Source organism: Lynx canadensis, chromosome B2 (genome assembly GCF_007474595.2).
Source record: "Lynx canadensis isolate LIC74 chromosome B2, mLynCan4.pri.v2, whole genome shotgun sequence".
NCBI classification, from domain to species: domain Eukaryota; kingdom Metazoa; phylum Chordata; class Mammalia; order Carnivora; family Felidae; genus Lynx; species Lynx canadensis.
Genome location: NC_044307.1, coordinates 105,446,620 through 105,579,769, shown reverse-complemented (window position 1 = coordinate 105,579,769; position 133,150 = coordinate 105,446,620). Strand labels below are relative to the sequence as shown.

Here is a 133,150-nt window from a genome sequence, read left to right as displayed (position 1 = left end):
AAGCCATGGCCCATCCTCTCCCATTCACACCCAGAAATAGAAAATAGCCCAGCCTTCGGGTTGAATGATCATACACATGCCAGGGGAGAAAATACAGATCTCCTTGACCTCTGTGCTCTAGTGAACAATTCTCTACCCTCCCACCAACACAAGGGGGATAACATCCTGAGTGGAGGCACTTACCTGAGACTCCACCTGGATCATAAACAGGATTTCCTATGTCTCGGGAGGAAAGAGAGACATTTGGTTCCAGGCCTTTTAGAGAGCTCTATCATGCAGCCAATAGATGTGTGTCCACAAAGTTGCCTCAGCTACTCCAGCATTTGGCAACACAGAAATGACCCTTTAGGAAAGCCACAGAAAGCCCCAAAACCAGACTACCAAGACTTGTAAGGTGATTTTCCCAAAGATGTAAAAGAAATGACATTGTTTCCCTTTGGAAAAGATTTTCCAAGGGTTCGTAGAGAATCTTGTGAAAAGCTAACATAAATGGCACTGTTGGGAGGAAAAACACCCCAGGGAAAGAAGCACAAAAACTGAACCTAATAAGTAAAAGTGTCCACTGACATAATTTTTATTGCTGCAGAGACACTTAAAACCGACAGGAAGAAGAAAATGCCCTCCCCCACCGTCAGCAGTTCCTGAAAACTGTAACCTGTGACTATTCTGTGGCTGCCTAAGGCATTTCAGATGGTCAGGAAAACCTCCAGGTCTAAACAATACACTTTTCAACCCCCTTTCTTTTAAGCTTTCTGAACACCTGCTGGGTTGAGTCCCTCATGAGGATGTCAAATCTAAATGAATGAATGGGGGGGGGTGGAAGGAACTGCAAAACTAGTTACTTGAGTTTAGACAGATCAAGAGGCAATTCTTTGCCAAGAATTCAACCACTCTAGGCCCAGTAGTTGATTAAGATGGTGTTTCTGTGCATGGATTGGGCCAGCTGTCTCTTGGCAAGGATTTGTACTCTAATCTAAAGTTAAATATAGTTGAACATAGTTGAACTACAATAATATGTCTGGTGGCTCCTTCTAGAGAAAGAAGTATTTGCAGTAGATTTGGCTTGGAAGCAGGGAGAAATCCATGCAACAACTCAGAAAGTTCTTTTCAGTTCTGGGATAGTGGACTTTATAGAAAAAGCTATAAAGATAAAAGTTTAGGACCAAACATGGTCTTGGAGATATCTAAAGTATCCTACTTTTTACATTCATAAGTTTACTGAGACCTGAAAGGTTGATAATGTCATGAAAAAGACCCCAGGGAAGAGCAAATTGAATACATAAATACTAGCATATGGAATTGCTTATTCTGATACAGACACAGGCATGTTCTAGTTCCCACTACCTCATCAGGGACCTTATTCTTATCACTTATCCACCTTCACCCTCCACTTGGCTCCTCCTCATAAGCCTAAAAATATATTCAAGACTCTCCCATCCTAGGAAAAACATTCTCTTAATACTGCTTCCCTTCTTCTACTGGCAAACTTTGAGAAAGCATGATGTAGCGGGAAAATGTTCTATGGCCTGAATGTTTGCCTCCCTCTAAATTTCATATGTTAAAGACCTAATCCCCAGTGTGATGGTATTTGGAGGTGGGACCTTTGGGATGTGACTGGGGTTAGATTAGGTCTTGAGAGTAGGGCCCTCGTGATGGGGTTAGTGCTCTTAGAAAAAGAGAAAGAGACCCAAGATCTCTTTCCTCCCCTTCCATGTGAGGATATAACAAGGCAGCCATCAACAAACCAAAGAGAGGGTCCTCGCCAGACACAGGATTTGCTGGTATCTTGATCTTGAATATCCCAGCCTCCAGAACTGTGAGAAATAAATGTTTGTTGTTATTTAAGCCACCAAGTCTGTGGAATTTTGTTCCAGCAGCCCTAATTGTCTAAGAAAGAGAGCCAGTTTTGAAAGCGTATAATTCTATGTTGAAATGCTTGCCAGTGCTTACCTTAAATCTCTCGATTCTGACTCTTCTATTGTGTTTCAGCTGACTATTGATCATAAGTCTCTTTCATTCCTCTCCAGCTCCTCTTCCTTCCCCAAATTCTGATATATGCAGGCTCTGTGGTTTGCACTTCTCTTGAGGCCGATGTTTCCCCTGTGTAGAACAATCTGACACAGAAAATGTCACCTCTTTACCTTTTCACCAATCTGCTCCTATTCCCTACTCTACTTATATGTCCCAGAAGCATATATTTGGTGTGTTCAAAAAGCCAGCTCATTATTTCCTCTCACTCCCTGTAAAACCTCTTTTTCCTCCAACATTCCTAAATCCTAGTTAATGGTCCCATTGTTAAAACTAAAAGCCTCCTGTTAATTTCTGACTCCTCCCTCCCTTTTACTTCTCACATTGAATCTGTCGCCAAATTCTTATAATCCTACATCCTAAACTCCTCTTGATCTTTCTTTTGCCCTCAGTCCAGAGCCTCATCTGTTCTCCTTAAGTTGCTTCCTGATGTGATTTGTAATTTCTATTTCACTCTCCACTCTGGAATCAAGTGATCTCTATAATATACAATACAGCCACACTGCAAACTTCTCAGTTTTCCTGTCGGCAAGATAGAGCTTCTAGTACATACTAGACTCCTTATCCATCCAGTGAAGTCCAACTCAATCTCTCCTACTTGGTGAAGACTATCCTAAGTGACCCATCTCCCCACCCCACCACTGGACCAAATGAGTTGCCCACTCATTTCTGGTCTCTTTAGTACCTTTTACATGTCTCTACACTATATGCTGAGTATTTGCCTACATGTCTTTCTTCCCAACTAGCCTGTGAGTTCTTCTTTGGCAAAGAGCACATCTTTTTTACGTTTGTATTCCCAGCACCTGGCACAGTTCCTGACAATCAATACTTCTTAATATTTTTTGAGTGGCAAATATACAGAGTGAATGAGTGAATGAATGAATGAATGAATGAATGAAATGGTATTGGCCCATTTTGGAAGATTGTTCTCCATTTTATCTTCATGTGACCTTCTATTGCTAACGTCAAGCTTTTAGGGGAAAGTTCTCTGAAATACTGTATAAAACACACGGAATGCATCTGTGATACAGACTCCTTTGACCCTGAGGATACCTAGGGTGCCTTGACTCATCAAGCTAGGAACTGTGGACTCTGCTTTGCTCAAGAAGGTGAGATTAGGCTGGAGACCATAACGTCACTGCACCTTTGCTCTGCCCCTTAATTTTCTGGTGTAACCAGAGTCTCCATGACAAAAGGGTAAATAAATGTTGGTTATTCTACTAGTCCTTTGGCTCCCTCCAGGGCTCATTGTCCTCAAGGCATATGCTCTAAAATTAGAAACCATATGGGCTATAATAGAATGAATGTGCACACATTATCCAAAGAGATTTTATTCACCCTCATAGGTAAATTGAAATAATCTTAAAAGAGCCACAGTAAAAGTGCTCGTTGTATTACCAAGTTGTGCTAAATAATACCTCCACCTGTTCTCTATATATCTCTTGAATCAAGTTCGCTTCCCTATACACTGCCACTGCCTTTGCTTTCATCCTGATCACCACAGCAGTGATTTTCTCATCCTGCAATCCCTGGAAACCAACCACTATTTTCTTCATTATGTTATGTGTGAGAGTAGTATTGTAGTTATTCAGGATATTATCATCTCTTGACAGATATATGTTAAAAATTTTTGGAAAAAGATGACATATTTGTGTTTTTCTTTAATTCACAAAAGCATTAATCAAATGGCAAAATATTAATTGTAGATGTCTGCACAGGCTATTCATTTGTAATAACTAAAAAATAAAAACAATCAAATGTCTACCTGTAGAGGGCTGATTGAATGAACTATTTCCACATAATGGAGTACTATACTGCCATAAAAAAGAAATGAGTAATATCTTATTTATTGTATGGCATGATGACTTCTAGAATATATTGTCAAGTAATAAAAAGGAAAGTAGAAAAAAGTGTACATATATATTTTTTTAATAGGTTAAATCAAAAACATTTTTTAAAAGGGTACCACTGAGAGAGAGAGAACAGTATGAAAACAATAAGGATAAAAGCTAGATTTCTCAAAATATACCTTTGGGGGTGATTTAGTTTTGTTACCATGTAATCACTTTACATAATAATTAAACATTTTAAATTAAAAGCAGTTCTTAACAAATGAAAGCATAATTAAATAAATGAATGTAACTACATATTGAATTAGTGGCATAGAGAGAACTAATTCAGGCGACTTTAAACACAGTAATTTGATTGTACAACCTTATAGGATATACCTTAAGGACAAAAAGGAGCAGAAAAACAATAAAAATAAAAATCCTAAACTTCTCTCAGAAATCAAATTGTCTATGGCAGTGTTGGTGTCGTTATTTTGAGTCTTTTGGGTATGTAATGTGGTATAAAGAAATGGAGAGGCACCTGGGTGGCTCAGTCGGTTAAGCATCCAACTCTTGATTTTGGCTCAGGTCATGACCTCACAGTTCATGAGTTCGAGCCACACATCAGGCTCTGAGCTAACAGCACAGACCTGCTTAGGATTCTCTCTCTCTCCCTCTCTCTGCCCCTTCCCCACTCTTGTGTGCTCTCTCTCTCTAAAAACAAAAACAAACAAACAAACAAAAAAAACTTAAAAGAAATGTAGTAATCATGTGGTTATTAGGACTTGGGGTTTTGGAAATGAGGAAAAAGAGACAAAAGGTCAGTTAGATAGAGTTAAATTTAATTTTTAAAAAGCACTGTAGTCCAGAATTTGAATAGAAAACTATCAGTATATTTTTATTAAAAAAAATCCAGATATGATACCAAAAACACAGGCAATAAAAAATAATAAATTGTAGTACATCAAAATTAAAAACTATGTGCATCAAAGGACACAACAGGGGTACCTGGGTGGCTCAGTTGGTTAAGCGTCTGACTCTTGATTTCAGCTCAGGTCATGATCTCACAGTTCGTGAGTTCAAGCCCCAGCTCAGGCTCTGTGCTAACAGTGTGGAGCCTGCCTGGGATTCTCTCTCTCCCTCTCTCTCTGCTCCCACCCCCCCCCCAAATGAATATATAAACTTTAAAAATATGTATTTAAAAAGGACACAATTAACAGAATGAAAAGGCACCCTATGGAATAGTACAAAATATTTGCAAATAATATATCTGATAAGGGGTTAACATCCAGAATATATGAAGAACTCCTACAGTTCAACACCAAAAAATAAACAACTCAATGAAAAAAGTAGGCAAATAACTTGAACATTTTTCCATAAAGGATATACAAATGGCCACATGAAAAGATGCTCAACATCAAACCTTAGGGGAATGCAAATTAAAACTGCAATGAGATAACCACCTCACACTCATTAGGATGGCTATTACAAAACAAAAACAAAAACAAAAAAGCAAAAAACAAAACAAAACAGAAAATAACAAGTATGCTGAAGAGTCAAGAAATAAGAATCCTTGTGCATGCACTGTTAGTGGGACCATGAAATGGTGCAGCCCCATGGAAAACAGTGTGGTGATTCTTCAAGAAGTTAAAAATTGAACTAAAAATATGATTCAGCAATTCCATTTCTGGGTTCACACCCAAAAGAATCAAAAGCAGGACTTCAAAAAGATATATCTGTACATCCATGTTCACAGCATCATTATTCACAATAACCAAAAAGTAGAAACAGCCCAAGTGTTCATCAAAGGATAAATGAATAAACAAAATGTGATATATACTTATAATGGAATATTATTCAGCCTTAAAAAGGAAGGAAATTCTGACAGAAGCTACAACATGGATGAACCTTCCATGAGGTACCTAGAGTAGTCAAATGCATAGAAACAGAAAATAGAATGGTGGTTGCCAGGGGCTGGGGAAAGGGGGTTTGGGGAGTCATTGTTTAATGAGTATGGAGTTTTGGTTCTGCAAGATGCTGAAAGTTCTGGAGATGGATGGTGGTGATGGTTACACAACATTGCGAAATACTTATTACTACTAAGTACACTTAGTAATGGTTAAGATGGTAAATTTTATGTTACGTATATTTTAACCACAATTAAATTTTTTCTAAGCAACGAATCAAATGACTAAAATAAAGAACTGATATTTTATTTTTTAATGTTTATTTATTTATGTTGAGAGAGAGAAAGAGAGAGAGAGAGAGGGAGAGAGTGAGCATGGGGGAGGGAAAGAGAGAGAGAGGGAGAGAATGCCAAGCAGGCTCTGCACCACCAGCACAGAGCCTGATGAGGGACTTGAACTCATGAACCATGAGATCATGACCTGAGCCAAAATCAAGAGCCAGACACTCAACTGACTGAGCCACCCAGGTGCCCTGAGAATTTATATTTTAAAAAGACATTTAAGGGGCACACCAATTTTACAGTATATGGACCTTATTTGAATCCCAATTCAAACCAGTAATACTTTTATGAGGCAAGTAGGAACTTAAATACTGACTGGATACTTGATGATATTAAGAAATTATTGTTGTTTTTTAAGTGTGATAATGATATTGAGGGCTTTGCTTTTTGGAGTAGTTTTTGTTTTAATTGAGACTTTGGTTTTATAGAGCAGTTTTAAGTTCACAGCAAAATTGGGGGAGAAGGTACAGAACTTTTCCCTTTATCCCTTGCCCCTACGCATGCACAGCTTTCCCCATTACCAACATTCTCCACCAGAGTGGTATATGTTACAACTCACAAAGCTATACTGACACATCATAATCACGCAGAGTCTGTAGCTCACATAATGGTTCACTCTTGGTGGTATACATTCTGTTGATGTTTTACGTATTCTTTTCTAAAATATATACTTTACAGAAGGAATTGTATGACATTTGGGATGTGTCTCAACATAATCTGGGAATGGAGGGAAGTGTGTTGGAGAGTAGATAAGATTGGTAATGAGTTGATAATTGTTGAAACTGACTTAGAGGTACAAGAGGCTTCCTTACGTTATTTTCTCTACTTATGTTTATTCTTGAAATTTCCCATAATAAACACTTTTTTAAAATGTTTACAATTCTGAAATCTATGTTTATAGTGGTTCATTACACAGAGAAACACGTTTCTCTGTGTTTATATAATTTATATAATTTTCATAATATCTACTTTAAAAATCCTTCACCAGAATGATCCATCTATATCCAGTGGTATCACCAATTTCCTTACTACCTCTCCATTGTCTACAGGGCTAAGTGTAAGTTCCGTATGATGACAAATGAAGCCCTCGGTGAGCAGCCCTCTGCTTTGCTGTCCAGCCTGCATTCAGGGCAATGCTAAAGTAATTCGGTTCCTAAATACACAATGCTGTTCGTGCCTCTGTGCCTTTTCACATGGTCTTCCTTGTTCCTGGAATGCTCTTCCCCTGCTTGTACACCTGACAAACAATTCATCTTCCAAAAACCTCTTCAGGGCTCATGTTCTCTAAAACCTTCCTTTATCATCTCTCACAACTCTTTAGTCAGCTTATATCTTGCTTCATTCCATAAATATCCGATGCAGCTCCCAGAAAAATTATCACTCTACTATTTCTCGGACATGTATAAATATTAATAATCTTCACACAAATTTCATTGCATTATAGTTATTTGATTATGGGGTTGCCCCCCTCACTAGACTATGATAGTATAATGGATGCTTGATAAATATTTATTAAATCAAACTGGCTCCTGCTTCAAAAACTTTTGGGTGATATTGCAAAGAGAAGGCAAGGCTAAAATGAACAAAATCTATTCAATAATTAGAATATTGCTTTCCATACTCTACATCAATAGAGAAAACAAAATAGTCACAAGAACTGATTAAATAGATAACAAAAGATCTTGTTTCATCTCAGAACACAAAAAAAATCTTCTCAAAGAGCAAATCACTAAGAGTCCAGTCATATTTTTCATGATTATTTAAGTGATTATTTTAATCACTTAAGAAAACACAGAAAAATCTTAAGCAGAAGTTAATAAGTAGATATTCCTCTCTGTAGATGTGAGAACCTTATTTGGAGGACACCTGAAAGAGAATTGGCACTCCAAAAGATGTAAAGCACCAATTAGTAACATTGGTAACATTTGCAGATTCTCACCATACATTTTAATGATTATTTTAGTAATTCTCCTGTTTCTCTTTTCTTGTTAAGTTTTACTTTTTAAAAATGTATTCACACAAACAATTTAAAGAGCCAGATAAGAATATAAATCATTTCCTACTACTCCTTGACCTTCACCAGTTCCGCTTTCCACCATTTCCTGCTTCATATCAGCACCTCCTTTCTACTCTTGTCAACCGGTTCTTCTGGAATCTACTTCATTTTTGTCCATAATATGCTTATATAAGCTCTTTCTTGATTTTTCAGTTTGAGGCACCATTTTTTTTAAATTTCCACATAGAAATACAAGGCTTTCTCACACCCAGCCTTCATCCTAACCACACACATATACAAACTTCCTGACCCTCTTCCCTCCTATTATGTGGAATTGGAGTTAGACCAGTATTCTGCAGTTCCACTCCCATGACTGTGTAAACACTATAGACCACTGGACCATGTAGCATACCAAGAGTAGATGTCCCTGGAGTTAACGATAGAATCATTTTCACATTTTCTGAGCTTTCTCTATTCTTATCACTAGTCTTCAAACTCTTCCCCCATTTGAATATATCTTCTCTCAATATTATTCAGTACATTAACTTTTCTGTCAATGTATCTTCTTAAAGAAGTCTCAAGCCTTCTGATGTTGTCTCCCTACTTAGCTGTTGCAGTGGGGGGAAAAACTGATTCAAAATTTAAACTGAGATTTTAATATTGCTGAGAAGTGCACACAGGAAGGAAGGAGAGGTTCTCCCCAGCCAGTGGCTGGGCATATTCAAATTCCATTTCCTTAACCCATCAAAATTATAGCTCTTTTTACTCATGAGTACATTCTAAAACGCTCTTGAAAAATTGCCTCATGGCCAGCAGCAGAAGAGGAGCCTATGATGCTCAGGTGGAGAAAATGAGATGTAATGTCACTTAGGAACGTTAGGGAGGGTGGACCTTATAGTAGTCGAGTTACCAAATTTCAGTAGGCTATGTATTAGTTACTTTTTGCTGTGTAACCAATATCCTCAAAACTCAGCGACTTGTGACAACAATTTATTATCTCACAGTCTCTGTGGGCCATGAATTCAGGAACAGCTCAGCTGGGTGGTTCTGGTTCAGGGTTTCCCTCAAGGCTGCAATCGGGACATCAGTGAAGCCTGCAGCCGTATGAAGACTTGAGGATTTTACTCTAAGACAGGCCACACCCGTGGCTGTGGGCAGGAGGTTTTAGTTTCTCACCACAGGGGCCTCTCCAGGGGCTGCTTCATCATCCTCACAGCCTGGCAGTGAATTCCATCAAAAGAGCAGTCCAGGAGAGAGTGAGAGAAAGGAGGCTGCAACACCTTTTACGGTCCATTCTCTGAAGGCACATATCATCCTTTCCACTTTTTCCTATTCTTCAGAAGTGAGTCAGTAAGTCCAGCATACAACCAAGGGAGAGAATTCATCTCTACCTCTTGATGGTAGGCATGTCACAGAATCTGGGGATCCATTGTAAAGCCACCACACATTATTTGAAAGAGGTTGCAATGATTTTTTTTTAGCGAAATATTAAAAACTCATAATTTTGTCAAAAATTTGAATTTCTTCCTGTCTAACCCTTGACTAACCCACCCAGGACTAATCTTGTTATGGAGGGCTGAATTGCCATCATATTTTTTTTTGTCTATTTATTTATTTTGAGGCAGGGGGAGGGACAGAGAGAGAGGGAGAGAAAGAATCCCACGCAGGCTCCGTGTGGTCAGCACGGAGCCCAATCTCACAAGGCACAGCGCAATCTCACAAGGACACCTAAACCCAGTGTTCCAAAATTGCACCATGATGCACTTCATTCTGGGTCTGTATCCTTCCACTGTACTGATCACTCGATGGAACTCTTCAATCTAGAAATCCGTGTCCTTTCATCTGGGGAAAACATATTGAATTATTTCTTTGGTGATATCTTATTCTATCCTACCTCTTTCTCCTGTTTCTCCTAGAATCTTATTAGTAGGGTGATAGATATCTTAGACTAGTTTTCTAATTTTTTTCTTACTTTTCTCTCTTGTCCATCTCTTTATCTCTATCCATACTTCCTGTGAGATTTCCTCCAAGTCTATCTTCCAATCCTTCTACTGAATTTTTAATTTCTGCTGTCATGTTAATCTCCAAGAATTCTTTTGTTCTCCAATTGTTTTCTTTTTTTTTATTATTATTTTTTTCAACGTTTATTTATTTTTGGGACAGAGAGAGACAGAGCATGAACGGGGGAGGGGCAGAGAGAGAGGGAGACACAGAATCGGAAACAGGCTCCAGGCTCTGAGCCATCAGCCCAGAGCCTGACGCGGGGCTCGAACTCATGGACCGCGAGATCGTGACCTGGCTGAAGTCGGACGCTTAACCGACTGCGCCACCCAGGCGCCCCTCCAATTGTTTTCTTAATACTATTCTATTCTCATTTCATACATGTAATGTCTCCTCTTATATCTCTAAAATCATTATGTAAGGTTTTTTAAGTTTTCTAAAAAATATAATTTCTGCTTCTTCTAAGTAGCCTTTTTCTTTGTTTTGACTTCTGTCTTTCATACTTTTTTCAAATCTCTGGAGATCCTTGGTTAGCCTCTCAAATTGGATAAAATATGAACTTTGGTAGAGTTTGGAGGTTATGGACTACAACATAGGATAATAACTGGGGGGGGGCACTTAAATGTGAATCTTAAAATGTGTTGTTTTATTGAAATATCTTTTCTTGGGCAGTAAGATTTGCTAGATATAGATCCTCTGACCTACTGCCTAGAGAATAAAGGCCTGAATGCCAGTATTCTGGAAACCAGGTTGGGTAAGAAGGCTAGGGGGGAAAAAAATTCGGTATGTACATTTTAGCTTAATTCCCATTTGCTCAATATACTGACTCTGCCTTCAACTAGCCTAGTGTTCCCCAGTTCAGAAATCTCTTCTAGGGGCATCTGGGTAGCTCAGTTGGTTGAGCATCTGAATCTTGATTTCACCTCTCCTGGTTTGTGGGTTTGAGCCCTGTATCAGGCTCTGGGCCGGCAACAGAGCCTACTTCAGATCCTCTGTCTCCCTCTTTCTCTGGCTCTCCCCAGCTCACACTTTCTCTCTCCCAAAAGTAAATAAACATTTTCTTAAATAAATAAACATAGAAATTAATAGAAAAAAATCTGCTCAAAAAACTGTATCTAGAGATTGAAATTGCCATCTTTTTCTAGGTTACAGAGAAGCAGTTGTCCAGCCACTTGGAATGGGGACAGAGATCTGAGGGACCAATTCTTTTTTTTAAAATTTTTTTTTCAACGTTTATTTATTTTTTTGGGGACAGAGAGAGACAGAGCATGAACGGGGGAGGGGCAGAGAGAGAGGGAGACACAGAATCGGAAACAGGCTCCAGGCTCTGAGCCATCAGCCCAGAGCCTGACGCGGGGCTCGAACTCACGGACCGAGAGATGGTGACCTGGCTGAAGTCGGACGCTTAACCGACTGCACCACTCAGGCACCCCTGAGGGGCCAATTCTTAAAGAAGCTTTCAACCAATGCTGTTTTTTGCCCCCACCACCAGAGGTGACTCGTGCTGCTAATTCCTGAGCTTTTTTTTTTGACAAATTCCATGGTAAAAATCATTTCATTTCTTTTTTAATTTTTTAAAAATGTTTATTTATTTTCGAGAGAGAGACAGAGTGCAATCATGGGAGGGGCAGAGAGAAAGGGAGACAGAATCTGAAGCAGGCTCCAGGCTCTGGGCTGTTAGCACAGAGCCCAATGCAGGGCTTGAACTCATGAACTGTGAGATCATGACCTGAGCCGAAGTCAGACACTTAACCAACTGAGCCACCCAGGCACCCCAAAATCATTTCATTTCTTATCTTTCTCAAGTTCTGGCTTGGGATTTAGATTTTTCAGGTCCATTAGGAAAATTGCCATTTACCATCTGCTTTCTAACTTCTAAAAATTGTGTTACTTTCTTCTCTCCTGTTCTCCATTTGCTTTCTGATGTAAAAAAAGATCTCTATACTTTTGTTTTATTGTGATGGAATACGTACTTTCAAACCAACAATTTTAACCAGAAGTACCTCTTTCAGTTGTCTTTCACTGCCAAGAATCATATTTACCAAGCATTGATTTTAATAAGTGTAAATTGTTCAACCTCAAGTTGGAGTGAGAACATAGAGGACCTGTAATAAAGGTTTAGATTTTAGGAAAATAAAAAACTTTGATAGAAGAGCTTCCTTGTGTATCTGCAGGGAGAGATAGGCAGTTTCTAGCTGGGATAGATGTGATTATGAGGCTGGAAAATTGTGGAATTCTGTGGTATTAACAGTGGCAAACAGATTTAAAGTCAAAGAATGTGAACTCATTTAATGTTAGTCTTCTTAGGGGCACCTGGGTGACTCAGTTGGTTAAGCATCCGACTTCAGCTCAGGTCATGATCTCAAGGTTTGTGAATTTGAGCCCCACATTGGACTTTGTGCTGACAGCTCAGAGCCTAAAACCTGCTTCTGATTCTGTTTCTCCCTCTCTCTCTCTCTGCCCCTCCCCCACTCACACTCTGTCTATCTCTCTCACTCTCTCTCAAAAGTAAACAAACATAAAAAAATAACAAATAAATAAAGTTAGTCTTCTTGGGTTGCATAGGAATTGAATAGGAACAATCATCTCATCAAGAAATCTTGAGCAGAGCTGGGAGCTGAGAAAGGATTTAAGATTATTTTGATTTTTGAGAGGAAAAACATCTGGTTTTGATTTTATGCACTGCCCTCTCTCCAAGCGTTTTTAAGTACCTTTAAAGATGCCTAGACAGATGACGATCTTGTCTCTGTGAAAGAAAGTGTCATTTAATGAATCCGGAATGTACCCATCTACTTGTTTGGCCACTGAAATAAGTTGCCCTACAGCTTGACCATGTCTCAGACTTGAGTTTATTCAAGCTGCTATTTTTGGACAGACCATGTGATTTAAGAATACTATGAAGTAAGCCAAACAACAGTTGATTTTCCATCTGCCTCTCATTATCTAAGGTAATGTTTCCCAAACTGTGTCCTGTAGAACATCAGAAACCCAAATTGTTGATGTGTACTCCTTGGAAAAAAACAAACAAACAAACAAACTTTTGTCTATTAAGTTTTGTTTCTTTACTATATGTAAGTAAAATATTAAATATATTTATACAATTATTTTTCTTACTCTATAATCAGCCTTTAAGAAATGCAGTGCCAGAGTGCTTGGGTGGCTCAGTCAGTTAAGGTTCCAACTCTTGATTTCAGCTCAGGTTATGATCTCATGGTTCCTGAGATCAACCCCACGTCAGGCTCTGCCCTGACAGAGTGGAGCTTGCTTGGGATTCTCTCTCTCTCTCAATGTCTCTTTGCCCCTCCCCTGCTCATTCTCTCTCTCTCTCTCTCTCTCTCTCTCTATATATATATATATATAAACATTAAAAAAATAAAATGTTTTATCTCAATAAATTTTAAAAATATTTTATCTTTCTCAGTTGTTTTTATCAGTTGTGTTGCTGTATTGTGACATTTGTAAGACAGTCGGTTTTTTTTTTTTTAAGTCTTCATAAGGCATAAAATCATGCTGAGGAGAGAGAACACAGTTCATATGACACAAAGAGGTATGTGACCAAGTGCTACAGTGAGTTTCAGAGATGAAGTCATTAAGGGCTCAGGGAAAGAAGTTATGTGGACGGATGTCATTGGGGAATGCTTTGAATAGAAAGCGTGATTTGAAAGAGGGCTTGAGGGCGCCTGGTGGCTCAGTTGGTTAAGCATCAGACTCTTGGTTTCATCTCAGGTCATGATCTCATGGTTTGTGAGTCTCAGCTCCATGTCAGGCTCTGGACTGCCAGTGCGGAGCCTGCTTGGGATTCTCTCTCTCTCCCTTTCTCTGCCCCTACTCTGAACTCTCTCTCTCTCTCTCAAAATAAATAACCCTAAAAAAAAAAAAAAAAAAAAAAAAAGAAAGGGGGCTTGAAAGACAGAAAATTATGTGCATGTTCCTACATGTCTCACTAGTATGCCAAGAATGCAAGGCTATGATTGCTTTTTACCCAGGCCATTTCTCAGAGTGTGTTTGCAGCAAGCAACATTGAGAGGTGAAATAGTTCCCCTCTTGGACAAAGAGCAGGCTTGATTACTATTTGTTATGCAATGGTGGTACCCCAAGCTCTGTGTTCTCTCAAGTAACATAATCCACTCAGTGTGATGGAATTTGGAGGTGATTAGGTCATAAGGGCAGAGAACTCATTAATGGGATTAGTGCCCTTATATAAGAGACTCTAGAGAGCTCCCTTGTGCCCTCTACCATGTGAGAAGACCCCTATCTATGAAACAGGAAATGGGCACCCACCCGACACGGAATTTGATGATATCTTAATCTTGGACTTCCCAGCCTCCAGAACTGTGAGAAATAAGTTTCTATTGCTCATAAGCCACCCAGTCTACAGTACTTTGTCTCCAGTGACTAAGCTGTTAATCATGGTATTACAAAGACTCCCACACACAGTAGGTATCCTCAATATATGTTTGGATGTTTCTTGAATGACTGAAAATGAATATATTAAGAAGATGATGGTGACCATGAGGGGATTGGTTAATGAGGCCCAAAACTTGACAAGGAGAATTACTTTAAAGTGATTTGCAGAGTTTTAAAAGCAATTTGTAATTATACAGTTTCTTTTGAGTATATAAGCTCATTTATCCCATTAATAATCTTATCAAACCAAGTTTTCTTAAATTAATATTCTCCTAGCAAAAAAAAACGAAAAAAAACTATCAAAAACATACTAAAGGCACCATAAAAGAACTCATGTACATACTCACACACACACACACACACACACACTCATGTACACACACACACATGCACACACATGCACACACACACACATACACATATACTTTTCACCTGACTTTGATTCCACAGTAACATATGCTATTAAGTCTTGGGCATCATTTTTCTAATTCCAGGGCATCTATAGTCTTTTTTTTAAATGTTTTTTAACGTTTTTATTTATTTTTGAGACAGAGACAGAGCATGAGCAGGGGAGGGGCAGAGAGAGAGAGAGACACAGAATCTGAAGCAGGCTCCAGGCTTTGAGCTGTCAGCACAGAGCTGGACGCGGGGCTCGACACGGGGCTCAAACTCATGGACTGTGAGATCCTGACCTGAGCCAAAGTCAGACGCTTAACCAACTGAGCCACCCAGGCGCCCCCAGGCCATCTATAGTCTAAAAGGGAGTATCACTTCCTCTTTTTGGAATCAGCATGTTCTTGCCTTCCATTGATTACCCCGGTGTATCCAATGGTCTTGCTCAGTAATCAATTGATTTAGGCTTTGTAGGGAATGTGTGAGGTGGTTATTCAGTTCATTTAGGGTAAAACCCAAAGCCCTTATTCTGGCCCAAATGCTTTTTATGATCTACTGGCTAACTTCTCACCCCTTCCAGTCTCTGCCCAAAGGTGACTGCTCAGTGAGGACAACAACTCTCTAAATTCCAGCATTTCTAATGCCTCTTAGAGTGTTCTCCTTTTTCTTTTTTTCCTCACGGTATTCTTCTCTTCCTTACCTTCAATTATTTGCTTATTTATTATTGTTACTGTTTGTTATCTCTCTCTCCCCTTAGAATGTAAGCCTCACAAAGTCAGGGTCTTTGCTGTTGGTTCATTGATGTATCCCAAGTACATGCTGGAAGCAAAGCAGGCACTAAATAAATATTTGTTAGTCTAAATGAGTGAATAATAATGAAATCATAGAAATCAATAGGAAATATTTGCTCAAATCAATCAATATTTGCCCAAATATTAAAAAATGGGCAAAAGGCTTAAATAGGCATTTCATAAAAGAGGATAACCAAATGACTAGTAAACCTAGGAAAAGATGCCAAAAACCTTTAATGGTTAGGGAGATGCCAATTAAACACACAATGAGAAATACCATTACATACTCACTAGAGTGACAAACAATAAATAATTGGAAATACCAAGTGTGGCAGAGGTGAGAAGCAGTGGGAACCCTCATAGCAGCGTACACTGGTATAACACTTATGGCAAACATTTGATATTATCTAGCAAACTGGAATATATACATGACCTCATGCTTTCATCTATTCCAGGAACACACGTTGAAGCAACACTTGCACATACCTACCAGAATTAAAATACAGGAACGGTCACTCCAGCATTGCTCACAAGCGCCAGAAACTGGGAGCAAACCAAATGTCCATCAGCAGTTAAATGGATAACCAGACTGTGGTATATTCAGGTAGTAGAATACTATCCAGCAATCAAGACAAATAAGTTGTTCTAGGCATACTATGGATGAATCTATCAAATAAAAGCAAAAAAGATGATAAAACAATTCGTAGAGAACCAATTAGAAAGTGATTTCACTCATACAAAGTTCCAAAACAGACAAAAATAAACATTAATAATTTAGGAATGCGCACATAGGTGGTAAAACTATAAATAAAAGTAAGGTAATGAGGGCACCAGGGTGGCTTAGTTAAGCATCTGACTTCAGTTCAGGTAATTATCTCACAGTTCATGAATTCAAGTCCCACATCGGGCTCTCTGCCATCAGCACAGAGCTTGCTTCAGATCCTCTGTTCCCCTCTCTCTCTGCCCCTCCTCTGCTTGTTCTCTTTTCTCTCTCAAAACTAAATAAACTTAAAAAAAAAAAAAAAGTAAGAGAATGATCTCTCCCCGCGCCCCTGACCGCCTGCCGCCCACATTTAGGCAGAGAGAGTTGACCCTGTGAAGTGACACTCGGGCAGGTGTTTTCTGGGTTGCTGGAGATGTCCTCTCTCTTTCCCCTCTGTGGCGGTTATGTAGATGTTTACTGTGTAATTATTTTTTTAAATGGACACAAATGTTTCATATACTCTTCTCTATGTTTGATAACCCACAATTTTTAAAATGACAATAAATTGCCCAATTTTATAGAGATTTCTTTCATTCAGAAATTTTTCATGTTTTATTCCTTGTGGCAAAGGATCTTGATAGACAATACCCCTTTTTTGATACAGGTCTCTTTCTTTAGATAAGAATATAATATCATCAGTTCCACAGCCCTTATATTGCAATTCACAGGAGATATTTCGTAAGGTGGCAATGAGGAGGAAGGGACAAAATAAGATCAACTACAGGCTTAGCTTTCAGGGCAGACCCAGTTTTGGACACATGGTAAGCACCCAATGGAAGCTTGCTGCTGACTAAATAGGCAGTGGCGGCTGGGGCTGACTCAGACAGGGAGTATTTCTCAATCTTTGTTTTAGGAAGAATTCTTTACAATAGGCCACCTGGTAGGTAAGATGTTGTGAAACTTAGGGTTCCCAGATGTTTTCCAGCCAGAGACATTTGTGGGGACATTGTGTAGACATCTGTCTACAAATGTAGACAGTTGTATATAATTCTGTTTGCAGATGCTCCCTCAGGACTTGCTTCTTTAGTTTGTAGAGCATTGATATTTTGATCTATGGCTTTGGATGGAGCAAAGAGATCATGCCTAATCTTATGAGGCTCTGTAAACTGTATCATCTTGCCTAACTCAATGCAGTGTGGAGTCATCTCTTAGAACAATATGGTTGTTTTGCAGCAAATATTATTAGCAGATGCTGTGTCTGAATCTCTTCTAAGCTGAAGCCTTTAGGGCAGCATAAAGCCAGGGTGATCATAAAGAATCAGCTGGTGAGCCAGCAAATAAATACAGTTGACCCGTGGACAACACAAATATGAACTGCACAGCTCCACTTGTACACAGATTTTTTCAATACAGTATAATACATTAAATGTATTTTCTCTTCCTTATGATTTTCTCACCTTATGATTTTCTTTAGATACAGTAAATAATGCATGTAACATATAAAATGTGTGTTAATCAACTGTTTATGTTATCACGAATGCTTCCAGTCAACAATAGGCTATTCGTACTTAAGTTTTAGGGGAGTTAAGGGTTATACATGGATTTTCAACTGTACGAGGGTCAGCGCTTTGAAGCCCCAATTGTTCAAGGATCAACTGTATACACCCAGTGGAGAAATGCTTTGTAAGCCCATGATGTGGCCTGTTTGTGGCTGGACTCCAAGGAGTAGTGTGTCCCACCAAATAGTGGTGACCATGTTCCCACCATGAAATAACTTCTGTGTCCTGATTCCCTATGTTTATTCAAAGTGGTCTCAGGTATCAAGAGTTGCCAAGTTCCTGGATGAGATGAAAAATAGTAGGGGTCACTAAGGACATATGCATCTTTTCTGCTCACAAGGGCACATGGGCTAAAAAGGGACAAAACTGGCCCAGTAATAAGGACAACAGGTGGCCACTCTGAACCACACTATCCAGACAGGCTCAGTCCACTAACTTTAGTTCTGCCTGCCATTGACTGTATGACCTTGGTCTAGTAATGTAACCACTCCAACCTTCAATTCCTCACTTGTACGTGCGAGTGATGTGTTTTGTGGGTACCCTACAACGTTGTAAAAATGAACTGAAGAGAAAGATATAAAACTTCCTGTTGACTGCAAAGCCCTACACCATTGTAAGGGTTCTTTTTAATCTTTTCTAACTACACAGTTAACATTTATTTTTCATTACAAAAAAACATCCAAAGATCAAAAACACATGAGGTTTTTGTTTGTTTGTTCTGGAGCGGGTTGTTTTTTTGTTTTTGTTTTTGTTTTTTGGTTTTATGTGGGTTTTTTGTTTTTTTGTTTTTGTTTTTGTTTTGAGAAAGAGAGAGAGAGTGGGGGAGAGGGGCATAGAAAGAGAGAGAAAGAGAGAGAGAGAGAGAGAGAGAGAGAGAGAGAGAGAGAGAATCCCAAGTAGGCTCCACACTCAGCATGGAGCTCAATGGGGGCTTGATCCATGACTTAAGCCAAAATCAAGAATCAGATGCTCAACCGACTGAGCCACCCAGGTGCCCCCAAAACACATAAGACTTAAAGAAAAACTCCTCTGCCTTATTACTAGTCTTTAGAATTGACCGAATTTGACAATTTGTTGCTTATCTTTATATACTTTATGAATGCATGTGTTTATATATATGTAGGTGTATTTTTTTTAACAAAGAAGGAAGCATAACTCTTTTCTAATTCTAAAAATTCTAATCAACGGAATTTTTTTATGAGAGAAACTGTTATATAGGGACATGGAACAATGATATTTAATGTGAAAAAGTTGCAGAACCACATTTATAATACGATAATATTTGTGTAGAGGGGCGCCTGGGTGGCGCAGTCGGTTAAGCGTCCGACTTCAGCCAGGTCACGATCTCGCGGTCCGGGAGTTCGAGCCCCGCGTCGGGCTCTGGGCTGATGGCTCAGAGCCTGGAGCCTGTTTCCGATTCTGTGTCTCCCTCTCTCTCTGCCCCTCCCCCGTTCATGCTCTGTCTCTCTCTGTCCCAAAAATAAATAAACGTTGAAAAAAAAAATTAAAAAAAAAAATATTTGTGTAGACACAGAGCCTATGGCTTCCTCTGGTAAAACTACATTGCAAAGGAATGAGGTAAGTGTACGTTTTACTTCACATAGTTCTCTATTGTTATCATTTTTTTCTTAAGCATATATACTTGAACAATAATTAATAAAGACTGTGCAAGAGAAAGTAAACAAAATGGAGACAATATACTATAAGTGCCCATGTTAGACCAGAGCGGGGGGCGGAAAGCATGGAAAGAGAAGAATATACAAAAGAAATGGGAAGATGAAACAAAGGAAGCAGAAATAAAAGTAAGGATGATACGATTTTCAAAATTATTCATTAGGGAATAGAAAATAAAACTGATCATGTCGTTTCTGCCACTAACCTTCTTATAATATAGACTCACTAACAGGATATTCAGTTCTGCTGACAAGTTCTTTTAAACGATCCTGTGCAACAAAGGGCAAATAGAGCCCAAGACAGAGATCTGTTCAGAGAGGAAGAAGGGCTAAATAGGCCCAGTGCTCAATTCCTTTACAGTTTAAAGTTTTCATATTTTATTTTTTTCAAATGCACAAAAAAGCCATAAATTTGGGAGATGTGCAGAAATGACAAGCTAATGTCCCCTGATATTGTCAAGCACCCGACTCTTGATTTCAGCTCAGGTCATGATCTCACAGCTCATGAGTTCGAGCCCCGTATTGTGCAGAGCCTGCTTGGGATCCCCTCTTTCTCCCTCTCTCTCTGCCCCTTCCCCCCACCTCTCTTTCTCTCTCTCTCTCTCTCAAAAAGAAATAAACTTAAAAAAAATAATTTTGTGGGGTGCCTGGGTGGCTCAGTCGATTAAGCATCCGACTTCGGCTCAGGTCATGATGTCACCGCTTGTGGGTTTGAGCCCCGCGTCGGGCTCTGTGCTGACGGCTCATAGCCTGGAGCCTGCTTCAGATTCTGTGTCTCCCCCTTTCTCTCTGCCCCTCCCCCGCTCACACTCTCTCTCTCAAAAATAAATAAACATTAAAAAATAAATAATTTTGTCTACAGATACTGTGGCTCTCAATAAATGTTTGCCTTCTCTCCATCAACAAATCCTGTCATGTCTATGTTCAAAATTTACCTTGACTCTATCCACTTTTTCTATCTTCATCACCATCGACCCACTTCAAATTCACTCCTACCTATTTTCACTGCAGTGGCCTCCTGACGAGTCTTTCTGTTTCCATGTTGGCTCTGTGTCTTCCCCCATGCCATTCCTTTTTCCACAAGAAAATCAGAACAGTCTTCCTAAAATGCTCATGGGGTGAAAACCAAAACCCTTCGCATGAATTCGAGGACCTGCACCACCTGTCCCTTGCTCCTTTTTTCCAGTCACCTCTAACTAAGGCTTCCAGCTGCGCTCAGATCTTTCTCACCTCAGTCTTTGCCATGCTGTTCTGCAAACTGAAATGCTCTTCCGTTCCTCAGGTTTCAGTTTCTCACAGAGTTCCCAGCCCCCTCCTGTACTCTAAATCAGGCCACAATTGGTATTTCTATATTTACTTGCATGCTATGGGTTTCATCTGACTTCCCTACACTGTCAAAACTGTATAATGACTATACAGGGGCTCAGAACAAGATCCTTTCTACTTTTGTGCATATTTGAAATTTACCAAAATAAAGTTTTAAAATCTGCCCTCTGACCCTACAAACTCAAACCAACAGTTAGGCTTGCAATTGTCGTTTTCCATATTTTGTATTTTTAAAAAATTGAGTTTCCTGTTCATGATAATTTTTTGTTTGTTTAGTACCCACATTAGAGCCGTCAGAGGCGGTATTTTAAAGTTTGAAACAATGTATTATCTTCAAGAAAGTGAATTTGAAACTAACATCAGATAACCTAACAGAAAGGTCAAAAGTTCAATCATCCTTCCGCTGTTTCTGCTACTGTCTCTGCTACTAAAGTCTTTTATTTGACAACATTCTTATTCAGTGAAAAGGACCCTAAACCAGGGGTGGAAAACTTTTGATCTACTTCCAGTTTGCCCCTTGGACAGAATCATTTGACTTTGCTTCCTTTTTAATAACTAATATAATAAATAGGTAGAGTGCTCAATTTTTTATTTGATTTAAAATTGTTTCCACAATTTGAAAAATCGAAAAAAAAAAGTCATAAAAATACCAAAGCTTATTTTTTAAAAATGAAGCGAGAACTCAAAAGAACTTTCCTCATATCCATTAATAAGGTCATAAGTCAGCAGTAGTGTGCATACCAGGTGTATCCACAAAGCCAAGAATGGGAATCACTGTATCTCCTTCTTTAGATTTGATGCTCTCACTCTTCTCTGCTCTATGAACATACTTGTGCAACATGCTATAGTACTGCTCCTTTGGATTGAAAGTATATAGTGATGAAATTTGCTGCCAGTCTCTAATGCTTGGGGTATTGTATTCCTTCGGATGTGAGCACTCAAAGAAACATTTAACATTCTCTTTGGCCAATTCTGTCGCATGCTCTGTGGCTTGACTCTTAAGGATCTGCTGCTCCTGTTCCAAATAGATTTTCCAAAATTTCAGCTGCAGAAAACTAACTGGAGATAGGCATCGGATGATAGATGTAAAAATCAAAAGGAAGGTGATAACAACTGCGATTAGGATCCAGCCCAGCACCTGAGGAAAACACAACAAAACAGCAACTTAGTGACATTTTTTCGTAAAAAAATTTTAAATCCTTACATAAAGGTTGAACTATTCACAGTTATGCTGATGAACAAGCAACCGTTTTAGGTCTTAGTCTCTTAAGAGAAAGAAGAGACAACCTCCCAAACGCCTCAACCACTTGACAGGTCATTTTCCAAGTCCCGTCGAGGGCCCAGGGAAAAGCCTACTTACTCGTCACTCGGCTAGAATTCAACACGTGGAATTTCGGCAAATCCAATGAAAGAAGCATTCATTTTCAAGAGTCTCTGGGCTTTATATGCCCAGAAGCAGTGTGGGGCGGGGGCTTTAGAGCCAGGGAGGCCCATTTTATTGTAACAATTCTGCCTTCTTCCGGCCGGACAAACAACTTGATCTGGACTTGGTGTACTGGCTAAAAGAGAGTAAGTAAGGCAGGACGGGAGCTGAACGGCCAGGCGCGGTATCCGGCACAGAGCAGGTGCCTTCCCTCCTCTTCGTTCGTTTTACTGAAATTGTCGCCGTTCCAGCTTGTCGCCCGGGGTCCCGTGTCTGGGGCGAGGGCACCGGCCCAGCCGGCCCCGCTCCCATCCTCCCAACCGCGTCCAGCGCCCGCGCCTGACCTGAGACTGGGCCTTGAGCTCCTTCAGGAGGTCCTGCGCGTCGGGCGCCCGGGCCTGGTGGCAGGGCGCCAGCGGCAGCTGGGCCTCGCAGGCGGCGTCGCGGCCCCGGCACAGCAGCCGCGCCAGTGGGGCGCTCCCGCTGGCCGCGCACTCGTAGAAGGCGCCCCCGAGCAGCGCCACGGCCACCCAGGTGAGCGGCGCGACGGCGGCGGTGGCGCTGAGCTGCACGCACACCAGGGCGGCCCGCAGCCGCGGCCCGCAGCCCCCGGGGCGGGCGCCGCGCGCGCAGCAGCCGGTCAGCAGGCGCCAGGTGCGCGCGCTCAGCACGTAGCCCAGCAGGAAGAGCGCCAGCGCGGGCACCAGCAGGAAGACCAGGCCGTACGGCAGGTTCCAGGCGGCGCTGCAGGGGCACTGGAACACCGCGACGGAGAACAGGCGCTCCCCGCCCGCCGTCAGGAGCGTCACCAGGCCGTAGCCCAGCACGCGGGGATGCTGCAGGTGCAGGTTTAGCACCGCCTGAAACTTATCCATGGGCCTCGTGCCGTGGACGGGGCGCCCTGGACGGGGCCGGATGCTTCTGCCTCTTCACCGCCCTGCACTTTTCACTGCCCCGCGCTTGCAGTGGTTTGGGTGGACTGAGGTCTAGGGCTTCCCACTCTGCGAAGCAGCAGCTTCCGGACAGGGGGAAAGGGCCTCTCCGGGCTCCGAGAGCTTTCGCTTTCTTATTTCAGGCAGAGCAGCTGTGGCCAACACACACCTTTGACGTCCGCAGGACCCCTGGTGACTTCTCTCTCGCAGTTCAGGAACCTGACTGAGGATAGACCCCATTCCATTGTTACCTTTGTTTTCCCCCAACTTATAAGAAACTAGGGGGCTTTCCTTGGCATCCTGATTCAATGCAGCTACCCAAATGAAAAGAATACATTGTATTTGGACAGAAAGGAAAACACTCCGTCTTCCCTTATTGCAGCCACCCTACTTAGTTCCTAAGCCAACTCCAAGTCAGATTAAATGATTACGAAAAAACCTGGTCATTTACGGGAAACATTACTCAAGGACAAATTTTCTAGTTTCTCTTTCATAAGCGAAATCACCACAAAGCCCAGCTCAAGTTCGGGTACCTCCGTGATCTTCTGTTCCCCTCCTGTTCTTCTGGACAGAATCACCAGCATAATTCACACGGACTTCTCTGATCTCCCACAGGTCGTTAGACTGGATATATTGTATTGACTTCTGCCTCCTTTATTCCCCCAGGTATGTGCTAGCATTGGCAGTACTTTGACAAATGTCCAATTTTTACTCAGTGACCACCAAGGTGATCAGAGGTGGGTGGTGAGGCAGCGGAGACATGGTTATTCGGAAAACACTGATTGAACCCCCAAAATTCCAACTGCTGCCACATCCAACTAACATGTTGTTTCCTCCACCTTTCTCAAAAAGCAGCATTGCTCTGACTCAAACTGTCACCATTTCGGTGAAATTGAGCCATTTTGGTTTGTGGCTGCAGAGTGAGGTGAGAGGTGCTTGAAAGAACATAGGCTTTGGAGTCGGGTGCATCGTGTCTGTGCGTGTATTTAATAAGTGCGCCCTGGGGCGCCTGGGTGGCGCAGTCGGTTAAGCGTCCGGCTTCAGCCAGGTCACGATCTCGCGGTCCGTGAGTTCGAGCCCCGCGTCGGGCTCTGGGCTGATGGCTCAGAGCCTGGAGCCTGCTTCCGATTCTGTGTCTCCCTCTCTCTCTGCCCCTCGCCCATTCATGCTCTCTCTCTGTCCCAAAAATAAATAAACGCTGAAAAAAAAATTAATAAGTGCGCCCCTCTGAGACTCTGCATCCCCATTTGTAAAAGCAGAATAGTCCTCACTTTTCAAGATTGTTGAGACAAGTAAATTGAGTAGCATATGTAAAACACCTTTATATATAAGGTGTGCCCATTAAATGAATGTTTTTTTTTTAATTTTTTTAATGTTTATTTATTTTTGAGAGAGAGAGAGAGACAGAGCATGAGTGGGGGGAGGGTCAGGGAGAGAGGGAGACACAGAATCTGAAGCAGGCTCCAGGCTCTGAGAGGTCAGCACAGAGCCCATCGCGGGGCTCGAACTGTGCGATCATGACCTGAGCTGAAGTTGGACGCTTAACCTACTGAGCCACCCAGGCGCCCTGAATGAATGTTTAATGTGAGGGATTGCCTCTTATATCGCAACGCTGGGAAGAGACAACAAATAACTGTGTTGTACATGATTTAAGAATGCGTATTAATGCTCAGTTTTAGACCAAGGATTGTATTCAGTGAGTCGATGATCCTCTCTTGCCTTAGGAGAATTGCTGTGCCCTTTGAGGTCCACCTCACTACAAGGAGGGTATTTGGTTATGGAGTCTGGGTGGACAGGTCATAGTGAACTGGTTACTGTCAGCACCCATCCACCAGGTTTGCCTTATTCACCTGGGAAGAGTAAGTAGGCTAAAGAACCATGTGGACTGTTAGAGCACGGAAAAGAAATGTATTATTCTTTTCTTAGTCCAGCTTGCCTTCTTAGCAACCTCCCAGCACTGGTGCCTGGCCCCAAATCACCATTCCCTAGCATTTTGATGAAAAGCTGTTCTCTCTGTGTGAGTCTTAAGAAGCTACCCCCAAATCAGAGTCTAAATTGTCATGCAGGACAGTTGGGGACCATTTCTCTGAGATTAAACCAGGTACTGCTGGGCTCCCTGTAAACTTGCAGCAAAAGTCCGTATTTGAGGCACATCGCTTCTTCTATGCCTATCATATCTTTATTCCTACATCTCAAAAAAATTTTCTTTTTCTCTCCCATTGTCCTTCAGGTGATTCTGCCCTTTTACTGCTAGACTCTTCTTCACTCCCACCACACGTCTCCTAAAGACGTTGCCTTCCCCCTCCTCGCTTTCCATATATCACCATGAACAAATTCTTTTATATACACCTTTATGCAGATGGCTTTATTCAAATCTCCCTTAACTGTAACCAAACTAAAATGTGCCCGCTCTGTCCTCTTGAGTGAGGTTTATTTTATTCTCCCACATTTCTCAAAACAAGGAGGAGGGTTGGCTGGCATTCTCCCATTACAATGTCCAAACCCAGGCTTTCCTGTCATCTTCTAATACTTTATTCTCCACTGAGAGTCAAGCTATTCAGCACAACTTCCTCCCCCACTTCACTCCTGCCACCCGTGCTCATTCCCTGCATTTATCAAGACTTTCACATCTGGTGACAGCCTTCCTCGTCTCCCTAGCTCCTGTTATTTAGTCAAGGATTTGGTTTCATATCTTTTTAGTTATGGAAACTTTCATTTTGCCAGTCCCCTATCCGTCTAATTTGTTTATTAACAGTTTATTTGTTCATTTGTTCATTCAGTCGCTCATCTAAAATGTGTAATAAGCCCCCATGATATGATAGGAACTTATAAAAGTGCCTGGTATTATTGGGTACCACAAGGAATAACACAAATAGATACCCTCCTTTCATTGAGCTTATATTAGTGAGGAGATAGATAGAGGAGGCAAATCTCAAGGGTATGCAAATAATTAAAATGGAATCATGTAGTAGAGAGTCTCCTGAAAAAGCCTTTGTAAGGGGAGGACATTTAAGGGTCCATCTGAATGACCAAGGCTCTGGGGTTCAAGGGATCTTGGCATTCTGTGGTTGGAAAGAAAGCCAGAGTGATGGGACATTAAAGGTGAAAAGGAAGTTGGCACATTTTGAGGGCAGAGGTGCAGGTGAATGGTTGGGTTTAGGGGCTTTATAGACCAGAGTATGTGGTTGAGAACCCTGCCCCTGAACCTCATTACAGACTGAGCTGCTTCCTGACCGATTATCCTATCAGCTTGTATCTCCAAACACTACTTCCTGGGGTTGCCACCACCGTACTCCCCAACTCTGCACTTATTACAGGTTACCGTAATTGTGAGTCTGGGTTCTGCCTGCCAGTCTGAATTTTCTCCCAGAACCAGCAGATGAGTCTAGTATCCTGATATCTATCCCTGCCATCTCTGGAGCAGCGGGTGGTTCTAGTTCTGAGTCTATTGAAGATGGTTCAGCCCTTTATACCCAGCTCCGTTTGGAGAAAATATTGCTGAGAAGTTCAGTGTTTAGTGGAAATAGAGTAACATCCTAATGGTGTGGAGAGGATTCAAGAATTTTCTCTGGAGAGTAGACTAAATAATATTTGAAAGACCTTTACACTTTGGGAAATCTGTAATTTAACACCAATTTACTTTAGCTTTTAAAAAATGCATGAGAGATTCTCATGGTAAGCATGTTGGAAAACCAATGGTTATGGGGTTTGTTTTGTCTTGTTTTAACTGTCATACTTTCTTTCTCAGCACTTTCATTACCACTGTCAGGAATGGGTTTCAGAAACCACAAAAAATTTCATGGAAGAGACAGGAAAAGAAACTCTTGAAAGAATTTCACACTGAATGAAAAAGTTCCTTCTAGTCGTCTTCGAGTGAGCTAGTTCTCAAACATTATTCTCTGTAGTCTTCCTGAGAACTCAGACTACTGGTATGACCCTCCTTGGAATATGACTGCTGGATTCTAGCAATGTGTTGATCCTGGCCCCAAGACCCGCCCACGAAAGTAAAGTCAAATCAAAATTTGTCTATATTTTAAGTATCCACCATGTACAAGACAAAACTTTAGATGCCAAAAATAACACGTAAATTTAGAAAAATCTGACAATCTTAGAGAATACCTTTCTGTGCGCTGTAATTTATGGATTTATTATTTATGTTATGTATTTGAAAATCTTAACCTGATATTATCTGAAGATTTTTGAATGTTTATAAAAGTTCTTCCAGTGGAAGTTTAAAGCCAAAGGAGGGAAAGATCATACCCTTCCCCAGACACAGGATGTCGTTTGTTAAATGGCAATCCCATGACGGTTCAAGTAACGTTTTTACAGATTATTTTCTCTTTTTCTTAGCATGAATTTTCTAAACCTGTCACAAAATTTTAAGTATTCACTGATTCACACACTAAGAATACTTTTTTTTTTTTTTTTTTTTTACAAAAGATGATTATTTTAACCCTGAGGACCTAGATGTGGCCAGTCTTTGCTGGGACCACTGTCGTCATCGTCATCGTCACCATCTGACACCGTAAGTCTATTAAAGGTTCTAGTTTTCCCGCCGTGGTTCTTAGAACCTATGTCTATTAAGGATTTTGGTAAATTAAATTATGTTTTTCCCTCGACTCAAATTATTTCACAGGTGATTTTACTGTGTGCTAGAGTTTCATGGTCAATGGCCACTTACTTACACTTCGCTTCATCCCGAGCCTCAGTTCCCCTGCCGTGCCGATTTGGTTTACCAGTTTGCGAACTATGATAAAAGGTTTGGATTTCCAAAGATAATAATGGTGAATCGCAAATAAGATTAAAGGACAAGAATAAAGAAGAAAAGTAATTTAATAGGAGGAAATTTGGGTTTCTTCAAATTATAAATAACATTATCGCAAAGTCTCAAAAAAATTTACGTTAATGGAGAACTTAAAAAGTGTTGTGGAAGGTCTTTCCTAAAAGAATATATCACATGAGGGGCACCTGGCTGGCTCAATTGGTAGAGCATGCTACTCTTGATCTGAGGGTCATGAGTTTAAGCCCCACATTGGGTATAGAGATTACTTAAAAATAATTGGGGCGCCTGGGTGGCTCAGTGGGTTAAGCGGCCGACGTCGGCTCAGGTCTTGATCTCACGGTCAGTGAGTTCAAGCCCCGTGTCAGGCTCTGTGCTGACAGCTCAGAGCCTGGAGCCTGTTTCACATTCTGTGTCTCCCTCTCTCTGACCCTCCCCCGTTCATGCTCTGTCTCTCTTTGTCTCAAAAATAAGTAAACATTGAAAAAAAAAATTTTTTTAAATTAAAAAAAAATAATAAGATAGATAAGATAAAAAATAAGTCACATGAAATACGCCACATATTGAAAACACTCACATCTATGCAAATGGAATACAAAGTAAGTGCACATGATTGAGGTAGATCTGTATGTGCTAGTATGGTGAAAAGGCAGAGTTGACATGTTAATTGGAAAAGGTAAACAAAAATTCTGCCTGTCATACATTTGTGTAAAAAAAGGAAAGAAAAAGAAAATGTATATATGTCCCTTGCAGATGTGTACACTATTCTGCAAGATTAAAAAATACTGTCAAGGGATGCCTTGATGCCTCAGTTGGTTAAGCATCTGACTGGGGCTCAGGTCATGATCTCACGGCTCGTGGTTTTGAGCCGCACATGGGGCTCTGGGCGATCAGCACAGAGCTCGCTTCAGACCCTCTGTCCCCTTCTCTCTCTGCCCCTCCCCACATCTCTCTCTCTCTCTCAAAAATAAATAAACATTAAAAAAATACTGTCAAATGTTTATCTCTGAGAAGTAATGGAGAGGGTTGGGAATGAATGCAGGGAGAGAGATTTGTTGTATATCTTTCTTCACTGTTTGCCTTCTAAAAACATGCATATGTTTCTTCTACAGTTAAAAAACACTAACATGAAATGTCTTGATCTAATGGAGAATCTCTGAGGAACAAGTCTGGAAAGAGGCTTTTTCACAGGCTCTTCTTTGTCCTTCCTTCTCTGTACACAGGGCTTTTATCAAGGGTTGCTCCCTGAGCCTGGATGCCAATCATTCACCTCTCCCTGGCAAAAGTAATAAATCATAGCGAGAAACTGACTGCTTTTGAAGAATATAGAAGATAAAGAAACTGAGTGTTTGAGAACTGGAAGGTGGCAAAAAGCAGCAGGAGGCGAAGAGGAAAAGATCAAGTGGAAAGGTTGGGATTGGGTGACATTTGTCCAAATTCTGAGGGAAACAAGATGGAAAGACCCATCTGTCTCCTTCAGAGAGGGCTTCAGCTCTACTCTGTAGAGTCTCCTATGTATCCATTACTGTCACAGAAACAAGGCAGAGAGGAAAGCTAGGTGGTAAAGAAAGGAGGTGGGTGAGAGTTTAGATTGTGGAGCTTTTGAAGGGCAATAGGGAGTTCAGCTTCCAGCAGTTTAGAAACCACTATTGCTTCTTTTAAATGTTGATCCAGACAAGTTTTTCCTGGGTTTCCAAGAGCTACCTGTTTTGCTCTAGCTTCCTTAAAAACCATGTATGTACGGGGGAGAATCCAGAAAACCAATAGTGTTTGGTGAGTTAAGATATTGTTTAATGGAGGCTGGGAACTGCTCCTAACTGAGCAACAGATTTAAGGAAAGAGAAGTGATTCCTAGTAAAAAGAATTCCAATTTATCCCAGGATCTCTTTCCTGGGGGGCTATTATCAAGTTGCAAGAACAGTAAGAAAAGAAATACCATTAAAGCACTACTCTCTTTCCATGGAAGGAGGAGGAAGTTGGGGCAGATATTAGAAAGCACTCTGGGAATTCATTACTGAATTGAAATGGCTTCTCATCTGTACACACTGACAGATAATCTTCAGGGATACTAGAAAACCAGGTTGGAGGGACACCACTGTCTTCTAGATGGAGTCTTGGCTTCTTCCCAGGAACCCCACACTCTCCTTGCTCCAGCTCTGGGAGCTGCATACTCTGCTCCTTTAGGAAGCAACTCTCTCCTCTTTAGGGATTGCTTTTCAATGATGAACATATAGATCATCTTCTCTGTGTCTACATTCTTCTACTAGGCAGCATTTGCATCTTGGGAAAGTTTGGGTAATACCATAATATCCTGTCTCCAAGACATTTTCTGTTCCTTCGTCCTGTTCATTATAGACAGTGATGTGATCAGAATATGTCTCCCAAAATTCATACATTGAAACCCTAACCCCCAAAAGTGATGGTATTAGTAAGTAGGGCCATTCTGAGGTGTTTAAGTCATGAGAGTTTTTAAGAGTAGGATTAGTGCTCTTATAAAAGAGGCTCCTGGGGCGCCTGGGTGGCGCAGTCGGTTAAGCGTCCGACTTCAGCCAGGTCACGATCTCGCGGTCCATGAGTTCGAGCCCCGCGTCGGGCTCTGGGCTGATGGCTCGGAGCCTGGAGCCTGGTTTCCGATTCTGTGTCTCCCTCTCTCTCTGCCCCTCCCCCATTCATGCTCTGTCTCTCTCTGTCCCAAAAATAAATAAACGTTGAAAAAAAAAATAAATAAATAAAAGAGGCTCCAGAAAGATCCCTAGCTCCTGGGGGGTGGGGATCTCCCAATAGCTATTAAATACTTCAGTGAATTCTTGTGGTCCACTTTACTGTACGGGGACAAGTACATGTAATCTTTCCATTTGCCAGAAGGAAAGGAATGATCATTAGTTCTACTATAGGCTACTCTTTTGTTTCACTCCTCTTCCCACTCCAGAACTCACAAACCTTCTTTCCACCCCTTCTAACTGCCCCCACCCCCCCGCCACAATAAAAACACAAAGAACAAAAAAGCAGAAGTCCAAACATGGAGCTCACAGTCCAGAGTTTGGGTAGTGCATGGTAGTCTCTACATTAGGTCTTCATGTGGCCCCTCTTGGGCTACAGACCCATGAACTCACAGTAATAGATTAATCTGTCCCTCCACAGACAATGTAGAGTGGAGGAATAGGGCCAGAACAACCACAAGAAATACTCCATTCTGAAAGGGAAAAATGGAAGCCAGAAGCAGGCACTGATTGACCTCTTATGTTTCTGGGCAGATACCAGAAAGGCCTCTACCCGAAACAAGGCTGTTGAAAAATGTTCCTTGAATCTCGACTCTACCCTCTGGAGAGTCTTCTTATGTTACTGTCCTTGGCCACATACTAATGAGTATATGCTCTTCTGGGAGCAGACTAGTGTTCTTAGTTCATGTGCTACTTGTACAATGTTGGAAGACCACAAGTCCAGTTGGGTTTTTGATTCCTTTGACTATAAATGTCTCCCCAAATTATTTAGTAAGCTTCTTGTCTCTGATTTCAGTAAAATATACTTGCCAATACTGTTACTCACAGTTCTTTTCAAAACATAGTTCTCAGATATACTATATGCTTTTGCTTTCTTGCCCCATTCTCTCTCTTCTTCCCTCTGCCCCCACTAATTTGTACATACCTGTCTTTTTCTTTTGCCAGTACAGGTACTCTGAGTAAACATGAGACTATAGTTTTCTGTGGGAAAGCTACACCTTTATTTTGATCTTTCTGTGGCTCTTTGCCAATTGAATACCTTAATTTTATCTTTGCGCCAAAGTTCTGAACTTATTGAGAGGTATTGCCAATAGGTGTACAAGCCACACTTAATTTGGCCTTCCCATGAGTTTATTTTAATGGACTTGGTCTTCCAAGGCTTCCCCAAATTCTCTCTTTGAGTTTGGCGTCTAAAACCTGTCAGGTTTTCCGGTTTTGCAAGTCCTCATTTTTCTGAAATATTTCTATTCCTTGTTATTTCTTCTTACAAATCCACCAGTTCTTTCTTAAGGTCATAAAGTCTTGCCAAAATGTAGCCAGCAGCAATCAACACACACTAGAAACATTGTTTTCTAATTTTTTCTCCTAGAGCCACATTTTCTTTATATATATATATATAATCTTTCCAAATTAATGCAGAAGTTCATTTTATCAGCAACCAAGTAAGAACTGTGGCCTCACTGGCCTCCATTATCAGCTTCTATGCTGTTCACCACTGGCTTGCTAAACTAACACCACAAATTTTAGGAAGGGAAGTGAAACTTTTTCAAGCAATCTAACAATAAGACATAGAAAAAGTTATTTCCTTTTGGTTGTTGTCTACAGCTGAAGTAAAAAAGAAAAATGCCTCCCTTATTTCATCCTCTTCTGTTTGGGTTTGGGAAGACAGGGGAACAATGGGGCAGATAGTGAGGACGATGACAAATGATTTTTATCATGGAAGTGCCCCACGTCAAATACCAATATTTGGTCCAAACTGGTCATAAGGCTCCACCAAACTGCAAGGGAAAGGGGGAGTATGGTCCTCTCCTGTGCCTTAAAGGTGAACAGAACTGCACAAACATGAATGTGTGAGGTCTACCGTGTGTTACACGATCAGTTTTTCTAAATTCCCCCATCCACCCCTGAATCTTTTTAAGCCTCCTATTTGTTTTCTTATTACATATGACAGTTTTATCATCTTTTATTTGCTGCTTACGATTTTTTCCATCTCCCCAACTAGATTATAGGTTTCGTGACGGCGAGATCTAACTCCTCTTTGGCTACACAAGTCTTAGCACAGTACCCAGGACATTATAGGTGTTCAGTAAATATCTGTGGGTATAAGGAGTGAATCAATGGATGAATGAATGAATGAATGAATGGGAAGCAGACTTGGATTTTTCTCTTCTCTTACTGCAGAGTCAGCACCATGTGTACTTTGCTCAGCTCGGAACTTGAACCCTTCTACAGAGATCACGTCTGTCTGAGCCTCTTGAATTGCCAACCTTGTGATAAACAATAGGTAAACGTATCCAGGGAGAAACAGGGCAACACCAAGGAGACAACAGGGCCATAGGACAGGTTCCAGGTACAGCTGAAGGGCCATCTGGACACCCACTCCCACCCACTTTCGTCAGAGTCACCAAGCACAGTGGGGGGTCGGGGTGGAGCCACAGGCGCTGACAGAGTAGTGACTCCCCCACAACTTCCTCCTTCCTGCCCAGCTCAGCCTGTTTACTCAGCAGACTTGTCTGGTGTAAAGCTCTCATCTTCCCCACAACCGGCCCCATTTCTCCACCACCTTCCCATACCACACATAGCTGTATTTCTTAAGGGAGGGATTTTTCTTTTTACGTTAGCTGTAGACAGCAACCAAAGGTAAATAACAATTTGTCTATATTTTATTATTCGATTCCTTAAAGAGGTTTCACTTCCTTTCTTGGGAGCAATGAGCCAAGCATGAATAGGTTTTGTGGACACTAAGTCTCAAGTTTGACTGTGACTCCACTTTGGCACTCTACCTGACCTTCTCCGGTAGTGCCGGGCACCTGCCTTACCTTATTAAGTTAATTAAAGTTTGGCTACTAATGACACTCTTCTGGTTCTCCTCCTAACTTGGTGGCTGTCCATCTAAGTGTCCTTCCCAGGCTCCTCCTCCAATCATTAATATTGGTAGTCACTAGAATTCAATCCTTTCCACATACACTTCCCGAATAATCTCCTTTTGGTGCACCACTAGCTAGATGTGTGACCTTGGGCAAGTTATTGGCCTCTGTGTGCCTCAGTTCTTTCATCTGTGAAATGAAAATAATAGTATTATGTGCCTCCTTGGGTTGTTGTGAAGATTACATGGGTTGATATAAGTAACATTCTTTTTTTGAATTTTACTAAGTTTTTAATTTTAATTCCAGTGTAGTTAACATACAGTGTTCTATTAGTTTCAGTTGTATGACACAGTAATTTAGTAATTCTATACACTACTCAATACTTATCATGATAAGGGTACTCTTAATCCTCATCACCTATTTCACTCATCTCCCCACCCACCTCCCATCTGGTAACCATCTGTTTGTTCCCTATAGTTAAGGGTCTGTTGCTTGGGGTACCTGGGTGGCTCAGTTGATTAAGTGTCTCACTCTTGGTTTTAGCTCAGGTCATGATCTCATGACTCGCGAATTCAAGTCCCACATCGGGCTCTGTGCTGACAGCACAGAGCCTGCTTGGGATTCTCTGTCTTCCTCTCTCTCTGCCCCTCCTACCCCCTCTCACACTCTCTCTCTGTCTCAAAAATAAATAAACATTTTTTAAAAACTGAGTCTGTTTCTCGGTTTGTCTCTCTCCCTTTTTCCTTTGTTCATTTGTTTTGTTTCTTAAATTTCATGAGTGAAATCATAGGGTATTTGTCTTTCTCTGACTGACTTATTTCCCTTAGTATAATACTCTTTAACTCCATCCATGTCATTGCAAATGGCAAGATTTCATTCTTTTTTTTTATGGCTGAATAATATATATTCTATTGTATATAAATATATCACCTCTTCTTTATCCATTCATCTATCAGTGGACACTCGGGCCACTTCCATAATTTGGTTATGGTAAATAATGCTGCAATAAACACAGGGGTGTATGTATCCTTTCAAATTAGGTTTTCATATTCTTTGGGTAAATACTTAGTAGCGTGATTACTGGATCACAGTGTAGTCCTATTTTTAAATTTTTGAGGAAACTCCATACTGTTTTCCACAGTGGCTGTACCAGTTTGCATTCCCACCAATGTGCACAAGAATTTCTTTTTCTCCACATCCTCACCAACACTTGTTGTTTCTTGAGATACATGTAACGTTCTCAGACTAGTGCCAGCCACATGGTAAATGCTCAGAACGTGCTGTCAATTACTTGTTACTCTCTTTTCCCATGGCTTTGACAACCAACTGTATGTCACCATTGCCAAATCCCCATCTCCACTCCTCCCCTTTCCTAAGTTCTCTATGGGTATTTCTGATTTCCTATAGCAGACATTTTTGCTTATGTCCAGCAATCATCTCAAACCCAATCATTTTCCCCCAAAACTTACTTTTCCTCCAGAATTCTGATGTCACTTAAGGATATCAGTCTTTCAAGCTGGAAAACCGAGGGTCACCTGTAAGTGCCACCCCATTTCCTGTGCAGCTCGGTGCTGCCCCAGGACCGTCCCTCATATTGGACCTCTTCTCCACCCTCACTGAAAGTGGACCAGGCCCTTATTCCCTCACTCCACTCTAGCTGATGCCACACGGTCCTATCAGACAGAGTTAACTTCCTGAAAGAAATCTGATTTAGGCTGGAGAAACTGTTGTGCACATGTGAAAAGTACAAAGTACAAAAGCTCATAGCAGTATTGTTTGTATTAGGAAAAAACTGGTTTAAAAAATGTCAATAAGTATCCAACAGCGTCACACAGGAGAAATTGCAAAATATTCGAACAGGAGAATGCTATACAGCAGCGTAAATAAACGCTGACACAGCGACAACCAACAAGGATGCATGTTAAAAACATTATGTTGTTGGGCTGTCTGGGTGGCTCAGTCAGTTAAACATCTAAGTTCAGTTCAGGTCATGATCTCACAGATCGTGAGTTCAAGCCCCATGTCCGCCTCTGTGCTGACAGCTCAGAGCCTGGAGACTGCTTCAGGTTCTGTGTCTCCCTCTCTCTCTCTGCCCCTCCTCCCCCCTCTTAAGAAGTAAATATTAACAAAAAATATTTTTAAAAAAACATTATGTTGAGCAAGAAAAATCAAACACAAACAAAAATTTAAGTATGACTCCATTTATAAAAAGTTCACAAACAGTTAAAATAAAATTTTATTTTCTAAGGATGTTTATAAAAGTCATGAAACAGTAAAGAAAAAGAAAGTGTTGAGGAAGAATCACAGACACAGTGATTACTGTCTTTGGGGCTTGAATGGGATTATGACTGGGATAGAAAGAAGGGGGAGTGTTCACAAAGTTATATTTCTATACCAGGGTGAGGAGCACAGAAGTATTTGCTTTATAACTATGCTTTATACAGTATATTTCTTTTACTAGTTTTCTGACTGTGGCTTATGTTTTCTTAACTTATCAGGCAGAAAAAGAAAGAAATACAGTCACATTATTTTCTGGTTGAATATCCTCAATATTCCCATTGTCAAGAGGACAAGTTCTGTATTCCCAACTATATGGGATCTCTTCCCAGTCCTGCTCCAGACACCTCTGTCCCCTCCATCCCGTGCACCCCAGTTTCCCACAGCGCTGCCCCCTACATTACCTGTACTGACTTATCACAGTGTTCCTCGGTTCTGTGTCTTTTCATTAGCTCTGCTTGCTGCTTGGAATGCCGTTTCTCTGTTCTTCACCTGGCAAACTACTCTCCTCCTTTAATACTTCGTCCAATGTCATATTTTCATTGAGGCTATCCTTAAAACCCCCAAGTGGAGTTAGTAGTTCTGTTTCCTTGCTCCACACTATTAAATAAATAAATAAATAAATAAATAAGTCTGCAACGGTCCTTACGGTGCCTACTGCAGCAATCCTTTCCAGAATTCTGTCTCCCCTACTAATCTGGGAGCTCCCAGAGGGCCAGGGCCTCTTCGTATTCATCACTGTGTCACTGAGCAAAGTCCGTCGTTGCCTGTCCAGCGCTCTTCTCACTCCTGAGGGAGCTCTCACCACACCACATATTAGCTGCCTCTCTTTACTTGGCTGTCTCCGTTGATCATACAATTTTTGTGAGAATTGAAGTGAGATGGTGGAAAGAACCCAGCACAGTACTTAGGTCATTTTGGTTTTACAGTTAGATTTTATAAAAGATTTTTTTTAGCAGTGGTGACTCAGAAATGTGCTAGAGGGCGCTAGTTCACTGCCATAATAGGCTCTTGGGCTCTATGGGGTGTTAACGTTTGACTTGATCATCTAACAGAGAATCAAAGACAGTTTAGTAAACAAATGATCAGCCATCTTTATTCAGGGAAATAAATGAATACAGCTCAAAAATTTAAGTCTGCAACTTGCTTGAAATTATTTGGGGGAAGAACAATCCAACAGCTGGATTGATGGCATCATAAACTTGTTTTCATCCCTGTTTTGTTTATTCTCCCCAACCAAGGGTTGGTCTAACTTACAGTTGGAAATGTCAAAGCAGGCAATGTTGGTTTTGGTGATGCCTTCACCTGCACCAAAGTGAAGAAATGCCAAGCAAGGTGACTCCTTAACTGTGAAATGAAAGGATTGGACTAGATCATCTGCAGAGTCCCTTTCAATTCTAACATTTTGTAATCCACAATTCTGGTTCTGGAAGGAAACAGGCATGATCTCCAGAAATTACAAACATTCAACCAAAAAGTGCCAAAACTCAATCAAAAGTGAAAAAACAAATAATTCTTTAAATCTTCCAAAACAGGAAGATAAAACAAAACAAAACAAAAAACAGTTTCATTCTTTCCTTCCATTGAATGCTGGGGTTTAAAAAGCAGTGTGAGCATCCCCAAAGGCAAGGGAATTAAAAGCAAAAATGAATTACTGGGACCTTATGAAGATAAAAAGCTTCTGCACAGCAAAGGAAACAACCAACAAAACTAAAAGGCAACCAATGGAATGGGAAAAGATATTTGCAAATGACATATCGGACAAAGGGCTAGTATCCAAAATCTATAAAGAGCTCACCAAACTCCACACCCAAAAAACAAATAACCCAGTGAAGAAATGGGCACAAAACATGAATAGACACTTCTCTAAAGAAGACATCCGGATGGCCAACAGGCACATGAAAAGATGCTCAACGTCGCTCCTCATCAGGGAAATACAAATCAAAACCACACTCAGATATCACCTCACGCCAGTCAGAGTGGCCAAAATGAACAAATCAGGAGACTATAGACGCTGGAGTGGATGTGGAGAAATGGGAACCCTCTTGCACTGTTGGTGGGAATGCAAACTGGTGCAGCCACTCTGGAAAACAGTGTGGAGGTTCCTCAGAAAATTAAAAATAGACCTACCCTCTGACCCAGCAATAGCACTGCTAGGAATTTACCCAAGGGATACAGGAGTACTGATGCATAGGGGCACTTGTACCCCAATGTTTATAGCAGCACTCTCAACAATAGCCAAATTATGGAAAGAGCCTAAATGTCCATCAACTGATGAATGGATAAAGAAATTGTGGTTTATATACACAATGGAGTACCACATGGCAATGAGAAAGAACGAAATATGGCCCTTTGTAGCAACGCGGATGGAACTGGAGAGTATGATGCTAAGTGAAATAAGCCATAGAGAGAAAGACAGATACCATATGTTTTCACTCTTATGTGGATCCTGAGAAACTTAACAGAAACCCATGGGGGAGGGGAAGGAAAAAAAAAAAAAAAGAGGTTAGAGCAGGAGAGAGCCAAAGCATAAGAGACTCTTAACAACTGAGAACAAACTGAGGGTTGATGGGGGGTGGGAGGGACGGGAGGGTGGGTGATGGGTATTGAGGAGGGCACCTTTTGGGATGAGCACTGGGTGTTGTATGGAAACCAATTTGACAATAAATTTCGTATATTGAAAAAAAATAAAAATAAATAAAAATAAAAATAAAAAAATAAAAAAGATAAAAAACAGTGTAACAAGTGATTGGCTGTCTCAAAGATGTATTGATTGTGAAGTATTTTCTAGCTTCTTTTATATCTCCACACCTGTTAATAATTATTTCAGACAAATATTTGCCTTTAAGAGAGGGAGATGAGGTAGACTTCTTTTATATAAAGTATTAACCAGCCAATATAAGCCAGCATTATAGTTTTACAATGACTTCATTCATTTCAAACAACCTGAAAAACCCGCAAACATTTATGAGTAAGAGCAAAATCCAGATAACAATATTAAGGGATGAATATGAAGAAATCAGCAAATAATTTGTTTTTATGTTTATGAAGCATTGCTACTTCATAAGAATCAAAGTGACTCGCAGTTTGGGTGTAAGATGAGACCAGAAACAAAAAGCAGAAGCCTGATTTTGCACTGATGATATATCTGATGCCCTGTGTAAGCCGTGCTGCAGAATCTTAAACTACGACAAATAGTTGTAATTTCTAGAATATGGGGTTGTCTTTTAGAGGACAAGCCAGGCTGGGACCCGAGAAGGTAACGGGGTAAAAATACTGCTCTGGTGGGCAGCGAGGTGCAGGTTCAGAAGGGCATTCATTACAGTGTTGCTGAAGCATGGGGAAAATCGAACTGTGGCAGAAGATGGGAAAGAGCCCAAGACTGAGCCAGAAGTCAAGAAGAGTAAGGCAGGAGCAAAGGAAAATGGAAAAAAGGCAGCAGGAGAGGGGGAGTCCTGTACGAGGACCCCCATCCCCACAGATGGGAAAACCTTGCCCAGTGGCAAATCGGACAGGTTCAAGATCTGCACCTGGAATGGGGGTGGGCTTCAAGTCTGGATTAAGAAGAAAGGTTGAGACTGGGTAAAGGAAGAAGCCCCAGATATCCTGTGCCTCCACCAGACCAAATGTTCAGAGAACAAACTACAGCTGAACTTCAAGAGCTGCCTGAGCTATCCCATCAGTACTGGTCAGCGGCGTGAGACAAGGAAGGTACGGTGGCATGGTCCTGCCCTCCCACCAGTGCCCACTCAAAGTCTCCAAGGGCATCGGTGAGGAGGAGCATGATCAGGAAGGCTGAGTGACTGGCTGAACTGGACACCTCTGTGCTGGTAACAGCCTAGGGACCTGACCCAGGCAAAGTCTAATGCATCTGGAGTACCAGCCACGCAGGGGGGAAGCCTTTCACAACTTCCTGAAGGGCTTGGCTGCCCGTGAGCCCCTTGGGCTATGTGCGGCCTCACTGTGGCTCAGGAAGAAATGGACCTTTAAAACCCCAAGAGAAACAAAAAGAATGCTGGCTTCTCTCCCCAAGAGCATCAAGACTTTGGGGGAATTGCTACAGGCCGTACCACTGACTGACAGTTTGGGGCACCTGTGGACCTACATGATGAATGCCTACCAAAGTGTTGGTTGGCAATCTTGATTACATTTTTTGTTGTGTCACTCTCTGTTACCTTGCACTGTGTGACAGCAAGTTCTGTTCCACAATCCTGGGCTGTGACCAGTGTCCCATCACCCTATACCTAGCACTTTGACACCTTCCCTAAATTAAGCCTGGGAAGTAAGTTCCCCAAGCTAGCCTTAAAACTTAACACCCATCCCCAACTTCTTTAAAAACTGCTCTCTGAAGAGGGGTGCCTGCGTGGCTCACTCGGTTAAGCACTGGGCCCTTGATTTCCACTCAGGTCATGATCTCCTAGTTTGTGAGTTTTAGCCCCGTGTGGGGCTCTGTGCTGACAGTGGGAAGCCTGCTTGGGATTCTCTCTTGTGCACATGCTCTCTCTCTCTCTCTCTCTCTCTCTAAATAAACTTAAAAAAAAAAACAACCCGCTCTCTGGAGAAATCTGCACTGTATTTCCCTTCTAAAAATGTGAATCCTTCAACCAGGCTCTTAGTGATACTCAGGTTTCCTTTAAACCCAAAATTTCTCTCTATTTTGGTGGGTTTTTTCTCCTTCTCCTTCTCCTTTTCTCCTCCCCCTCCTCCTCCTTCTTCTTCTCCTTCTCCTCCTCCTCCTTCTCCTTCCCTTCCTCTCCCTTCTCCTTCTCCTCCTCCTTCTTCTTCTTCTTTTTGCATTAAACAAAAGCTACTGATGACTTCCTCTGAACTGTCCACTTGAAAATAAAGAGCCATAGTTTAAAAAAATAAGCAAATAAAATACGGGGGTGTCTTTTAGTCTTTTTTTTAATGTTTATTTATTTTTGAGAGAGAGCAAGCAGTGGAGGGACAGAGAGAGGGGGAGACAGAGGATCCAAAGTGGGCTCTGCGTGGACAGCAGAGAACCCGGTGCGGGGGGCTCAAACTCTAGAACCCGTGAGATCATGACCTGAGCTGAAGTCACTTAACCTACTGAGCCATCCAGGTGCCCCAAGTCTATCTTATTTTTTAAAGTCTACTTTGACAAAACAAAAACAAAAACAAAAACAAAACCTTTTGTTGCTGTTTTCAGTTTCACAAGATTAAAGGTAGAAACTGCAGTAACACTTTAGTAGTTTTCACATAATTATGCTCATAAGTCAATTAATAGTTTAAATTGTTACAATGAGGCATTTTGAACATTTCAAGTATTAGAAGCAAATATTAAAATATTGTTTTACCTTTTTGATTTATTTTGAAAGAGAGAGAGACAGAGAGGGAGAGAGAGAGAGAGAGAGAGATAGAGAGAGAGAGAGAGAGAGAGAGAATCCCAAGCAGGCTCCTCACTGTCAGCACAGAGCCCCATGTGGGGCCTGAACTCACGAACCACACAAGATCATGACCTGAGCCAAAATCAAGAGTTGCCATTTAAATGATGAGCCACCCAGGTGCCCCAAAACATTGTTGTATTTTGAGGTTCATAAAATAGTCCATAATGATTTCTGTGCATCTCTAGTTCCATTTCTTAACTTTGCTGAGCCTAGCTTCCTAATTTATAAGATGGGGCTATAGCTTATATCTTCCTTACATCCTTACCGAAGTGGTGTGCAGATGTCTGCAAAATTCTTGCTCTACAGGTCTCAGTAAGATGGCTATTATTATCACTGCTCGCCCATATGCTTTAACATAGTAATGGTGTAAACATGGAGAGGACAGTGTTTTCATGAATTGTGGGCTCTTTATATCTATCCTATTTAAAATTTTTTTTTCAAATGTTTATTTATTTGAGAGAGAGAGAGAGAGAGAAAGAGCAGAGGAGGGGCAGAGAGGGAGACACAGAATCCGAAGCAGACTCCAGGCTCTGAGCTGTCAGCACAGAGCCCGACACGGGGCTCAAAACCACGAACCGTGAGATCATGACCTGAGCCGAAGGCAGACACTGAACCGACTGAGCCCCTCTGTCTGAGCCCCACTGAACCAACTGAGCCCAGGCGCCCCTCTTTATATCTTATTTTAAAAACAAGACTTATTTTACAGAATTATCAAATGCCCTTTCATTCCCTATTTCTTCCTCTGGCATCCAAATTATTTTTTTAAATAAAATATGACCTCTCCTAAGCAGTAAATTCACAAAGGTCCTCTCATCATCTATAAGACTTTCAAAACATCCACTAAGCAACACAGAAACTCTATTTAGAAGTAGAGAAAACATGCAGTAACTTATATGAGCTCCTCCGCTTGCCAGTTTTCTCCAGGAAGTCCGATGTTCTCCTAGGTGCCCTGGCGTGACTCTCCACGCGTGTAGGTGTGGCTGCAAAGCCAGCTGAATAATCAACCCTCCTGGCCACACTGCCTGCCCACATCCCCTGCACCCACACCACATTGTCCTGTGTTCTCTAGGAAGTCAGCTGTGCTGGCGTTGCCTTGCTTGCTGCATTGCACAATGTCGTGAACTCAAAAGGCATTCTCCTGGGCAATTCCTGAAGCTTAGCAACACTGTTGATTACTGGTGGTTTACAACATCCCACACAAATGGTGTGTTATTTTAAGTCGTGCTTTGGCATCTGGGCTTTCTATCCCACTTGGGACCACCACATGTATTACAGCCATAGCGCAGCAGTTCACATCTGTCTTTCTCATGTGGCTTGTCCTGGAGATTGAATTTTAGAACCACCGCATAGCCCAGAGATTTCAACGCTGAAACAGCTCTAGGGTCTAGTTGGAGCATCTCTCAGGGCCAAAGTTCACAGCGATGTGGGAGGTTAGTGATGTTAGCTCATTGCACCAGCTGGAGTTCTATATGTTAAGGTCTTCTGAGACTACGTTCCATTCACGTATTCCGTCAGTCAGTTTGTCAAATATTGTTTGAATACCATGGATGTGCCAGGCACTGTGTAAGAATCATGTATATACAATGAGCAGGACGGGCACCTGGGTGGCTCAGCTGGTTGAACATCTGCTTCTTGATTTCAGCTCAGGTCATGATCCCAGGGTCATGGGATTGAGCCCTGTGTTGGGCTCCCTGCTCAGCATGGGGCCCGCTTGAGATTCTTTCTCTCTCTCCTTCTCTCTCTCCCTCTGCCCCTCTCCCCTGCCCCTCCTCTCTCTCTCTCTTTCAAAATAACAAATAAATAAAAATTAAAAAATAAAAAACACAATGAACAGGAGACCTAATCGCTACCCTCAAGGTTTGTAGTGTAGTGGGGAAGTCAGAGTAGTGATTTTCATGTTCTCTTTATGTCTTCTAAGTGTGAGGTACCCAAAGGGCAATTTTCAGTAATAGTGATGTTTTCAGTTGTTATTTCAATTTATAGTTCAACTTTGATAAAAAGTTCTGTGAATTCATCTTTCAAAATAATCACATTTTCCTTCCTTCAGTCCTTTTTGTATAAGGAACAGAGCTTTAAATATATATAGTGCTCCAAGAATTCTCCTCAGAACTTGAATAAATGGCATGGATATGCTTTGTCACTAAAACAGATTCCTTAGAGAGTGGGGTGAGGGAACTAAGGAATCAAGATTATCTGCATAGGAAGGCAATAAATGAGAATTTCCTGTATTTTACCTGTGATCTCTTACCCTGGACAAAATTAAAAAGTGGTAAACAACAAATGCTAAAAAGTGAAAAGCAGAAAAGACTGCTAGTATGTCCCCTTCACAGAGAAGGGTAATTCCAATAATCCTGTTCTTACACTTTATTTGAAAGGAAAAGAAGGTGGCTAAACCATTGGAAACTTTTTTTATTCAGAAAATAATTCCTAAATATATACTAAAATCACTTCTCCTTGTTTAATTTGGAAAGTGTGAGCTGACTGAAATGTTTTTAGAAGCTCTTGCCTTAAGAAAATCCACCTTGGGGCGCCTGGGTGGCTCAGTCGGTTAAGCGGCCGACTTTGGCTCAGGTCATGATCTCGCAGTCCATGAGTTCGAGCCCCGCGTCGGGCTCTGTGCTGACAGCTCAGAGCCTGGAGCCTGTTTCAGATTCTGTGTCTCCCTCTCTCTGACCCTCCCCCGTTCATGCTCTGTCTCTCTCTGTCTCAAAAATAAATAAACGTTAAAAAAGAAAATCCACCTTAAACCAAAGCTTCAATAGCCCATCCCCAATCATTCGTGTTTCCTTTGGGGCTCACCATTAAAGTCACATGATCCTTCCATGACAAAGTTGCCCTATAACTTCCAGAGACAGCAGGAGGAGGAAGGAGCACCTCTAATTTTCCCATTTAGAAGGTATTTTGACTGCCTGCATTAATCAAAATGCCCATACAATTGGTACTATTTAAAAAATTAAGGGGAGAAATTAAAAAATTAAGGGGAGAGAAGGGGCATCTCCTCTACCCCACTGTCTAATGTTTTTAAATTTTTTAATGTTTATTTATTTTTGAGAGAGAGAGAGAGCAAGCAGGGGAGGGGCAGAGAGAGGGAGACACCGAATCCAAAGCAGGCTCCAGGCTCTGAGCTGTCAGCACAGAGCCCGACTTGGGGCTCGAACTCACAAGCTGTGAGATCATGACCTGAGCCAAAGTTGGAAACTTAACCGACTGAGCCACCCAAGCACCCATCACTGTCTAATTTTTTAGTCTTGTTTTCCACTACCCTCCATCGTACACCCTCTACCCCAACCACACCAATCTATGTGGAGTCACTGAAACAGGCAGGCTGAAAATAGAAGTGGCAGGAAGACTTGGACAATTTCCGAAGCTTATTAAGGGACAGTCAAGAGGATCGGAGCAGAGGTGTGCCAGGCACCTGTGCTCTTCTATAGTAAATGGGACGCAGAGACACATACATCCTGAGGGCCCCTGGATTTATCATCTTTTGACCTATCCTTCCACAAAATATATATCCCTTTGGTCACATGTTTTGCCTGTGAGCTGGATCTTAAATATTCCCTCTCTAGACTTAAAGAGCGAATTATCTCCTACCTATGGAAGGACTGTGCAAAAAACTTCCTATCTCTTCCCTATTGGGTCCATCCCGTGTTGAAGCTAAAGCTGTCTTTCTAAAATGCAAATCTGTGAGGTGTCTGGGTGGCTCAGTCGGTTGAGTGTCCAACTTCAGCTCAGGTCATGATCTCACAGTCCATGGGTTCAAGCCCTGCATTGGGCTCTGTGCTGACAGCTCAGAGCCTACAGCCTGCTTCTGATTCTGTCTCCTTCTTTTTCTGCCCCTCTCCTGCCCATGCTCTGTCTCTTTCTGTCTCTCAAAAAATAATAAATAAATGCTCAAAAAATTTAATGAAAATAAAATGCAAATCTGTCTATTTAAAAAGAAAATCTTTCAATGGTTCTCCATTGCTTGCAGTGATTTCCAACTAGAGGGAAAACTTCCACTAGAGTGAATGGGTGGGAAATGGGGCATATGAGCACCACTTCAAGGATTTTTCAAAACCTCACACACACACACACACACACACATACACACATGGATGTGTGCTATCATTACCTCCCTTCCTTCAAGTCCCCTTAGCCACCCTATCCACACGTCCCACCTGGTGAAAATTACTGCCATGTTGGTTCAGTAATAGGCATTGTTTGTATCCCTCAGTTATGCTGAAGCATAAGAAAGGTTGAGGAGCCCTCACTGCAGAATGAAGTCCAAACTCCTTAACATGCCATACAAAGTCCTCTTTACTTATTTATTTTTTCAAAGTCCACTTTAATATTCTCCCGGCTTTCCATTCCAGTCTCATCTTCAACCACTCCCCATTTCATGCCCTATGAACCAACCACATCAATCTGGGTCAATCCTTGAATAAGTCTTGGTTTTTCATACATCTGTTTATGCTATTCCACTTACCAAGAATGCATTTCTCCCCTTACACAGCTAGGGATTTTCCATTTAACCTTTAAAAAGATATCAACAACTGAGGCGCCTGGGCGGCTTAGTCAGTTAAGCGTCTGACTCTTGATTTTGGCTCAGGTCGTGATCTCATGGTTCGTGGGATCAAGCCCCACGTCTGGCTCTGTGCGGACAGCATGGAGCCGGCTTGGGATTCTCTCTCTCTCTCCCTCTCTCTCTGACCCTCCCCCACTCTCTCTCTCTCTCTCAAAATAAATAAACTTAAAAAAAAAAGGCACCAACAACTCTATCTACAGCCACAGCCTCTTCCTGGATTCTAGGACCATTTGGGTGTCTAGAAAATATACAAGCTCCTGGACTCACCTCTCCCTGGCTATTTCTCCTGCAGCTGGCCACATCTCCCACTGACTTCTCCCCCTCAAAATCCAAGGCTTTGCTACAATCCATGAAGGAATGTATAATCAGATCTTGCTTCCCAATATTCTCCCCTTTCCCATTCTGCTCCAGCCACACTGGCCTCCTGTTCTTGAAACACATCAAACACATAGTGACCTCAGGGCCTTTGTAACTTCTGTTCCATCTGGAACACACTTCTCCTAGAAATCTTCCTTTCTTTCAAGTGTCTGCTCATATGTATCACACATGAAACCACTTTTTATAGAACAGTACCAGCTCACCATCACTTTACATCCCTTCCCATTATTCTCCATAATGCTTACCCTACTGGACATATTATATTTTTATTGTGGTTGTTACTTGCCTCTCCCTCTCACCCACTCATATCAGAACATAAACTACCCAAGGACCAGGTTCTATTTTGTTGTTCTCTACCAAATTTCTAGCTCCTAAAACAGTACCTGGAACATAGTAGGTGCTCAGTAGAAGTGTGCTGTTGTCATTCTTATTTACCAACTCACTTAAAAAGTGATATGGTGCTTCCAGTTAAACATACTGGGTTCAATATCAATTTATATCTGTTTCTTCCTGAGACTCCACTAAATTGACAGTAAAAGGATTTTAAAAATGAAAAGGAGAACGGGAGTGGGGACATCAATGGAGCCTACCCTGACCACCCTATTTAAAATTACACCCTTCCCTTCTCAGTCTCAATTACATCCTCCAGCACCTATCATCCTTTAATAGGCTATGTAATTCACTTATAAATTATGCTAATTTGTCAGACCCATCCCTAGAACATAAGCAACAAGAAGGCAGAATCTTTGTTTCACTAATGTAATATTCTAAGTAATAGAACAGTGCCTGGCACTAAGTGGGTTCTCAAAAAAAAATAAATTAAAAATTTAAAAAAATAATTATATATATATATATATATATATATATATATATATATATATATTTGTAGAATGAATGAATGGAGAATGGAATAAGACTGTGGAAGCTGAGAGAAGATGGATGGATGGATGGTAACTAAAGAGGAGGCTGGAATCCAAGCAAGAAGAGAATGGGGTTGTCAACAGAAATAAGCCAGTTTGCTCTGCAGCACTGCAAGAAGGCTCAGGAATTGGCAGGAGGCACCCCTGATCGGGGGTGGGGGTGGGGGAAATGCAGTTGGAAGTGGAAAATCCAACCACAGAGCAGGCAGAGGCACACTTGGACTCCAGCAGAAGATGAGGCTTTGCCTCTCCAGAGAGACTGAGAAGAGGGATTCTGAATTAAAGACATGACACAGCTGAGAGTGGAGATGCTGAGCTTAATCAGAGAATAAGTGAGACTTCTAGCTCCCTTCCTCCATGACCTTGAGAACACAGGCAGTTAGGTTTATTAAGCGCCTCCTTCCCCCAGCATCCCTCCGCTGAAGTAACCAGGGAGGAGAGTGGAGACTTTGCTGAAAATTGCTCTGTCCAGGAGAAAACTCAGTAACATTTGGGAAGTCATGGAGCTACGCCATCACAATTTTCAGTAAAAGTTATTTCCAACCTACAGTAGTTGTTGGCTAAGTGATTGATCAAAAGGAGAGAATAAAAATTTTTTTCAGATATGCAAAGGGGCAAGATATTTACCACTCACGTGTTCTTCCTCAGAAATCTCAGGGAGGAGGGGCAACTGGGTGGCTCAGTCGGTTAAGCATCCAACTTCAGCTCAGGTCATGATCTTGTGGTCCTTGGGTTCGAGCCCCACACCGGGCTCTGTGCTGACAGTTCAGAGCCTGGACCCTGCTTCTGATTCTGTGTCTCCCTCTCTCTCTGTCCCATCCCCACTTATGCTCTGGCTTTTGCTCTATCTCTCAATTCTTAAAAATGAATGTTAAAAAAAAAGAGATCTTAATGAAGAAAAAGGAAGCACGAAGTTCAAGCAGCAGAAGATCTACACAGAAAAAGGCACACAGAATCCTCAGAATGATGGAGAAAAGAGATCTGAGCACAACTAACATGTAAGGAGGGCTGGTCCCAAGAACACAAAGGGCTATCCAATTACATAGAGGTGACTGAACATAGAGGGAGGAGAGTCCCACTCCTATTGGAAAAACGGGGAGATGAAATGAAATTGCTTGACAACTAAGCAAATGGAAAAAAGAAATAGTCATTAACCTTGGGGAAACCAAAGTTCTACATGGAAAGAAGCAAGATAGTGCTCTACATGGCTAACCCGCAGGTCCTACTTATCATGGTGGTCAGTATGGAAATGATGAATGGTGACTTAACCAAAAATTATGATAGCTCTGTTAGAAGGTTGGGGGTGAATGAAACAGGTGTGAAGAGAGAGGAGATGGGCAAGGGAGCTAAATCCTCTTCTTCACTGGTAAGAAGTTTTAGACCTTATCATAAACAAGGACATAACGGACAGAGCAGCTAAGACAATCAAAAATTAGTTACTTCTGGAAAGCATGAACCTAGAGTGAAAAACGAGTGGGCAGGATGTGTTTAAAATTACATGTCTTTTGAGGCACCTGGATGGCTCAGCTGATTAAGAGTCTGCCTTTTTTTTTTTAATTTTTAAAAAATGTTTATTTATTTAGGGAGAGAGAGAGAGAACACGTGTGGGGGAGGGGCAGAGACAGAAAGGAGAGATTCCCAAGCAGGCTCCTTACTGTCAGTGCAGAAGAGCCTGACACGGGGCTGGATCTCACGAACTGTAAGATCATGACTTGAGCTGAAATCAAGAGTCAGACGCTTAGCCGATTGAGCCACCCAGGCTCCCCTAAGTGTCCAAGTCTTGATTTCAGCTCAGATCATGGTCTATGATTCATGAGATCAAGCTCTGTGTTGGGCTCTACACTGACAGTTTGGAGCCTGCTTGGGATTCTTCTTCTCCATCTCTCCCTGCCCCTCCCCCTCTTGCGCTTTTCTGCACACTCTCTCAAAATAAACATTTAAAAATAAATAAAAATGCAAGGCTCTTAGTACTATTTTACCTTTTTAATCATGTATGTGTATAACTTGGGGAAAAAATCTAAAACTGAAAAAGAAACCCCCAAAAACCTCTTTCCCCAAAAGAGAGGGCAACTATACAGCCCAGAAGAACAAGAAAGTCACAGTGCAACTTCGACCTTTGTTCTTCAAGTGGTGATGTGTCTGAACCTGTTAAAATAGAGGACCGAAAATTAACTATTTAGACTATGGAGTGGATTGCATGATTCCTTGCAGTCATTTCCTGAGAAATATCAGCAGTTCATCTGTGTTACAGCATAAAGCAAATAGCTGAAACACTGCTGGGAAAGTATTTATCTTTGCCAGTAAGCTAAACAAGCTGCAGAAACTGACCTCTTCTCAACGTGATCCTAAAGACGGGAGAATCAAGCCAATGGACTTTGCCAACGGAAATGGAATGAGCGCAGGAATAAGCATGACAGGAAGTGAGAGAGAGGAAAGCCCCTTTGCTGAAGACTGTTTCCCCACCTGTAGAATTTGGAGGCACAATCAGATCATCTCAAGTTCCTTTTTTAGCACTAAAGTACAAGTGAGACCTTTGCACGCACCTACTTAACCTCTTTCATTTCCTGAATTAACTAATTGTCTATGGCATAGATGACCATATGTCCTAGTGTTCCCAGAACATTCTTGGTTTATATCTGTAGTTTGCTCTTCCTTTAACTCTCCAAAGTGCCTAGTTCAGATGATAAATTACATGGGCCTATTCCCCATCGTCATATCCATTTTAATCTTGTTTATATTTCTAAGGAAAAACATGAATGTAGTTTTTAACTTACAAATACAACATTTCACAACTTGGTTTCTCTGAAAAATTTGGAGAAATCTCAAATTCCTTTGTGGGCAGTTTTGTAAACTATCAAGATTTTTTTTTTAACAGATTAAATCATAATGTAAATTTTTCTTTCAAAAAAACATTCAGTGTGCATGATATTCTGTTAAAACTATCAAACTTAGGACATTTGCTACTTCTTTAAAATCATGACTAAATATTCGTGGAAGAATTAATTCAATATTCTAGGCAATACAATAAGTTTTAATCATTAAAACAGTTCCAGAACAAGGCCTGCCACCGACTTTATTAACAATTATAACAATGATCTCAAAAGAATGTTCTTAGTAGATACGTCTCATCCATCTTCATGGCTGTTTGTAAGCTAATCAGTTACCAACCAGGGAATACGCATGCCCCTTTCACTGCACAAAATGTGTATGCTATTAACTCCCAAACTTTTTTTAAGGTTAAGGCTAGAGTCCTGCCAATCCCCTGAAAAACAGCTTACATATTATTCAGTGAACTTGAAACACTCCTTTCAGTGAGCAGCCCTGAAACAGATTCCATAATTGATTACTCCATTACAAGGGAGATTTAACATTGCTTGGTTTTCTGGGACAAAGAGTTGCTTAGTTTTATTCAAATATGCACTATCCCTGATATAAAACATGTCTCACTATAAAGAGCTGTGATTTGTTTCAGCATTTTCTTTTTTACTTAACCACTTAAGACACTGCCTCTGGAAGTTTCTTTTAAGTGAAATATGAGGTCCAATTAGAAGGGGAAAAACACCCAGTTAATGAATTTTGCTTCAAGGATGCATGATTACCATATTTTTAAAAATTGCTTAAAAAATGAGCTAATGTGTTAGACTGGGCCATGCTATGATGACTAATTCACTGTCTGCCCTAACCTAACGAAAACAAAAGGAGAGCTGAATCTGGCACTCGCTTGCACTTTTAATCGGTATTAGAAAGTACGCCTTGAGTTTTTGGATCTGAGATCAGGTTTGCTTGGTAGCCTCAAAGAGCAATTTTCCCTTTTTTTTCCTCTTCCTAAATTTGCTTTTGATCATTTCAGACAATTCATCCTTTTGAATGAAAAACAGAAGAGAGGAATCTTGAATGAGGTTAAGTAAACGGAGAAACTGTCACATAAAGCAAGTTTAAATCCCAGTAACAGCGTCCATGCAGGACAAACGGAAGCATTATTCTTTTGAAAACATTATTCTTTTAAACAGTGTGTAATGACATCCTCCCTAGAGACTTCTTCCATGAAAGAAGGAAAAATACTTCCTCAGAAGTCATTTTCTAGATTCCAAGTGTAATGAGTGAAACACAGTTAAAAGTTAAAACCTGGGTTTACTTTACGTAAGAAGGTTCAAAATTGAACCGCAAAAAAGGTGATTCTAAGAGTTTCTCCATTTCCTTGTTTTCTGTTACTTACTGATATGTCCATGAACAAAAGGGACAAATAAAAAGACTGCCATTACTATTTTAAACCTACAAATCAGTGCATGCGTTCTTACTGTAAACTTTGAGCTAAGCATATTTTCTGTTTTCAAGGAGGAAATCTGCAAGACTCAACTATGTGGAACGTCAGATAATTTACTCTTAACTTCCCTGGAAGTAGATAATTTTCTTACGCTGAAATATAAACTGTGGAATATGTTTCAAGTACTCTGTGCTCCTGTTACCACCTGAGAACTTAACTAAAATAACTATAGCAAGTTTATGTTTTTAAGTTTGGTATTTAAGTATCAGAAGTTGGCTTTTGTTCCAAATGTTTAAAATAGGATTAGACAACAAAAAGGTACGTAGCAGAGAAAGTACTTCTTTCAATTCAAACACTACTTTATAAGTGATGCATGGTCCAAATAAACAGCTCTCTTCAAAGATTTCAAAACTGTTGCACACACATTTAATGTAATCCAACAATGAAGAAAGACACTACAGATAAATCATAATTATGATGTTTATTTAGCAAAATAAACTTAAAGTTTTCTATTAAAAAAAACATAAGAATCATATCCAAACTTTAGCTTCCCCCATCTTCTTTGGTATTGAAATCAATGTTCGGGGTATAAAATATTTTATTCTGAAGTTGAGTCACTGGGTCTATAACAGTTTTCCATATAAGGAAAATAGAAAATTAAATTGCCTGTAACTGTCTTATTTATTGAACAACAAATGGATGCATTATGTGTGCGCAGAGACCAACATCAAGGAAATATTCATTCACTGATGTGTTTTCTACAGAAAAATATATTTCAATTTTTTAATGATCATCTGTCATCATTTTATTATGTTGTCCGAATAGTAATCCAATATGCAGATCCTGCTGTCACTTCCCTGATGAACTACCCTCCAAGGAAGTGAACACTGCCATCCCAGGACTTAGCAATACTTATTTTTCAACATGATTCCACCATTAAAATTTTTCTGAATTTCTCATTATTGTGGGCTTCAGTCTTTGCCATAAAATAGTATCTGGAAACTGCTAAACATCATTAAATTAATATTAATAAAACCCAAATCTATCTAAATCTTTTTCTCTCAAGAAAAAATATCACTTAAAATCAGACTTGTTGTTTCTTCTAAGGGTAGTATTATATGCATTGCTAACTTAGCCAAGCCAGTTACTTCCAGAAACACCATGGGACAACCAAGCTACTCTTCTTCCTCTGATAAACCTTTGCCTTTCCAATTCCTATTTCTCCATATCCCTGCTTTCTTGTATGAAAAAATCTTCCCCTTAATTTGTTAAAATGAATCTGAGATAAAAATTCCAGTAACAAACTAGGGCAATTTTTTTTTTTTTTTTTTTTTTTGCATAGACTCTTGTGACCACACAACGATCCGGCAACGCATGGCTTTAGCGCTAACACTGTGACTGGGAACAGGACGAGTACAACCACAGTAAAATACAGCTGTCTATGAGAAGGACTGCGTAAAGGCATCTTTGGCCATGCAGGCTCTGGGCCCTCTGGAAATAAGTCAGCTGCATTGCCAACATGACAAAGAAAATAGCGATGTTCAGGATCAGGAATAGTTTGGTGTACGAAGCGGAAGGGGCTCTGCTGCGAGTTGTCATCATCCGCGTCTGTCCAAACCGGCCTTTCATCAAGCCCCCGTTTTTGTGTTTCTCATACGTTACATCTGCAAAATCTAAAAGGTCTTTCATCTCTTCATCTTCATCTATGGGCAGTTCTTTCTGTGCTAGAATCTGAGCTTTCTGTCGAATCTTTTTTTCATTGACCTCAATCTGTGCAAAAATATCAGGGACTGCGTCCACAAATTTATAGCGTTTGCCTGCCCTTCGGTTTTTCTTTGACTTGCTCTGCTGCTGCTGCTGCTGCGATATGGCAAAAATCCTATCAATGGCCTCCTCCGTCTGCCTCTTGTCTGAAAATCTCAGCAGGCGCTCAGCGGTCTTCCTAAAGCTAGCTGTGTTCCGGACTCGGGACAGGATCTGCTTCTCCAGCAGCTGGAACACTGGCTTAAAATGCTGCAGGTTCTGTTCCACAATAGCAGCGTAGTCCTTCACCTCGGGCACAGTGGTGCTCTTGATGGCTGAACTCCGGTCGAACAGAATTTTCTGACGATCTGCAATGACCTGTGCAAAGGCAGACTGTCCCGTGGTCTCTCCTGTCCAAAGGTAAGTGGCGTAGGCATGCTGGCTGGTGGCTACGAACACATCCAGTTGCTGGGAGTCCCCGTGGATGCTGAAACTCTGAACATCTACAGACGGCCCTATAAAGAGGTAAGCGGTCCTGGTGATGGGACTCCGGAGGTGCATGGTGACATTCACGTAGTTTGTCCCGTTGTAGGGATAGCCCCGAGGGTATGTCACTGAAGCAAAGGTTGCTTTCTCACTGTAGCCGGTATCATCCATCCAGTACATTTTGTACAGACCATCCCGTTGCCTGATAAAGGCCCCGTGGACCCCATCTACCACTGTTTCCTCAAAGGGAACATCCACATTGTGGAAGAAGCTTGCGGCGGTCTCCAAGGGGCTGTCCTCTCCCAGGTGTATTTGGTCCACGAGGAGAAGGAGCTGTGGATGAAGGAGGATCAGATTCCTCTGCACGCTCCTCAGATTAAGCTGGGGGTTATAAGCTCCCACACCTTCCCCTCGGATGAAAACCACTCCATTTTTCTCCACTGCTGCAACCACTCTCCCCTGGCAGCTGGCGGCCAGGTCATGCTTGTATTTAGACCATTTCGATGAGCAGTCTTCCGTGACCTGACCCTCCCAGGGAGAAAAGCAGCTCTTGGACACAGCTGGGGAAAACATCAAAACATTGTTGAAGAAGGTGTACTTTGGCCCATAGAGAGCCTCAGTGATGAAAGGCACACCATTGGGAGCAAAAGTAAACGAGTTTTGATCAGGATGCTCGTGCCCGGCATTAAAATTTCTCCATCCTTTGATCCAATCTTTGTATTTGTTTCTGTGGACAATGTCATATATTGCACGGCCCCCCAGTTTTCCTGACTTGAAGGAAAGAAACGATCTATTGATTTCTGCAGGCAGGGCACTTCCGTAAGTCACAACACCCCAGTCTTCAAAATAATGCAACGTAGGGGTGCCAAAATCCGGAGGAGGAACAGATTTCAAGCTGGCATCATACCTGAAAGGATTCATTTTTAAACAATGAAATGGGTTTCTGGTGGAAGTTAAATAACACATCAGGACTGTGATGCCACTTTGTGACGTGGCTGGAGGAAACAACACAATGCTCCCCAGAGGGCCGGCAGTGTATTCTGTATTCGGGACATTTCCGGAAACACCCGTGGATAAGCATGCACAGGGGAGCACCCTTGCTGAACGGGAGAGGAGTACTTCACACCGTGGGATCCTTGGGCTTGAGCCTGAAATGGCTGCTGCTGTTCATACTACAGGGACGTTCTTCACGTAACGATTTCAGAACTGCCATCCAAATGACCAGGGCTCACAGAATTAAGTTCCCATCTAAACTAGTCCAGGGGTGCCTATTCTAGAGAACCCCGTGTTAGGATCTAGACTCTAACAAGCCTCAAGTTGTTAGGAAGTACTGTTCTGTCATGGCTAATATTACTGAAAGTTTGGTAGAGTACTTTCACCTTCTAAAAAAATAGATTTAAATAGAATTGAATTTCACACACTAGATAAAATTTACTACCAATACCACACGTAAGAATGTAAGTGGATGACAGGCGCCTGGGTGGCGCAGCCGGTTAAGTATCTGACTCTGGATCTCAGCTCACGTCATGATCTCATGGTTCATGAGTTCGAGCCCCACATCGGGCTCTGTGCTGATGGGGTGGAGCCTGCTTAGGATTCTGTCTTTCCTTCTCTCTGCGCCTCCCCCACTTGTGTGCACTCTCTCTCAAAATAAATAAATAAACTTAAAAAAATTAAAACAAAACAAAACAAATGCAAGTGGATGAAATTCAAGAAACTATTAATACCAGGAGATTTATAATTGTGGCTACTAGTACCTACCCATACTCACAGGTTTTGTTTTAATCTGCAGATGATGTCATGCATTTTGGACAATAAATGGCCTCTCATTTTTTTATTTATGACAAATGCTTATTGTCAAATTTATACAATAATTAACATTAAACTTTCACAGTGATTAATAACACAGGTTTGTGGCTCAGAGAGGCCCCCAAAGTAATCATAAACAAGACTGTTTGCTTTTGATGATTTGAGATAACATTTCTGACAGGTCTGGATGATTTACTGCTCAAGGAAGAAAGGCAGGCCTAGATTATTAGCTCTTAGATACTTTTCTCTGAAATGAATCAATCACCAATGGTAGAGTTAATCTTACTGGTGTTTGGTTTTGGCCATTTTGTCTCTTGTTCTAGAATCTCAGGCCATCAGAAATTGTGTCTCTTTTCAGGTCTAGTTAATAATGTTGACTTAATTATTGTGATTTAACAAATCCAGATATAAAACAAATTGGTAATACTTCTCTGACTTTGGTCACTTTGCATATTCCTATAAATGGCAGAATTTGAACCAAGTGAGATTTAGCATCAATCTGACTCCTAGAGTCAGCTTTATAGGGCTCTCCTGGTCATATATTTAGGGTAAGTGAAATCATATCAAATTACTATTTTATCTGTGACAACAGTCTTTTAAAATGCTGGTTAAAGGATAACCAGTTTTAACTTTATTAATGTCTTTGTCCTCTCTTAATTTTTTAAATTAAAAAAAAATAATGAAGAGAAGTAGAGCAAACCACAGAAGCTGATCTTGGAGTTGAATACACATTTCAATAGCTTGAAAAGACATCAAGGATTAATGATTAACCAGTTCCCTGTAATTTTTATTTTAACTTATTGGATGCCAACAATATACTTGGCAGAACTTTAAACAGGAGGCCCTGGCTTCTCTTTCTGGGCTTAAAAGATTAAGGCAAAAAAAATTACATGGTTCTTTTATTATCAAAGTGAAACTGTCAAATACTGTCAAACACTTTTAAATAGTTTTGAAAATTTAGTAACAGCTTTGCTATTAGAAGATTATAATGCTCCATTTACTAAAACAAAACATTTTACTACCTTTATTTATTTATTTCTTTGGTGTGATTGTCGGAGTAAATCCCAGTCTAAATTTTGTGCTTTTCTCTTTATATGATTTCAAAAATGATGGAAATCAAAACATGCACATCTATTAAATATGTGAGCCTAAGACATCTCCCAGTATGAGAAAATCAAAAACCGCAAACAGTGATGAGATCTTACTTGTAAGGAACTGTTTCTAAATGTTTCTAGCAGTGTGAAAGGCTGTGATATGAATTGAAGCTGCAAGGCGGGAGGGGGCATGGAGAAAGGGTTACAAAGTACTTTAGATAGTTGTTCTTTTTAATTGCAATAAACTAGCACCCTGTATCCCCAGGGCCCAATTCCCCCCTCCCCGCCCCCCTAGACAGCCCCACGTGTCATACCAGAGAAATTCCGTGTGAAGAGTGCACCAACGCTGGCCTTTGGATGGTGTTCCTGGACCTTCCACCACACGGTTCCTCCTGATTTGGTCAGCCAGCCAGTTACCACTGCCATTACGCATGACAAATTTATCCAGGAACACTAATTGGCTTTCTGGACCATAAAACCAGTTGTAATTGGAGTCTGCAATAGCCACAGTTCTTTGAAACCCTGGGGTAAGAGGTTTGACAGAATTAAGATAAATGTAAAACTGCATATTCCCATGAAGATCTAAACAATGATTTTCAATGCTGGTTGCAAATTAGAATCAATTCTGTATCCTGGATTAAAAAACCAAAAACACAATGTCCAGGCTTTACTCCAGCCCAGTTAATCAGAATCCCTCTGAAGCCCTTCCACAAATCTTGTGTACAAGTTTGTGTCTGTTATGTGGCAGCTTATTATTGGTAACAGAAGTGCCATAGTTCCTAATGCGTATGTATACGGCCCCCTTCCTCATTTTCCAGTGTCCATGCTACGTGTAATTATATTTGCGTAGACACACAGGCTATCTATCCTCTGGTGCATGGTGAGCTGCAGAACCTGGAATGACATCAGCTCTCCTACCAACTCAACCCACGTTCTATGCCAAGATAATGACAGAAGGTGCTTCAATCTTGCATCCAATAAAGTGGAAGTGATAAGGTTTAAGGGAGAAACTCCATTTCTATAGGAAGAAAACAATTCCCATGGAAGAGCCTGCTAATACATACTGCTGGAAGTTAGAAAATGCAAAGATCATACAGGAATAAGTCAGCAAAACAAAAGCAGGTAAGACTGGATATGATCCAGGTGTTCTTGAAGAATGGGAGGCAACTCTGAGCCAGACAGGAATAATCGGTACTAGAACAGACATTGTAGAGGGAACAAAAAGAGAAATGCTGTTGAGAACAGGCTGACTTTTAACACACAATCCCTTCTAAAAAGATGCCATGACTGTATTTACATAATTTACAGCTAGTATTTTCACTTCTACCAGCTTCGTAGATGCTACTGCAAATAAGTCTTATGATAAAATGTGACTTCTGAATCTTCTATTAATCTGTGAATTCCCTGAAAGCAGATGATATGCTTTATTTGTCTTTGAATCCCCTGCCTTATACAATGCCTGGCATGTAGATGTTTAATAAAGATTTGCTGGATTAATTGGCACAAATACATGCATCTTTCTCTTAGAGGTATTTATACTGTCTTCCAGTTTAGGATGCAGTCAGGGACACAGCTCACAGCAGTGATGTGGCTGGCTGTTAGATCTCAGCTCAAATTACAAAGCAGTGAGACCTCTTCAAGATCCCTTGCTTTAGATGGCCTTTGTTTATCAAGATAAACTACAAAACAGACCTCTCCTCTAAGAATATGCAGTGAAACAATAGGGTTCTGAATGTTAAGTCTCAACTAAACTTTAAGAATCTTAGGGTTCTTTTGCTCTGTAATGTTTTCTAGATAACTAATCCAATAATGGAAGTACTATTCAGTTCATGTGTAAACAACCAGAGCAAAAGATTTAAAGACTGGATTATTTACTAGAGGTCTAGAATCACCACCTAAAAATTGCATTTCACTGGGGTAAAAAAAATCCCCATCCTGACGAAAATCTACATCCTAAACTTTTTCAAACATCTTAGTCTTGTTTAGAAATGAGAGTTATAAGGCTGTCCTAGAAATGAATGCGTTCTTGAATCAAATACATCTGTTTTTAGAGCCAGTTCTCTTAGAAGCCTAAGCTACATAGCAACACAGAATTTAGAAGTTTTATAGCAATTCATTTTTTTTTTGACTTTTCAAATGTTTATTTATTTTTGAGTCATACACAGAGAGAGAGAGACACAGCATGAGCAGGGGAAGGGCAGAAAGAGAGAGAGCGAGCGAGCGAGAGACAGAATGCAAAGCAGGCTCTAGGCTCTGAGCTGTCAGCACAGAGTCCAACGTGAGGCTCGAACTCACAGACCGTGAGATCATGACCTGAGCCGAAGTCAGACCTGACTGAGTCACCCGGGTGCCCTTACAGCAATTCATTTTTTTATTTTTTATGTAATTTTTTTCAATAAACTGTTTAAAGAAAACACCAAAGCTCCAGCAAATACATAGGTGTAATCTTTCATTTTGAATATATATATAGTTCAGAAATAAAAACTAAAAACTAAAAAATGAAAGAGATTCAAGTTATGATCATACGTCAAGGAAAATTACCATGTAATCATAAATGTTTATATTTTGTGAAGATTCATGAAAAGTAATTTGTATACGTACCCAAGTTTTACATCTACAAAAATAAAAGTACTATGGGGGCTATGAATTGCATCTGATCCATTATGCTCCAAGTTTTAGAGTGTGTAAATCACAAATCCTCGCATTAATTCCCGAAATGTTCTGGTGATACATAACTCTTGAATTCTTTATTTTTTTGACAAGTCTAACCTCAATATGACTCAAACCTCACATTTCTTCTCCTCATCTAGCCCATTTTCATAATCAGAAACAAACATAATAGCTAATGCTTTCCCACTTTCCCACTTCTGATTCCTCACTGTACCTGGTAGGATGGTTCTATACATAAACGCAAAGTGTTGTTTCAGCCATGGGTGGCCAAAGTGGTTGATATCAAAGTGCCTCTGAACGAGAAACATATACTGGAAGAGGGATCGAGTGGTGTAGCTGCCATAGGCAACTCCTTCATAGAGGGAGCCATCCGTCACCTCTCGGAGCAGGACCAGAGACTTCTCCATGATGGTCAGAACTTGTTTGGTCCATAAGTATGCTTCTTGGAGATACCCTGAAGAATGAAAACACACGGATACAATCACTATGGCTCTAATAAAGCATAAACAAAATTTGGCAAAATGATAGCCGAATAAAACCCTCTGAGTCATCTGGCTAGTTTATATTACAAATGGCATTTTGCAAAACTCATTTGTCAACATTACAAACAGCATTCTGCTAATCTAGGTTTGGGTCGGGTCCATGATGTGGGTTAAAAAGTTCTTGAATACAAGTCCCTTATTAAATGAAGATAAACCTTGAAATGAGTACCGCTGTTAAATAAACTGAAACCTCATCACATCTAAGATACTTTATGTCTATATGTAAAGATCTTGTATATTGAGATTTAATTCAATTTTTCTAAATTAAAAAAAAAAATTTATTTGTTTTTGAGAGAGACAGAGCGTGAGTGGGGGAGGGGCAGAGAGAGAGGGAGACACAGAGTCCGAAGCAGGCTCCAGGCCCTGAGCTGTCAGCACAGAGTCCAACGTGGGGCTCGAACTCACGAGCTGTGAGATCATGACCTGAGTCGAAGTCGGACATTCAACGGACTGAGCCCTTCGGGCACTCCTTCAAGTTTTTTAAAAACTACTACTTGAAAATATTTTTGAAGCTTAATACTTCATACCACTTGCACCATTATTTTATAGGATTTTTAATAAGCTGCAAATACGATAAAGCCTAAGCAGATAGTCTTCAGTTTGTCCTGTCATTAAAGACAGTTTCTCATTCTTCATGTGCTTTTAGATTCCAGAGGATCTCAAAAGGCAGCACAGCGGGGTAGAGAGACCATTGAAGTGACAATCTAATGGTAAAAATAATCAACTTGGAGTTCTGAACCTACCTAAAATGAGGTCCAAAATTTGGTTCAAGCGCTCAAGCTGTCACATTTTTCAATTTCTGCAACTGAAAATTAAAGGCCTACAAACTTTATAAAATTCTTTTGACTCAAAAATGCTAGTTTTCTATAATTCTTGCAAGGCTAGCATTTTGGTAACAGTAACAACTCACATTTCTAAAACATTTGTAATCTCCACAGCACTGAACACAATCTTACTTAATCCTTTTAACAATTCAATTAGGCATTGTTACTCCAAAATTACAGAAAGCTTGCCTTGTTCAAGACCTCTGACACATGACTAAAAGTGAACAGGACTTTGATCTGAACCTAGGTCTTTAGATTTCAGGTTTGTTTTGTTTGCTTATATTTAAAACATAGAACCAGTGAGGATAAAATTAAGCTCATTGCCTCCTGATGTGGATGGAGTTTTGTGGCTTCACCCCCACAGACATGTGTGTGATCACCAGTGCCAAACACTGCCACAGCTTACTGCATGTGCTGGGGGTGAGGGCTTCCAGGGGCCCAGGGACCACCGACCCCAGCCTAAATCCAAGGTCCCAGGCTATGCAGGACCGGGCTCCCATCTCATGAGGGCAGCACTGTTCTCAGGCTCAGCTTTTGCAGAGGTGACTGTTAATTGTACATTGACTCCTCCTATCCAGCTCTACACCTGACATGCCAGTCTTCTGGAGAGTTTTCAGTTTCCATTCTCTAATCATTAGGGTTTAAAATTCCAGGGGTGTCCGGGTGGCTCAGTCAGTTGAGCATCCAACTTCGGCTCAGGTCATGATCTCACAGTTCGAGGACTGCTGGAGCCCCACGTCAGGGGCAAAATACGCCAGCACGGAGCCTGCTTCGGATTCTCTGTCTCCCTCTCTCTCTGCCCCTCCCCTGCTTGCGTGCCCTCTCTCAAAAATAAACAAACATTAAAAAAATAAAAATTCCAGTCATCATCTTTTTCTTCTCCATATCTACCATCTCCAACCAGACACTAATGTGATGCTTAAAATCAGGCCTGCTAACTTACTGCTCCCTGATATTGCATTACCTAGCTTTTCCTTATTTTTTCCTTACAACAACCTTGTTCAGGAGATATGAGGCAATGTCTACCTTTGTGAACTTCAAATCTGTCAATATGAGGCGCTGGGATTGTTATTGATGCTATGCTCTGTGTTTATCTACCATCCATATAGACCTTGCCTGGAATGTGCTTCATTATTTTCATTATCCATACCCTGTCAATCTTTCAAAGTTCTATGAACCTTCTCTAACCCACCTAAAGAAGACTGTTTTCCTGAATTCAAACTTAATACACTCAACTGATATCTAACCATAGCTTCATAGTACCTCTTACTTTATTCTCTGTTGCTATTATAACTATTGCATAATCACTTAAACATTTCACATCTATCTTCTTTGCAACTGATGTGTAAACTGCTTATGTGTGATCTTGCGGTCCCTGTGCACCGAGTTCTGATTCTCCCACTTTTGAGATTTTATGTGAGTCTGCTGAGAACTACTGATACACTAAGCTACCTAGTCAGTATCTACGAGGCTGGTCTGGAGGACGCAGGATTGTTGAACCAGCCTGTGAGGTAGCCCCTAAAGGTAGTGGGTATGCCAACAAAGCCAGGACTGTAAGCCTGATTATTAACTGAGATGTGCAGGGCCAGAGATTTCACCTCTTCGTCTGTCCAATCGTCTCATAAATGTGTACACTGCTGGGGCACCTGAAAGGCTCAGTCGGTTAAGCCTCCGACTTCGGCTCAAGTCACGATCTCACGGTTTGTGAGTTCAAGCCCCGCATCGGGCTCTCTACTATCAGCACAGAGCCCACTTCAGATCCTCTGTGCCCTTCTCCTCTGCCCCTCCCCAGCTGTCTCTCTCTCAAAAATAAATAAACTTAAAAAAAAAAAAAGGCGTACACTGCCTATGTGGGGGTTCTGTAAGACTGTATCCCATAGTTCTGAGCAACCAGAACTGTAATCACAAAATAAATGCACAATGAAAACTCCTGCCAGGGGAGAACTACACATTTTGATCCAATCTGAACCAGTATTTTCGATGCCTGCATACTTTCTGGAACAATTTTATCTACCACAAAGAATGAAGAAGTAAGCTCTCTTCCTGCTACTAAAGAACTAAACATTTATATAAAGAAATAACACTATATTGGGCTAAAACCAAGGACCCGGGCTGAGACCTAGCTCATCTTGGGTTCCTTCCACCATTTCATGATGATGTCATTCCACAGGCATTGGGATTTATAAATACTTTGAAGGTTTGCATTTTAATCTTTCATTTTTTTAATTAATTAATTAATTAATTTGCATTTTCATCTTTTAAATCTTGTTTGTTTTTGTAAGAGTAGGGGACAAAGGGAGCTAGGATGAAACTCTACCCTCTTAAAGCTTTCCTTAAATTACTACAAACTGAATCTCTATTCCAAGAGAGGCAACAAAATGTAATGGAAAGAGAGTGAACTTTGAGTTTGGCCAGAACTAGGTCCAAATCCCAGCTACCTTATATGGCTAGTGCGATAATTAAATAAAACAGGGACAAGGATTAGCACGTGTCATATGCTTAGGCAATGTTAGTTTCTTTTCCTCTAAGACTAATTAAAAGTGATGGCTGGTTGGTAAGACAAGGGAGAAAGCTAGACTTGAGGAAATCTGATGTTGGATAATCTACAAAATGCATACTAAATCTCATGGGGAAGTAGTCAAGAGTTCTGTTAGATTTGCCTATTCCAAGTATATATTTAGTATCCTAATAATTCACTGTGATCTTAGGGCTGCTTTTCTTAAATACAGTCTTATTTAATCATTTGTAGACTTTCACAGGTGTTGTAGTTAAGTCAGAATTATAGAAGCAAAGAAAATGTAGTATCAGCAATTACATGATACATTAATGCAAAGTAGCTATGTGATCCACAAAAGTCACTTCCAAATTTGAGCTAAATGATCTAGATTGGTTGTTTCAATTCTTTAGAGAAAAAAAATAGTGTTGTAATGATAGACATCTATTTGCAAAGAACAGTCATTTCAAATAATAAACCACCCACTTAGGTTTTAAAAAGATGAACATATGGGAAGGGAGAAAAATAAAAAGGGAGAGAGAGAAGGAAATCACAAGAGACTCTTAAAGACAGGGAACAAACTGAGGGTTGAAGGAGAGACGTACGTGGGAGACGGGTAAGATGGGTGACGGGTATTATGGAAGACAGCACTGGGTGTTATGTTTAAGTGCTGAATCACTAGGTTCTACTCCTGAAACCAATATTATACTGCATGTTAACTAACTACAATTTAAATACAAATTTGAATGAATGAATGAATGAATGAATGAATAAAACTAAAAACTCCATTTATCCAGGATGGCTGTCTTCACTGTCAAAATTCTCTGGGAAAATGAATTTTCACCACTGACGGTGTGCTGTAAGGATATGGCTTGGCACAATCAGAAGCCTTACTTAAATAACCTGCAGGCTAATATAACTAGCAGAAATGAGGAAAGAGATGTGTCTCAATTCTCTAAGGGATGTCCTAGGTATTACTTCATCTCATGAACTTAGTTGGGATCTGACTATGAACATATATACTAAGGCTAGGTACAAAAATGCTCTGCTTTCAAGGCAACTGTGACTGATATTGGCTTGGGCATCCCCTCGATTGTGTCCACACGCACCTTGATTCATCAGAACTAGGCTTCCCGTGAGCAAGGCCATGCAGTTGGTGGGTTGGTGATTGTGGAGGTACTGAAATCCCCATCCTCTTCGGTATGAAGTTTCATACATATATCCCGAGACATTGGCAATCACTTCAAGAAACTTCTCCTGCTGTGTCTTACTCAAGTAGTTGTACAAGAAGTCATAGGCAGTGGCAAAACCAACCAGGGAGTGAGCAAGCGGGACTTCATCCCAAGGAGCGTCTTTCACCAGCCTGCAGAGGAAAATCAACCACGTGACTGAGTGCAAGGGTCTTAGAGCGTTCATCCCACTTTTCGAGTATCTGTTTCTTAGAAGGAAAGGGCACCACTGAAGACACAGTCCAAGAGGTTTAGTGCCTCACAATTAGCTTCCTTCCACAGTAGACACAAGCATAAGGCTTGTCTCATGGGAAAATTACAGAACAAATGATTTTTTTTCTCTCAGATTTCTGGCAACATCAAGATGTTGAGAATTTTTACTTTTGACTTTTTACTTTCGACGAGAGGTAGAAGGATATGGTCAAAGAGATCTAAAGCATATAACATGTAGTGGCAGGGCAAAATTCTCAGGAGTACCCATTTCACCAATACTCACCCTCCCCTTTTTACCTGTGTAAGAGGTTCTCAGTTTTATTCTTAGGGCTTTCTTGCCAAACCAGTGGAACATGTACATCCCATCTTATTTCCCATAGGCAGGTCAAGGTGAAGGTATCACAGCCTATGAAATCTAGTTAAAGTGAGTGAAATGAACTGATTCTAACTCAGATTTCTACATCTTGTTCTTTCTCTTAAGATGAACTGCACTGCCTCTAGGTCCTTTGAGTAATAACTTCCAGAGAAATGTAAAAGCTGACCTGTGAAATATGAAACCGTCACTTTCTAGGAAGCCAACTTTCTGCTTAACTTGCTACATTATTCTGCAAGTGTTTTAATACTGTGTGGCCCGCATTACAGAGGAAGCTTTTTAAAAGGGATCTTTCACAATCACAATTCTACGGAACTATCCAGAAAGCCCAAACCGTCTCAAGATGTATGTGACTAATCTCTAGGAGAAGGACACAAGTGAAGGAAGTGCTGTACGGTTGGGAGGTTGAAGAAAATTCTCGATTGGGGATTAAATGAAAGCTTAATATTTCTATGCCAGGAACCTCCTGACCTCTTGGCAATCTGGTGGAGCCTCAGCCTCTTTCTCAACGCTCTAAAATTCATAAGATAGAATACGTAGGGATATAAGGAAAACTATTACTTTGACATCTAACTATTAATAGAGAGTTTTTAAAAATTGTGATCTCTGTGCTTCTTTATTACGGCACTAAAAACCAAGATTTAACAGTAGAGATAGGAGCTACCATAATTTATAAGTCGTGATGAGCATAAGCAAGAGTGTCTACAATACCTATAATGGGACAGGAAAATATCTCTCTGCAACAAAGTTACAAGTTCTCCCAATATTACTATAGCGGTTACCTATGTCCATCATTTGGAAGAAATGCTAAATTTCAGTTAGAGTCCATGAAAACTAAGATGCAGTATTTCTCCCATGCAAACCCCAGAGATTCCAGGACAAGGATACTTGAAAATATTCTGAAAGGGGCACCTGAGCAGCTCCGTCAGCTGAGCGGCCAACTCTTGATTTCAGCTCAGGTCATGATCCCAAGATGATGGGTTCAAGCCCCACATCAGGCTCTGGGCTGACCATGGAGCCTGCTTAAGATTCTCTCTCTCTTCACACACACAAAAATGTCCTGAGAGACCACTTCCTCTAGACTATAGCCTTCTTTTAGGAGTTTGTATGAAAGACATGATCTTATGCTGGAGAGGATGTGGAGAAACGGGAACCCTCTTGCACTGTTGGTGGGAATGCAAACTGGTGCAGCCACTCTGGAAAACAGTGTGGAGGTTCCTCAGAAAATTAAAAATAGACCTACCCTATGACCCAGCAATAGCACTGCTAGGAATTTACCCAAGGGATACAGGAGTACTGATGCATAGGGGCACTTGTACTCCAATGTTTATAGCAGCACTCTCAACAATAGCCAAATTGTGGAAAGAGCCTAAATGTCCATCAACTGATGAATGGATAAAGAAATTGTGGTTTATATACACAATGGAGTACTACATGGCAATGAGAAAGAACGAAATATGGCCCTTTGTAGCAATGTGGATGGAACTGGAGAGTATGATGCTAAGTGAAATAAGCCATACAGAGAAAGACAGATACCATATGTTTTCACTCTTAACAGAAACCCATGGGGGAGGGGAAGGAAAAAAAAAAAAAGAGGTTAGAGTGGGAGAGAGCCAAAGCATAAGAGACTCTTAAAAACTGAGAACAAACTGAGGGTTGATGGGGGGTGGGAGGGAGGGGAGGGTGGGTGATGGGTATTGAGGAGGGCACCTTTTGGGATGAGCACTGGGTGTTGTATGGAAACCAATTTGACAATAAATTTCATATATTGAAAAAAAAAAGACATGATCTTAATGTTGCCTTCTATGGTCACCCTGCAGAATTCCAACTAACAGTATCTCATTTCCCTTTGTCACTTTTTTTGTCCTCTTAGCATTTGTGTATGTATACATGTATGTATGTGTGATTGTGTATGTACATGTACGTGTATATGTATGTATACATATACATATGTATATGTATCCTCTACCAGGTGTTAAGTTCTACAAGTGCAGGGTTTTATTTTTGCCTCTACTGTATTCACTATAGGATCCTTAAGCCTACAACAGTGTCTGACACACCGCAGATACTCAGTAAACATTTTTGGAAAAAAAGGAAAAAAGAAGGAACAGGCCTACAAAACCAGGCCACACTGTTAACAGTGTGAAGAGTATGAATGAACCCTCCACTTCCAGGGAAAACAACTTATCCTGCAAGCTCACTGTTAGGGAGTTAGGAACACAGTCTTCACTGACTCCTAGTGGTTGCTAAGCAAGCCAGGCAGAGAGTCCAGGCCATTTGTTTCCCAGCCCATGTCTCTGCACCATGTCACGATGCATCTATTAACGACAGCATACGTACCTGGCCATGGTAGAGCTGACATCAGTGAACCGCTACCATCGCCCCAATCCTGACACATCTGATTGACCAGGGAACTTATTTTCGTAGATCAAAGAACACTTATTATTATAATTCTCATCCTTCAGGAAGTATTATTATGCAATTTATGAAATTAGGCAAACTATGAAATCCCCAAGATGCCCCCATATACTTGCTTATTCCAGGCAGTTCCCAACTCAACAAAATGCTAGTATACTGACTTTGAAAAAAAGCTGATACCATCCGGCTCATCATTGTATCATTATGAAATCTGACCTGTAAGATTTATATTTCTAAAAGGTTATCTAAATACTTTACCAATACAATTTGACCCAGCCACAGATTCCACTATCATGGAAACCAAAGGAAATTTGCTTCTAGCACATGGATAGCCGCAAAGTAACTATCTGATTCAATGTGACTCTCACTACTGGTCAGCAAATCTACTAGAAAAGTTGGTTAAGTGGTGAATCATTAAAAAAAAAAAAGATACAGGTATTAATTTATGAATTTTACTTCAGCTTAACATATCCGTATGTACATACATTCATTAATCTTTTGAAGGTGAGATAAAAGCCTTTTTTAAAAAAAAAATGTGAGGGATGCCTGGGTGGCTCAGTTGGTTGGGCGACCGACTTCGGCTCAGGTCATGATCTCACAGTCTGTGAGTTCGAGCCCCCCATCGGGCTCTGTGCTGACAGCTTGGAGCCTGGAGCCTGTTTCAGATTCTGTGTCTCCCTCTCTCTCTGACCCTCCCCCGTTCATGCTCTGTCTCTCTATGTCTCAAAAATAAATAAACGTCAAATAAAAAAAATTTTTTTTAAAATTAAAAAAATAAGTAAATAAATAAAAAATAAAAAAAAATGTGAGTCTAAAGATTGGTTTCATTGTTCTTTCCTGCAAAGAACACACACAACACATCATCATAATTGCAAGCTTTAGTTTCTTTATAATATAGAAATCAAAGATATTTGTGAAGGAATGCAGAATCCTTCCAGATTTGCATGTTTTTCCCTAACCTTTTACAAATCTCATCCACAGTAAATTATATGATAGCAATCTTTTACAGTAAGTCATTCCAAAGCATTTTAGTTTTAGAAACACTAAGTTTTTTCTTTTTGAACTCCTACTTACTCACACAATATTAAAATTGTGTAACTAAAGTATTGATGGCATTGGCATAAAGTCATTTGAGAATACAACTGGTATTTGCAAAAACACTTCACTCTGCTGGTGGGAACAGAGATGAATGGACATAGCAGAGGACAGCTGACCAACCTTGACATTCAGCATTTTGTGAGAGTTGCTGCCAGATGACACAAGGAATGGAGGCTAATTTCACTGGCGAGTCAGTTAAGAGGAGGGTTAGAAAAATGTTTACTGTAGCCCTCTTTTTATAAACTATACCTTCTTCCCTTACGGGCCATTCTTAAAGTAAGGTCCATGGATCTCCAGGGCCTTAGAGACTCTTTGAGGGAATCCTCAAGTAAAAATTAGTTTCCCGATAATACAAATACGTTATATGCTGACATTTGCACTGATGGTGCCACAGCACTTACAGGTTAAAAACACTGGCACCTTAAGCAAGAGTCCAGCAGAGGTACCAAACTGCTCTAGCAATCCTTGCCTGATTCTGCATACTGTCATGAACTCTAAGCTACACACACACACACACACACACACACACACACAAGCCAGTTTTACTTAAGAATATTCTTGATAAAGGGGGCACCGGGGTGGCTCAGTCAGTTAAGTGTTTGACTTAGGCTCAGGTCACGATCCCACAGTTTGCAAGTTTGAGCCCCGCTTTGGGCTCTGTGCTGACAGCTTGGAGCCTGCTTGGGATTCTCTGTCTCCCCCGCTCTCTGCCTCTCCCCTGCTTGAGCTCTCTCTCTCTCCCTCAAAAATAAATAAACATTAAAAAAAATTAAAAAAAGAATATCCTTGATAAAGTGTGAAGATTATTAATTTTATCAAATCTCAAATCTTTGAGTATATCTCTTTTCCATATTCTGTGTGATGAAATGAAAACTATGTAAAAAGCAGAGTGGACACCAAAGTCAGTAACTATCACAATGAAAAGAAACTATGCATTAAGAGCTGAAGTAGCTCCTTTTTTTTTTTTTTCCATGAAACATCATTTTTATGTGAGAAAATGACAAACTGACAAATTGCAATTATTTAGACTTAGGTATTTAAGTGGAAGTTTTCTTTAAGATGAAGAAGCCTGCCGGCTCAAAGAAAATTGAAAGCCTTTGCTGGCTCCAATGACTAAACTGGAGCTTCCAAGAGAAAATAAGAATTTTAGAAAACGTGTATCTACTGCCATGTGCTTAAGAGTTTACCAGTACATAAAAGTTTTTCTGATGAGGTCAGTAATAACAAATGTGATTTATTTTTATACTGTATAACTAAATACATCAACACTTGGAAGACTGGAATAACTCAGCAAGCAAACATTCAAAATAAAAAAGGCAAGGTATTATAAAACCATGCACAGATAAAAGATCCCCTGGACGTGCAAAATCTACCAATGGATTATTCTACTAATTAAAAGATGGTAGTTCATTAACATGGCTTCAGATCCCATACTTTTATGAATCAGAGTCCATTTAAAACCAACTTTTGGGGCCCCTGGGTGGCGCAGTCGGTTAAGCGTCCGACTTCAGCCAGGTCACGATCTCACGGTCCGGGAGTTCGAGCCCCGCGTCAGGCTCTGGGCTGATGGCTCGGAGCCTGGAGCCTGTTTCCGATTCTGTGTCTCCCTCTCTCTCTGCCCCTCCCCCGTTCATGCTCTGTCTCTCTCTGTCCCAAAAATAAATAAAAAACGTTGAAAAAAGAAAATTTAAAAAAATAAAAAAAAACCCCAACTTTTATGCAACTCCTACTTGTCAAGTTCTAGTATAGAATCAAAGAATATCCATAATTTTCTGAAAAGATTCTTAAAAACTCTGTCCTTTTCAAGCCCATATTGATATCAAGTGGTTGTGTTTTCTTCATATATAGAAACCAAAACACCACACTGCGACAGACTGAATACAGTAGACATGCAAAATCTGCAAGAATGAGCAACCAAGATCTCTTTTGTGCTAAATGCTTTGTTTTAAAAAAGTATAGTTATTTCTTCCTAAAATTATGTTAATGTTAATACAAAATGGACCTCTCACCCTAAAAGGAAAAAAAATGAACCTTTAAAATGAACGCATACATATTTTAAATATCTTTCAGCTTTAATTTTTAATATAGTAAATATCAATAGGTATAGTCTTCACAAAGCTCTTTGATGTTTTCATTAATTTTTAAGAGTGTAAAAGAGTTCTGACTCTAAAAAGTTTTTAAAAAGCTGCCTAGACCACTTTCAGAGATAAGTTTAAGTGAATTTATGTGAAACAGAAGGATATGAACACAAAAATGAACTATTAATGGCCTAGGTTGGGGGTATGGTGTTGGTGAGGAGAGGAATAGAGGTTATCAAGATGTGCTGCTTCCATGAATCAAGATGGCTACAAAAGGAAGAAAAGTGGCATAAAAATCTTTCCAAAATGCAATAGCTTCATTGATCCAAATTTTTATAATAGTTTTATATGAACAGACTGCCTCCATTATCATAAATGCCTTTTGAACCATCTATTATGTACAGAGTACACAGTGGGCATTCTAAGCAGTCATACTTAAAATTGGACAGTTTACTTGATAAAACGAGTAAAAAGAAGCTTAATAATAATATTGGCATCTATTTTTATTTCTATAGATTTATGATCAAATGACTGTATTTAAATTTTTTTCTTATAGCTCTAATAGATACATAGTCTTTCAAAATAACCATCTGTGAAAAGATTAACATTTAGTATTACAAGGTTCACAGAATACTCTATTTTTATGTTATTTCATTTACACAAACACTGTTAAGGTAAATGCTTGGAATAACAGAAGTTTGGTGTTTAAAATCTAAGAGGGGTCAAAAAATCACTGATATTTAAATGAATCAACAGTATAGAAAAAATAAATACTAGAAACAATGGGACAACTCGTAACTCCCTTTACAATGTTATTATGGTTATTAGTCCTGTTTTCTAGCACATTTTACAGCCTAACAATTTTATGTCATACTTTTCCATATGTAACTATATCTTGAAGGTCATGATTTGATCCATGGTATAGGCAAATTCATACATTTTTATAAGCATGTTTAAATGAAGCTCTACTGCTTGTTTAGCTTTTACAAAAAGCAGAACTCAAAAACAATCCTTTTTCTCATTTTGAGGTAACATTTAGTTTTATTAACCTATAAAATATTTAGTAAATTCATACAGAAGATTCATGTTAAAAAATCTGGCTTAGGGGCTTTCAGGTGGCTCAGTCGGTTAAGCATCCAACTTCGGCTCAGGTCACGATCTCACAGTTCACGAGTTCGAGCCCCCTGTCAGGCTCTGTGCTGACCCCTCAGAGCCTGGAGCCTGCTTTAGATTCTTTGCCCCTCCCCTGCTCCTGCTCTGTCTGTCTCTCTCTCTCTCTCTCTCTCTCTCAAAAATAAACATTAAAAAAATTTTCTTTTTATGTTAACAAAATCTGGTTTTAGACACTTGATATTTATAGCAATATAAATTTAAGAAAAATGAAAGAAGCTTTAAAATAATTAGGAATTTAAATGTAGAACATAGCAATGAACACTTCAGAAATTATTCCCAAGGGTAAACTTTACAGGCTGGAGCAGTACCAACTTCACTTTTACCAGCTTCACGGCTGTTGTGTCTACTGTATATTAGCCACACCTCTGCTTACTGTGTGCCCTGGGTCACACCACCCAAATATGCCAAAATAAGGTCAATTCTACCTTAAGATGTAAATTAGTCTATTCACTCTAAAAGCACCCTGAAGACAGTAATCTGATAGAAAGTCATTCAGTTTTCAATCAATTGCCTTTGTGTGCTTAGAAACACCTTCCAATAAGTTAGGAGAGTCATGTAGTACCACTGTTTTTAAAACATGACTAATGGCAGCTGTGATTCATCTTTTTTCCTTCCGTAAGTTAAACATGAAAACTAACTATGAATGTTAAATGTCAGTAATACATTAAATATTGTAAGTTATTCCTATAAAATTTAGCCAAAGGAAGTGGATTTCTAAGCCGTGTGGCCTTGCCTGTGAAGCACACTGGGGCCTCGACAGTGACTTTCCAAGGAGAGCAGAATAAACCTGGAATTTAGAGAGACTTGATGTGGGGGCCTCTGAGTGGGTGGCCAGGTATCCAAGGGGCATATTCAGCTAAATTCTGGCCTGCCTTGGTGTCCATATTCCAAGTGTTTGATCAGGTGGCTAAGAGTGGCATTTGCATCATCAAGCAAAATTCACTATTTATAACTGGGAGGAAACAGAGATGTCACCAAGTTTGCAATAAGAACTGGTCAGAAGAAAGTGCTAGAGTTAACAGACCTACCAAGAGCCAGGCAGAAGGGCACTTCGGCTGAAATACATTACAGGGTTCCAAGTCCTGCCATTTTCATGACACCAAGGCAGATACAAGGCAAGAAATGTGGGGAAAAAAGGCAGACATTAGAAGAGATACTATGATTCTGTGTCCATATGGTTGCTCAACACCCACCCAAGGAACATGAGATACCAATCATGAAGAATGCCTGAAACAACTCTTTCTCTCTCCACAGACATCCACTGAGCCTGGGGCTCCCAATATTCTACTCCAGGTACGGTTGGTGAAGGGGATAGTGGGCCTGAACTTGCATGCTCAGAACCTTTAGCCCCTTAAGCAGGACAGGGCTACAATAAACAGAAATGGTCAGTGAGCTTCCTTTTTAACATCTACTTTATTCCCTACTTGGTAAAAAGTATTGCTGGAAGGAATATATATACATTAAGAGACCTTCAGGAAAAATATCTTATCACCCCTAAAAAATAAAAGACATTTTCTCCCACTATCTGTATTTCTATATTCATTAAATTACTAGATTCAGTACAGCAAAACATTACCACTTAATTTCATTTTAAAGATGAGAATTCAGTATCCCAAATTTTAAAATCTAAAATACAAAAATTTAGTTTAGGTTGGCTTCACTCAAGCAGAATATTGAGGAATCACTTATGTGAAAGCAGAAATTAAAGAGAATATTCTTTTTTACTTAAGAAAATATTCTAAATAATGTGTAGAGAAAATTAATTAATTTGAATGTCAAAATATACCAAGCTAAGTTGTTAAATGGGAAAAAGCACTGCTATGCCATTATTCCAATGTTTAGTTCACTGACACAAGTCTTAACCAAACATCCAAGTGTGCCATCCAAGCACAATCTATTTAAATAGAATCAAATAGCTTTTATGATTGTAATCCCTTTTAGCTGACCAGTGGGCTAGTGTCCAGCCTGGGCTAGTGTCCAGCCTGAAAAGATAAGGGGGAGAAACATGATAGGCAAGATGATTCGAATTTGATAACAAGACCTCTGTTTCATTGGAATGGCAGAGCTCAAAGGACCCTAGTCCTTACCTATCAAATTCTAATGAAAAACTATCAAAGAACCCATTATAATGGAAAAACTGTGAAACCTACAAAGAATAGGAGAGAATAACACAGACTTGCCTATATTGTTCACAAAGTTTATTCGAATGATTTTTGCACATTTAAAAAAGTATCTTGGTATTTTATAAGTAGAAACACACTTATGTGTTACACACATACACATTTATACGTTAACAATGTAAAATATGTTTCAAAGGGTTCAGCAGGACAGCTTATTGCGTCATTGCTTCAATGACTATGCAAGCATACAATGATCATGTAAGAAACAATGCCTTAAAATTGTCAATTTGATTACAAAAATTAAGCATGCAAGAATAGCCAAGGAGGTCAATTAAAAGAACAATGATGGAGGGTAACTAGCTCTGCGGAGAAGAAAACATGCTCTAAAGCTTCACTAATCAAAACAGAGTGGTACTGACATATGAACAGAAAGACACACAAATGAAGCAAAACAGAAATGTGGAAATTTGGCACATGATAAAGGTGGCATCAAAAATCAACAAGAAAAAGAAGTATCTTTAAACAAGTTTTTTGGAACAACTGGACAGTCATTTGAAAAAAAGATAAAACTGAATCCAAACCTCATGGAATACAACAAAATAAACTCTAAATAAATTAGGCATCTAAATGTAAAATATGAAATCACAGTACTCTTAGAAGAAAAAATGGATGAATTCCTTTGTGACCTAAGGAAGGAAAACCTTTCCAACCATGACTCAAAAACAGAAAGCACAGAAAAATAAAGTGATCGTTTTGGCCATATAGAACTTTTAAAAGAACTTTTGCATAGGGGAAAAAAACACCACAAGCAAAGTCAAACACAAATAACAAATTGGGAAAAAATACCTGCATCATACACCTTGAATACAACCACACTTATCCAAACATACAAAAAACTCTTAAAATTAAAAAAAAATCATAATGTCATTAGAAAAATGAACAGAAGACAAGACAGTTAACAAAAAAGAAAGGTAAATATATCTCCCCTCCCAAATTCTCATCTCATAATAAAAGAAATGTAAATTAAATCAACAATAAGGTAACATCCAGATTAGTAAAATATCAAACTATGACAAACACTCTAGTAAAAGCTGTAGAGAAATGAGGTCACTGTCAAAATGCTGTTAGAGGTGCAAAATAGTACAAATCCTATAGGGTAGAGTTTAGCAATAATTTAACAAAATTATATAAACATTTTATCTTTTGACCTACTTCTATTACTTACAGAAATACAGCTCCACAAAGACAAAAGCACATATGTATAAGGTTGTTTTCTCAAGGATCGTATGTAATAGGATTCTGATATGGCACATTGTGAACTATGTAAATGTTTCAAATATTTCAAATTAAATATATGTCAAATAAATACTAAAGTGAAATGAATGTTTGGGATTTGATTCAAAACGAAATGAACAAACAGGGCAATATGTTCCCCAAAAGAATGAGATAAATCTCTAGGAAGCAATCTTAATGAAATACAGATGAATGCTTGCCTGATAGATAGGCAATAGTCATAAAGATGTTTACCAAAGTCAGGAGGGCAATGTATGAAATAAGTAAGAATTTCAACAAAAAGAAAATATTAAAAGTACCAAACAAATCACAGGGCTGAAAAATATAACAATGAAACTGAAAAATTTGACAGAAGAATTCATCAGCAGACTAGCTCAAGTGGAAAAAAGGAACAGTAAGCTTAGAGACAGGGTAGTGGAATTCATCCAGCCAGAGAAGAAAAAAAAGAAAAAAACGGAAAGACAGCTTAAGGGACTTAAAGGACACTATGAAGAGGACCAATAGAAACATTATAGGGGTATCAGAAAGAAAAAAGGGAGAAAGGGACAGAAGTTTATTCAAAGAAATAATGGCTAAATTGGGGGAGAAATGAACAGACATCCAGATACAAATAGCTCAAAGGGTTAAAAAAAGATGAATCTAAAGAGACCCACAAGATACATTTAAATTGTCAAAAATAAAAGATAAAGAAAGAATCATAAAGTAGCAATAGAAAAGTAAGTCGTTAACATACTTAGGAACCCCCCTAAGACTATGAGCAGATTTATCTGCAGAAACCTTTCAGGTCAGAAGGGAGTGGGATGACATATTCAAAATGTTTTAATAATAATACTAACAACAACAACAACAACAACAACAACAACAACAACAAAGACCCTGCCAATCAAAAAATACTCTACCCAGCAAAGTCGTCCTTCAGAAATGAAGAAGAGATAAAGCTGAACAAAACAAAAGCTGAAGGAGCTCATCACCACTAACTAGCCTTACAGGAAGTATTAAAGGGAATTCTTCAAGTTGAAACGAAAGGATGCTAATTACTAACACGAAGACATAGGAAAGTATAAAACTCACAGGTAAAAATAAATATATACCCAAATTCAGAATACTCTAATGTTGTAATGGTTGTGAGTAAATCACTTAGAACTTTAGTATAAATTTTAAAAGAACATAAAAAATAATTATATAATAATTTTTTAATAGATGCACAATATTTAAAAATGTAAATGGGGGTAAAGAAATGTAAATTATGACATCAAAAACATAAAATGTGGTGGGGAAGAGTGTAAAAATGTAGAGCTTTTGTATGTGTCAAAAGTAAAGTTATCAGGGGTGCCTGGGTGGCTCAGTCAGTTAAGTGTTCTGACTTCAGCTTAGGTCATAATATCACTGTTTCAAGTTTGAGCCCGCGCGTCAGGCTCTGTGCTGATGCCTCAAATGGTAACAAGAGACAAAGAAGGTCGATACATAATGATAAAGGAATCAATTCACCAAGATGATATAACATTTATAAGTATGCACCTAACGTAGAAACACCTAAATGTATAAAGCAAATATTAACAGATCATTAGCAATACAGTAATCAGCAATGAACAGCAATACAGTAATAGTAGGAAATTTCAATACCCCACTTTCAACAATGAATAGATCATCCAGACAAAAAAAAATCAGGAAGGAAAATTGTACTTAAACTACACATTAGACCAGATGACTCCACATAGGCATCTAGAAAACATTCCATCCAACAGTAACAGAATACACAGTCTTCTCAAGCCCATGTGGAACAGTCTCCAGCATTGATCATATGTTAGGTCACAAAACAACTCTTAATAAATTTAAGAAAATTGAAATCATAGTAAGCATCTTTTCTTTTTTTAAATGTTTATTTTTGAAAGACAGAGAGACAGAGTGTGCATGGGGGAGGGGTGGAGAGAGAGGAAGACACAGAATCTGAAGCGGGCTCCAGGCTCTGAGCTGTCAGCACAGAGCCCGACTCAGGGCTCGAACTCATGGACCACGAGATCATGACCTGAGCCCAAGTCAGATGCTTAAATGACTGAGCCACCCAGGAGCTGGACCAGTAAGCATCTTTTCCAACCACAATGGTATAAAACTGGAAATCAATTATAGATGGAAATTAAACAACATGCTCCTAAGTAACCAGTGAGTTAAAGATGAAAACAAAAGGAAAATAAAAAAACACCTTGAGACAAATGAAAATGGAAACACAACATATCAAAACATATTGGATACAGCAAAAACTGTTCTAAGAGGGAAGTTCACAGAGGTGCCTAGGTGGCTCAGTTGGTTAAGTGGCCAACTCTTTATTTTGGCTCAGGTCATGATCTCATGGTTCATGAGTTTGAGCCCCACATCAGGCTCTACGCTGACAGTTGTGGGCCTGCTTGGGATTCCCTCTCTCCCTCTCTCTCTGTTCCTCCCCCACTTATGCTCTCTCTTACTCTCTCTTAAAATAAATAAACTTAAAACATTTTTTAAATAAAAATGTAAGAGGGAAGTTCACAGCGATAAAAGCCTACACTAAGAAAAAAGAAAGCTCCCCAATAAACAAGCTAACTTTACATCTCAAGGAATTAGAAAGAGAACAAATTAAGTCCAAAATTAATGGACGGATGGAAATAATGAAGATGAGGCAGGAATAAATAAAACAGAATAAAAAGACCATAGAAAAGATCAATGAAACTAAGAGCCGTTTTTTTTTTTTGAAAAGATAAACAATATTGTCCAACCTTTAGACTAATAAAAAGCAAGGAAGACTCAAAATCAGAAATGAAAGATATTACAACTGATGAGACAAAAATACCAAGGCTCATAAGAAATTACTATGAACAGGGTGCCTGGGTGGCTCAGTCGGTTAAACGTCAGACTTTGGAACTGGTCACGATCTCAGGGGTTCATGAGTTTGAGTCCTGCATTGGGCTCTGTGCTATACTGACAACTCTAAGCCTGGAGCCTATTCCAGATTCTGTGTACACGTGTCTCTCTGTCTCTCTCTGCCCCTCCCCCACCTTTGTCTCTCAAAAATAAACATTAAAGAAATTTTTTTTAAAGAAATCACTATGAACTATTATACACCAACAAATTAGATAACCTAAAGGAATAGACAAATTCCTAGAAATACACAACCTACCAAGACTGAACCATGAAGAAACAGAAAATCTGAACAGACCAACTACTAGCAAGGAGATTTAATCAGTAATCAAAAAGCTCTCAGCAAAGAAAAGTCCAGGACTAGATAGTTTCACTGATGAATGCTTCCAAACACTTAAAGAATTGAAACCAATTCTGTTCCAATTCTTTCAAAAAAATAAAAGAGAATGGAATACTTCCAAACTCATTTTATGAGGTCAGCATTAGCCTGATACCAAGGGAAGACAAGAACATTGTAAAAAAAAAGAAAATTATAGGCCAATATCCCTGATGAACATAGATTCAAAAATCCTCAACAAAATATTGGCAAATTGAATTCAATGGCACATTAAAAAGATCATCACCATGACCAAGTAGGATTTATTTTAGGGATGTAGGGATGGCTCAATATGTAAAAATCAATAAATGTGATACACCACATTTACTAAAATGAAGGTAAAAATCATATGATCACTTCAACAGATGAAGAAAAAGCATTTGACTAAATTCAGTATCTTTTTATCATAAAAGTTCAACAAACTGGGCATAAAAGGAACATACCTAAACATAATAAGAGCCATATATGACAAGCCCACAGCTAACATTACAGTCAACAGGGAAAAGTTAAAAGCTTTTCCTCTAAGATCAGGTACAAAACAATGATGCTGATTCTCACCATTTTTATTCAACATAATGTCAGAAGTACTGGCCAGAGCAGGGGTGCCTGGGTGGCTCAGTCAGTTAAGCGTCCAACTTCGGCTCAGGTCATGATCTGAGTTGGTGAGTTGGAGCCCCACACTGGGCTCTGTGCTGACTGCTCAGAGCCTGGAGCCAGCTTTGGTTCTGTGTTTCCCTCTCTCAGCCCCTTACCCACTCACACTTTGTGTGTGTGTCTTTCTCTCTCAAAAATAAATAAACATTAAAAAAAATTAAAAAAAAAAAAGAAGTACTAGCCAGAGCAATTAGGCAAACAAAAAAAAAAAAAAAAAAAAAAAAAAGAAGAAGAAGAAGAAAAAGAAAAAAAGAAAGAGTATCCAAATCAGAAGGAAGTAAAGCTGCCTCTATTTAAAGATGACATGATATTATATAAAGGACACTTTATAGGTATCTTTTAGGGATACTTAAAGATTCCACCGAAAAAACCCCAAAAAAACAAAAAAAACAAAAAACAAAACTACCAAACAAATCTGTTAGAATAAGTGAATTCAATAAAGTTGCAAGATACAAAATCAATTTATAAAAATCAGCTGTGTTTCTGTACACTAACAACTATCAGAAAGAGAAATTAAAAAAAAAACACATCGCATTTATAATAGCATCAAAAAATACTTAGGAATAAATTTAATCAGGTAAGTGATCTCAACACTGAAAATTATAAAACATTGATGAAAGAAATGAAAGAACATACAAATACATGGAGAACTATCCCATGCTCATGAATTGAAATAACTAATATTGTTTAAAATGTCCATACTATCCAAAACCACTCATAGGTTCAATGCAATCCCCATCAAAATTCCAAAGGCATTTTTCACAGAAATAGAAAAAAAAAAATCCTAAAATTCATAGGAAACCACAAAAGACTGAGTAGACTAAGCAGTCTTGAGAAAGAACAACAAAGCTGGAGGCATCATCACACTTCCTGATTTCAAATAGTATTACAAAGCCACAGTAATCAGACAGTATTGTCCTGGCATACAAACAGACATATAGACCAATGGAGAATAGAGAGCCCAGAAATAAACCCATGCGTATACAGCAAATTAGTTTCTGACAGAAGAGACAAGAATATACAATAGGGAAAGAATAGTGTCTTCAATGGATGGTGTTGAGAAAACTGGATAGCTTCACGCAAAGGAACTATACTGAATCTCTATCTTATACTGTACACAAAAATCAACTCAAAATGGATCAAACTTGAACATAAGAACTAACACCATAAAACTACTAGGAAAAAAACAGCAAAAATGCTCTCTGATACTGGTCTTAGGAAGGCTATTTTGGATTTGACACCAAAAGCACAAGCACATAGGACATCAAAACTAAACACTTCAGAAAAAAAAAAAAATAGCAAAGGAAACCATCAGCAAAATGAAAAGGCAACCCATGGGATTCAAGAAAATATTTGCAAAATACTTATCTGATAATGGGTTAATATCCAAGATATATAAGGAACTCACACAACTTAAAAAAATAATAATAATGACCCAATTAATAAATGGGCAGAGGAACTGAACAGACATTTTCCCAAACAATGTATAAAAACAGGCAACATGTAAATGAAAAGGTACTCAAATCATTAATCACCAGGAAAATGCAAATCAAAACCACCACGAGACATCACCTTACACCTATTACAATGGCTGTTATCAAAAAGACAAGAGAAAAACGCTGGTGAGGATGTGGAGAAAAGGGAATTTTCCTACACTGCTGGTGGGAATGTAAACTGGTACAGACACATGAAAATGGAATAGAGTTTCCTCAAAAAATTAAAAACAGAAATACCTATGATCTACCAATCCCACTTCTGGGTAAATATGCGAAGGAAACTAAATCAATATCTTGAAGAGATATCTGTACTCCCACGTTTATTGCAGCATTATTCACAATACCCAAGGTATGGAAGCAACCCATGTCCATCAGCAGAGGAATGGATAAAAAAATTTGACACACACACACACACACACACACACACTCTCTCTCTCTCACACACACAAGAATATTATTCAGCCATAAAAAGAAATTTATCATCTGTGACAAGATGGATGAACCTGGAGGACATTAAGTGAAATAATTCACACAGAGAAAGACAAATACTACATAGTATAACTTCTATGTAAAATCTTAAAAAAAAAAAAAAAGTCAAACTCACAGGAACAGGGTAGAATGATGGTTGCCAGGGTGTAGGGAGCAGGCGAAACAAGGAGAGGCTAATAAACAGGTACAAATTTTCAGCTATAATATGAATAAGGTCTGAGGAGCTAAAGTGTAACATAGTGACTATGGTTGACACAACTGTATTGCATAATTAAAATTTGCCAAGAGCGTAGAACTCAAGTGTTCTCATTTTAAAAAAGGTAAATATGTGAGGTGATGGATGTGTTAATTAATTGGATGATGGGTATTTTTCCACAATATATATATATACGCATGTCAAATCATCATGTTGTACACCTTAAATACATTACAATTTTACTTTTCAATTATACCTCAATAAAGGCGAAAAAAATTTAATGTGAAATAAAGAATTTTAACATAAATTAAAAGGTGACAGAATTTGTTACCAGCAAACTTGTGCTAAATGAAATGGTAAAAGATTTCCTTCAGGCTGATGGAAATGATAAATGAAAACCAGACTCTATTCAGAGGAATCAAGAATACCAAAAAGGATGACCATGGGGGCAAATATAAAAAGACATTTTTCTCTAATATTTATATTTATATATGTGTATGGATATGCATTCATTCTAAACTTTTAAGAAAGATGAGTGTCTCTTTGAAGAGAATATAAGTAACAATGTAATGTGAAGTCTGCAACAAATGTAGAAGCATAATATATTATAGGAGCAAAAAGGGGAGGGGAAGTAAATAGAATTATACTGCTGTAAGGTTTCTACATTTTTTTCTGATGTATAATTTGTATCTTGTAAATAATGTAATTCATAGCAAGCACTGGGGTAACTCAAAGTAGTATAGCTAAAAGCCAAAAGAAACAATAGAATGAAATACTAAAAAATGCCTTACATAAAAGAGGACAGGAGAGGAAAAACAGAGGAACAAAAACAGAAGGGATAAATAGAAAACAAATACCAAGTTAGTACACTTGAACCCAATCATCAATGATTACAGTATATGTAAACAGACAAATCCACCATGTAAAAAGATTGCCAGGCTGTATTTAAAAAAAGCAAAATGGAAACTTACAGATACAACAAACAGATTTTAAGCAAAAGATGAGAAAAGATAAACACTGAGAAAAAATGTGGGAATGGTTATATTAATGTCAATGTAGGCTTTGATAAGGAATATGACCAGAAATTTAAAAAAATGTTTTATAATGAAAATGTGTTGATTCGCCATGAAAATATAACAATCCCACGTTTATGCACCCTATGAATTGGCCTTCAGAAATATATAAAGCAAAAACTGGCAAAACTAAAGAAAGAAAAAATAGATCTGCAATTGTGGTTGGAGATATTAATACTCTTCTCCTACAGATTGATAGAACAAGAAGGAAAAAACTAGTAAGGATACAAAAGATTTGAACAGCATTACCAACCAACTTAACTTAATTGACGTTTTTTTATTTTTTTTTATTTTAAATAGGCTCCATGCCCAACATAGGGCTTGAAGTCAATACCCTGAGATTAAGAGTCACATGCTTACACTATCAACAATAGTCTAAGTATGGAAAGAGCCCAGATGTCCATTTACTGATGAACTGATACACACACACATACACACACACACACGTATGTATGTATACATACATACATACATACATACATACAATGGACTATTACTCGGCAATCAAAAAGAATGAAATCTTGCCATTTGCAACAATGTGGATGAACTAGAGTATATTATGCTAAGCAAAATAAGTCAGTCAGAGAAGGACAAATATCATATGATTTCATTCATATGTGGAATTTAAGAAATAAAACAGGTGAACATAGGAGAAGGGAAGCAAAAATAAGACAAAATCACAGAGGGAGACAAACCATAAGAGATTCTTTAATACAGAGAATAAACTGAGGGTTGCTGGAGGTGAGGTGAGGAGGGGATGGGCTAAATGGGTGATGGACATTAAGGAGGGCACTTGTTGACATGAGCACTGGGTGTTATATGTAAGTGATGAATCACTAAACCTCCTCCTGAAGTCATTATTACACTATATGTTAACTAACTTGGATTTAAATTAAAAAATTAAGAAATTTTTTAAAAATGAAAAAGAGTCACATACTCTACCAACCAAGCCAGCTAGGTGCTCCTTAGTTGACTTTTATAAAACACTACATCCAACAACTGTAGAAAGCACACACATTCTTTTTTTTTTAATTTGATGAAGTTTTTTCATTTTAATTCCAGTATAGTTAACTGCAGTGTTATATTAGTTTCAGGTGTATAATATAGTGATTCAACAATTCTATACATTATTCAATGGTCATCCTAAGTGTACTCTTAATCCCTATCACCTATTTCACCCATCCCCCTGACCTACCTCCCCTCTGGTAACCTTCAGTTTACTCTCTATAGTTAAAATCTGCTTCTTGGTTTATCTCTCTTTTCTTCTTTGCACATCAGTTTCTTAAATGCCACATATGAGTGAAATCATATGGTATTTGTCCTTCTCTGACTTATTTCACTAGCATTATACTCTTGAGCTCCATCCATGTTGTTGCAAATGACAAGACCCCACTTTTCTTATGGCTGAATAATATTCTATTTCACACACACACACACACACCCCACATCCTCCCCATCCGCTCATCCATCAATGGACACTTGGGCTGCTTCCATAATTTGATTATTGTAAATATGCTGCAATAAACATAAGGGTGCATGAATTAGTGCTTTTGAACTTTGGGGTGCGATTACTAGGTCATAGGATAGTTTTACTTTTAACTTTTTGAGGAACTTCCATGCTGTTTTCCAGAGTGGCTGCACCAGTTTGCATTCCCACCAACAGTGCAGGACGGTTCCTTTTTTCTCCACATCTTCACCAACACTTGTTTTTTCTTGTATTTTTAATTTTAGTCATTCTGACAGATTGAGATGGTATCTTATTGCTGTTTTGATTTTCATTTCCCTGATGATGAGTGATGCCTAGCATCCTTTCATGTGTCTGTTGGCTATCTGGATGTCTTCTTTGGAGAAATGTTCATATCTTCTGCCCATTTTTTTAATTGGATTATTTGGGGTGTTTTGTTTTGGTGTTGAGTTGTGTAAGTCTGTTATATATTATGGATACTTTATTGAATATGTCATTTGCAGCATCTTCTCCCATTCAGTAAATTGCCTTTCAGTTTTGTTGATTGTTTCCTTCAGCTGTGAAGAAGCTTTTTTATTTTGATGTGGTCCCAATTGTTTACTTTGACTTTTATTTCCCTGACCTCAGAAGACGTATCTAGAAAACTGTTGCTACAGCCAATGTCAGAGAAATTACTGCCTGTGCTCTCTTTTAGGATTTTTATGGTTTCAGGTCTCACATTTTAGGTCCATGACCCATTTTGAATTTATTTTTGTGTATGGTGAAAGAAAGTGGTCCAGTTTCATTCTTTCACATGTTGCTGTCCAGTTTTCCCAACACCATTTGTTGAAGAGACTGTCTTTTTCCCATTGGATATTCATTCCTCCTTTGTCAAAGATTAACGGACCATATAACTGTAGGTTTATTTCTGGGTTTTCTGTTTTGTTCTATTGATCTGTGTGTCTAAGATCTGTGTGCCAGTATCACACTGTTTTGATGACCACAGCTTTGTAACATAACTTGAAGCCCAGAATTGTGGATTTCAAGCTTTGCTTGAATGCCTCCAGTTTTACTTTTCTTTCTCAAGACTGCTGTGGCTATTTGGGGTCTTCTGTGGCTCCATATAAATTTTAGGACTGTGTGTTCTAGTTCTGTGAAAAATGCTATTGGTATTTTGATAGGGATTGTGTTAAATGTGTTAGACTGTTTTGGGTAGTATAGACATTTTAACAATATTTGTTCTTCTAACCCATGAGCATGGAATGTCTCTCCATTTCTTTGTGTTGTCAATTTCTTTCATTAATATTTTATAGTTTTCAGAGTGCAGACCTTTGACCTCTTTGGTTAAGTTTATTCCTAGGCATTTTATTACTTTTGGTGCAATTGTAAATGGGATTGTTTTCTTAATTTCTCTTTCTGCTGCTTCATTATTAGTGTATAGAAATGCAGCAGATTTCTGAACACTGATGTTGTATCCTGTGACTTTACTGAATTTATTTATCAGTTCTTGTAGTATTTTGAGCACACACATTCTTTTAAGGGTACATGGAGTATTCACCAAAACCTACTTAATGCCGGGCTATAAAAACAAGTCTCAATCAATATCAAAGGACTGAAATCATTTTAAGTATGCTTCTGCAACAAAGGCAATAAGAAGATAGCTAAAAGTTGAATGTATATAAAAATCAACCCACTTCTTTTTTTTAAATTTTTTTTAACATTTTTATTTATTTTTGAGAGAGAGAGAGCAAGAGCAGGGAAGGGACAGAGAGAGAGGGAGACACAGAATCCAAAGCAGGCTCTAGGCTCCAAGCTGTCAGCACAGAGCCCGACACGGGGCTTGAACCCACAAACCGTGAGATCATGACCTGAGCCGAAGTCGGACACTCAACCGACTGAGCCACCCAGGCGCCCCAAAATCAACTCACTTCTAAATAACTCATGGGTCAAAGAACAAATCACAGACAATTATAAATTAGTGCAAAAACAAATGATAATGAGAATAGAATGTATCTGAATTTGGGGGATGCAGCTAATGCAGTCCTTAGAATAAATTTTATGACACTATAAAGTTTATATTAGGAAACAAAAAGGTATAAAATCAATGATCTAAGCTTCCACATTAAGAAGCTAAAAAGGAGGGGCGCCTGGGTGGCGCAGTCGGTTAAGCGTCCGACTTCAGCCAGGTCACGATCTCGCGGTCCGTGAGTTCGAGCCCCGCGTCAGGCTCTGGGCTGATGGCTCGGAGCCTGGAGCCTGTTTCCGATTCTGTGTCTCCCTCTCTCTCTGCCCCTCCCCCGTTCATGCTCTGTCTCTCTCTGTCCCAAAAATAAATAAACGTTGAAAAAAAAAAATTTTAAAAAAAATAAAAAAAAAAGAAGCTAAAAAGGAATTAAATCCAACATTGATAGTAGTAAACAAATAATAAAGACAAAAATCTATGAAATGCAAGAGACAAGTAGTAAGAGAAAATCAACCAAGGGAAAATTGACTCTAGAAATACAAATAATTGTTGAATACAGGAAATGAATATGTAAGTAGATATAACTACATAATTCCTTAACTTCTATGCATTTATGAAAGTTTTCAAATTAAGTTCAGAAAAAAACAAAAATTTATAAATGTTGGCTCTGACAGTGGCTCATCAGTTATAATAATTGTGTTTATCTTTATATATTTATTTTTCTTCTAAAATTCAATATGAATTTCATGACATACAAAATTAAAAATGTCATCTATTGCAAACATAACATGATACATAAAGCTTAAGTACTCTATGACCTAGATTAAAGATCTAAAGATTCTGACATCAAAGTTTCCAAAGGAAAGAGATGGAACCAAATTGTTATCAACCTTATAGTACATGAAACTTCCTCCCCAACACAAACATAGAATGGATAATCAGCTGTTTAGAACCTGTGGTAGGCAGAACAATGGTCCCCTCAAAGATGTCCACATCCTAACTCACAGATGGTGTGATTAAATTAAGGGCTGTGGTGACTGATTATCCTAGTTTATCAAGATGAACCAAATCCAATCACATGAGTCTTCAAAAACAAAGAACCTTTCCTGGCTGTGGTCATAGAGACATGTGACCAGAGAAAAAAATCAGAGAGATGTGATGTTGCTGGCTTAGAAGATGTAGGAAGGGAGCCAAGAGCAAAGGAATTTATGTGGCCTCTAGAAGCTAGATAAAGCTCATCCCAGAGCCTCCAAAAAGAAATGGAGTCCTACTAACACCTTAATTTTATCCCTGTGAGAGCCAAGTCAGAATCTAACCTTATATCTTGTCTTGTGTAAGATAAGTCTGTATTGTTTTAGTCACTATGTTTGTAGTGATTTGTTTCAACCACAACAGGAAACCAATATAAAGCTCCACACATATGAATAGGCAGTCAATTACTACCAGAGACTTAAGGAAATCCCATAATAGGAAAGAAGAGGCCCAGATTAACAAAATGATAAATGCAGCTAGAAAAAATTTTAAAACAAAAAGGAACTCTTGAAAATGAAAAGTAACATAAAGACAAGCTTAATTAGAAAGGTTAAATGAAAGTTGAAGAAATATCAAGAAACAGAGATATGAGACAATGACATAGAAAACAGAAAAGAACATCAGAGGATTGGTCCTAGAGGTTGAATATCTCACCAAGAAGAGAAGAAAGAAAGCAAGAAAGAAAGAAAGAGAAAAAAAGAAAGAAAGAAAGAAAAAAAGAAAGAAAGAAAGAAAAAAAGAAAGAAAAAAAAAAAGGGGAAGAAATCAAACGTATCAAGAAAATTTCCTAGAACTACAATGCAGGAGTTTCTAGACTGAAAGAGTCCGTCAGGTGCAACAGGACAGGGATGCAAAGAGAACCATTCCAAACCAACACCCAGAATTTCATAACAGTGGTGACAGAAAAGACCCAAAAAAGCCTCAAAGAGAAAAAAAGTTTCGTTCAAACCATCAATAATCAGAGTGACATCAGATATCTCAACAGCACACTAAAAGTTTGAAGACAATGGAACAACACCTTCGAAACTCAGGGAGACAATTTCCAGAGTATAATTCCATACCCAGCCAAGTTACATTCAAGCTGGAGGACAGAATAAACACATGCAGATATGTGAGGCTTCAAAATCTACCTCTCGTGAACACTTTCTCTGGAAACCAATGGAGAATTGCTCCACCAAATGAGGATATGTACCCCAAAAGAAGACAGCACAAGGAATCCAACACAAGATAGAAAAGGAGAACAAATCAACAGCTTTACAGCAGAGCCACATCATCACAAGTCAAAAGGCTCTGGCGGCTACTTCTTCAAGAAGATCAATGGTTAAGAATACAGGCTTCTCCCACCTTTCCAAAGTCTGGATTATGCAACTTTACTTTTATGAAAGACCTACATTAGTACGCATTTTTTTGCTAGCTGAAGGAAATTTCAAGATCTTCCCTTTGACAAAAAAAAGTGGAAAAGCGAAAATAGTGTTCAGCACTTGTCTTGTAGCAAGCCATTAGAGGCAGCACACGCCCCAAGCAGCAAGAGTGGCACCACCAGGATCCTTCCCTGGGAACCACACTTGGTATTTCAGCATCCACATGCCAAAACTTGAATTGTGTCTGTGAGCATCTTTGCTTTATTTGAATGTCTTTTGCACATCATTAGCAAGACGTGCCCTAAGTTATCAGAACAGCCTAAGACAGGTTATTTTTTGGGTCTGGGAACACTAAAAAATATTTCCATATAAATTAATGTAATTGGTTCTTTGCTTTATGCCATTCCAGCATAAAGAATTCAGAATTTCATAAAGAATTTCAGATCCTTTTCTACCTGAACATGAGGTTACCCCCATTTATTTATAAACATTTTTTAAAATTATGTTTATTTATTTTGAGGGGGGGGAGGGGCAGAGAGAGAGAGGGAGACACAGAGTCCGAAGCAGGCTCCAGACTCTGAGCTGTCAGCACAGAGCCCGACGTGGGGCTCAAACCCACAATCTGTGAGATTATGTCCTGAGCCAAAGTCAGATACTTAACCGACTGAGCCACCCAGGCACTCCTAGTCCCATTTATTTTAAAGAGCAATCCCCTAATATTCTGACAACACAACATGCAAAAAAGTAAAGAATTATTTGCAATAGAAAGTTTAAAAAGTAAAGGACACCTGAACAATGGCAAAAACTGTATTCAAATTGCTAAATCTTGTTACCCTAATGGTAGGAAAATATCAAAACCAAAATGAGGCAGACTTTAAGGTGTTAGGATACATGAAAAGATATTTAACTTTCTCTTATGATTTCCTCAGTAAGGTTAATATTTACTCCAAATTCCCATTTTTTAATGCTTTGTCAAAATTTTTCTATTTTACAGTATGCCTTTTTAAAGGTTTTATTAACAGTAAATGAGTTGTGGTTGATTTTATTCTGGGCACCAATTGGAAACAATGTGCTGCAGAATTTATTCCACTTAGCGCTGGAAACCTGAAATGTAATCATTAATCACAGATTTGCACTCTTTCCTAATGAATAAAAGATCCTTCCTAATATATTTTAGGAACAAGTACTCTAAACATTCAAAATAAGGAATAAAGAGGCCACCTCACAGAGTGAAACAGTCCCCTCACTGGTGATATTTAGGAAGAAGGATATTAAGAAAGGGTTCTCTGAAAAGGAATCATGTTTATCAGAATGTTAGGGAGAGTTTTCAAATCTTAAATCAGAAGCTATTAACAGATTATGAAGTAAATATAATGGGTTATGACCAACACATTTTAGTGGAATTTAATGAAATGGAACAGAATAGAAAACTGTAGAGTGCGAAGCATGACTTAAATGCAAGGGCCAATTCATGCAACTTTCACTTACATATTTACAAATGTAGAGTTAAAGGTACCTGTGTATTGAGTTGTGATGCCAACATTTTTTTCTTCCTATGCGTCACAATCAGAAAGGTCTGCAAAGGTCTCAGAGGATAAACTCCACACCAAACAAGCAGCTGGCCAGATGCATCCTGCAGGCAGAGAGGACCTGGGCCCAGAGCCTGCTTCAATGGGTGGAGCTTGGTTGAGACCCAGCCTGCCCAGAACACTTTCCAGCACAGGGCCAAGCCAACACTGGGAAATCCCATCGTGAGATCACCAGGAAGGAACCCAGAACACTAGACAAGTTCAGTCGGGTTCAAAGTAGAGGGCAGAAGGTACTGTAGGATAAAGGCGGACAGAATACACCACACAGGCACAGGCAGTCAATTCAGGAATGAAAAATAATTTATCACTATGCAGAAAAACACCTCTCATCCTCCCCAAAGCAATTGTGTTTTGCTTTGAAGCCAATTACATTCAAGAGAGACAATGAAATAATGCCTATGAACAGCAGTCGGTACCAATAATGTTTATTTTATTTCATGTCCTCAAGACACAGTTTAAGTACTTCTTAAAAAGTAATCTGGCAGTAAAGTGGAAAAAGTCACTTTAAGATTTTTCTTTGTGAATCATAACAAATTTGGAAGATGTGCTAGCTCACATGTTGCCAGAAAACAAAATTAATGAATAAACTAAATTTCAATTGTGAGCCAAACTTATAAACTATAGACAACATGCCATGAGCATTAAACACTCCCAAGTTTTAGATCTAGAGTTACATCATTTTGAAAATAAAAGTTTGACCCCACCCCAAATGTTGAAAGCAACCACATCTTCTCCATCTTCTGTGACCAGTGACAGGCCATAGTAGAAAAGCAAGAGGAAAAGATTCAAACTGGATTCAGTAATACTTCAAAATCTCTCCCAGGTCAACAAACTCTCTAAGGAAGGTAAAATACTAAACTCCATCTGGTTTTTCAAAATTATGGCCACAAGTTTAGGGCAGGAAGATATTCAAGTTAATATAAAGTTTTCAGAATATCTCTGGATTTATTCTTTTGTTTTGTTTTTAGTTATTTTCATTTCTTTGTGTATATTTATTATCTTTTCCTTTCCCCAGATTTTTTCTTCTAAGAGTGAATTTCCTGTAAATGAATCAACAGAAACAAACTCAAAATTGCTCACTCAATTGTTATAAGCCCAATGGTTATCCACACTTCCTCAAGAATCTTTTCTTTTTCTTTCTTTAACTTAAAAGAAAAAAATTTTTTAATGTTTATTTATTTTTGAGAGAGAGAGAGAGAGACAGAGTGTGAGCTGGGGAAGGGGCAGAGAGAGGGAGACACAGAATCTGAAGCAGGCTCCGGGCTCTGAGCTGTCCGCACAGAGCCTGACATGGGGCTCGAACCCATGAACCACGAGATCATGACCTGAGCCAAAATCAAACACTTAACCGACTGAGCCACCCAGGCGCCCCTCTTCCTTTAACTTTAGAAGAAAGAGGCCAATCCGCTCCAATTGATGCTTTCCTCCTGCAGTGCCGCCTGTATGATGTTTCATTTTGGTTTCAGCTCCAAAAGAGCAACGTGAAGACACCCAAGTGGCTATAATGCTCCATTAGGGCCTTGCCTTTTCATTCTTCCAATTGTTATTCATTTATTTATTATGGTAGGCCTACTTTAATTACATCTGACCTTCTTTGAACTTTCCTTCTACATTTTTTCTATCATCAACAGAAACAGTATATTGTACTTGAAGCGCATTTTTCTCTTGGAAAAAATCTTTTTTTGTGGTGACATTTTTTTTAAGTCACAATACACTGTCGATAAACAGGAAGTGGCTAAAAACATGCTTGAGAGTGGCAAACTCGACTTCTCCTCTTGGGCTCACAGGTGCTTCATACTCAGTATATCTAGAACCAACCTTTTTTTGGCATTCTCTAACAGTTCCAAATGTTGCAATCTCACTGAAAGGTCTGGCCATTCTCTCAGCATCCCAGAAAGAAATTCCTCCATCCTGTCTTCCCATACAGTTGTCAAGTCTTATACACTTGAATTCTTGAGATTTTCTGGAGCCCAGCGTTGCTTTCCATTCTCAGAGCCCCTATTCCAGGCTCTCATCTGGATAAACACAAAAGGCCTAACTGGTCTTTCTGGTCTGACCTCTGCAAGCTAGTCTCCACATGTGGCCAGACTCTTCCTAAAACACATATCTGTCACATGGAGAAAACAGCAGCCCTTTTATGTCCCCTGATGAGAAAACAACCACCACCTACGCTTGTGTCACAGTGATCACAACAGTTGGCTCCAGCTCAGCATCCTGCCGTCAGTTTCAAGAAATACCCAGGGTGGAGGGACTCCTTGAACATACAATCAGCAACATCCAGACTGCGGGAGGCTGCGCAGATCAAAGGGCCCAGGTTCTTCCACAGATAAATTGTAACAAAAGTACAGAGATGGTGGAGAAACGGCACATAGAAAAAGACTGAAGACTGAACTTGTACCTAGGGAGGCACAACTGAATGAAGTATAACAGAACACGAGGGCACGATGACTGAAGTCAGGGTAAGCTTTGTGGGGACAGCTATGACTTCTCAGCTGTGGAGGCAGGCACAGTGCTGCCTTCTCAGGATGGCAAAGTGCTATTTCTGGGTCTGTGCTGTGGTTACCAGGGAATTTCCTTCAGTTACCTTATGAAACTACAAACTTGTTCATATGGTATTCTCTTTTATTTTGCACTGAACAGATTAAAACATGCACACACACACAAATTGGACCATGTCACTGCCCTGTTAAAACCCTTCAATGGCCTCACAGTGCTTGTGAGGAAAAGTCCAAGCTCCTTCCTTCACATGGCAGAGGAGGCCTTGTAGCCCCTGGCTTCCTACTCAAAGTCTCCACACATGCTAGTCTCCTCCCTACATGACATTTTCAGTTCTTCAAAAGCATTGTGCTTTCTTATGTCATGGCCTCTGAACATCAGTGACTTCTGCTTGAAACAATCAAACACACTCTCTTTCCCCTTCACTTGGCTGATTCCTATTTGTCTGCCAGCCCCTAGTGTGAAAGTCTTCCCTGATGCTCTAATGTTGAGTGAAAGTACCTCTCTACCTACCCATTACACACTGTACTTTCCCAGTCACAGCATTTATCATCTGCATTCATATTTGTTCACTAGTGGCTATCTTCCATACGTCAACAACAAGGCAAGATGTAGAACACGCCCTCAAATTTTCATATCCCCAATCCTAGCACGATGCCTAGAACAGAATAAGTACACAGTACACATACATAAAATGAATATGTACATATATTTATTATAAATGAAAATTACCTTTGTTGGCATCAACTTATAAGAAAACAAAATTTAAGCAAAGTAATAAAGGTAACAACCTTATGCTAGGTAATCTTTCATTAACTCATTTAATGCTCTACTATGACATATTATATTTATCATCAATTCATAGGTGAGGAAACTGAACCATGAGAAGCCAACTAACATGCTACAGGTCACAGAATCCATAAATGGGGTTAGAACACAGGCAGTCGGGCTCCCCAGCCCTTGCTCTAATTCCAGTAAATTATCACCTCCCACTGCCTAATATCACTACCAAACATTTAGAAGACTGAAGCGGGTGGCTTTAATGGGAAAACAGAAACAAAAACAAAATGCCTACTGAGGTTACCTGATAGGGAACACCCATGAATATTACATACATATTAAGATGCCAGATGCCAAAATTTGAGGACCTGGGGAGAAGAGAATACCAGGTTGGGGAGCACTTCAAAGAGCAGGTAATCTGACTCTCCTGGTAAACTATCCACTGAGATGTCAAATCCTGACATACCTTCTACTGGCCTTCAACTGGGCCAAGGAACAATACCTCTGTGATTACAGGCTGATGACACGCAGGCCTGAGGAGCTAAAGTGAGGCAGACAAATATGAGCATACACGGTGTACAAGGTACCAAATCTGATGCAAAGATGTGTACAGATCCAGGACTTCAGCTCTTGGTAAGCTCAGACTCTCAATAAAAATTCATTCATTCATTCATTCCTTCAGTAGAATTTATTAGCATCTTGGTGACCATATTATAGCTCTCAGGACTCAAAAGTAAAACATGATGATGGTGCTACCCTCATTAAGCCTATGTGCCAGTGGGATAGGCAAACAAATAAAGCAAGAATTACTGGACAGACAAAACATCCTATAAGAAGTCTGCATGGCTCCCTTGGCATATCTGAATCAGTGGAGAAGGTATGGGTAGAGGCTACAGCCCCGGATGTTTCTGGAAAAACACTGTGAGTGGGCTGCATCTTGAAGATATATATTCCTGATCAGAGAACCAAGTAGTAAACAACCCACTTACCATTGCAAACCCACAAGTCACATGAAAAGTAATAACTGTGGGATTTGAGAAGGGTAACAGGCTAGAGAAAATGTTATGGAGAAAGGAGAAATTAAACTGGATTTTGAAGTCTGGGTAGGGCTGGAGGGGAAGGAGGAAGGAAAGGAACAGATACATCTTTCTGTAGGCAGAAACACCAACTCAGAGCTGGTTTGTAAACTTACTGCCAGTAGACTAAGGGCAGAGTTGAAAATGCTGGTCCCGTATGATCCAAGTGGACCACGGGGGAGATGCACATCAATACCTGTCAGTGAAAAGCTTAAAACACTAAAATCACAAAATTCTAGGAAAAATAAGACCAAAAATCTGTAAGCTCTGGACAGGGACATATTTTATGATGACAATAGGCTGACCTTTTTTTTTTTTTTGACACCTAAAGGTATTTTTTCCTGAGAAGCTTACCCACATTCAACAATGACACAAACAACGATAGCAAAATGCAATCACAGAGTGGCAAGAGTGAACAACAGAATAAACGAGGGAGGAGTAAAATGGTGGAAGTAGAGACTAGCAGCGGCAGTGCAGAAGCCACAGGACAGGTGAAAGTGTAAGACACTGAACTTACAGGAGGCCCAAGTATGTACAGTAATAAATATACACAAGATATCCACCAAGGGTATCTCTGAGCCTCTGTGCTGGTTAACCGAGGCAGAGGGCTTTGAAATGCATCTGTCCACATCATTGGCTGATATCAACAGAGACAAAGTGAGACAGATAAAGTAGACAGAAGAAACAGTGACACCAAAAGACGTGAAAAAGTGAACTATCTTCTCTCTCCCATATTCCCTAACTCATCTGGGCATCGGTGTGCAACCATTTCACCCAAGACAAAAGCCAAGTACCATTTTTTAAAACGTCCTTTTCCTTCCCTTTTTATTTTATTTATTTTATTTTTTTTTTCAACGTTTATTTATTTTTGGGACAGAGAGAGACAGAGCATGAACGGGGGAGGGGCAGAGAGAGAGGGAGACACAGAATCGGAAACAGGCTCCAGGCTCCGAGCGTCAGCCCAGAGCCTGACGCGGGGCTCGAACTCACGGACCGCGAGATCGTGACCTGGCTGAAGTCGGACGCTTAACCGACTGCGCCACCCAGGCGCCCCTTTCCTTCCCTTTTTAAATTTTAGTGTGTTGGGGCGCCTGGGTGGCGCAGTCGGTTAAGCGTCCGACTTCAGCCAGGTCACGATCTCACACTCCGTGAGTTCGAGCCCTGCGTCAGGCTCTGGGCTGATGGCTCAGAGCCTGGAGCTTGTTTCCGATTCTGTGTCTCCCTCTCTCTCTACCCCTCCCCCGTTCATGCTCTGTCTCTCTCTGTCCCAAAAATAAATAAACGTTGAAAAAAAAAAAATTTTAGTGTGTCTCAGAATCACATGGGGTTGGGGGTGGTTTGGCTGGCTCCAAGAGACGGTGATTCACGGAGTCTGTGTAGGGCCCAGGGATCTGTCTTTTTAAGAATACCTATATGTTACCTCATATCAGTCAGAATGGCTAGTGACAAAAAGACAAGAAATATTAAGTGTTGGTGAAGATATGGAGGAAAGAGAACCCTCATGCACTTTTGGTGAGAATGTAGTTTGCTACAGCCACTATGGTATGGAGGTTCCTCAAAAATTTAAAAATCAAAATGCCATATGATCGAGTAATTCCACTTCTGGGTATTTACCCAAAGAAAATAAAAATACTTATTCAAAAAGATGTATGTACCCCATGTTTATTCCAGCATTATTTACAATAACCAAGATCGGGAAGCAACCTAAGTGTCCACTGACAGATAAATGGATAAAGAAGATGTGGTGTGTACAGAGACGGAATATTACTCAGCCATAAAAAGAATGAAATCTTGCCATTCTTGACAACATGGATGGGTGTAGAGGCTATTATGCTAAGTGAAATAAATCAGACAAAAAAAGACACATGAATAAACAAACACACATACACAAAACAAAAACAGACTCATAAATACAGAGAACCGGTAGGTACCAGAGGGGAAGAATGTGGGGGGGATGGGCAAAATAGGTAAAGGGGATTAAGAGGTACAAACTTCTAGAAATAAAATAGTCACAGGGATGAAAAGTACAGCACAGGGAATATAGTCAATAATATTATAATAACTTCATATGGTGACAGATGGTAACTATATTCCTTGTGGTGAACATTTTATAACATATAATTGTTGAGTTATTTTGTTATACAGCTAAAACTAATATAATATTGTATGTCAACTGTACTTCAATTAAAAACAAACTTGGGGCACCCGAGTGGCTCAGTTGGTTAAGCAGCTGACTTCAGCTCAGGTCATGATCTCACAGTTTGTGGGTTCAGGCCCCACATCAGGCTCTGTGCTGACAGCCTGGAGCCTGCTTCAGATTTTGTGTCTCCCTCTCTCTCTGCCCCTCCCCTGCTTGCTCTGTCTCTCAAAAATAAATAAATGTTAAAAAAAAAAACCCTAATCTACTTGTATATTTGTTATAAATGAATTGGACCTGTAGTATGATTTTTTGCAGATATGAAATAGACCATTGTTTAATTTTTCATTTTTTAAGTAGGCTCTGTGTCCAATGTGATGCCCAAACTCATGACCCTAAGATTAAGAGGAAATAAAGACAATTTTTAACTCCCCCTGCCCAAAAAAAGGACATCTTTGGAATTCTGATGAAAGAACTACATGGTGAGAAAGTATCTCGTAACCAATCAATCCCTGTGCAGCTTCTCTGTCCTATGTGTCTTTTAAAATCATTCCTTCTTCTCTCCCCCCTCACGGTCCTTTTTTTTTTTATTTTTTTTATTTTGTTTATTTATTTTGCGAGAGAGGGTGGGGAGAGAGAAAGAGAGAGGAGAGAGAATCCCAAGCAGGCTCTGTGCTGTCAGCACAGAGCCCATTGCGGGGCTCGATCTTGCGAGCTGTGACGTCATGACCTGAGCTGAAATCAAGAGCCAGATGCTTAACCAACTGAGCCACCCAGGTGCCCCTCTCCACCCTCACTGTCTTAACTGTGGTCTTCATTTCCTTCCTGGACTAATATTATAAGCTTCTACCTATTTTCCCTCCTCCTGATTCCTCCCCTCCAAGCCATTCCACACACAAAGCTTCTAAACCACAGGCTTATGTGGGATAAGCAGTGATCTGGAGACCCCTGACAATGTCTCCTCCTGCTGTCCCAATGCAGCATATTGACACTGGAAAGGAAAAGGAAAGATGGATGAGGCAGACTGTATTAAGCATGGCTAAAACATGTTCCCTCAATGGATATGGCAGAAGGAGAGGAAGAAATAAAAAGCCACTCTGAAGATCACTAAGGTAAAATGAACTATTCACTTATAAGAGACTCCACGGGCATACTCATGTCATTATTACTCTCTAGGAGTTAGAAATATCTGTACGGCGTTAGTAAGAACCTAATGTCGGCAAGACCCCCCCTTTTTTTTTAAGATTTATTTATTGTTGAGAGAGCATGGGGTGGGGAGGGGCAGAAAGAGGGAGACAGAGGATCCAAAGCGGGCTCTGTGCTGACAAGCTGACAGTAGAGAACCTGACGTGGGGCTCGAACTCATGAACTGCGAGATCGTGACCTGAGCGGAAGTTGGATGTTCAACCGACTGAGCCACCCAGGTGCCTGAAGACCCTACATCTTAAGTAGTATTAAATTGATTGCTATTTTACCTGACAGAGAAAGCCAACTTTAAAAAAAAATGACTATGAAGCATCATTGGAACAGAATACAGACACATGAGCAGCACTTGTCAATTAATGTTTTCCCTCCAGATAAGGGGCAAGAAATGCACAAAATTCAAACATCATGCTTGGCAAGTTTTTCATATTAGAAAAATTTAAGCGTCCAGATTGTAAAGACCACATGGACCACTTGTGTGGCCCCTGTTTGTATATATGGGGTGAGGAGCACTGACTTAGAGCTCTATCAAAAGATGAACAAGAATTCCTCTGGCCTTAAGCATCGCTCCCTCTGGGAACTCTAAAAGCCCATGTTACACCTAAAAAGGCAAAATGACACTAAAAGGGCAGGAGGGGTAGGAGAGAGAGTCACTCATCACCAATACGGACTCTGAGAGTCAAACAACAAGAAAACCAGAAAAATTAACTTGGGATTTCTGCTCACTTGTGTATGATCATAGCTGCTGTAGAACGTCTAACTGTGTTGTTAGAAAGAAGCGTTGTTAAAACTACTTTATCCTCACCAGCAGTTGAAATAATAGGTGGAGAACGCTTTGCTTGTTGTGTATCAAACAATCATATCCCAAAGGAGATGCACGGCTAACCCGCACACCCGACGTCACCTCTCAATTAGCCACTCTTCACATGCTTCCTCCCACCATGGGTCACCTGACCTCAGTCCTTACCCAATGTCTTCGTTTATTATTATACTGGCAACAACCCGCTTATTAAATAGCCTTCAAGAAGAGAATTCCCAGTGGCCAGGTTCCTAACATGTGTTTCTATACATTTTTAAGAACTTGATCATCGGGGAGCCTGGCTGGCTCAGTCAGGAAAGCATGCAACGCTTGGTCTCAGAGTCATGAGTTCAAGCCCCACATTGGGGGTAGAGTTTACTTAAAAAAATAAATAAAATAAATGTAGGCTCTCTTTTATAAAACATCTGACTATCATCAAAAGCCTCATAGTCATCAGTTTTAGCCTTCTATTTTCAAGGATCTGAAGTAGGGTAAAAGGGGATCACTTCTTTTAGATCACAGAATGAGAAGAACAGAGAAAAAGAGCGGCAAATCGATAAGGGAAAGGGTAAAAGGAAGGAGAAACAGGAATGACAAAAAGGCAGAAGAACTGGGGGCTGGGTTTTCTGAGAGCCCAACATTTGTTTCCCAGGAATCCAATGGTTTCCAGGTGCATTCTGGGCTAAGCCTCCCAGTCTTCACCACTGTAAAGTCAGGAGAGGAAAACCTGATCTTTTTACTCACAGTGCTGTGGCTGCGCGTGTTGGGACCCAACTACACCCTCCCCCTTCCTTTGATTCCCAGCCTTACCGAACAACTTAGAAAAGTAAAAAGTCTGCAAAACAGCTGTAGGGAACTGCACTCGGAGCCAGCAGGCCACACTGAGAAAGACAGGCACACACTTCATTTTGGAATGTACAGGAATAAGACTGATTGGTTCATTTCCATATGCCAGAGGCTTTCCTTTCTTTTTTCTTTTTTCCTCTCCTTCATTTTATTATTTTATTTTATTTTATTTTGCAAATACACTCTCGGATATCACTGTCCAGAAGTTGCGATTCATAGGCAAGGATTTAGTACTCAGTCTGTTGCAAATCAAAGTACAATTACTTCTCTGTCCCAAAGTTCAACTTTCTTTGTTTCCCTCACCAGTTCTGATTTCCTGTAGCTGACTGGCTCCAATGCAAGAATGAAGTAATTTCTTTCCTCTGTGATTTATTTTCTGACGATAAGTAAGCAAAAATACTATAAAGAAAGGAAGAAAGCATGATTCACAATGAATCCTTCTCAAAAACACAACTCCGGAGTGACAGAGCAGGTAAAACGGAGTAGTGTGTATCAAGAAACTTGAGAATCAAGCTGCATGTTCGTATCTAAAGATAATAGACTTTTTAGTAAAGCTACAGGCCAGGTACATAATGCTAAAAGCTTTACATGCATTATCTCATTTAATCCCGAGAACTATCTTGCACAGGAAGGCTCATCCACAATTTATAGATGAAGAAACTGAGGTTGCTACAGGGTAAAACACCTGCCAAAGGATGCATGGCGAATAAAATGGCAGGTTTTTAAACCTGTGGAAACCTCAGTTTCTTGCCAGCACTGTTTTGCCTCCAAAGACCACTATGCAAGGCCCGTTCCCCAGGGTGTACAATGCTTAGACAAAAAAGCCTGTTGCCTGGAAATGCACACAGGATCGCTATATGCTATCAACTAGAGCTGAACAACAAATCCTTTTTGTTACAATCTTATCTTAAATCTCTTTTAAATGCATTCATCTCTTCACGTTATTAAGTAAAATAGGATCAACTTAACTGCACGTTTCTTAAGCGGTTAAGGATCTGTAGTGTTTTCCAATAATCACGAGTGAGTTTTTTTCTACTTCCTTTGTTTGTTTTTAGCTATAGATCCCTGCAAGAACTTCCTAAGGAGTGTAATGGTATCTACTGATCGCTAGCTTGAGTGAGGTACACAATGTACAGGGAGCCTGCCTGATACATATACAAAATTCTACTGAAGGATTAAGCTAGACTAGGGGAAAAAAAAGTGGTCTGAGGCTGAACCATACATCCCTGTATTTCAATGAACTTCACTTTGGAGATGCTTTATCCGGGGATGCTATGGTATATTCATTCACTGGACAGAAATCTACTTCATGCCATGCTATGAGCTGGAGGATACATGCGTGAGCCAAAGACACAACCCTGCCTTTAACATTAGTCTGGTCTGGCGTAAAAAACAGCACCATGCAAGCAACTCATCACACGTGCACTGTAAGGGTGTTCATGAGATCATTGGGAAGATTCTTCCCCCAAACCCCAGGAGACATTTCTGTCTGGCGCTTGGCTCAAAGGTAGTAGTTCTGTAAAATAACTGATCCGTTCTTGATATCATGGACACCCTACACTTCAGAACTAACGAAGCCTACTCTCTTTGCTGTCGAAAAACGCCGGGCCCACTTTGGCCCACCCATGGTCTGCGAGGGACAACATTTTACAACGGTCTCATTCTTAATTCAGCTGATATCCCCAACCTTTTTCTTTCCCTTTCTTTCTCAGCTACTTCTAATTTCAATCTTATAAATAAGTAAATGAAAATATACACATGAAAATTTTAGGAAAAGTAGAGTAATATATGCTGACTCCCAAAACTCCAAAAATTGACTTTCTGGATATTTCTTTAAATCCCTACTAAGAACTGCTTTTATTTTTTTCCTACCTTAAATTTTAAGCTTCTGGGAGGTGGGGGGGGGGAACTGATGGAGAATATTTATTTGAAGTCTAGCTGTGTTCTTTTTTTTTTTTAATGTTTATTTATTCATTTATTTTTGGGAGACAGAGACAGAGAACACAAGTGGGCAGAGAGAGAGAATCCCAAGCAGACTCCATGCTGTCAGTGCAGGGTCCAGTATGGGGCTCAAATGTGGGGCTCAGACTCACAAACCGTGAGGTCATGACCTGAGCTGAGATCCAGAGTCAGATGAGTAACCAGCTGAGCCACCCAGGCACCCCCTGGCTGTGTTCTTTTTAACTATGTAAGGTCTGAAGGCAGAAAGCAACCATTTATAACTGAGAATACCCCCAAAGGCCAATGACATACACAGACCTTGCTCTAGTGACTAGGTGACACTATATAAAAATTGAATTATATAAAATATGAATTTACTTTAAGTGAATCAAAATGCATTTCTATTGTTACCAGCTCTAGATTTAGGGTATCAGGTCATTAGGCTTTCTCCAAATGATTTCATATTAAGTTCTTCTTTTTTTTTTTTTTTTTTTTGAGGTAGGGAGGGGCAGTGAAAGGAGAGAATCTCAAATAGGATCCACGCTCAGTGCAGAGTCGGATGCAAGGCTCGATCCCACAATCATGAGATTATGACCTGAGCAAAATCAAGAGTTGGATGCTTAACCGACTGAGCCACCAGGCGTCCCAAGGTCTCATCAAGCTTTCATCTAATACAGAGCCAAATGCAGCCCAAATTCTAGCTCTCATTTGGAAGATGAGATCTACAGCTGAAAATGATTTGCCACTTTATATAGAGGTTAAAAATGACATCTTTTCAAATTTGCTTTTATTTAAAATTTTTTTTAAACATTTATTTATTTTTGAGAGACAGAGACAGAGCACGAACAGGACAGGGGCAGGGAGAGAGGGAGACACAGAATCCAAAGCAGGCTCCAGGCTCTGAGCTGTAGCACAGAGTCTGATGCGGGACTCAAACCCACAAACTATGAGATCATGACCTGAGCTGAAGTCAGACACTTAACCGACTGAGCCACCCAGGGGCCCCTAAATTTGATTTTTAGAACTAAGTTAAGAACAAGCTTAAATTACTCTGCTACTTTTACTACTATGAAGAAGTCAGAAGAACCAAGGAGAGTGTGAGAGAGAATGTGGCATCTCTGCAAAAGCACATACAGCACACAGACAGGACTCATCTTTCTGTGGAGCCCACGCATTGGGGTACTGGGAGACACACGCAAGTATGATGCTAAAAGAAGAAAGAAGTTTTGCACACTCTTGTTTTTCAATCACTACCACCCTTGGGATCAATCTTTCAGGCTCCCTTTGTACTTTATGGTATGCATTATATAAAATGGACACGTAACAGTTATATCAGTATAATTATATTAGTATTATATATTATATCAAATATATAATTATATATTATATATAATATCATATATTATATCAAATATATAATTATATATTATATATAATATTATATATTATATCAGTATAATTAGATAGTATTTTCCTGTAACTTTTCCTTTACGATGGCCCCAAAGCCTTAAATAAGTGAATATAGAGATGTTACCTTTTAGCTCTTTACCTACAAAATACTCAACTGAAAAATAAACCACATTAAGAAACTTATATGCATGTACACCTCAGATGTACTTCTTCTTAATACCAGATAAAAGACACACCACCATTATGTTCCCCTAAGCCTTCTTCGTTGGCGTTACCTTCAGATTCTTATAGGCATAAGAAAAGGGCCCAGGGGAGCATCACTGAGCATTTTAATGGAACAAGGCCAAAAGGAAAACTTTGTGAATTAAACAGATGTTCTAGTTTAGAAAGTCATTTGAACAATGAGTAAAATCTCCAAATAAATTTCAAACACGGGGGCGCCTGGGTGGCTCAGTCAGTTAAGCGTCCAATCAGGTCATGATCTCACGGTTTGCGGGATCAAGCCCTTGTCATTGTGTGAGCTGACAGTGCAGAGCCTGCTTGGGATTCTCTCTCTTCCTCTCTCTCTGCTCCTCCACTGCTTGTGCATACTCTCTCCCTCTCAAATTTAAATAAACATTAAACAAACAAACAAACAAGAAAGGGCACCTGGGTGGTTCAGTCAGTTAAGTGTCAGCTCTTGACTTCAGCTCAGGTCACGATCTCACGGTTTGTGGGTTCAAGCCCCACATCAGGCTCTGTGCTAACAGTGCAGAGCCAGCTTGGGATTTTCTCTCTCTCCCTCTTTTTCTACCCTTCCCCATCTTGTGTGCTCTCTCTCTCACTCTCTCTCTCAAAATAAATAAATAAACTTTTTTTAAAAAGAAAAGAAAAACAGCTTTATAGGCAACAGTTTTTTTTTCCTAAATAAAGTATTTAATGGGTGCCATTTTTAACCAATGGCACAATGTCAAATGAGTAATTATAACATTTGATAATATAATCTTGTAGTTCAAATATCAAATAAATTTCACACATATTTTGTTTTCTTTCTTGGTGTCAGGAATAGAGTAAAATCAGTTAATTAAAATCAAAATCAGAAACTACTGCATACATGGCTCAATTTTGAAACAAACCAAATAAAAACGTTGTTTTCAACCTAAAATATTATAAGCTTCAAAATGATTATACACACCTAACAATGAATCTTAAAAAGGCAGCTCTGATATGGATTTAACACCAGGTCTTCAGTAATGTTTTTCATTAAGAAATTCCAGAAAACCCTTCAAACACTATAAGCAAACAGCATTCTTGATGATACTGGCAGAAATTTAGGAAGAATTAAATTTCATTACCATATTGACTGAATTCAGGAAGCTTGCAAATGACCATTTTTCACCCCTGTGATATGTGGGATATAACTCATCACAGCATTATATGTATTCACTGATTTTTTTCTAAGCATTTAAAAATGAGCTGTCTATAGCCCTATAAAAAAGTAGCAGCCTCTGTAATTTTAAAAGGATATTTCATATAATTTGTATTTTTTTGGTGCAATTATACCATGAATATGCATTAAAACACAGTTTAAGTATGCAAGTGATGAATCACAGGAATCTACCCCCAAAACCAAGAGCACACTGTATACACTTTATATGAGCCAACCTCACAATAAATTATATTAAAAATAAATAAATAAAATAAAAATGTGGTAACAGCAAAAAAGAAAACAAAACAAAAAAAACACAAAAAAACAAAAAACACAGTTCAAGTAAGAATACCCACAGGATCCCTAATCAACTCATTGCCTATCTTTCTGACAGCAGGTAGACACATTCACTATAAACAAATAAAATAAATTTAAGCTAATCAACAAGGAAGTAGCAAGTTTGTTTTCAAATCTTGGAAATCTGAAGTAAATTATTATGTAATTAGAATTCCTCACATAATTACACAACACTGGTTTTCCTAACGTTGGTAGTTCTTGGATAAGTATAGTTTGGTAGTTATTGGATAAGATCTTGTTTATAAATTGCCAGTTAATCCTATCACATTCATTTTTAGCTCCTAATTGTCATAAAATGTAAAGAGATCTTAACTGGCTAAAATCTCTTGTTGGCAAAAGTCTTAACCACTTGGGGCTCAAGCAAAATCTAAAGCCAGATGACCGTAATACATGCTTGTTAAACAGGGGGCAAAGAATTCTCAACAATCGAGATGATAGTATTTACTCAATTCAACAAATTATGTTTTCTTTGGCTAGGCTGTAGCTAAATATTTTCCTGCTAACTTTAAACATGGACGTTACTGGGTCTTTTGAAACTGTGGACCATTCATAAGCCGCTGACACCACAAATAACAAGCAACTCCTCCCCTCCACTCACACACACCTAGGTGAAAATCTGGCCTCTGAAATCTCATCTGAGTATGAATTCATTTCTTTAAATTACAGAGTTAATACAGTAAGAAGAAAAAGACAAAAATCTACCAACTAGGCTGAGCTGCCATCCTCTCCATGTAGTCTTTGGCCATGTCTCGAGCTTCAATGTTTTCAGGATACAGCACACAGAACATTGCCAAGGCGCCCAAGTTGTTGCCGTAAATTTCATTCCAGCGGGCGCTGTAGTCCTTGGGGTCCCAGGGAGGGAGGTACTCCAAGGGGCTGGACAGCATGGTGTGCACGGCCTCGGTAAGCCGGGCGGCAATGTGCTCATGGGAGCCCGCAGCCCTGAGCTGGAGCTCCGCCACCTCGTCCCTGGAGAAGAACAGCATCGGGTGGCTGTCGTAGTGGGCATTGGTGAAGGGAATCATGACTTCTGGGTTCTCGTCGGTGACGTAGGCTGACACAAAGCAAAACAAATATATGAAAAACACACTGGGAGCCCCCCGTGTGTGAGTCCTCATCGTGGCATCAGATCTCCAAGTCTCCAAGGCAGCCAAACCATCTTCGAAAGATCCTACATGAGGAAAAAGGAAGAAAAGGGTATGTCAACCAGGGGAACATGACCAATAGGAAACACAACCTTGCTTGTATTATGAGGTCTAAATATTTAAAAAATAAAGCTTATGAATTTAGATTTTTTAAAAAAATGCAACAAAAATCTGAACTAGGAAGAGACTTACTAAAACCTAATAATTTAGTCACGGGAATAAAAGGTACAACATAATAGGTAATACAGTCAATGATATTATGATAGCGTTGTATGGTGACAGATGGTAGCTACGTTTGTGGTGAGCACAGCATAATGTCCAAAACTGCCAAGTCACTAAGTTGTTCACCTGAAACTAATGTAACACTGTGTCTCAACCATACTTAAATAAAAATAATCTAATTTTATTAATTAATCAATTAAACATGATACATCAGATATATATTCACTGAGGGAAACAGAACTTTGGACTTGGGGAAACCATGTAATATATTTGCTCAAGCAGGGAAGAAAAACTCTCCTTGGTATTTTTCTCACACTTTGTCATACAAAAAAAGTTTAGATTTTATGGTATTTTCTAGACATTAATATGAAAACCACAGTAACCAAAAGCTGGTGGTGAAATGTTGTCTGGGAATCTGAATGGACATTAGGAAAGAAGAAAAATCCTGTCTTTCCTTCTTTCTTTTTTTAAGTAGGCCTCACCCCCAGTGTGGAGCCCAATGCAGGGCTTGAATTCACGACCCTGAGATCAAGACTTGAGCTCGGATCAAGAGCCGGATGCTTAACCCACTGAGCCACCCAGGCATCCTAATCCTGTCTTTCTTCATATTGGCTCCTTTACTCTGGCCTCTCCCAGCTTCCTAACAATCTGCATTCTAAAGCAGGGATTAGGATCAATACATCTGTAAGAATGTGAGCAGACAAAATATTACGAGTAAGGCTATATTCTCTTTGTGTCAGCAGAAGGTGGGGACGGAGAAGACAAAGCAGGGTAAACCGTCAGCCAAGCCCTTGCAATCCCTGGGCTGACATCAGCCAAGTATGCAGTGAAAGACCAGACAAGGAGCTGCTGAGACTAGAAACTGACAGGCCTTCACTCAGAAAATAAAACCCCAGAATCAAAAGGCTGAAAGAACATGTGTGCATTTTCCCCTTATTATTTGACACTGCTGCCCACTTTTTCATTTTGCACATGGGATTTTGGTATGTCATCCAGTAAGTCAGACACTGAAACCAAGCTCATATTTTCTTAACCACTTAACTTTCTTAAAAACCCTTTTTTTCAGTGGCACAGGTTAAAAGAACGTCTTTCAAATACAAGAACATTTAAAAAAAAGAGAGAAAAGAAAAAAGAAAACCTCAGCCTAGTCTATGTCTTACATCTGGGATAAAGCAGGCATAAAATCCCCCAGAGGAAAGTCAGGGAATTCTTAAAATTCTTCAGAGGGGAAAGGTTATAGAAAGCAGACCAGAAAAAGACAGTTTTATGTAAATAATGAACAGTAGTTTTCAATTATTAAAGAGAGAAACTGATGGAGAAAAATCAACCTCCCCAGCTGAACACAAACTATTTTTCCAAGGAAAAACTGCCTCATCAAATTCACAAGAAAGAAAACTAAAGATTTAACACACATTGGAGATCAATCCACATTCTCAGCTTGCTGTATCTCCAAGAAAAAGGCAATATGGCATCACTTATGGACGCTGCCATTAATTCTAATATTCTGTATATTTCTGAATGTGTTTTAGACTATATGTATGAAATTCAATGGCAGCAATTTTGCAAAGCATTTTAGATGTATTTCAAGAGTAGAACTTGTGATGAATTAAAAAAAAACTGGTATAGCCATGCTAAATAAAATATATGAAATAGAAATAACTCTTGGAATCTACTCATATTATGTCTAGCACCCAAAGCTTCACGGCGGCTGGCTAGACCCTTCAAGGTCAGAGGCCTGGCCAAAAGAAATAGTCCTCCTTGGTTATGTCTGAGGAGGGGTGTGGTCTCTGGCAACACAGAGACATGGCTGGGTCTGAAGTCATGCTTAGTCCCCACTGCCCCCACCTCCACTCCGAGGCTTATTTTTTGCTCTTTTTCATTGAATATCCATGCAAACAATTAAAAAAAGAGCTTGCATATGTTAAATCCCCCAAAGTCTAAGGCTGGATGCAGTTACCAATGCAATTAACACTCTGGACGTTTTAGGCACCCAGTGTGAGGATGGATTAGGAGTTTTTCCTTTGATGCTTAATTGAAGATCTTCTCTCAACTACTCATTTTTGAATGTGTAGCTCACGTTCTAGGTGTTTGTGAGGTGCTGGATTTTGGAGGGATGGCTAGGAACCCACTGGGAGACTAGAATTTGTCTTAGATCCTATAACAACATTCCCTAAACGTAGCTACAGGCAGATTGGTTTTATTCTCTTCCTCCTCCTGTTATCCATACTATCCTCCTACTCAGGTCCAGAGTTACTGAGGTAGTGGGGCGCTCCAGAGGATCCCTTACAATGTAGGACTCACGCTGTGATCCCAGGCACTTCTGCCACATTGCGTCCAGTTACGTAGGTCATGGCTAAGTGTATTTAAACAAGAAGAGTTGCTCCTGAAGCACAGAACCTCATTAAGATGTTGTTTTGGGAATGATGCCATCTCAACATGCCAACTGTTATTGAAAGTTCCCTAGTTATTGCTTCAAATTCACATGCGGGTATGAGGGCAGAAAGGCTGTGAGCTACCTACCACACATTTAAGACATTAATTCTTGTTGGAATACCATGTGGACCAATGTAGAACCCACAGAAATTCCACAGAACAATCACAAAGACTGCCTGAAAAGAAAGGACCACGGCGCTCATCGTGTCACAGACTATGTTGCCTTCTTATTACATTGCACTCAACCACCCAGCCTTCACAGCTCTCCCGGTGATTAAGGCCTTTGTTGACCTATCCAAAGAGTTCATTTCTTCTGTATTTGGCACATACTTGTATCACATGGAACTATTCTGGCGGTTTATATGCTGTGCCTCACAGAAGGTGGGACCATAGCTTCCTCTTTGTATCACAGGGCTTAACACTGTGCTTGACGAGGAAAAGGCAGCTCCTGATGCTGGCTGAACTGAATTAACCCTTGGGTTAGGACTGGCAGAGTAGATATCATTACTAAAAATGAGAAAGGAGAAACCTTATTCTCCCTTATTTGAAGCCAAAGCAAGTTTAGAATTTTTCAGAAAAAAATTCTGCTAGGAAACTTATAGAGGAAACAAACTATTTACAAGGCCTAGAAACTCCGGCAGCCTAAAAATAATTTTGAAAGAAAGATAAAAAAGAAAGAAATTAAACCTAATTAAAGCCTAACCCAAACTACTGAGGCTGATAACCTAAAAGGAGACGTCTACCATCTTAAGTCTGTCTAGAAAATTCCATTGAAAAGCCCCTATTTCTAGTCTTTGGGTTTCCTCTTTAAACTTCTACCTTCTGGGGGGCACTTGGGTGGCTCAGGTGGTTAAGCTCTGACCTTAGCTCACGTCATGATCTCACAATTCGTGGGTTCGAGCCCCTCATCAGGCTCTGCATTGACAGCTTGGAGCCTGGAGCCTGCTTCAGATTCTGTGTCTCCTCACTCTCTCTGCCCCTCCCCGACTTGTGTTCTCTGTCTCTCTCTCTCTAAAAAATAAATACGTATTAAAAAAATTATTTTAATATATACATATTTAAACTTCTACCTTCAGCATTCTGTGTACCACTCTGTGAAGAGTTGGAATAACATGAAAGGAGCATTTCTCAAGATAATTTTAGGTAGACCACAGATGGACAGGTTTTATGCCAACTTATTTCAATGTATGTTAGGAAAAACTATAACTAGTACATCTAACCTGAAGTTTTAACAGCAGATATAAAATTCCTATTTACAACAAATTTAAGTTTAAAAGTTTATATTAAAAAAAAGTAAATAGATAAGGCAAAAATTGTTGAAGGTGATAGCTGAATGACTACTGGAAGATGTTGAAATGCTGAGTAAAACAATGGCCACTGAGTTTACCAGAATGGCCAACTCGGAGGCATTCTAGGGGGCTCAGTATGTTATGCGTCCGACTTTGGCTCAGGTCATGATCTCACAGTTCCTGAATTCGAGCCCCGTGTTGGGCTATGGGCTGACAGCTCAGAGCACACACACACACACACACACACGCACATGCACACACACACACACACATACTCATTCACACACAGACACACGCTGGACAAGTCTATACTTTCAGAGGTCTGTGGATGATCTCTCAAGCCATTCTCCCCCCAGTTCAGTGTGTTGCAGACACAGCAGAGCACTGTCAACTCCCTTCAATCTTCAGGCTGCATTTGGCCCAGCTCAGAGCATAGCATTTTCAATATGGCAAAATCACGAGCAACCCTCAGCAGGTGCCGCTAATATTTCAGTTTACCCATAGTTCAATTCTCAGGATAGTTCTGAATGACTCTACTGAGCCTCATTTCCCCTAAAAGTCTTTCTCTTCTCCTATAACACACTAACTTTCCTTATCCAGCTTTTCTTCCCATTCTTTTGTTTCACTCAACACAGTTCGGAAAGGAAAACATTCCTAAATTTTGACCTAATCAATGACTGTAATATACTGTAGTCATTTAAGAATTAACCTGTCACTACCAGATAATTGAGACAGCAATTTAATCATCTCCACCCTGCTTATATCAGTAACAGTCCAAAGTTTGACATTATGCTTAAGCCAAGCCAAATAACACAACAGGTGTCTCTAAGAAGATGCCTGAATTCTAATTGTTTTAAGTAGGTCCTCACAAAGCAACAATAAGCCTAAAATTATTTTGCTTTAATCCTGGTTCCAACAATCCACTGCAGCTGTTATGGTTACTGACACACAGAGAAATTTTGTGTAAAATGCTTTTCACACATTTGATCTTTAATTTATAATAACTTAATATTACAAACAGTATTTAGAGTTAGTGTCTACTGATACTCTAACAGTATCTTACAGGCAAAACTAGAACCCAATCTCTTAAATGCTAAGCCAACATTCTTTTCTTTAATGAAATTTTTAACAATATTCAGTGACATTAAAAGTTCCATTTTTGCCATCCTTACACAAAGAAAGCACAGAAAGAATATGCTGAGAAGAAAAAGAACTAGAAACTAGACTAGTAACATGGAGTTTCAAAAATGAAGGTTTCCAAAAGGTCTGGGACAGTTTATAAATGAAACACATGATGATACAAAAGGTCTTTCAATTTCCTTGGCTTCAGAAAATGTAGAAAGTATAAGGATTGAAGACTGAGATTACCCTGCAGAAAGTAAAACATGTCCCAAATTAAGATGGATTAAAAACACTCTTACATTATGATTAACACCGGGCATGGAGCTGGGCAGACATGAGTATAAACCCCTGCTCTGCTGTCTGCTAGTTTTGATCAACTGACTCCTGCTCTCAAAGTCTCCATTCTCTCATCCATCAATGATCCCAACTTCACAGAGTGATTAAATATTATGTGATGCACTTCACATAGAACCTGACATGAAGGAAGGGCTCTATAAATAATTTTTCTAATGTTTATTTATTTTTGAGGGTGGGGAGAGAGACAAGGAGACATAATCTGAAACAGACTCCAGGCTCTGAGCTGTCAGCACAGAGCCTGACACAGGTCTCGAACCCGGGAACTGAGATCATGACCTGAGCCGAAGTCAGACGCTTAACCGACTGAGCCACCAGGCACCCCAGAGCTCTATAAATATTTTTAATAAAGGGGAAGAAGTTTGGGGCATGCAAGGTTATATTAATCCATCCATAAAAGTTTTTTTTGAAAGAAAAAGGAGCAAAAGAAGGAGAATCACAGATATTAACTGACTGAGCAAGGTCGAGCGCTTGTTAGAAACTTAGCTGAAACTTGGGGCGACTGGGTGGCTCAGTCGGTTGACCGTCCGACTTCAGCTCAGGTCACAATCTCACGGTTCGTGAGTTCGAGCCCCGAGTCAGGCTCTGGGCTGATGGCTCAGAGCCTGGAGCCTGTTTCCGATTCTGTGTCTCCCTCTCTCTCTGCCCCTCCCCCATTCATGCTCTGTCTCTCTCTGTCTCAAAAATAAATAAACATTAAAAAAAATTTAAAAAAAAAAAGAAACTTAGCTGAAACTCAAACACAATGCTCCTGACTCTAACACATATTTCATTAGCTCGCTCAATACTCACTGGAAAAGAATGAATATAACCCTTGAGATTTTTAAGTACTGGGCAGGGGTTTGGCCCTCAAAGAAAAGAATAATGATTAAATAAATGATTATCTGAGTTTGACTGCCTCCCAAGGTCTGTAATTCTTGGGTGTATAAAAGGTGACTGCTCTTACTGTATTCTTTCAAAAGGGCCAGTATATAACAGTGACTAGAAAAGAAAATCTCTGGTTGGGGAGTGTTTCCTAGTAACAAATTTATATGACTGAAGGGATGCGTGAGTACTTGGGAGACATCTGTTGCCATTGCCTGAGTTGATAAGACCCTAACCTCAAGGGTCTGCTGTTGGCTCAGGCAATGTCATCAGTATTCCAGCTGATCATCCTGGGATGTGCTATCTGATGATAATAAAACTAAAACCCTTCTCTCCCAGGATATCAGTGCATTCATTCATAAGAAATACAACCATCAGTCAGATTGGGAGATATTTTCTGACTTCATCAGAAATGTACACAAGGAGTAAAATTATTAGATAATTGCTGGGGGAGAGGCCCTGGGATTGGGGTAACTCAACCAGTCAAGAGCATAATTTGCTTGAAAGGAGGCTGTGTTGTCAGCATATATCACAGATGCCCTTGGGGTATCATTAAGAACAAACATTTTTTAATTGAATCATTTAGGAAAGAAGAGCAAAATACATGTCCCACAGCTCCTGCCACCAAGCCCATCAAGCTCAGCTCAAGAGTACTGGCTCCAGTTTGCCCAAGCCAATGGATGGGCCCAGCAGTCAGTTAGTTATGTGATTAGGACAAATACCTCCCACAGTAGAACTGGATGTGCCCATATCCATGAAGGGCTAAAGCAGTCCTGCTGACCAGACAACAGAACACTCTTCCTTGGAAAATGTATAGACACTGTAGAAGTCAGCAATTCTTTCTCGTGTGTTCTTCCACTGAAAACCAAGTTCCCTCATTTTTAGGCCTCTAATTGGGTTTTAGGCAACTCTGATGCCCTGAGAGCGCTAACGTATTGTAACAGAGCCGCACATTTCCTTCTCTGATCTATTTTGGGATTTAACTCTCAGAGAAACCTATTTCCAAGTATTTGAGAAACAACTTGCTGTGGTCTCACACACACTACTCCACTGTTTCCATGGATTTTTTAACTAACGGAATGTACATATTTTTAAGGTTCTCCTTACTTGTCTATTTCAATTTTTATTAAATGTATAATTTGGATAATTTTTTGAAAAATAATTTTACCTCAATATCAAAATAAAACCTTATATGTCCTTCATAAATTTCTGTAGTGAAATAAATCTAACATTATTCTTACATACATCAAATCCTAAGAAAACATATGGTTTTGGTACTATACAATCATTCCCTAAAATTATACTCCCTGATGTGTAAAGCCTATAGACTCAGCCAAAAAAGAAAAATTTAAAAACCAAGGGCTCTTAATCAAATTGAAAGTTCCTTTTACTGAGGGCTTATTGTTTTCCTTATTTAGGATGAAATGAAATATATCTCCCCAAAAAGTCATTTCTAAACAAAAATCCACGATATGAAATTACAGCATACGGAACCCCTAAGAATTTACACGCACTACTGAGGGAGTAATTACAACCCTGAACCCACACAGCAAAACCACACCATGTATAATCATGGCACACATCACCTTCATGCTCAACACTGGAGGAACTTGAAGTTAGGTTTGTAAGTTAAGTGCAGCTCTGTGCAGTCCAACACTGTCCCCAGGAAAGTGTTTGTGAAGATAACACATTTCCTCACAATATAATCTGGACCTCACTTCTTTCTTAGGCCAACAATGATAACTATAACTTTCTTCTGTGAGAATGGTTAACCGAAATTATGTTTAAAATGAAGGCTCCAGATCCCATTCACAAGAGGGCTACTTGAGTAAGTAATTTAGTGGTTCTCAAACTGAAGGCATCATTTAGCAGTAGAGTTCTGTCTGCCTGGTGCACCTTACTACAAAACTAAGAACCATTAAGGTCCAGCTTTCGGGGCACCTGGCTGGCTCAGTTGGTAGAGTACGTGACTCTCGATCTCAGAGTTGTGAGTTCAAGTCCCATGATGGGCATAGAGCTTACTTTAAAAAACAAATAAATGAAGGTATTACCTAAATAAATAAGTGAATAAGTCAGATCCAGGTTTTAAGAGCATGGCTGTCTTACAGAAAATAGAAAGAAAGTAAAATCTGTACTTTCACGGAGGCAAAGTGAAAGCAGGGTAGAGGTGTGGTGGAGGATCTACAAATCACTTGGGAGAACACTGAAGTAGCTAATTTTGCTTACAAAGAGGAAATGAAATGGTTATACTTTTTTAAAAGTTGTACTTATTTAAGTAACCTCTGCATCCATTGTGGGGCTCAAACTCATGACCCTGAGACCAAGAGTTGCATGCTCCTCTGACTGAGCCAGCCAGGAGTCCCGAAACAGTTCTACTTTCTAAGCTATAAATCAGTTGTAGTTTATCTAGCAGTCTAACAACTGGACATCTTCTAATTGGTACCTCTTCATTACAATTTTGATTTTCTTTAAAAAAATTTTTTTTCACGTTCATTCAATTTTGAGAGAGAGAGAGAGAGACAGTGTGCGAGCAGGAGAGGGGCAGACAGAGGGAGACACAGAATCCGAAGCAGGCTCCAGGCTCTGAGCTGTCAGCACAGAGCCCGACGCAGGGCTTGAACTCATGAACCATGAGATCATGACCTGAGCCGAAGTTGGACACTTAACCAACTGAGCTACCCAGGCACCCCTTGATTGATTTTAATGATGGTATTGGAATACCATATCCTATAGTATTTTCAGAACTTTTTACTTGGATACTATTTTCAGAATAATATAATGCTGAGTATAATTAACTGTATTTCTTTTTGGTATTCCAAAACTTTTAAGAAGTAGTAACTTATGAACATGAAGTTTTCCAATGCACTTTTTTCCACAACTGGAATATCCATGTAGGGGCTAAGAATTACTTATAAACATTAATTAATTAACTCACTTATGTATTGAGCAGCTATTAAATCAAAGAACCATGCTAGGCATGGGGTAAAAACTAAACAAGACGGGTGCCCAGGTGGCTCAGTTGCTTGAGTCACTGACTCTTGATTTGGGTTGGGGTCACGATTCCCACATTGTGGGATCAATCCCCACACCAGACTGCACTGAGTGTGGAGTCTGCTTAACATTCTCTCTCTTTCAGGGCACCCACGTGGCTCAGTCGGTTGAGCTGTGAGTTCAAGCCCTGCATCAGGCTCACTGTTGTCAGTGCAGACCCCACTTCAGATCCTCGGTCCCCCTCTCTCACTGTCCCTCCCCTGCTTGTGCTCTCTCTCTCTCTCTCTCAAAAATAAATAAACATTAAACAAAGATTCTCTCTCCCTCCTCTGCCCCTCTCCCCGCTGCTCACATACTCTCTCTTTCTAAAAAAACAAAAGACAAAAAACAAACCAAAAAAATGTAAACAAGAAAAACTATGCTCTTCAATTAATAACTATAGGATAAAAATCTAAAAAAATGATGTTTCTGAGTTGTGTTTTTTTAACTGCAGAGCTTATATTACTCTGACAATAAAGATGAATAGAATTCTCCCTTAGTCCAACATAATTTATTTAACTGATTATTGACTATACCTGGTACAAAAAGAAAATTAAAAATTTTTTTTTCCAAAATTTTTCTCAACAGTAAGTAACCAAAGCTTTCCTGGAAGGGTATGCAAAACCACCTATGGCCTTCCCAGCAATAGCTTTAACCATGAAAACACTCTTTTCTGGCATTACTAGCTAAAAATATAAAGCATAGAAAGGAAGATAAAGATACCGAAGCCCATGGCTGAATGCAACTGCATATAGCTTCAAATAACAATTAAACTAAACCATAAATACTCATGAAAACTAAAATACAATTTTTCTTCTTGCCATAGATTGATGAAGGCAGACTGGTGAGGTGGCTAAGAGGGGTATCAGAGTGGCCTTGGTTTACTGCTCTGTGACTCTGGACAAGTCAACTATAACTATCTAAAACCCTAGTCCCTTATTTCAAATGAAGATGAAAATAGTATTTGTGTCATATAACAGTTGGGAGATTAAATAACACCTAGAAAGCATTTGCCACTTTCTGGTAAGAGTTCCCCCAAAATACTTGTCCATCACCATTCACCTCAGAACATGGTTAGTGGCTGAGCATCTGGGTGGCTCAGTCATTAAGCATTTGACTGGCTCAGATCATGATCTCACAGTTCGTGAGTTCAAGTCCCACATCGGGTGTGCTCGAGCCCTGCTTAGGGTGAGCTTGAGCCCCGTTTCAGGTGAGCCCCACTACTCTCTCTCTCCTCCTCCCTCTCTCTTTCTGCCCTCCTGGTATATTCTCTTTCTCTCTCTCTCTCAATCTGGCTTTTGCTCACTTGCACCTTCTCTCTCTCTCTCAAAAAAAAAAAAGAAAAAAAAAAAAGGAAAGAACATGATTGGTGGCTGTGGGCACAAGTTGGAACCAGACTTCCAAGGTCTGAATGAATCCCAGCACCACCACAGCCCTAGCTATGCCCCTGTTTTCTCTTCTGTAAACTGGATAATACCTTCCTCATAGGGTTTCTGTGATCTTTAAGTAGCTGATTTACTTAAAACATTAAAAGGGTGTCTAGGATTTAGGAGGTGTTCTGTAAGTGCTAGCAGCCATCATCTTCTTATCGATGAGACTGCGAAGGTCAGTCCAACTGAGAGCAAGGGGGCCATGACAGCAGGAGGAAACGCTCACAGAACTAACACACGAAGAATGTTATTTTTAAAATAGGTATAATGCATTGTGTGTTCAGAATCTTGCAGAGTCATCAGGAGCCTAAAAATACCAAAATATTTTGACAAATATAAAGTATGTGAAGTCAAGAGGTTTCTCCTTCCTGCTCAACTGCACATTTATAATTTTTAGGCGACATATTCCAAGTAACTGAACACATCTGAGAAGAAAAGAAATCTTCAAATCTAACACAATTTCTTCATCAACCAATATTTATATAGAGAGATAAAGCTTACAGATATACCATAATGACGCATGTGTTTACAGTCAGAAAAACATCCTAAACCTAGAAACCCCAGTCTTGATGAAATTTAAAAGATGAAAAGAATCACTTCTAAACCTAAATACAACTTCAAAAATCTGATGTTTGATTGAAATACATTTTCTACTTCCCCTAAGTGGCAATATGCATTAACTTTCAGTTGATAATGTAATTCCTTGAATTTGTGGATAAAACTACCTTTAATTCTGTGACCAACGCTCCCCTTTGATTTTTAGGTATGTGACTTCCTTTCTTACCATTTGTGATGGTTAATTTTATATGTCAACTTGACTGGCCATTTCTGGATCGTCCGTTATGGGGTTTCCACAAAAGTTAGCATTTGAGTAAACCAAGTAAACGAGACTGTTCTCTTTGATGTGGGTGAGCCTCAGTCAATCCACTGAGGGTCTGAACCGAACAAAAAGGTAGAGGAAGGGAGAATTCATTCTCATTCGTGTGCACACTCGCTCTCCTGCTCTCTTGTCTGCCTGCCTGCCTGAGCTGGGCCATCAGCCTTCTCCTGTCCCTGGACTGGGGTTACACAACCAGCTTTCCAGAAGTTGAATATTCTCCAGAAGAATACGGTTTTGTTAAACCATATTCATGATTAAAACAGCTTCTTGTGAGTACTTTCTAGTGGATCACTGGGCCCAATGGTGGTCAGCGGGAAGCCCCCACCCAACCTTCTTTTTAGTCCAATCATCTAAATTCCCATTAGAATCATGAAAGTCTTGCCACACACTTTGCCCCATTAGAAAATGTGGTGATACTCTTCACCAAATCTTCTTTTTCACTCAACTTTTGCTGATTTTTTCTCCCCAGGAAAATGATTCTGTCTCTGTCCAAGGATGTTGCTGTTGAAGCACAGGACACAGCAGAATATACAGTGTTGTACTTACAGACCGCCTGAAAGCTTTAGGTAGTATCTAAAAAAAGAAATACACAGGGGCGCCTGGGTGGCTCAGTCAGTTGAACATCGGACTTTGGTTCAGGTCATGATCTTGCGGTTCGTGAGTTCGAACCCCGCATCAGGCTCTGTGCTAATAGCTCAGAGCCTGGAGCCCGCTTTGGATTCTATGTCTCCCACTCTCTCAGCCCCTACCCTGTTCACACTGTCTCTCTCTCTCCAAAATAAATATTTAAAAATATAAAAAAAAAAATACACAGAAGTTAGGCAAAAAGCTTAAAAGAATTTCATGGGAAAGTAATTTGCTGGCATCAAACCCATAATTCCAGCATAATCAAAATTAAAATTTCATTTACTGGATACGTATATACATTCATGAATATGTCTACTGAGTATATACTGCAAAGTGATGTTTTTCTCGCTATATTTAAAGTTCTTTTTCATTCCTTACTTATATTCAAGCACTCTTCAATTTTTCCAACCTTCAAATACTCACCAATGACAAAATTTAATTTTTTCTTTTTACTGCCTTTCACATTCTCAACCATTTTTATATGTACTTTTTTTGATTCTCATTTTTGTCTCACAGATCATAGTTCTTTGGCACCAAAATCCCTGAGTACTTTCCAAATGTCCTCTCATGAATCATAATCAAAACTCAGAATACCACAGACTTGGTCTGTGAAACAATGATACATACATGTAATTAACCCAAAGATGCAGGCACTGTCTTCTCAGGACTTGCCCATCTCAGTTATTGGCAACCAATCCTGCCAGCAATTCAGGCCCAAACTCCCGCTCCTTCCCTTACCTACTCTGCCTCTATGTTTAAACCATCAGCCAATTTTGTTGACTCCATCCTCAAAATATACCTAGAATCCAGACACTTTCGCCACTGCCATAATGCCTAAGCCACACCATGTCTTGCCTGAATCACTGCAAAAGCTTCCAAACTAGTCTGCCTGACTTCACCCTTACCTCCCAATGGCCATTCTCAACACAGGAGCCGGAGCCATCCTTGTTCGATCACAATTCAGATTATGTCACTGCTCCATTTAAAACCCTCCAACGGCTTCCCCATCATTCAGAATAAGAACCAAAGTGCTTACAATCGCTCTCAAGATACAACATGGCCTGGCCCCGTTGCCTCTCTGCCTTCACAACCTACAGCTCTTTCTCTCTTTCCCCATTCTAGCCATGTGGCATCCTTGCTCTTCTGGTACACATGGGACACGCTCCCTCCTCAGCATCTGTGTGCTTGTTCTTTCTGCTTAGAACGCTACCCCCAGACATCTACATGGCTTGCTCTCTCACCTCCTTTAAGTTTTTGTTCAATGTCACCTTCTCAGTGAGGTTGGCTGTGTTCATTTTACTTAAGTCAATCATCACCATCCCCTAACTCCCTTCCGGGTTTTATTTTTTCTTTATAGCACTAATAATCTTCTAATCTACTATATAATTTACTTATTTCTTTTGTGTGCCTAGCTCCATCCTCTAGAATTAAGCTCCAGGGGATCACTTTGCTTCCTGCTATATCCCTAACACCTAGAAGAGTGCCCAGCTCTTAAGAAACATGCAAAGATCATTTACTGAATAGATTAACTAATGTGTCAAGATGTAAACCTTTAAAAACTGAGGGATAATTATGTATATAATCATATAACTATACAAACATAACTACATATAGAGAAGTGATAAAATTCTTTGTGTACCAAGACAAACCCTTTGGAGGTAAAATGTACTACAACCTTGACCCTTTCAAGGTTACGCAGGGCAATGATTACGGTTTACTGACAGCTGGCACCATAGCCGCTGCCTTCTCAACCCTCCTTTGAGCACAAAGCTCGCACTATAAGTGAGAGGTACTGCTGTGCCCCTAAGTCTTGCCACGTCCTTGTTAAGGTGCCTGGCCCACCTCAGATCTCACTCCTCACCCAGAGTATCTCATTTGGTTTCCCAACAGTCCATGGATGGTTTGCATGGGTTTTTCTCAGAGCCTTTTTCTAAACACCACCTCAAAACTTTCAGCCCATTTTACATGGGGTTAGACATTCCACCACTTTTCCCATCCACTCCTGCCCAGACCGGGCAGGCCTCTCCTTCCACTGGCTAGTTGTCTTGGTGCTAAGACTTTCACTGAGGTTGTTCTGTTTTGAAATTTAGAGTGATTCCCTTCATGTCCCTCCTTTTAACTATATTCCCAAAGATTATTATTATTATTATTTAATGGTTTGGTCTAGGGGCTTTATTAGTGCTGCTATTTACAAATAAAAAAAAATTTCCTGTACTGCTGACATTTCTTTTATCTGGAGAATTTAAAAGAATAAAGATGCTTTCTAATGAATTATTATTTCTTGTACATCTATACCACTCCTGTTATTTTGTGCTAAATATCTTATTATGGTGAGTTTCTATAGATTACTAGGAAATAATCTTTAAGGAAAAGAAAAGCTTTACTAAACTGCTGGAGACTGATAACTGGGCAGAAAAGAATAAGCACTGGCCACAGATCCACAGGCCAAAAAAAAAAAGTGTCCTGCCAGAAATACCCCAAGTCAGAGCCTATAATATGGCCAGATATTTAACGTTTGTGTCTGTATGTCCAAGGTCATGCATGCTTTACTGGATATCTTGGTGAATATCCAGTTGACTTGACTGTCTACATTTCATACTGTCTTTAACATCTGGGAATCTGGCCCCATTCTCCACATCTCCTAATCTACGCATATGCCTCTCATATCTGCCCTACCCATTTCACCCAATCTCTGCTCACAGCCAGGTCCCACCTAGCTGTTTCTTTTGGTCAAACCTGATGGCATTCTCTTAGTTGAGCTGGATGCTGGAGAAAACTCCTTTTGTACTAATCCTTTTGTAAACTTTCTTCTCAGGTCTAGTCCTAAATGAATGTGGAGGCTAGATGACCACTTGTCAGGCAATTCCTGAGTTAAACGAGGCAGGGGAGGGGGACCAGGTGTTCATTCTACCTCAATCCCAACTATAAACCTGAGGCATCAACTTCTATCTTACCTCTGCATATCTACCCACTCACTCATCTCCAATCGACTCTTTAGTAAAATCCTTGCTGTTGATACTGTGGATTTTTGCCTCTTTCCAAAAGTATTCACTTCTTCCTTTATCACCTATACTTTGGGACAGTGATATATCTTTCAAATTTATAGGGAAGACTGAAATTATCCAGTGCAAGTATAATGTCCCTAAACTTATCTCTAATCCCCAAATGGAAAGAAGTCACAGAGACTGCCATGCTGAGAAGAAGAAAGAAATGCAAAAGATCCTTTCAGAAGACAGGGACATATTGATATCCCAAGGCTCTTTGCGGCATGTCCATCACTGTGACTATTCAGGGAATGGTGCAGGTCTAAGGCAAAGAGGAGACAGAAGAGCCAATGAAAGCCTGTTGTTTCTCATATAGACCTATAGATTCCTCCCCTTTCCCACAATCCTTTTGGCACACCATGGTCACCGTATGGTAGACTCAAAAGATCTGACTTGGAATCTGTTAGGAGTTGAACCATGTCTTCTAAAAGTTCACTAAGTAAAAGTCCTAATCCCCAGTACCTCAGAATGTGACCTTATTTGGAAACAGGGTTGTTGCAGATACAATTAAGATAAGGTCATACTGGAGTAGAATGGGCTCCTAATGCAGTATGACTGGTATTTTTAAAAAATAGGAAATTTGGAGACAGAGAGACACACAGGGAGAATGCCACATGACGATGAAGGTAGAGATAGGAGTGAAGTATTGCCAAGCCTAGGAACACCAAAGATTGACAGGAACCACCAGAAGCTAGCAGAAAGCCGTGGAATAGAGAGTCTCTTCCATGGCCTTCGCAGGAACCAAACTGATCAACACCTTGATTCTGGACTTCTAGCCTCTAGAATTGTGAGACGATAAATTTCTGTTGTGAAAGCCACTCAGAAGCACTTTGTTACAGCAGCTCTACCAAACTAACATACAGTCCTAGCTCCACAATTCTCTCATTTCTAAAGTAGAGGTCGTATTTCTTATATCTGAACCAGAGGCTGCTATAAACAATAAATATATATAGCGCTTACCAAATGCCAGGAACCATGTTAAGTATTTCACATGGATTAACTCATTTAATCTCACCACAGCCCATAATGTAGATACTAATATCATCCTCTTTTTACAGATGAGGAAACTGAGGCATAGGTGGTTGAGTATGTTACCCAAGGTCACATAGAAACCAAAGGAGCTGAGAGAGAAACCCACAGTCTGACCATACTACCTACAAAACAAGTATCTTTGTAAACTACAAAATTCCTTACAAATTAAAGAATCACCATTATACCACCTTCCTATTCAAGAGCCTCTATTCCAACAACAAAACAAACAAATTTCTCATGCAAGAGCTTCCATAACCTAACACTTACCTACCTTCATTTTATCACTCATTTCTTCCCTATACAAATTCTCTCTTCACACTTACCTGCTCTTCCTTGAGTACAACTCACATTTTGTTCTTTATTCCCACTATCGCTCTCTTTCATGGGGCTCCCCCTCTGTGCTGCTCCACACCCGACCTCTTTTCTTTTTCAAAGAACACAAGGATCTTGATGAAGCCTTCCCTGGCAACTCCATCCATAAGTGGTCTCCCCTGTGGCCTCATACCTGCATTGTTCAATATTCTTTGAGAAATCAGAAATAATGCCAGCCAAGAAGATGCTTACACCATCTTAGAAGATGGCAAAAGAAATAAAATTTTTACACATACCACTAAAATAAAAAGGAGGATGTATGCAAGAGAATGATAAAGTACTACTGAGATTTAGAGAAGTTAACACATCTGGCTAGGGTGGAGAAAGAAGGATGTACTGAGAAGGGGGTACCTGAATTGGACCTAAAAAGGTGTCAATAAAAATGTCTATAGCTTTATATGTGTTTACTAATGTATGCATTTAGTACTAATTGGTCTTTTCCTATAGTGTCATGTACCACTGACTACATGCAATACGACCTTCAAGAAGTACTTGTGGAAAACAATGAAAGAGTAGATGCAGAATGAAGAAAGGAAACAGAATGTTACAGGGGAAGTGAATTCCCACGCTTCTCCCATGTTCTCCCCAACCTTCTCCTTTCTCAGCCACTCCCTTTCTCTGCTGACTCCTCTTCCAGTGCTTTGGTTCAGCTGCCCTGTTTGTGATGCTTTCTCCCTTCCCCTTTTTGGCATAAAGTCCCCTGAGGCCCAATTCATTCTCCGCTCCTAGATGGGTATTCTCTGCCCATGTAATCCTACAGCTCTCTCCTTCCTGCAATTCTACTGCATGCATTCGGCCCTTTCAGCACTTAGTTGTTCTCATAAAGTTTCATACTTGATTATCCTTCTCCAACCAGATTTTATAGCTCCCCAAGGCTGGAAACCCATGTCATATTTATTTTGTATGTTTCCCCTCTTTGCCTCCACACAGACGTCCCTTCAAACACAGAAGTACCTGGCAAATACTTGCTGAATGACTAAACCCTTTCAGTATTTCTATCGCTAAAGTATAATGTTCTTTCATCTAACTCTCCAGGTTCAAAAGTACACTGGAAGAAGTTATATATCAAAGCATTCATTCCCAAGTAACACAGACTTATCTCTTCTAAAACTTGCAATCACTGAACCAAACTTCAGTGGCTTCACCAACAAGAAAAAAAAAGGTGTAGGCACACAAAGAAGGATCTGTTATATAACCACCCTGATGCTGCCAGCTCAATTCAGCTTCTTTAGGCACAGGATTTATCATTTTATGGCAATTTAGTAGTATAAATACTATACACATTGCTTCCCCAAGAAAGAGATATTGAGTGGACCAACTTAACCTAAAACTTGGAAGATGAAATCCAACAAGTAGAAGTGAAATTGAATTTGTAAAGTTCCCACGTTCCTACAGCAGATACTCAAAATACTATTAGTTAATTTGAATCTTATATGGAATAATTCTATACAAGTCACAGTAAGTCTAAAAATGTTAACGGTGAAAATCCTAGAACTCAAACATAGCACATGGTTATTAACATGTGATGAATCCAATCTGAACAATGCTGATTTTCTCAGAGGAAACAGAGGTGCTTAAAATTTCACACCAGTGTTTAAAAACATTTTTTAATGTTTATTTATTTTTGAGAGAGAGACAGACAGATAGACAGAGTGCCAGCGGGGGAGGGGCAGAGAGAGAGGGGAGACACAGATTCTGAAGCAGGCTCCAGGCTCTGAGCTGTCAGCACAGAACCAAACACGGGGCTCAAACTCAACCGTGAGATCATGACCTGAGGTGAAGTAGGACACTTAACTGACTAAGCCACCCAGGCACCCCTAAATTTCACACTAATGTTTAAGAAAGGACAAATTGGGAGTATTGCATAAAAGCAACAGATTGATTCTTATTTTGCTCTCTACTTCTACTGGGTTTCTCAGTAGAATCAATAGGCTCTAACTTGTGGAAGACTCAAAAGTAAAGATAAAGGAGGGAGAGAAGAAATTAACCTTACCACCAAAGGGGCCAGCAAAAAGACACTTGTACCTAAGATAACTCTGCAGGTTTTTCAGTGCTTCCAAGAATCAGAGTTGTCTTTGAAAAGGGTCATGGTGAAAACATTTCAAAACTGCTTTAAAACCATGGGCTGTAAAAGTAAGTTGAAACACTTAATTCCAATTGCCTAAGACACTGACTTTGCTGGGCTTCACTTCTTGCCCAGTGACCCAATAATGGCTGAGAGTGCTTTTTCCAACACCTCGTGTCGCATCCAAATGAACCTGCTTTTAAGATAATTACATCTTAAGGACTAATTTTAATATTGAGAAAAAACAGAACCACCGGACTGACACCACAGAATCAATTCTCTTGGAGATTCTATCTTCCTAAAGAAAAACGAAGTTCACATTCTGTTTTTATAAATACCATTATTATTTTTAACCATAAATACTGTAATAAGAAGTCTGGTAAATGAGAAAAGTTTCCAGACTCTTTCTGACATAGGCAACCTCTGTATTTTGACCAAATAACTGATGAATGCCCCATATGTTCCTGTGGCCACTACTGACAGTCTAGTTATACTATAAAAAATGGAGCAGAAAAACAGAAAAGATATTACTGAAAAGCCCAAATGGAATACTAGAATCTGATGCCAAAATCTTTTAAGGTTTTCTAGATTAAAAAAGAAGTGTGGGGAAAACTGACCTGTTTGGGGGAGAACAGATTAAGCAGAGAGAAGAGGAATTTTCAGATATTATAATGTGTACCTGAATAAAGGCTGCGGGACTCTTACACATGATCAACATTTAGCCAGTGAGCAAATACTTTGTTCTAATAAACAAAAATGCTAAGTAGAAACTATGAAGGCAACTTGTGTTTCAAACACAAAAACTGACCATTTCTTCTATATTCCTATACTTAAATCCTTTTTAATTCCTATGATTTTCATATCCAGATGAGCCAAACTCATAAATTTAGAACCTGAGAAGACAAAAGCTAATATCCCTCCAGGACAGCCTCACTTAAATCTTTCTAAACACAGAAAAACTCAAAGGCCTCCTTCAGAAAGCCATTCTAAAGATTAAAACATTCAGAAAAACTTCCCTGTATTTAGCATAAATCCCTCTTGATGCTTGCTGTAAGTCTATTTCCTCTATTTTTTCTTCAGGGAAGATGGAAAACAGCTGTTCAACATTCCCTTTCAGGCTACTTTTTCCTTCCGGCCAGGCCCATTCCCCCCCAGGGAGAAGTGTAAACACTGCAGGTGATTCCAAAATGCAGCTGGCCCCCAGGCTGCATGGTTGGTGAGTCTGGCCCCTTTTGTACCTCCTGGAATGATATCATTAAACAGCAAAGGCCCCAAGAAAAGTTCTTCACCAGAATTTGTGGAATTCTAGAAATCCATTACTTACAGTCTATTCTCAGTAGACTCTAACAATAAAAGTGCTGTTCAAGAAGAAAGAATTACAGTCAGAACTGTGAAGAAGGTAAGCAGTATTGTCCCGCAGCCAGGCTGTCTTCACTACTGCTCTACCTGGTGTGTCAGGGTGTTGAGTGTACCTTGGCATGGGACACCTTTAAAGTACTTGGTGATTTTTATCATGCAATTCTTGAGTTTCTTGTCACTGACGCAACTTTCTGGATGCAAGCTAACTTTAGCAATGCAATAACCCTTTCCATACTTCAATCTAAGGGAGTATCCTAATTTTTTAAAATTTAATTTAAGGAAGCTCCACATCCAACGTGGGGCTTGAACTCATAGCCCTCAGATCAAAAGTCACACTCTCTACCGACTGAGCCAGCCAGGCGCCTCAGGGAGTATCCTAAATCAAATTGTCAATCTGTAGTCTTTTACTTTTGTAAATGAGTAATTCCTGCTAGATTCACAACATAATCTGGAGATTACTATGTTTTACACTAAAATTTATATAACCAACCTAATGTTTTTACCTCCCACTTCATGAATTGCTAACAAATACCCCCATTTTTCTTGCAATAGCCATTAGACTCCCAACAGTAAAGCCAGTATATGGCCTGTGTACTTCATCAATAAAAATATTATAGACCCACAAGCTTGGTAAGCCCATTTCCTTTACAAATTCCTTTTAAGAGTTATGAAATGCTGATTCAACTTTGTTGTGGTATAACATCTGCATGCATTAAGTGCCTTTTGCTTAGTAGCTAAGTTTGTTACACATGAGAAAAATGCAGAAGCATTGATTTAATCAACAAATACAAATTTACAACGCTAAGCCATCTGCGTATGCAATGAATATTTCAAATAGAAAGATTTCAATGACAGCGATTTAACTGATTGCGGACCTATTCAATTTCTATTAAAGAGCAATGTGCACCACTTTAAACACACACAGGGAAACCTACTAGGTTTATCTTGCTACTTTTTTCACATTAACTGGGGGAAAGAGAGGCACTATTAATTCCTTAAATAATATGAAAAAAATTTGGTGGGGTTGGGGGGCACCTGGGTGGCTCAGTCTGATGTCTGCTCAGGTCATGATCCCACAGTTCATGGGTTTGAGTTCCACATCAGGCTCTCTGCTGTCAGCACGGAGCCTGCTTCAGATCCTCTGTCCCCTCCGTCGCTCTCTGCCCCTCCCCTACTGGTTCTCTCTCTCTTTGTTTCAAAAGAAATAATAAACTTAAAAAAAAATTTTTTTTGGCATGCAGACATATATGTTCAGTTGCAAACTCTCTCTGACCCTGTCTAGTACGAAGCAGATGGACACAAATAACCTACAGTGGATACGTCATATATATGTTAATTAACTGTATATATGCCTTCTATTTTTTAAAAACAGGACCATACTTACCTGATGGTTATAACCATTCCCAAATATAAAATGTCAAACAAACTACACTTATTATCAGTATGTTTATAGTTCTACCTATTACTGAAGAGGCAAATCTGTTCTTTCAGGAATTGTTTACTAACATTTGATGACACCAAGTTCATGCTTACAGAATCTCTCAAAGGAGCTGAAACAACTAGAAGGAAATCCAGCGGTAATCTTAACACACATTAAAACTCACAGTGTTATTCTGAATTAAGAACTGAACAAACTATTTTATTCAAGAAATAAACAGATGGCTTCAACTCTCTTTTCTTCTCTTGCCAAATTAAAATCATTCCCTTTTCTCCTTTGTGATCTCCACCAGGCTCTGCGAACACTCTGCCTCCTGCAGGTTTATACTCTTCTGGGCGTCTGAAGGAGGATCTGGATTCCACACCCTCAACAGGCTGGAGCTTGCCTTGAGAGGCAGGAGCAAGCCACGCCATGGGTAAAGCACCCAAAGACCTGAAGTCAGCTAATGAGGACTGAGCGGTGAGCCTAGGGCTCTGCAGGAATTCGAGAATTAGAAGAGAATTCCATTCCCACAATGGAATCCTTACAAAGCCCAGAGTGGAAGTGGAGGGAGCTGTAGGAAGGGGGTCTGTAAAAACCAGTGTACAGAAGTCTGGAAAGCACATAAGCATTTGACAGGAGCTGACAGTCCCTGGACAGTAGTGAGTAGTAAAGGAGATAATAAACTAGATCTGTAGGAAAATGAAATGTAAGAGTCTTTAATAACATGCACTTGGAGTCATAAAGGAGCAAAGTAGAATTAAATGTGTAACAGTTTCCTCTCATATTTAAGGTAGACCACTAATTACTTGTAAAATGATTGACAAGTCTCTTACCCTCACAGTACTTTCATTTCCACACCCCTAAAATGAGGATAAGACACCTGCTCTATATCACTCTCCATTTCCACTATGCTAAAATATGAAAATATAAGATTTGAAAAAAATTTTAAAGTACTAAGCGATTAAAAAAAATTTTTTTTAATGTTTTATTTATTTTTGAGACAGAGAGAGACAGAACGTGAGCAGGGGAGGGGCAGAGAGAGAGGGAGACACAGAATCTGAAACAGGCTCCAGGCTCTGAGCCGTCAGCACAGAGCCGGACGCGGGGCTCGAACTCACAGACCGTGAGATCATGACCTGAGCCGAAGTCGGACCCTTAACCGACTGAGCCACCCAGGCGCCCCCTAAGCGATTTTTAAATGCAAGTATTAGTATAGCCATATGATCTATCAGGGACTTTTCCGTTCCTTCAATTGTCTACACACATATGAATTTGTAAGCAAGAATTTATTAATCCTAATGGCCCCTCTTGACCTAATACATTCCACTAGTTTGAATCTTTTCTGTAACACTTCTCCACTGCGAGCTAACCAAACCAATCTTTTATACGAGACTAGAAGTTCTTAAACAGTAAGTTCAGATGGGCCAGAATATGGGACTGAGTTTATTCGGTAACAGATTTTCTTCAAAGAACAATTACTTCAATTAAAGATATTATCCACTTAATGCAGAGTTTAATTTTTAAAAGGGAATTTCCTCTTAGAATTGGGCATTAGAGTTGGCAAGACTTTTTGAAATTCATCCATTTCCAATTATTGCTGTCACCAAATGGACGCATGGATCAGTGCCTCAGGAATCTGGGATTTTTAATCTCTATTTCCTATTCTGCCACTACTAACTCACCAAATGAATTGCATGGGGAAATAATTTCTCTTTATGGTACTCTGGGCTTATACACTTGCCTAATTGCTATGTTGGGCACTGATTCTAGGTTTAGAGAATTTTATTGTGTCATCCAAACATCTGCTGGTAATTTGGTGACCCCCAGTTAGGGGAAGATAATGTAATTCCAAGATGAGAAAACCCTAAGGCTCAGTAACAAGAACTGTTCTGTCCTCTGTTTGCACACACTCCTTCAGAAGGCTGATGACTGTCGAACCTCATCACGTGCCCTACCCAATCCTTCAGAATAGTAAAGGTCCAGCCCCTTTCAGTAAATGAAATACCAATATCCACCATGATGATGTTCTTCACCTCCTCAAAGACCTGCCACAAACACATCCCAGGACAATAACAGTATTTCTCTGTTTCACTGGGGAGGAAGGGGTGAAAAAGAGTAAGAATACCAATTATATTTTAGACTCAAACATGCTAATGGTTAAGTAATACTTCATATATGCTGCAATGATGAAATGCTAGTCTTTTACTAGTTCTTTACCCCCTTTGAAAACATTGGTTACTGATATACTGAAATGCAAATTTAAATATTTTATCCTTTATTCCTTTCCAATCATTGCTGTAATTGTAGTATTGAATGGGAATAATGTAATATCATTCACACAACATAGTGTGATCCAAAGCAGTACAAATAAATACCAAAATAATCCACTAAAGAGTACATTAAGATATATATAAATATTTTATTATGTAATTGCAGAATGCATTTTCACCTATGATACAAAACACTTTTTCAGAAATTAAATAATCTTTAAAAAGAAGCACAGCAGGGGAGGGTGCCTTGGTGGCTCAGTTAGCTAAGTGTCCCACTCTTGATTTTGGCTCAGGTCATGATCCCAGGGTCATGGGATCAAGACCCACATCAGGCTCAGTGCTGAATGTGGTGCCTGCTTGGGATTCTTCCTCTCCTTCACTCAAGGGCAAGCACACACACACTCTCTCTCTCTCTCATCCTCTAATTAAAATAAATAACAGACAAACAAACAAAAACAAGTACTGGAGGAGGAAGGACATCTGTAAAGTTAAGAACTTCATGGATGACCACCATGTCCCCTCCAGGCAGCACTGCAAGATACTGAGTAGCCAGACCACAAATCTCATTGAAAACCTGTATTTGCTAATCTGTGGACTAATTTTATAAATACTAAAGTAGTTGCTCACGTAAATGTTAGTCACTATAATGGTCCTGACCTCATGTGGTCAACCCAGCTGACTTCTCACCAGGTGTCTTCCCACACTAGGCCCCTAACCTCAGAGGGAGGAACATTAAACAGCTTTCACCCAGCAGAACCAGCAAAATCCTAATAATCCTCAGGGTGGCAAAGGCCTATACTGTGTTTGTTGCAAATTTCCCTTTTTGTCCAAAAATTTTTTTTTTTTTTTTGGAGAACTCCCTTTTATTTGGTGACTGTACTATCAATACTTATTAATCTGAATGTAAAAATGTACTTTGCAGGCCACTGTTTTTATTTAATTAACCAAAAACTGATGAAACTGATACTGACATGATATGCCCATCAATGGACAATGACACTTCCCAAGCTCAAACTCTCAGGTGCTTTTTATTTATGTTTTCTCCCTTTCCACGTTGGAAGCTTCAGGAGAATTAGGGCAGTTTCTTATACATCTCTGTATATCCCCTCAATTACCAGCAGTGTCTTGCACTTTTTGCTGTACTCACACAAAGGGGTCACTAGATGCTGGAGGCATTAAATTTCATCTTTTCTCCATTTTTACTAAAACACATACACACTTCATAAAAGGACTTGTGCCTGTATGGTGAACTTGAAAGAAAAAAGTTAACACATGACAGACAAATGGTCAGATAATCCTGTATTTCATTCTTTCATGAGCATTACATTTTTGTGATCCCATTTTGGGAGTACTGTCTGAACATTCTACCAAATACTGCACATATAGCATTTCAGAGGTTATCACTTACTAAGACATTAAAAAAAAAAAAAAAAAACCAAAAAAAAACTGAAGGGGACTCCCGAAAAATTAAATTCTGTCAAAATTCTAAGTGAGAACGTCCATTCTCAAATTTAATGTATCATTAACTAAGCCATGACTAACAACAACAACAAATTTAAGAACTTCATTACACGAAGATCCCTAGAAATTAAAAGTGTCACTTCCTGACCTAAGGAATTCCAGGTAAACTAGGCTCATCTCCTGCTTTTAAGCAGTGGATTTGGTTTCAACCTTTAATGCCAGCCAGCCAGCCTAAGCGGAGGCTGCTGCCTCAAATGAGCGATGAAAACGAGAAAGTTCTCGGGTCACAAACTTAGCTCGGATTCCAGCCGCGACAGATCTCGAGCCCATGTGGCATTGCTTACAGAGCTTCCCAGCCTGTGAGTCAGGCGTCCCACCACCACCACCACCACCAGGAGCTGCCTGCGAGTGAGGTTTACCCACAATTTCTCCCGGTTCGGGGGATCCAAGCGGCGCTGGAATCCAGCATCTGGGAGCGGGAGGGGGGGGGGCGCTCGGGACAGGCTCCCCGGGCTTCCGCAGCCGCACAGAGAGGCTACCCGCGCCGGGGTCCGCACACACGACAATCACCAACCCCTCCCCAACTAGCAGGGCACGCAGGGAAAGCAGGGCGCGAGGCTGTGCCACCCAGCTGGCCGAAGAAGCTGGAGCCCCGTGGGCTGGCCGGGAAATCGCGGCGCCAAGGCACCGAAAGCGATCTCGGGGTCCTCACCGTGCGCCGACTCTGCGCTGGGCGCTCAAGGGCTGGGAAGGGGCTAGGAGCTGCCCGGACGCGGGAAGCCCACGGCGCCGGCTCCACGCCTCGCGCGCCCTCCAGCAGCCCAGCCGCGCAGGGCCCGGGCGCGCAGCCCGCGCCGCTCCGCGCGGGGCAGGGGACGTGGCTTTCCGCCTCCCGCCGGCACCCTACGACCCGCCCGAGACCCCGGAAGAAAGATGAGCCGCGCGGGGCCCAGAACGGCGACCGCCGCCGCCCCTCCGCTTACCGCTCCCCGCCGCGGCTTCGTCCTCCCGGGCGTCGCCTCCCCAGCCTCGGCCCCGGCTCCGCGGCCCCCTCACTCCACGGCGCCCGGGCCCCCCGGCGCCCTCTGAGCCGAGCCCTCAGCGCGCCCGCCGCGCCTCGGGTGCCGGTGGGCGCCGCGCCACGGGATGCGCCGCTTCAGCCTCGGGCGGCGCTACTGCGAGCCGAGCGAGCGGGTGGGTGAGGGGTGTGGGCGCAGGAGGAGGAGGAGGGCGGGACGCGGCGGGCGCTGAGGCTCTGCTAGAGGGAGGAAACCGCAACGTCACCAGAACCCGGGGAGGCGAGATGGGGAGGGGGAAACGGGGACCCCCTTCCCCGCCGGACCCCGACCTCCGGCCCGCCCTCCTTCTTCTCCGCTCCTCCTCTCCTGGGACTCGCGGCTCGGCGCTGAGTTCGGCCTTCCCCTCCACTGGGGCCCCAACTCCAGGCACCCCTGCCTTGCCGGGCCTCTTTGGCTCCAACTTGCTCTCGTTTCTAAGTGACCCACACGTTTCGGGTTCGACTCTGGAATCGCCCGGAACAGAAAGATACTTTTGGAGGCCCAGAGGGGAGGAGCTGATGCTTCCGTCCAGCCCGGGGAAGGAAATCGAGGAAAACGCTGAGAACCTTGTTACCCGGGCTGTTGCCCACTCCCCTCCCCTTCTCCACAACAGCTACTCCTCCTTTCCTCCAGCATTTGGTTTTACTCTCAGAGAGTAAGGGAGGAAATCACCTACTTAGACGCAGTTCTCCCCTTTAACTGCACTAACGATCTTAAGATCACTAAAGCCGAAAGCACTGAAGCCCGCAAACTGAACGGATTTTAATCATCAAAGGTAAAGGGGTCAGGGACAGAGCAGTTGTATGCAGTTTTTACCTTATCGCCCAGGCCCGCGTGGCGGGGAGAGGGAGGGAGTAGGAAGGAGAGGACAGAGATCTCTCATCCAACACTTTTTCAGGTGGAGGATTTATAACCTTAGTAGTAGTAATAGTCGTCGTCGTCACAATCCCCCTTGGAGAAGTTTCCACTCTTTTCTTAAGCAGCCACTGAGCGCAGCCTGGTCTAACCTGGCTCCAGGGAGGTGTTCTAAATGACCTAAGGCCTAACTTGCTTCCCTCCGTATTAGCGTGTAATCAAACCTACCAGAGCCAGGCTGTACAAAAGTGACAAATGTTTACCCATTCATTAGAATTGGAGATGTTTTACCTGAGAGCAGTGTCTTTTCTTCGTTCACTTCCAAGTGCTTTGTTTGAGCTCTAAAGGGCCACCTCCATTTCCCTTGTCCCCTCGCAGGTTCTCAAGACCTTCAGAGAAGTTTCCACCAGGCCACATTAGGGAAAAAAAGTGGATGTCTCCTCTTATGCTTCTCTTTTTCAGAAAATGCATATGAAGAGAGATTACTTACCAACAGGTCAAGAGGAAGTGGTTTTATTAAATTTTTAAATGTTCACACAGGTAAACCACTGTTTTGCATAAACTTCCAAAAGGTTTAAAAGTGACCTGTGGGGCTGAGGAGAAAGGACTTTCTAATTTAGATCTGGCTGTAATCTGGTTTAAATGCTTATCTTGCAGTT

At 40.0% G+C, this 133,150-nt stretch overlaps 2 protein-coding genes, 1 long non-coding RNA gene and 1 pseudogene across 5 annotated transcripts; 2 read left to right on the top strand and 2 right to left on the bottom strand.

Annotated features, from left to right (window-relative positions):
- Positions 1 to 15,909: 15,909 nt before the first annotated feature.
- On the bottom strand, positions 15,910 to 23,451 carry CALHM6 (calcium homeostasis modulator family member 6). The gene is made up of 3 exons (XM_030316208.1): positions 22,722 to 23,451; positions 20,564 to 22,092; positions 15,910 to 16,359 (listed from the first exon to the last, which is right to left on the bottom strand). Exons 1-2 carry the CDS (start codon positions 23,250 to 23,252, stop codon positions 21,670 to 21,672), a joined length of 954 nt encoding a protein of 317 aa, XP_030172068.1. The 5' UTR covers positions 23,253 to 23,451; the 3' UTR covers positions 15,910 to 16,359; positions 20,564 to 21,669.
- On the top strand, positions 23,147 to 33,334 carry LOC115514323. Its single transcript, XR_003968944.1, has 5 exons — positions 23,147 to 23,219; positions 23,925 to 23,975; positions 27,750 to 27,834; positions 29,313 to 29,499; positions 32,991 to 33,334. It is a non-coding gene; the product is annotated as an uncharacterized LOC115514323 (long non-coding RNA).
- Positions 33,335 to 39,092: 5,758 nt separating this feature from the next.
- LOC115514982 lies at positions 39,093 to 40,209 on the top strand (annotated as a pseudogene).
- An 11,740-nt stretch (positions 40,210 to 51,949) lies between these two features.
- DSE (dermatan sulfate epimerase) lies at positions 51,950 to 132,849 on the bottom strand. 3 transcript variants are annotated; one of them, XM_030316206.1, is made up of 6 exons: positions 132,783 to 132,849; positions 104,862 to 105,330; positions 64,259 to 64,512; positions 59,504 to 59,743; positions 56,934 to 57,141; positions 51,950 to 54,623 (listed from the first exon to the last, which is right to left on the bottom strand). In XM_030316206.1, exons 2-6 carry the CDS (start codon positions 105,275 to 105,277, stop codon positions 52,874 to 52,876), a joined length of 2,868 nt encoding a protein of 955 aa, XP_030172066.1. In that variant the 5' UTR covers positions 105,278 to 105,330; positions 132,783 to 132,849; the 3' UTR covers positions 51,950 to 52,873. The 3 variants fall into 3 exon arrangements, with proteins under 3 accessions (XP_030172066.1, XP_030172067.1, XP_032449127.1); XM_030316207.1 differs by lacking the exon at positions 132,783 to 132,849 and adding an exon at positions 131,562 to 131,649; XM_032593236.1 differs by lacking the exons at positions 56,934 to 57,141; positions 59,504 to 59,743; positions 104,862 to 105,330; positions 132,783 to 132,849 and having other exon boundaries at positions 64,259 to 64,341.
- Between the last annotated feature and the right edge of the window lie 301 nt (positions 132,850 to 133,150).

Coding starts and splice junctions, on each gene's coding strand:
- DSE (XM_030316206.1), bottom strand. CDS start 105,277: ATGAGGACTCACACACGGGGGGCTCCCAGTGTGTTTTTCATATATTTG. Junction 57,142..59,503: donor GTATAGAACCATCCTACCAG/GTACAGTGAGGA, acceptor CTCTTACCCCAG/GGTTTCAAAGAACTGTGGCT. Junction 54,624..56,933: donor CTTCACACGGAATTTCTCTG/GTATGACACGTG, acceptor GAATCCTTTCAG/GTATGATGCCAGCTTGAAAT.
- CALHM6 (XM_030316208.1), bottom strand. CDS start 23,252: ATGGATAAGTTTCAGGCGGTGCTAAACCTGCACCTGCAGCATCCCCGC. Junction 22,093..22,721: donor AGCTCAAGGCCCAGTCTCAG/GTCAGGCGCGGG, acceptor TGTTTTCCTCAG/GTGCTGGGCTGGATCCTAAT.